Consider the following 120,361-nt stretch of genomic DNA (forward strand, 5'->3'; position numbering starts at 1 on the left):
ATTCAGCTGTTGCTTTACCTATCAAACTACCTTTATCTCAACCCTTACCCTTCAATTCTGCCTCCCATCCCGCTGGGGAGGAGTGAGCGAGTGGCTGTGCGGGGCTGAGCTGCCCACCGGGGTTAACACACACCAGGTCCCAAGCCTGTGCTGGTTTTGGCATTGCCACGTGGCGCTCTGAGAGCGTGTTTTTGCAGAGGATCCTACTGGAGCCGGCGCTTCCGAGTCCTCCTGCCCGATGCTTTGCAGTCCCCAGGCGCTCTCCCAGTGGGACGTGTTGTGCTTCTCCATCGCCCCGCTACCAGTTGTCAGAACATTTCTCCATCCCCCATCACAGCTGCCGAGGAAGAGAGGAGCTCAGCGTGTGAGCCTTGTCGGCTCTGATCTCCGACTCCTGTCCTGCCCAGGCAGCTGTGTCTATTCAGCCACGAGCAGCTCCATCCCTAGACTGTAAAGGAATGGGAAAAGCCACTGGGCTTCTGCTTAATAGCTTAAAGGACCCATTGTGGGGGAGCGAGGTCAGCGAAAGGGGAGTGCTGCAACCAGCTCCTTGAGAAAGGGGTGCAGACCACAGCAGGGCATGCACACAATAGCTCAGTGTCCTCCTCCGGTCTGGCTCGGCGCTTGTCCTACCCTCAGAGCTTCAGCCAGATGATTCAGAATTGGTTTGTGGTTGAAGTGACTCAACCGGTGTCCTTTTCTGTCACCTCAACGTCACATGTATGCCACACAGCAAAGTGAAGGCAGAAAATCAATTGTGAATCCATCCCTCCTGCCCCGAGCTCGCTGCTGGCCTGGGTATCCAAAGGAAAAAGAGCAAGGGTTGAGCCGGGCTGGATGCGAGCGGACTCTTCTTCCTCAAACAGGATGAAGCTGTCACATAGAGAGCAGACACGTACCCCCTTGCCCCGTTGCTCAGGCTGGTGCCTGTTTTATGGGATGGAAGAAGATGCTCATCTTTAACCCCGGTGATGCTAACCACAAACCGAGCAGGAGTTGGGTTGTGGCCTTTGCCAGTGGGTGCAATCATACCACAGCAAAAGTCTGTGCGTGCTGTGGGAGGAGGAAGCGCTTTCCAAGTCTTTCTGAAATGTTTTGCCAGTCCTCTGCAAGGTACTGCAATCTCAGCTCGGGTCTGCTGGGGATGACTAAAAATATGCATCTTTGTGCATGGGTTTCCAGGCCGGCGATCCCTCAGTCAAGCCATAAATGCTCATTGCTCAAAATACTGTTAACGGTCGGTAGCTCCAGCATCATACTGCTGATGAAGATGGCTTGAGGACCAAGTTGATAAAGCCCTCCTGGATTTCCAAAGGGGTCTCTTGCAGTTCTATAGGGTCTCCTGAAGAAGCTAAGCTCCTGTGGGATGAGAGGGCAGGTCCCCACATGACTGTAAACCTGCTATGTAACAGGCTAAAAGGCAGGAAACAATACATTGGGAAGACAGTGAATAGTAGGAATATTTCTGAAAATAGTAGAAAAAAAGACTAACTGTGAAGGGCTGCAGAAGAACCTCACCTGGATGCTCGGTGGCTTACAGCATCTCAAAGGGGTTGTCTTGCCCCGTGTGCCTTTCCCTTTTAACAATCCCATGAGCAGGGGGATGCTCCAAGCTGACCATTGCCACTTGGAGCGAGACATGGGCTTTACAGGGTGTCCATGGCAATGTCAGCCTAGTGCTCTGCAGTAGTTAAAACCCCAAAATCCCCATCCGAGATCTAGGAATCCCTGGGAAAGGAAGGAGAAGAAGGAAAAGCAACCACAACAGTGGCTTTTTTTGTTTTAAATGTGTTGTGTTGCTTGCAGTTCGTAAGGTGCCTGGGGCTGCTTAATCCGGAAAAGGGGGCATGAAGGAGGCATATGAAATTATAAACTGGACATGTTTGTGTCTCTTCTGCAAGAGCTTGAATGAAGCTGGAGGGGCAGGCTTAAATGCCAAGCTGTAGTTTCACAGCCCTCCTCTTTACAGGATGTTGCAGATGCTTACGGTTTACATGAGTTAAAAAAAGCAAGTGAATACATTTATGGAAGAAAAAGGTGGGAGGATGTGAGAAAATTCACTGGCTGAGAAAGATGAGCGAGTGTCAGTGGGGGTGTGAGGGAATATTTGGGACCCGCAAGGTGCGGAGGTGGAGGTGGAGGGAGGGAGCAGTCTGCTGGGTTCAGGCTGTGTGTTGGGAAGGGCTTTGGCCCAGGGGAGAGCCGGGCTGCGGGAGGAGGATGACTCTGCCCGGAGGAGCGAGACGGTTCTGCGGGTTGGGGCTCGGGAGAGGGGTTGGGGGACGTGAAAGAGCCTGGGGGGAGAAGGGACTGCTGGATCAGAGTGGGACTTTTTGGGATGAGAGGCTTTGCTGAGGGATGAAGATGACAAGAAGTGCATTGAGTACAGGCTCCTGCTTTCTTTTGGCTCTCTCTAGCTATGCTACAGTACAGCTGGCAGCTGGGGGGACATCCCTCACCCCCCCCTCCTTTCTGCTGTAGCCCTGAGGGGATCGGTGCACAAAGCCTGGCAGCTCTGAATGCTCCCTGTGTTGTCTGCGCAAACCAAATGCTTTGTCCCTACTCTCGCTGCCCGACTGATATGGGAGGGCAGCTCTGGGCCAGCTCTCATGCAGCTCAGCAGCAGGAACCTGAGACCACCCAGAGGGGCTGATCAGCAGCACCCACACAGAGTCCACATGCCAGGGTCCAGCACCAAAAAATGCCCACCCTGCACAGGGGACATGTTGCCAGCAGACCTGGAAGGGGAAGGGAGATGGTCAGTGTCTGGGTTTGGAGGCTGTCAGTCCCTTCCCAGCCAGGCTCTGTGCATGATGTGCTGTCCTAGCCCTCTCTGGTGCACAGCCCGTGTTTCTCTTGCTTTTCTGGTTTGAGGGGGTGAGGGACAGACCCATAAGTGATGTCTCCTGCCTGCTGTGGCACTGGCAAAATGGACACCGCATGGGGCTGTGCTGGGGAGCGGGGCAGGGAGAGGTGAGGGGTAGTTTCAGGGGTGCTCCAGGGCATGGAGAGGGTGAGAGGGGGTTTAGCAGAGTCTCTGAAAGGCTTTTAAATCCTGCACAGGAGCCTGTAGCTTGTCTCCTTTGTGCGGTTTTGTGTGCCTGCCCTTGGTGTTTCAGAAGCTAGGGTGACAGCATGAAAGGTTTTCAGTCCTGAAAGAGTTAATTTCTCATGCTTGCAGCCTCTGGGCTGTAATTCAGCTGCTACTTTATATTCCTGAGCCGGTCCCCTCCCTTCTGCCCTCCCCTCGAAATCATAAAAATACATCTTTCAGAGGCGCTGAAGGCAGGAGCTTGTGCAGGCAGGGCCGGGTGGCTGTGACGGTGCCTGCCCCAACATCCCCCGGCTGCAGCCATGCCGGTGGCGGTGCTCAGATTGCCACACTCGCCGGCCACCGAGTGCCCCGGTGCTTGGTGGCTGCTCTAATTCGGGGCTGTTGTCTTGAGCGTGGCGTCGTGAGCTGGATGAGCTCAGGCCTTAAGCTATAAAGGCTTATTAAGGGTAGGTGCTGTCTGGGCATTGTTATGGGGATGCCGAGAGCTTGGCGGGCGGTATCCTCCATTACACCGCCGCTGTCCTCTCCCATGGGGTGCATGGAGGCCTCCTAAGGGTGTTGTGTCCTGAGGTGTGGAGTCCCATTTGGCTTGTGGTGTTGCCTGTTGGGGAGCTACGCCTGCTGTCTGGAGTTGGGGTGAAGACAAGCAGAGGCCTGAACCCTTAACGTGGTGCGTTTTGCAGCCCTGGCCCCCATGGTGGGAACTTCTCGATTCCCCAGTGTCCTGAGGTCAGGTAGCTCCTCCAGCCCAGCCAGCCACTGCCCCTGAGGAAGGTTGCCTGTACCAGAGCTGGCCTGGAGGTGCTTCTCTCCCCTGTTTTTAACAATGCCTTGTTTTCAGAACCAAGCAAGACCAGCAAAGCCAGCGAGATGATAAGAGATGGAGGCATCCTTGAGGAGACCACGGAGATCATCGGCTGCTCAAGCTAGATGTTGCCCCTGGACAAAGGCAGAAAACTGCTGGACCTGCAAGAGCTTTCAGTAAGTAAAATAAAGTTTCACTCTGGGATCTGTGCATGGCTATGAAGGGTAAATTATTTTCCTTCTTGCCCTTGGGGCTGTTTGTGCCAGTTCTTGTGTCATTTTAACCCTCCTGTCCAATCTTTGGTCTGCCCCTGTAGGCAACTGAAGGGTCAAAGGCTTCAGCCAAGGGGAGGAACATCATCTGCAGTTCTCGTGCTGGAGCAGACTGGGCAGAAAGGCAGGGACAGAGGGTAAAGCTACAGCCCTCCCTACACACAGCTCAGTGCTGGGGTGCCAAAGCAGGGACCCCAGGTCTTGTCTTGCAGGGTACTGGGTCTTGGTGCAATAGTTTACAGTGGGAATGGCTCTGCCCCAGCTTGCAGCTTCCAGGCGCTGAGTTGTGTTCTTGTCTAATTTAACATATCTGTAACATTGAAGTAATGGAGTCATCCATAACAGCCCAGCATCATCTGGGACTGGCACACAGCTTGGCTGCTGTCACATCCCTGTGGAGGAGGCAGGCTGATCCCAGCCCAGGTAGGAGCTGGGGTACCAGGAGGGTGGAGAAGGAAACAGGGTGGCTGGGGATGCTCTCAGAGAGAAGGCAGGTTGGCACTCTCCGATCTGAGAGAGCCAGCCAGGGAGGGGTGAGCCAGCACATGTGGTGCAGCAGGGTCTGGGGGCCTTTCAGCATGGCTGAGGTTACCCAGCATAGGGCAGGCTCTTTCCTGTGGGAGACTGTGCCCACCCGAGCACTACTGTGAGCACTGGTCCCTCCTGGGGTCAGGCTGTGCCTTTGCAGCTTTTAGTTTTAATGTGCTTTTATGTTCAATAATACAATTCTATTTTCCTTAACATTTTAAGTGTTCCTGGGGTTTGTTATCACATCACGGGTTGGAAGCACTAATAAAAAGCTGGGTGAGCCGAGGAGAGCGTGTGCCCCTGTGCCAGGTCAGCCCAGCAGCCCCATGTGGCACGTGGCACAGCCGCCGGTCACCTTGTGGTGGTGGCTGCGCTCGGCGGGGCTCTTTGTGCGGGGCACGATGCCTGCTCCCTGTTTTAAATGCACTTCGTGTCTATTATCTCGCTCCCATCCCAGGTGTTCAGCTCCAGCATGCAAACCCAGCGGTGCATGAACCGGAGAGAATAACAGCGAGCGAGCAGCTGCAGATGGGCCCTTGGGAAGAGGTAGGTGCGTGCCTGTGCACAAGAGGTTTGTGCTTGAACGAGAAAAATGCTGATTGTAGAGGGGAGAAGAGCTGCTACGGTTCAGCCTCGAGCAGCTGGTCAGGCAGGATGGTGCTGGCCGCAGTCCAGGGGCTCCCCGCATTCAAACCTGGGTGAACCAGGAGCCCACTAGAAGCAAGGCTTGACCCCTTCCCATGCCCCCCCACCGGGAAGGGAGTCATAAAGGGTAGGTAGGACAATGAAGGCATTGGTCCCTCTGCCTTCTCGGTGCTTGGGGCATCAGAGGGCTCCTTGTGGGGCAAAGGGCTGTGCCACCCTCACGTCAGGGTGGTGGCGGGCTCTGCCAGGCTGGTCAGTGCAGGCAGGGGTTGCCTTTGTGCAGCCAAATGCCCACGGCTGCATTTAGCAGCCCCGGAAAGCTGCAAAATGAAAGAGAAATCGGGATACATGACCTGCATCTGGGCCAGCCTGGAGCCTTGCCTGGGAGCTTTTATTTTCTTGTAACGGTTCCCGTAATATAAAGCCTTTTTCATGACTGCAGCTGTGGGCAAGTGATTCTCTGGTAGCACCATGACAGTTTGTATGTACAAAAGATGGAGAAATAAACATTATTTTTGGTAAGAAAGTGTGATCTTACCTCTATATTGTAACTTTGCTGGTGCAGAGACGAACCTGGAGCCTTGTGGCACTGAGCCTCAGGGACTATCCGGCTGGAGTGGGCTGCTGGGGAGCTGGAGCAGTATCGGGGCTGCCTGCAGTGGGCTGGGTGCTGCCACCACGTCCCAGGAGGAGGCTGGATGTCCTGCTCCCTGCATGGAAAATCCACCTTGGGAAAGCTGGTCTGGTGCCTGAGAGCCCAGACGTGGAGTGGGCTCTGGGTGATGGGGGTGTTCCCACTGCCCAAACATCACCCAGGCTGAAAGCTGGGCAGGTGGGAAGCTGGTGAGGACAGGAGCCACCCCCATTATCCAAATACTTGCTGTGATGGATATTACCTGGGGATAAAACAGTAAGCAGAGTCTTGGTCACACCGCTCAAGCCGTTCTTGTCCCCAAAGGTGTGGCACCACCCATGTGGCAGCTCTGTGCCAGCAGTATCTCTCCCGGTGACCCCGCGGCGGGGTCCTCCTGCCCTTGCTCTCAAGGGAGCAGCACCAGCCTGGCCACCGGCTGAGTTTAGAGGTCAACACAGCCAGAAATCAGCCGGGCTGCAGCTCCCTGCTGCTCTGCTGGGATGAAGGATGCTTTCTCCCAGATGGCCGCTTCAGAGGGACAAAAGCTTTGCCATGTGCTGGTGGCCCTGGCTTGATCCAGGAAGAGTTTGTCCTTGCGACTGATTCTGTCTACGGGGCTGGAGCTGACTGCAAAAGGCTGCGTCCTTCATGCATGGACAACCGAACCCAGGCTGTGTTCCTCATCCCAGGGCCAAGCGCAGGTTGCAGCAGCTGTTCTGCTGCTGAAGTCCTGCTGGCATCTCATGGCAGGTACCCCACAGGGTGTCCGAATCCCACCTGCAGTCAGCCCCGGCCCCTCCTGCCCAGGGTGGTCCTCCTTTTACCCCCTGCCTGCGGTGGGGAGCAGCCCCTGCTCCCCTCCCTGCCACCGTGGGTTTAGAAAGGGGGTGGTGGAACATCACCAAGGGCGTCCTTGGTGTCCCCTGGAGCTGCTCCAGCCCCTCCTGCTGTAGCGAGATGCCACCAGCATCTCTTCCCCATCCCCCATCCTCCTCCATGCCTTCCCCCTCCCCCCACAGCCACAGTCTTGGGGGGACATGGCCATGAGCCAGGCCTGTGCCCCAAAATATCCCTGCCTCTTCCCCAACCCCCTTTCTGCTTCAAGGCATCCCCATTGCTGCAGCGGGTGCGGGATGGGGTCAGACAGCCAGTGCGTGTCCCACGGGGTTTTCAGGAGCTGGTCCCTGCCAGCATGGATGCTGGGGACTGCAGGGGTAATTTGAAAATGAGGACAGAGACCTGATTATTGCCCTAGTTTGTGTCAAATCTCCTTAGTCCTTTTTTTTCTTTTTTTTTTTAACAGCCTTTTGATGAGCTCATCAATGACAAGTTGCTAATTGGGGAGCAGGAGGCCCTGAATTGGGGTGGTGGAGCGGGGTCTCCCGGGGTGCCCCACGGCTCAATGCCCCCATGTTATCCTGTGAAAACGGAGAAAAAAAGAGCCATGATAAAATAATCGTCTAAACCTGGCACTGGGCCTGACCAGAGGGACCAGGGGGATGGAGGAAAGCCAGGCTGGGGCAGCCTCAAAGGGGCATGGACTGGTGCTCACTTAGGGGGTGGGAACACCCCAAAGCTCTGCAGGGGCCAGCAGAGACCTCGTGGGCTTCAGCAGGGAGAGGTGCCACGTTACCCTGGAGTGCTGAAGTGGTGGTGGGGGGAATTTCTGGTTTCTAACAAAGTGAGGCACCCACCAGCATCATGTAGAGCAGTGGGCTCCACATTTTTTGATTGCACCACCCCCCCAATACATTTATTGATTTATAAATTTCCTACACGTACTACTGGGCTAACATGTACATTGTAAAGCAGAAATTAAAATAGAAATTAAGAAAGGATGGGGTAGAGATGAAATAAGCACTATTTTAAAAGTATTTTATTTATTAACAGTACAAAAAATATTTTCTTCCCGCACCCCCCTGGGCAACCCCAGTGCACACCACTCTGGGGACCACAGGGTCAGAGAGAGCCAGCCCAGCCCCCCCCTTGTCTGGCACCAGTGGGCCCCTTCCTCTCCCCCCACCCCGGACACTGCCCCACACAAAGCAGCTTTGTCTGCCTCTTCCTCCCCTCCCATCTGGCCGCTCTCCCTCCCTGGCTCCTGTCCCACCTCCTTCTGCAGCACAAGGACCCTCCTTCTCTATTTATCTCCTGGGAGGGGGTCCAAGCCCCCACTGTTGCCCCATTGCAGCTCACGGGGAACCCTCCTGGCTGCGCCCTGCTCGGGAGCTGATGGGGACAATGGCGGGGTCCCCACCCCACCAGCCCTGGCACCCGTCCACATCCTGAGGACCTGTTGTGCAGCTGCCACAGGGATGAGCGGTGGGTGCCACTCCCCGAAGCCCTTTGGAGCCGGGGTGGCACGGGGGGCCCTTTCCCTCTGGCATGGCACGGGTTCACCAGCTGCTTTCCCTTCCCCTTTCCAGCAGGGCTGTGTCACCCGGGAGGGGTCCCCTCAAATCCCATGTGTCGTGAGCCCTGTGGGAGAGGAGGGGAGGTCCCCGGGACATGTCTCTGCTTGCCACTCCAAAACTGGCAGCAGCTTCCAAACCTCGGCCAGCGGGATGTCCCTGGCACTGTGCCACCTATGTCCCTGTCCCCTGCAAGGGGGACATGCCCCAACACAGCCCTCTCCAGTCCCCTTCCTGCTCCCAGCCACCCTGGCAAAGCCCTGGGTGTGGTTTGGCTCAGCATCACTGCTCATTTGAGTGCAGGGGGTGCGGAAAACCCCCTCCCCACACCACACATGGCCACTTGCGGCATGTGCCAAAGGGAGAAAGGTTGGGCAAGCAGCGGTGGGCAAGAGCAGCCCCTGCCCGTTGCTGTGTGTGCTGCCGGAGGGACATTCTGGCCACCGGTGGCTTTTCTTGACTTCTTTGGTTTTGGGTGGGGGTTTCCCAAACCACTGCCTCTGCCCGAACTCCCTGGGGACCAATGTGGGCTGGGTGCATCCACGAGGGAATTAGCCCTGCCTGGCTGTGTGCCCCCAGGGACTCCCCAGGATGGGTTTGGGGGGGCCAGCACTGGGTTCCGGGGGAGTGGAGGGGTGTTCCTGACTGCAGAGGCAGCGTCAGACCCAGGGGCCAGGTGCATGGGCTGGCTCCTCCATCAGCAGCTCAGTGACAGTGACCCTGGCAGGTCTCACCCACAGCATTGCCAGGGCCCCAGCAAGTTCCAGCGGAGCATGTGGGCTCCCGGGGAGTGGGGGCCAGCAGTATCCCCTCAGAGCTGAGCCCTTCCAGCCACACTGTGGCCCGACAGCAGTGCCCGCAGCATCTCGCCCCTCTGCCCAGTTTGCCTTTGTCCCACCTGGCATCCTTCTCCTTCCCCTGCCTGCCCCTCCCTGCCCTCCCCTCTCCCCAGCTTGATGACTTCAGGTCTTGGCCGCTGCTGCCGTTGGCTCCCCGGGGCCAAGATCCTCTGTCACCCAGCCACTAGCATGACCGGGGCAAGGGCTCTGCTGCCTCTGCCCCACAGGGAAGGACGGACAGGCAGACAGAGCGGGCTCCAAGCAGCTCATGCCACTGCACAGCAGAGGCCACCGCAAGGTCACGCAGGCTGCAAAAGGGTGAAATCCCACCACGTCCTATTTTGCCTTGTCTCCTGCAGCCCGGAGAGTGGCTGAGGGCTGGCCCTGTTCCTCTGCGTGATGGATGAGCTCTTGGCAGCCAGCGAGCCCCAGCAGGGCCGGCAAGGGGCAGGCAGTGCCCTCCCTCCACCCTCTCCTTCACCGCAGTCACAAGGTTTCAGCCAGCAAAAGGCAAATTTTATTCTGTCTCCGCACGCTGGGCTTAAGCTCTTAAAAAAAATAATGACATAAATCAATGCTTCAGGAAGTGGTTTTATGGAGCAGGAAGGTACGCAGAGGATGGTGAAACACCTCTCGTTCCCACCGGGGAATGTGAGGCTGTGAGAGGAGCCAGCTGCATCAGGAGGATATAAAATTCCAGGGGATGTTACACCAAGGGTCTCGTGGGGAGCGGGGTGGCGTGGGCTGCAAGAAGGGCTTTCCCACCACGCCACCCTGCTACAGACACCCACTCTCCTTGCCTGGCCCATTTGCACCCGCTGCACTGGTGAGTCCCTTTTAGACCTCTTCTATCCCAAGCACCAAGATTTCTAAGTGCTTTTTGATGGCCTCAGCTGCCCTCCCCGTTGATGCATTTATGGGAGAGGAAGCCCCACACTGCCACCAGCTCCCTGGGGTTTCTTCTGCTCAGGGCAGGCTCAAAATCCAGCTGCATGCTCTTGGCATGGGAATGCACAAAGCCCCGCTTAACCCTGAAGCTCCCAGTGTCTGTGTCAGACCCGGGGCCACCTCCTGACTGCCTTTGGGACCCCCAAAGGAGAGGGCAAGAGGGAGCTGTGTGAAAACTCAGCTTTTTTGGTGATTTTTTTTTCCCCCCACTCTTTGCTGGGTGAGGTCACGGCTGGAGATGCTGCCTGGAGGGACTCAGCCTGTGACCGCAGCCTGATGCCAAGGAACACGTCAGTGAGCAGGATGCCAGCTCCGCACCAAGCCCTCTCTGGGGCCGAGCAATCACGGGTCAGCTCAGCTCACAAATCCAGCAGAAAACTGCGTTTGCTCAATTCCTTTTTTTTTCCTGTTGTTGTTTCGGTTCGATTTTCAAGGTCGACTGGCCAAAAAAAGTGACTGCTGCGAACAAGGGCCCTGGAAGCTGGTGACATGGAGCCATCACTGCCTGCGGCATCTGCAGGCTCCAGGCCCACCGGGAGCTGGCAGTGAGTTGGGAACAATCCCTGAGGGAACAAGAACAGGAGCTCCATCCCTGGTGTGTCCTCTTCCTGCACCACCAAGGGCTTCCAGCTCAACTGCCTGCGGAGAAGCCAAGGGCTCCCCTGGTCCCATGCCATGGATGTACCTGGGAGAGTGACAAGGGACAGCAGGAGGCAGGGAAGAGGTGCTGAGCTGCTCTCAATGTGGTGGGGGGAGAAGGAGATGGAGGAGGAGGAGAAGCAGAGCGAAGCAGCAGCAGGAGGGGACCAGGGTGGAGGAGGATACTCCTGGCTGTTGAGGGATGTTCAGAGCATCCCAGCATGGACCCTCGCCTGCCTGATACCCCAGCCTGGACCCAAGGCTCCCCTCTGCTCGCCGGCTGGGCCACCTCAAAGTTTGCTGGTGAATACACATGCACCCACACGCACACCTGCTTTGTTGGTGGGGGGATACAGCCACTCACTCCCCCCAGCAACCAGCACCAGGCACACGGGCTGTAACCTGCAGTCCCACTCCAGCCGCAGAGTCCCTCAGTCCCTCCCATGGCTGGAGGTGAAAGACACCCCCCCACACCCGCTCACTCACTCCCATCCCGCATCCAGGATTGTCCCCTCCTTTCCAAGGTCAAGTCACCCTTCCCAGGAGCGATGCCTCTAATCCTGCAATGGCCACTCAGCCCGAGCAGCTGCCGGGGGCTCAGTCTTGTCACCCTCTTTGCATCCCTTTTGTCAGGGCTGTGACTTGGGTTCTGTTTCTGTTGGCCTCCTTTTTCTCATCACCTCAGCTCAGGAAGTCCTCCATCGGTTAACCATGCTGCAATGAGTATGTTCCCGCTCCAGCGTGTCCCTGTTAATTATTGCGGCTGACCGGGTTCCCTTCATCAGCACTAATTGGCCAGGTTTGTGTCGCTGTGCCTTTCCCTTCCTGGTTTTTGCAGTGCCCTTGGGTGATTCTAGTGCAACAGAGAGAAGAAATTAAATGAAACTAAATAAGCACCCTCACATTGCACGCATCCTGCACAGGCACCAGCAGCTGGGGACACAGGGACACAGGGACACCGCGGGGCTCAGGGCATCAGGGAGGCTGTGGGCTCCTGAAGCCAGACCCACACCCGCAGGTCTGCAAAGCCTCTTCGCTCCTTGCTGGCGGTGGCCGTCACCCGGTGGGGACCCATGGGCCTGACCCTCCCCTCTTCCTCCACTCACAGCCCCCATCGCCCTGCTCCAGGTGCCCGGTGGCATCACCAACAAAGGGGGCAGCGATGCCCGGTGCCCTGGGACTATGTCACCCCGGCTAGGGCAGGTGCTGGGGACAGCCCGTGGGTGGCACCTGGAGTGCTCAGCCCTGCTCCCCGTTAGTGGTGGGTCGATGTGATTGATCCCCATCGTCGTCCCCCTGGAGCTACCCCTAATGTGCTCCAGGGTGAGAGGGACAGTGGCCCCGGGGCTGGGGAGGGCAGAGGGCACTGCGTGACAGGGGTCCCACAGCAGCAGCTGCTCTGCCCCTGTCCCCTCCACTCTCCTCCTCACATCTAGGCAGCAGCTTATTTTTTCCTCTGAGGCTGCGACACCCCGAGTCACGGGACGTTTCTCCCCGGCCTGTGTTGGACCCCCCCGCAGGGAAAGAGTGGGGTGCTCGTCCTGGCCAGGGGATCGTGGGCACAGAGCCTGACACCCCCCCCCCCCCTTCTCGCCCCCCCCCCGCCAAGCACAGAGAGGGGAGCCAGGCACCACAAAAAGCGAATTAGCCCAGGGTTGGAGAAGGGAAAATGGATCCCTGCTGGTGATGGGGAAGGGTGACTGGATCCCCACTGGCTCTGGGGAAGGATGACCAGATCCCCCCAAGATTGGGAAAGGGTGACCAGATACCTGCCAGTGGTGGGGAAGGGCGACTGGATCCCCCCGGGACTGGGGAAGGGGCTGTAGCCCTGGACACCATGGTTTCCTCGGTGGGGTGTGCCAGGGTCTGCCCTGCCCATCCCCAAAAATGCCAGCCGGGAGCACACTGGTGCCACCCATGGCCATGTCACCCTCTGCCCAAAGACCGGGGTGACCTGATGATGGGGGTGCCCCAAGAGCATCCCCGCTGCCAGAGCCAGGCTGGGGCTGAACCGTCCCCCTGCCAGCAGCCTGGGTGCAGTGGCAGCATCGGGATGGACAGGCCCCATCTGTGCCCCACCTCTTCCCATCAGAATAAATACTATTTATTCAGAAGAAACCATTTTATTATTTTTTTTTCCCAAAGAAAAAAAGCAATATAAATATTAGAGTATAAAACTTGCGTGTAACACATTGACATTGGTCTATATGGGTATAAGAAGGATATAAGCATATATATAATATATAAGTATAATTCAATATTAGACACATTGAAAGGGCAAACGTGTTTCATTTCACGTACACTCGGAGCACAGACCACATGGAAAGAAGATACAGAGAAAGATTGAAAATACTGGTGTCCACAAGTTAGTTACCGAGATTAAAAATAACACGCCACTAAATACACGACACTCACTACGCTACCTCAGATTGCAGATTAAAAAGAAATATAAAGACTACGATTCAGCTACAGCATTTCTAGAGGGGGGGCAGGTGGCAGCTGCAGGGGACAGGGTGGGAACCGCTCCCAGTGCAGCCGGCGCTGGAGGTGGCCGGATCTGGATGAAACACGGCGGATGCTCCTGTTGCCCTGGGTTTGGGGAGGGGATGGCGGTGGGCTGACCACTGCCATGCCGGACCCTGGCTGAGAGGGCTGGATCTGCTCGGGCGAGTTATGTGTTAGTGATTAAAAAGGGAAAAAAACAACGCACAAGCCCTGGGAAATCCGGCGTGGCCCCTTCCTGGCCACTCCGCAGCCCCTCTCCTCACCCTGGCTACACAAAGCTGCTCTCTGCCTCCCTGGGGGGGCTCAGAGGTGCTTTGATATGGAAAGCCAGGCTGGTGCAAGGGAGATGGGCACATGGAGAAACTCTATTCCTCATCCTTCGATTCGCTCCGCGGGGTGGAAAGCCCAAAGCCAGCAGGAGCATCACCTCCTCTGGGCTGGCCCGGTGTGGTCCCATGTAACCCCCCCTCCTTGTCACTCCAGCTCGACGGCTTTGCAGCATCCCCCCATGCTCACCCCCAGCTCTCAGGTCCACCCTCCAGGTCTGGTCCCCAAGCGCCACCAAACCAACTGTCACTTACTCGGTCGCCAACTCTGCCCCAAAGCCATGCGCCAGCAGCTCCGCGGATCTCACCCCTTTGGGTAAGACCCCCAAATAATCCCCTTACTGGGGTCCGCACCCCAAAAAAGAAGCGATGAGTCTCCCTATCCCACTTGACCGTCCCACCCCCCACCCCCCCACCCCCAGGCAGCCCCAGCACGGAGGCTCGGGCGGCTGCCGGCGCGTTCACACCACACTGCGTGGGCATGCGAGGACTTCTCTGGGTCCGTGGAGCTAACTGTGCTAGTGCAGGTGTGAGGTGAAGGACGTGCATGCAGATGCGGTGTGCAGAAACGTGAAGCATCATCCCCCAGTCCCCTTGGCAGGGACTTGGCCAGATGGCTGCCTGGCCACAGGGGAGCAAGACTCTCTTAGCTTTAATTCCAGAAGAACATTGACTGTACATATAAATATTTACTGCAAAGAAGGGATGAGATGTGTCTGCTCTTCGGAGACCCCTAGAACTGCCAGGGCAGCTGCCGCACACCTCAGCATGCTCCTCATTGAATTCCCTACCTCTCAGACATCAGGAGGGGGGGGTTGTCTCATATTTCAGGCCATCAGTGGTTGCAGTTTTTAAAAAAAAAAAAGATGTTAGGATGCAGTTTTGCCATATTCCCTTTGACTCATGCAATATAAACACTTACTTTTTTTCCAGGTAACAGGTAAGCAGGAACTGAAGCACTCCCTACCAACTTCTCAGCAACAAATCCAGCGCTATCATTAACTGGGGGTGAATTTTACTAATGGAAAGTTTAAGAGCAAAGATCTGGAGCATGGGCTCTACGCTAGGAACTGCCTTTTCCTTTCCAAAAAATCATCAAAGGTCTATAAATTAAAAGATCCGTGTTAAAATTATTTACACTGGGCAAAGCCGAGCACAAGCCTTGTGCCTTTCTTAGACTATCTGGGAGCAAATCGGATCCAAAGATGTGGCAGAAGACCTTCCGCCCTTGCATATTCTAATACCCAAGGGATCATATAAAACATTAGCAAGTATTCACAGGGCACTTGTTTGTGTTCAGTTTAGCTTCCGGATTGGTTTTCATCATGAGATCTAACAGCAGAGAGCCCCTGCTCCTAGCTCTGATGATGATGAGATACATTCGCAGCGTTTCCTACTTTTTGCATCACAAAAAAATTCACATTCGTCCTCCGGCCTGGGCTGTGGTTTGGGGGAGTGCTGGAGCCAGCTGCCCTGTAGCTCTAAGGTCTCCTTCTTCTTCCCTACTTCTTCTCCTTCTTCCCGGATTTCTTCTTGTTGCCTCCCGAGGAGCTGGCGCCCTTGGCATCGCGCTTGCTGGCGGCGTTGGTAAGGGTGGCAGTGCTGCCCGGGATGTAGACGTTCTGCCGGTAATCGGGGACGTGCTGCAGGGTGAATTGGGGGCCGTAGCGGGCGCTCAGCCCCATGGTGCCCGTCCCCCCGCCCAGGGTCGAGTTGCCGTCAGCAGCTTCTGTGGGGCACACCGGGGGGAGGTGGGGGGGTGGCAAAAGAGAAGGGCAGGTTGTTAGTGCTGACCAGAGCCCACCCCAAGCCCCAGCAGCCCCGAAAGGCTCTCACTGGGTGTCAAACCCAGACCCCAGTGCCACCAACCTTCGCCCCCAGCCCTCACTACCCTTCGGCGCTATCGCTCCACGGGGTGGCTGTAATGTGTGTGCTGGGGAGCACGGCGCAGCCGGCACTGAAATCCCTTGTTTTCGTCTCACATCATTGCCAAAGGTTTGGGATCTGGGGCTGGAGGCTGGCCAGGGTAGGGCAACCTCTCCTGCTCTGCCCTCGGCAGCGATGGGACTGCCTGTCCGTGCCGGCCTGCCTGACCCTGTCTGCTCTGCCCCCCTCCCCGGCTGCTGCCTCTGCAGAAAAACACACACACCCCCCCGCCGAAAGCAGCCCATTACAAACATATTGTACAGCCACAACCATTACTAATGCATTAAGGGAAATCCAATATTATTTTTTTTTCCACTGCATTTAAAACCCTGCCCCCAGTATTTCTCCAGCCAGGTTTATTCAGGGAGCAGAGCACATGAGATGAGAAAGAAAACCCCTCCCCTGCAGTACCACAAAATGGCTCTAGGAAGCCGAGCACAAAGCAAATCAACACCGAAGCGCGTCCGATGGTCCAGATCTGGGAGCAGGGGGAGGGGAAAGCAAATTCATTCCTGTCTCTCTGCAAATCCCCAGCACGGAGAGAGCAAGCGCAGGCGTGGGGAAGGGCGCTGAGCCCCCCGGGATGCTGGGGCACTGCTGGAAGGTAGAGACCCGTTGGAGACGGAGGGGATGCAAGGAGGCAGGGGGAGAAATGAACATGGGGGGACGGCGGGGCACAAGTGATGCTGTTGTCATGAACTGCTGCGTGACCCCACTCCAGCATGACTGCCCATGCACAGCCCACGGTGGGATCCTTGCACAGCTCTGCTCAGAAATGGTTTGCTAAACCCATGTCTTTGCATCGGGTACTGTGGATCCCATCTCAGCCTTTTAACAGCTTCATGCATGTGACTATGGATACGCTCTCCTGGAGGTTGGAGAAACCCAGCAAGGGCACCTGAAGGGCCCAAGGCAGAGTCTGGGACTGCTACTCCCTCCTTCCACAGGCAGAGAGACTGTGGGAATATAGAAAAACAATGAGCAGAGAACACTGGCTAGTCCCCTCGTGTTTTTCCTCACTCCAGACCACATCTGGGCACGCCTCCGTGTTGCCTCTGCCTTCCCCTGAGCAGATGGAGGTGGCTAAGCCAGCCAGAAAGCTAGGCAAAAAGCTGGGCCACATACCACTAACCCCCTGGAATATTGCTGTGTACACATCCCCTTGCAGAGGTCGGAAGTATGAAGCAACCACAGTTTGAAATGTTACAGCTGCTCTGCTGGAGCAGGCAGAGGAAAACACACAGCAAGTCCGAAAACAGGCGGGATATTGTGCACCGAGGCCGGGGGACACGCAGGATGGTGTACAAACACATTGAACCAGTGTGGGGAAATGCCATTTTGCTTTCCGCTGTGGAAGCATTCACCGGAAGGAGAATTTTTCTACAGTCATTAAATGGGTCCCAGACCTGGCAGGGTTTTGAGGACCTTGGGCTGGAAGAGGGCTGGAGGAGATGTGCGTATACAGTTAGTGATACTTATTGCTAATCCTCGCTCGCCTCATCAGTAGCTCGTTTCATTAACAAGCAACTCAACCCCACACCCATAGGGGTGTTACGAACCAGGATGGGACAGCTGGAGATGTGCTGTCAGGCCAGGCTGCAGCCAGGGACCGGCTCGCAGGTGGACTACAGCCTCTGGCAGCGGGGGAAATATTTTTTTCCTGGGCTTTCCCAGCTGGGAACAGCCCGGTTGGGGGCTTGGTGGGCTTGTGCACCTCCTCCTCTGCCCTGGGTGCCACTGACCTGCTTCCCCCCTGGGCCATCCCAGCTGCACCAGGGCTCTAAGCAGTGAGGGGGCTGGGGGCTGCTAGCACCATCCAGGACAACTGGTCCCCATGAACTAGTTTGCAGTCACAGCACAGCTTTCACGGGGGAGAAAAAAGGCGCCCGTGAAGTTCCCAGCCTGCCAGTTGGTCCCGGGTAAGAGCAAAGGGCTGTTTCTAGGTAACATTGACATTAAGGCTGAAAAGAAGAGAGAACAGGGACAATAGAGGTTTATAAATGGGCACCGAGCTGCTCTTGCCAAGCAGGACACTTCAGCTCTTGTTGCTGGAAAGGTTATGCTCAGCCTTTACCAGCAGCCAGCCGTTATCCCAAATGCTCCTGAGGAGGAAGACAAGAATTTGGGCTTTGGCAGAAATAACCAGCTAGTGGCTCCATCGCCCTCATGGGCAGAGGGGAGGAGAGGCCGGCCGGAGGCAGCCCCAGAGCACGTGCTGCTGCAGCTGCTGGTGGGGCTTTCAGAAGAACCCAATATAGTGCGTCTGCCCCTGCCTGTGGGCAGTGGAGCTGGGGAGAAGGACCTCCTCAGGCTGCCTTTCTGTCTGCTCTCCCACCATCTCATGTCACCCCTATAAATTCTCGCTGGAAGCCAGAGTATTTTAAGGACAGGATGTCTGCCCTTTAGTGTCTGGTGTCCTGGAGCATCTGTGCTCCTTGGTCTGTCTTAGCAGCTGCCTCTGGCCCTTCAGATGTCTCAAAACACTGGCTTTTCATGTTGTTCCCAGCTGCAAGGGAGGAAGATCCTGAGGAAGGGAGCCCAGGAAGGGAGACAGAAGCCCTACAGCAGGGTCACAGCCCTGAGGGGGGAACCAGCTCCCTAGGCACTCTGGCTTGGGAAGGTGATTTAATCATTGGGCAAGCGATTTAATTCTCAAAGCAACTGGATCACGCAGGCGTGGCATGGCAGGGCCAGCTCTGCCTCTAGCTGCAAGGAAGGATAACCCCCCAGCATGGGGTAGGGATGCAGGCAGGGCATCACCAGCCCCTTCCAGATGCTTGTGGAGCAGAGCATCATTAAAGGAGCTTCTGCCTCCCCGGGTGGTCTCTGCTCGGCACAGACTCGAGCATGGGCTTGATGCGGCGCAAGTCAGCATCGACGGCTCTGTGCGGGAGCAGCTCACACTCGGAGGAGCAGGTGAGCGAAGGGCAAGCAGTGCCATCACCCGTGTCACTGTGTCCCGCTTCCCACCCCGGAGCTCAAACAGAGCTCAGCAGGTGACAGTAAGAGATAAGGATCGTTTAAATAGCCAGGAAACATTACCCAAGGATGGGCAGCACAAAGTTTGATGGGCAATTAGCACTGCCCCTAATCAAAGCCTGCTCCAATCAACACTATTAGCTTAATGAGTGAGAGCAGAAAAGGGGCGGGACAGAGAGCAGGGGAGATATGAAAACACAGTGCTGGTGCAAAAAGCTTGAGTTGTGTCCCCATCCATCCATCCATGCAGTGCAGCAAGGGACCAGCATGGGCAAGAAAAGGATGGAGCGCATGGAGCCATCCTCTCCCTGGGGCTGCAGCAGGGACAGCCCTTATCTAGTGGATGGATCTGATTTAAATTAACTCCCTGGGCGGACTGAAGCTGTGGGAGAGGTTAGGACTGTTTGAGATTTGTGGATTGGGGGACATTTGCTGCAATAGGGCCTGAGGCTACGGGGAAGTCGGTGCTTAACCTGGAAGGGACCTGCTCAGATCCCGGGGACTGCTGGAGTGGCAGTCAGAAAAACAGCTTTATTTGCGAGCAAGGAAACCAGATCTGGAGGCACCGGGTGATGATAACCACATGCACCCCCAGAGGCTATTTTTCCATGGTCGTTTTTCAGAGTAGGGACACATTTTCGCATTGTTTCTTTCCCTTGAGTGTAAACAACTCCTTTCGTCCCCTTCCCTGGCCACAGCAGCTGTGTCTCCAGGCTGCCCAGTGTCTGCAGAGCGGCAAAGTTCAGCTGCAGGAGCTTTCCAAGAAAGCAACACCAAAGCCATCCCTCCTCCCCCAGATTCCTTCTCTCCCAACAGCTCAAAGGAAACATCCTAAGCATTTTGCACAGGGTTTTATGGCTGTGCTGTTGCTTCTATTTTTAAATCAAGGGGGAAAAGACTTGGAGGTATTTATAAATAAAGGCTGTATGAAAACCAGACTCTTTATCCATAGTGCTGTGCAGAGTCATAATTGCACTTCTTTTATATAAAGCCATGGAGACCATGGGTGCATGGGAACACCCCTCCCTGCCCACTGCTTTCACACGGCACAGCCATATACCAGAACAAACCAACCCAAAAAGACCCCAAACCAAACCCGTGACTACAGCTGCAAAGAGCCAGCAGCAGCCGGTGAGGCAAAGCTCAGCGAGCCCATGGCTTGGTGGAGGGACCTGGCATGAGCAGGGAGCACGCGCCAGCGTCTCTGGACATGAGGTTTGTTGGGGATACTGAGTCAGCCATTTACTGTATTTCTGTCCCAGCCTCTAGCCACAAGCAAGTCTTCCAGGCTCCCTATCTCCTTGCCTTACAGCAAGTTGCAACACAGCAGACATTTCATTTACTGTGATCTTCTGCAACCAAGTAGTTTACAAGACATCATCTGAAGACTGCCTCTTTCATGCAACACAACCACATTCATGAGCCAGATAATGTTCTGTCCAGTACACAGATAATAAATATCCTTTGGGTGGAAGAGGTACCCCTGTCTACAGCATGCCTGCTGCTGATGGCTATCTGGCATCTCCTCTGCCTGAATCCTTCCCAACCCCTCTCCTCTGCAGGGTAACACAGACAGCAGTGCTTTTCCACCAGCAACTGTTGAAGAAGGACTTTTGAAGCCACCCCAGTTAACCCAGATACATCAATCCCACCAGCATCTTATCTAACAGCATGCATCTGAGATGTCTGCACGAGAGCAAGTGCCATGGTTTTCCCACATGCAATGGAGACGAACCGTTTGCTGAAGCTAGGATCATGGCTTGGAGCATCTCCGTGTCAAACTGATTGTTCGGCCAGGCCCCACCTTCCTCTCCATTCTGGGAGCTACAGGAAAAGAAAAGAAACAGCAAGTTACTGCAGCTCAGTCAGGAGGAGCGGGCTAGTCAGAGAGCATGAGAAGCCAAGGCTGCGGGCTCATCTGCTCGCGGAGAGAAGTTTGCAGGCTTTAAATCCTTCTGTTAAATAACACTCAAGAGGCAAGACACTTTCAGAGGTCTCCATCCCTCACCAGGCTTTTGAAGAATAACCACCAATACCAAAAACACTTCGACGCTCAGTGGTGTTTCCAGCAACACCTACCTAACTCCTGCTGACTTCAGAGACAGCCAGCACCTCATCAGTTCAAAATCCCACCAATATAATGTGAAGTGTTCCCACCAATATAATGTAATACCACGAAAAATGCTGGTCCCAAAGCCCCAGAGGTGCATGCACCCTTGTACGACCAGGTCCTCTGTTCCTTTTGCAGGTCATGTGAGTGGATGCACCTTTCAAGCTATTTCAGGCTACGACTCCATTCTGCAGCTTCATTTGTAAGACAGGAGGGTGAGAAAACCCCATGGCGTGGTGGGCTTTGGGATCAGCATGGAGCCAGCTGCCCGGCACCGCAAAACTTGCTCTGAAGGGAGTCCAAGAGCAGCCGCCAGCTCTGCAGAGCTGGCAGCAAACAGTCCTGGGGAGGCTGGAGCTACAGGGAGAGGAGAGAAGGGAGGTGGGCACATGCCTCGCTTCCCAGGGACTGGCTGATGCAGGGCTGAGCACCACAGATCCGCCTGGGAAATCTCAGGGCATGCTGTCAGACTTCAGCTAAGGAGGTTTTGTGACCGAGGTTACAATCAGCAGTCTGTGTGCGGTCTAACAAGCCCTGCTTTCACGTTTGCCAGGTGCCAACTGTGCTCGGCCGCTGCTCACTGGTGGTGGCACCTTCCCTTTGGAGAGGCCAGGGCTGTGCTCCCAGAGCCCCTCCAGAGCCTCTCCACTTCCAGCAGAGAGACTTAAACATCTCACCAGCTTCCTGGGTCCTCCTCTGTTCTGATCCTAAGTGACCACATCACTCACACCACTGGTCTCCCCTCTCCCAGCTGAGTGCTCTGACCACCAGCAGCTCTTGCCGCCTGCTGGGATGCCAGGATCTGCCCCTTGGCTGTGTGCTGGCTCACCTGGGACAAGGGCTGCCCTGCTCTTATAGCTGGGAGCTCTCCAGAAGTGAGATGGAGTGGGGGTTGAAAGCCCTTCCTCTTGGAGAGAGCTGAGCCCGTCTCCCAGGCAAGTGTTCAAACCACCAGGCTGCAAGTCACAGAGGTGGCCTCCTCCTCCACTGCTGTGGTCCCAGCCCTTACACCCAGGAGCTGCCAGACCCCGAAGCCCTGCTCAGACCCCAAAGCCCTGCTCAGACATCCTCAGACAGCTGAGATCTCCCCCAGCTCTGGAGTCTCCTGCCGGCAGCTCCGTGCTTGAGCGCTCGGCACCCCGCACACTGCAAATGCCAGCACAGGCACTGCCAGTGCCAACTCAATGCCGCATGCTGGGTGGCAGATGGGCTCTTCACCACCATGCTGAGCATCCTGCTGCCCGAGCCGCCCCGCTGGTTGCACCCGCTGCAGCCCTCATACACAGGACAGGTTCAATATGGCTATTACAGAAATGGGGCAGACCCACAGGCACATCCTTGAAGGTTATATCTGCCATGGTGATCTTGTAGCATGGGCAGCTCCCTGTCTAGGTCACTGCCCCAGCTGCATCAAAGCTCTGCAAGGAGGGAAGCCCTGAATGCACAAAAGCTTTCTCTGTCCTCCCTGTGCAAACATCCTGCACACAGGAAGGAAATCTGCAGATGCATGGGATGGATAAGAGTGTCCATGAGCTCTGATCAGGCCCCAGACAGCCCTGCTCGGTCACACAGGTTGGTATGAAGCCAGTGAAGGGTATATATGGGCAAACTCCCTTTGAAAAACAAGATCTGTGTGTAAGGATGTGTGTGTGGACACTCCCAGGTACTCTGCAAAAAATCTGGTCTAAAGCAACTTGTCCAAAGACACGCAGGACCTGTGCCAGGACCACACGACCATCAGTCCCTTCCCCTTCGGTACTGCCTGTCTAATCCATCCCCAGCCAGGTGCAGGGCACTGCTCTCACCCCGGTTTATCTGTGGAGGATGCAAACAATCCCTAATGCAGCAGAGGCTGCCCCGGCACGACACTGCCAACAGCACTGCTTCTGAAATACCTGCCGTCTGCTGCAACCCAGGGCACCCTGAAAACTATTTATATCCATCCTCCGCGACGTGTGTGGTGGCACAGTTTCAAGAAGACCAGAAGTGAGGCTTGCTCACCTCACAAACTGCTTTCAGCACTTGCATGATGGCTGTGCTGAGACTCCTCGGCCATGGGTACCACTGCCCTGCACTTGGTGGTGTGCCAGCGAGCAGGGTGCAGGCAGTCCAGGCAGCGAGGACAAGGAGGGGACAGCCCTGGGGCTGCAGTGACCTGTTAATGTCACAAGCAGGGCTGGGAATAGAGCCCTGGGCTAGATCCAATAAAGGACTTAGGAACCTAAACCTCATCGCAAACCACAACCCATTCAGCCACCAGTTAACCCCAGCAGCTCCTGCCCCACCAGCTGCCCCACCGGCTGGCAGCTGAGGTTCCCAGGTTTTTCAGGGCTGCAGGAAAGCTGCTGAGAAACACCCTAGTGCCTCCCAGCCACTGCTCCTGGCTCTGGGGGCTGCCCCGGCACGCTGATGGGATCTGGGGATGGGGAAAGGGCAGTGAAGGGTGACCCTGCATCACCAGTGAGGTTTGTTCCCGGAGGATGGGGAGATGGGCAGTGTTTCAGACCCTTTTCCTTTCTTCTGGTCTTAGAGAGGGAGTGAACACATGTGAACTCATGTGGTGGACTTCACTGGCCCCTGCATTACGGTTATACCCCAGTGTCAGGGGGACAGCCAAAGCCCTACATCCCCTTAATGCCCTGTGGGATCATAAAATCACAGACTGATTCAGATGAAGAGGGACATGAAGCACCCAGCCTAACAAAGGTGGGAAGGTCTCTGGTCCAACACCCCACGCAAAGCAGGGCCAAGCTTTCAGCTGGATCCAACTTCATATCAGACGCTCAGGGTTCTGAGCAGCCACATTTTGAGTATAAGAATTCTCTATCTCCCTGGCCTCCTGTTCCACTGTTGACCACCCTCAGGTGAAAAATGCTTCCTAACATCTACTGCAAATTTGTCTTGTTGCAACATGTGCCCATTGACTGCCATCCTTTCACTGTGCACCTTTGAAGACAGCAATGAGACCCTTCTCCCAGCTCTTATGCCTCCAAGCTGAAGGAGCGCTCTCAGCCTCTCCTCCCCTGCCACGAGCTCCAGACCTCCGATAATTTTGGTGGCTGTCATATGGTCATGTCTTTGTTGCAGTGGGAAGCCCAAAAACTGGACACAGTGCTCCAGCTGTGGTTCTGTAAGTGCCGAATTGAGGGCAACCATCTCTTCTCTTGACCTGCTGACTACAATCTTACCAGTAAAACCCAGTATACAGTGGCTTTTCATCACAGCAAGGCTGCACTGGTGACTCATGTTCAACCTGATGGCCCCCAGGTCCTTTTCTGCAAATCTACTGCACCCAGTGTTCCCAAATTTTGCACAAGCAACCCCAAAGCTGTGTGCCTGCTCCCCATGATGACCTGCAGAAAAGCTATTTTAGAAATGCCTTAGAGTTGCAAAAAAACGGTATTGAGCTCACTTCTCTAAGCAGGAAATTCAAGTGCCTCAATTACTTGCAGTGCAATCATCCAGGATTCAGAGGCACAGAAAAAAACAAGTGCTGTAATCTAAAAACACCCAAAAATAACTTCTTGCATTGGAAAAAGGCACACAGCTGACGGCCAGATCTGGCCGTCTTCCCCAGCTATAGGATGGAGTTATGAATCAGAGCTGTGAATCACTGATTCAACAGCAAGCAGCCTGCCCTGCCCTGCTCCCCCTGCCTGGGGCACGCAGACCTTGGAGCCCCCCCTCGCAGCACTGCTCCCCGCTCGGCCACAGCCTTGGGCACTGCTGCAGGGAGGCTGCCCGGAGAGGGAGGGCTGGTTCCTATGGAAATGACTCCAAGGACTTGCTGGTTTTAATACAAATACCGTTGACTCAATAGGATTTTTTCCTAAAAACCCATCCCCCATAGGATAGATTATTTTCTTCTCTGTTCAATTCTACTCTACACTTCAAAGCTCAGAAAAGAGCTGGCTTTCATTTTCGGGAACGTTTCCAATGCAGCTAGGACTGGAAGGAAGGAAGCAAACCCACGTTTGAGACAAACCCAGGGATGCAGCATCTTAGGGGGCTCAGGGCATGGTGGACACGGAGCACGGGACGGGGGCTGTGCCAGTAGCAGCAGGTACAGCCAGTTCACATCCTGCAAATGCCTTCGTTAAACCTGGCTACGTGGAAATCAGGAAATGCTGAAACAAAAGGCTTGCCCTGCAGTCTTGACACAGCCCCACTGCATGCTGCATCGCCAGGCTGCCCCATTACAGAGGGCTTCCACAAGCACCCACCCGAGCAGCACAGGGTGGACCTGGGTGCTTTGCTGACCAGCTATTTTGCGGAACCCCTGGCCACCACATCCCTTTTTAACTTTCACTTGAAGCACAGAATTATTCATTTCCTTGCGGGGTTGCTATGGAGCTTGTCACTATGGCAGCCAAAGGCCTCGCAAACATTTATTTGCACAACTGCCCGGTGGATTCCTGAAAAATTGTTTTCCTTGCTCTGCAGCTGGAAACATGAGCTGTAGCATCACCACAACAAACTGGAAAAGTTTATTCACGCCAGAGCGGTGCTGTCAGAGCCCCAGAGGCTGGAGAGGACAGCCCAGCGCCATGCGAATGAGACCCCAGCACCCTGGGGTGCCTGGCAGGGCTGCGGGCACCGCTTGGCCTGGGGATTTTCCCGGGACACCCTCAGCATTCTCCCTGCTCTCTCGTTTGTGGCTTTCTGGCTCCTACGGCAGTGGCCCCCCAGCCAGCACCTCTCCCACCCCACTGCCCCAGCTGATCCCAGGCTTCTCCCCTCTGGGGAGGGGGATGTGGCTGGGGTTTGCTTCTCCTCCTGGCCTCTTCCCCTTTGGCTCCCCAGCTCCGGCTGCTGCTCCCACCCTCCCATCACCTCCCCTGGCAGCCTGGCTGGGGCAGTGCTCTGCCTTCCCCTCCCCACCCAGCTCCCAGGGCCAGGGGGTATCTTCAAGCCCATTCCTCCGCCCCATTCCCAAGCAGCCCCTGGTCCCCCCAGGCTGCCCCCCCCAGCCTAACTCCCCCTCCATGGCTGTTTCCTCTCTCTCAGCTTCCTCCAAGGCCTCACCGACCCCCGCCACCTCCCCCACACAGCTCCAGCCAGAGGCAGCAGCAGAAGTAAAATCTCAGCCTGTGCGTTTCTCGGCTGGCAAAATGACAAGCAAGAGGGAACAGATTTGTCCCTGACGGTGCTGAGTCTCCGCCTCACTCAAGGAGTGCTGGTGAGACAGCCCCACAGCTGGGGACGCAGCCCCACGGTCAGCATCGCCCTGTCCTACTGCCCACGCCAGCCTCCTGCAGCCCCAGCCCACCACCCTCCTGCCTCCCCCAGCCTCCAAGAAAACAGAACCAGCTCCAAAATTGCCACTATTTCCTGCCCTTCTCCCTTCCTTAACAGAGGATGCTGCCGGCCCTTCCCCCATTCTCCCCCGGCTCCACACATTCCCTGCTGCTTTTGTAATGCAATTACAAGGGCTGAAGAAGGCCTGGATGAGGCCCAGCTTTAAGATCATGACTTTGCAAAGATGGGATTGAAAAATGTTAGCAGGCAAGCAGGGGGAAGATTTGCAGCCTCCCAAAGTACCAACGACTCGTTACGTCCAGCCACCGTAGCTGCTGGGATGCTGCTCTGTCAAGCAGAGACAGAACAAAAGGCCACGATGTCTCTAAAATGGGGACCGGGGGCAGTCCCCCCTTCCAGGAACTCTTCCAGCCCTCCTGGATGAACTGGTGCTGAGATCAGTAGTATCTCACCCAGCCCATCCTGCCGCCATCCATGCCCCAAACACGCTGCGAAGGATATTTTAGGAAATTCTTTGGAAAGCTTATTGTGCCTATTTGTCAGATCCCTGTGCCTCTGCAGCCGGCCGTGGCATGTGCTCAGCTGCGCAGGAAGCAGATGGAGGCAGAAAAATTAAACTAATACACATAGCACCTGCTAAATTACCTAAAATAGTGTTTCTATACATAACGCTGGGATGATGAAATTCCTGATATTCTGGGGGCTTTCTCGAATGAGAAACGCATCCCATTACTAGGATATTTCCCCTTCTCCATAAAAGACTCTCCAGCTTTTGTCCCACCTGGCAGGATCTGGGTATCTCAGACTTCAAGGGCCATGACAAATGCAGATAAAGGGATTATTGGCCCAGAGTGGTCAATAAGGGAAGGAAACATTCAGCTGAAGAGGGCTACTTGATGTAGAAAGAAGCCCATATAAGTGAATTTGCTGAGATTTGGGCTGTTAATAGACAAAAGGGTGAACTCTGCAAGCAGGAGTGCTCACCAGCATTGTGCACAGCATGGGGGACCAGCTCTGTGGCTATGGAAGGGGAAGTGGTGCGGGACCAGGACACACCGCTACAAAACCTTCATTTTCCAGTCCCAGGATTGGCTCAGCTCCACAGGAAGGGGGGAAAGGAGAGCAGTTATCCAGAGACAACTCCTGCTCCCAGCATCAAAACAGCTCCTGCCTACCCCAGCACCCCAAAGCCACCCCAAAATTGCACCATGGGGCTGCAGCCCACGCTCAGAGCAAAGCCAGGCTCTGAGCAGCTTCATAATGCTTTAAAGCAGAGTTTTCTCCGCAGCATTTGATAGGAAAACACAGTCCCACCTAAAGCCGCGAGCTGCTGAGTGGTCTTCAACCTTTCCTGTTTCAACACCCACCAGGGCAACCCCAAACCTGGCAGATGCAACCGTCTGGCCCTTGCTGGGCTTCCATGGTTTCATCCAAGGTCTTTGCTGAGCAAAAGACACACAAACAGGCTGGGGGCTGGTGTGGGCTGCATCATCGGGCATGAACAACCACCTCAAATACTCCCCAAAAAGGAAACTTCTCTCCCAGGCTCCCCAGGACCTGGCACAAGCTGGTGATTTGAGCTCTGCAGCCCTAGAGACTTCGGCAGGGGGAAAACCCTCCCTTCAGTGCAGAGCCCCTTTACTAGCACAACTCCTCCTTCACTCAGGGGTCCGTAGCCCACACTAAAGAGCAGCAGCTCTCAATCTTAGGAGAGCGCTGTGTCACTTAGATTATGGCTGTTCCTGCAAAGCAATGACCCCAAATGGATTTACAGAGGGTGCTGTGATTTTTCAGGCTGCTGGGCTCCACTCACACCTTCCCGAGGCCCTGGGGTGGCAGCTGAGAGCAGCTCCACACTCTGCATACTGCAGGAGCAGTGGAGGAATCACTCGATACTCAAGCATCTGAACAGGCAGATGAATGCAAACCAGCCAGAAGCAGCAGTAATTTTAGCCCAAAGACAGCTGCACCTCTTTTGATTCACCTGCAAAACATGTGGAACCTCACCTGGCAAAGCGAATACCTCTGCTGGCTTCAACCCTTGAGTGTGTTTGGGATGGAATCCCAAGAATTACAATTATTTCCTACATTTCCCAGGGTGGCAGTTATTTCTGCTGCTCCTCCTGCCCCTGTCAATGAGGACCTGAGGGTGGGAAGCCTGCACAGCCCAGAAGTGCCCACAGTTGCTCCCAAGGCTCCTGACCTTCCCCAGGAACTGTGGTGACATCAGCTGCAGTGCGTGTCCCGCTGGCTGCACGTTCTCCAGGTGACACCTGTCCTGATGACTGCCTCCTTTTCCCTTTTTCAACCTATTTTCCCCATGCTGCCTATCCACTTCTTCAATTACACCTGGATTCTGGAAGCTGCTGAGTGGTTTCAACCAGATCTGATGGCCAGGTGGAAGTTTCTGATATACTACTCTTCTACCATTTGCATGAAAATCAACAGAGAAAGACCCTCACTGGTGTATCCTACTAGGGAAAGGCTCAGTTACCAGCCACGCTTGGCCCTCTAGCTCGCCTGTCACTGCCCATCATTACACACGTGGCTGAAAATTGCAAAAGCTGCTTGTTCTGCTTCTGCTTCAGAGCTGGGCACAGCCTGGGATGCTGTGTGGGATGACAATGGTGCTGGGGAGGGGCTCAGAGAAAGCAGGAGGCTGGAGATTTGGTGGGGAATGGGGAAGAGGAGCATAGGGAGACCCACGCTGCATAGTGCACAGGAGGGCAGACAAGAGCTTGACAGGCTGGAGGAGTGGGCCCATGTGAACCTCATGAAGTTCAACAAGGCCAAGTGTAAGGTATGCACCTGGGTTGCAATTGCCAATATCAGTACAGACTGGGGGATGAAGGGATTGAGAGCAGCCCTGCAGAGAAGGACTGGGGGTACTGATGGGTGAAAAATGGAACATGAGCTGGCAACGTGCGCTCGCAGCCCAGAAAGCCAATCGTGTCCTGGGCTGCATCACCAGTAGCGTAGCCAGCAGGTCGAGGGGGGGGATTCTCTCCCTCTGCTCCACTCACCTGAGACCCCCCAAAGCCCTCCATTCAGCTCTGGGGCACCCAGCATGAGACAGACATGGACCTGTGAGAGCAGGTCCAGAGGAAGCCACGGAAATGGTCAGAGGGCTGGAACAGCTCTGCTATAGAGAGAGGCTGCAGCTGCAGCCTGAAGAGCCATGGTGGGGCATGAGAGGGACGGAGGGGTCACAGTCACAGGGACCTGGCTCTGCAACCCAGCGGTAGCACTGGAGGGCAGGGAGAGGACTGCTGCAGGCTGCAGCTTGGCCAGTGCCTCTGCCCAGCACGTGCTGGTTTTTACATTTTCAATCAAAGAGTGGACAAAAGGTAAATCCGTCAGTGTTTACCCGGACATCCCTTTATAGCACTTGCTACTGTAGCCACTATAAAATTACACAAACTTGCAACGTAAATTCCTATGGGGTTACAACACCCACAGACACCCCTGTGGCTGCTGGGTTAGCAAGTATTTTTTTTTTAGGAAGGACGTGCTAAAGCCTGCATCTGTGGCCAGTTGTCTTTCTGCTGGGGGTCCGCCCCCACCCTGCGTAAGGCCGTGAATGTCCGCGTCTCCCTCTGCCTCTGTCCTCTCGTCCCAGCTGCTGCGTGCTCTGAGACGTCCCACCCAGACACCCTATATGGGGTCCCCTTGGCGGGAGTGTGTCCTGGTATACCAGGGTGCTGCTGTCACACGGGACCTCCTGACCACCCCAAACACACACTAGAAGCACCCCGAGCTGCAGCCACCCTTTGGCAGTACCTGCACCCCCTGAATGCCAAGAATGCTCCTGAGAGCTTTAAGGACTATCCTTGGAAGACCTTTTTTCCCCTCCCTATCCCCCACCATGCACACACAGGCTGTTGTTAGTCCTGCAAGCCCAACTCTTGGAGCTCAGTCGTGAAAACAAAACAAAGAATGAAAAAACCTTCCTTTCCTTCCTATCTCTTTTATGTGCACCTCCACTGTCAGCCGCAAATCTCTTTTGCTGCACTCTCCTTCCTCCCTCTGCACAGCCTGGGTGATGATGGCTGGGGTCAGACAGGGCAGCTGTGATGCTGTTTAACAGGCGAGTGAAGCGAACATCACTATTGACTGTGTTCGCCCTGGGAGGGGGACTCTGACTCGCAACAGTGTTGGAAACCAGTAGCACAGGGAAATTTAGGATTAGAGAAAACAAATGGGGGTGTGTGGGTGTGAAATGACACTCTATATCTTCTTTGCATGCTTTGTTCCTCCCTGCCCTGGAGTGACCGGGGATTCCCACACTGCCCCCCACCTCCTTGTGAGTCCCCGGCCACGGTCTCTGGGATGCCTCCTGCCTGGGATCTCCTTCTAGCCTACCCACACAGCCTGAGATTGCCCCCACTCCTCCCACAAGCTGCCCAGGACATACCGGGTCTTCCCAGCCCGTGATGTTTCACCCTCCCGTGCCCACCTGTGAGTAACACAGAACGCTCCCTATTCCTCCAGGAAGGAAATCCTGACTTGAGCCCAGTGTTTTCCTGAATAAACCATCACACAGAGATCAAAACAAAGAGCTACCAGGGTCAGGCAAGTACCATGAACATGCAGGACACAAGCTCAGTCTCTGTTCCTTGGACGACTAGTGAAAAAGCAGCAAGATGGGTCCCTGTACCAGTCCCAGTCCCTGTGTTCTCCCACCCGTACGCCACCCCCCTCCCAGGGAGACCCCATGGTGACAATCCCACAGGGATGTCCTGCAATGCTGCCGGACTGTACGTTGGACAATACATTTCTGTAATCTCCACTACAGCCACTGATCTGATTTGTCTGGGAATGGCATCTGCTGCTCAGTATCATTCTGTATTCATTTACATTTGCCCAGAGATAGCATGAGTGCTTTTTTTTTTTTTTTTTTAGAAAACAAAATACAAACATCATTAAATGAATTGATCTATTTTCCTGTTTCTCCCAAGCAAGATTAATTGAGAATCGCTCTACTCAGGTCTGTCTCCCTACCACATTTTCAAAGGATATTGTCTGAGCTCTTATTCCCTGAGCGTGTGCACCAGAACTCTCCTGTGTTTCAGAACAAAGAACAAATTCACTTTGTTGTCCCCTAACAGTGTTCTGAATGCAGTGATGTACGAGATCAAGAGACGATCCCTGCCTTATCGAGCTTACCCTGAGTTTTGCCTGGTTCCAGGTGCTCGGAGGCATGTGGGATTTGTTTCGGTGGGCAGGGCTACGCTGACAAAAGACAGGATTGTTCCCTTCTCCAACTCCCATGAAGATGGCAAAGGGGAAATCACAATATGGGTTTAAGCCCGCTTTCTGGCTTTGGGTCCGTGCCGGACTCCCTCTGGGATCCATTCAAACTGCTAGCTAAGCTGCCTTGTGATTATTGCTATTTAATTTGGGTCAGGCAAATGCAGTTAAGAGCACATCCCTTCTTTTTCTTTTCAGCTAAGAGGTGGCCTGTGTTACTCAAGCACCAAGCAGAGCCCTGCAGTTCAGAGAGCTCACAGTGCTAGAGAGGTTCACCTGTCAGCAGGAGACACAGTTGTACATGAGCAAACACTGGGAAAAGTAACAGTGGGCAGAGATCAGGCAGCTGCCCTTGCACCCTCTTTAATACCTGTACTACCAACTGGTGCCTGGGGAATTCACACAACAGACATTAAAATGCTGGGAAGAGCACGGGAAGAGCGCAACGGGAAGTGGACTGCTCTCCAGGATTTGCCTGTATGATCAGCAGAGAGATGTCAGGGCTGGGCACTGAATGTATGATAGCACTTTCTATTTCCGTCCTTGAGTATTGTAACACAGGTTTAGAATAAAAACATCTCCATTGATTTAACTTAAAACAGGATAAAAGAAACAGGAAAAAAAAAAAATCAGCAAGAGCTGTTTCATTGCAAATGTGGAATCCGCACACAGACAGGTGGGGAAAACCAGTAGGAATTAAAATCCCCTGAGTTATTTCAGTACCAGCCTGTGCTTGGGCAAAGCCCCTCTCCAAACCCCGGGGGCCAGCCTGGGCAGCCCGTGCTATGGGAACCCCTGCCACAACTGGCACTGACACGAGCTGCTGGTGGCTGTTTCAGGGACTACCGTGGGCACCCTGGTCACAGATCATCGGGGGGTAACATCACGGCTCGTGCACCAGAACCAGCATGTTGTACTACTTCAGCTCCCCACAAACAGACTCTGAAGCTGCCTTCCCTCCTGCCCTCTCTCTTCCCACCCCATGTGCTGCTGCTCCAACTCAGGCACTGGGAAGGGGCTGGAGCTTGTAAAGAGCTTCAGGCAGAGGCTGGGGGCTGGGGTGAGGGTCACTGTCCCATGACCTCAGAAAAGGTCCCTGACACTGAGTTCAGTAGGTCTGCACTGCATCAGTGCTGCGCCTTGAAGAGCTCCAGCATGATCCTAGAAGAGGGAGCAATAGAGCTTGCTCTGAGGGGGTTCATTTACTTGCTTCTCGTAACAAAACTATTACAGCAGCTCTGCAGCACTTCTGCATTAACAGGGCTTTCCAGTTAATTGTCATTTGAACTAGAGCATAAATGGTTAGAAAGATTTTTCTTGATTAAAACGTTGTCAGTGATGGGGAATTCAACAGAGCTCTGAGAAAACTGTTCCAGCAATAGCCTTGTTTTAAAGTCCATGGCTGGTTTCTAGTGGGAATGCTTTACACACTTTACATCAAACCCTCACTCCATTTTGCCTTTGTCAGCTAGAAGAGCCTAGTAACAAAGTTTAATTGCTGCAACAAGTTAGCTATAGTAGTCTCTTAATTTTCGGTTGAGCTAAATTATCGAGCCAGACCCAGGGAAAGACTCAGACACAACCAGCTGCTGCAGATGTTCAACTGCAAGCTCCGACACCAAAACCCAGGACCCGACGCTCCCTGTGACACCATTTAAACCGCTACGGGACCTGCCCAAGCGGCCACCAGGAACGACAAAGCACAGATGCGTGAGCTCCTCTCTTTTCCACGGAGATATGGTGCCTGACCCAGCCAGCCAAGGAAGCACAGCATCCGAATTTACTCCTGGATGCTCCAAGGGTATAATCCTTGGGTATGCCCCAAGAGATATAATCTTTTCACATACAAATTATCTGGGAGCCAGCTTTCTCAAACACAGCAACATCTGGTTGGGGTATTCACAGAGGAAGGTGGACTCCCAATTTAAGCCCCTTCTTACCCTCATGGTACTCAGGAAGTTCACCCTCTGAAGAGGATCCCTGCCTATGAACCAGGAAGAAAGACGGGAGAGGTGAAGGGCACCTGTTCAATATTTTCTTGTCAATGCTTTCTCACCATGTATCAAGTAAAGCAAACTTTGCTGGGCCAAAGGCAAGAGCGTGCACAGTCAAGAGAGGAGTACTCACTTGGGAGGCAGGTCTCTGCTCTGCTGCCAGGGCTTCTTATGTTTTTGATGTTGCATGCAAATTGGCAAAAATTCAGCCATGGTTTTGAGAGCAAGACCAGACCTTAGGAGACCTCCTTCCTTTGAGTCTCCTGACCCATTAGGTTTAATTTCTTCTTCCTTAGCCTCCCTCTGGCCAGTTTCCCAGCTCCAGTGGAAGCGTGCAGAGTGCCCCTCACCTGGATGAACCGATGAACCACCCCATGTTGATGACGGCACTTCCCAAGGAATGCAAGAAAGGTTCCAAACTCCCCAACAAATGGAGTTGGATTCAGGGCTCCCAACCCTGATTCAGCCAGATTAGCCCACAGGAGAAAGCACAAACAGTGGCATTTCATGAGGGACCTGCTCCTGCTGATGCTAGATGTGGCTGGGACACATTTCTCTAGAGGAGCCTTTGGGCACCTGGGGCTCATCTACTCAACTTCTGGCTGCCACGGGGGCTTACACAGTGGTTTGGCACTAGGTGCTGAAGCCAGAGCAGGCAATACGCTTCAGCAGCACAGAGCTCGAGGCTCCATGGCTGGTAAAGGGAATCACACAATGATTTCCAGTGGCCTCCATGAAGGGAGGAATCATAATTTTGGACTCAGAATCTGCCTAGATCTAGTCTTAATGCTCAAAAATCTGCTTTGGGTAACAAGCCTTTCACTGAGAAGCATTGTTTTCCAGTCCTTTAACAATCTCACAAATTCACCTGGAGTTCCCTCTGGTTCCTGACTGTCCTCCTTGAGCTGTAGACACCAAAACCAGACACACCATTGCACACAACAGCTGCCACACCACCACCAGAGTTGACACAGAAGCAGCCCTATTTCTGACTCTTTGGCTGGACAATTCTGTCAATGAAAGGGAACACCCATCCTCAGAGCTGCCAGTCGAGGACTTTCCAGCACTGAAAGTGGCATGCAAAGGAAAGAAACCTTCACCAGACACATACATGAAGAAAGAGGCACTTACCCACTCGTACCAGGTCTCTGGGTCTGAGAGAAGCGCCAGTCTGTGTTAGGCTGAGCTTGCTGCAGAGAAAATAGAAGAGTTTTAATAACTCCATTCTTGTCTTTGAAAATGAAAGCGAACTGATCCTGGATTACTTCAGTCTGGAATATCAGCGTGTTCTTTCCAAGTAAAGCAAATCAATTAGAACAAAAAGAAAGCTTCCCCTCCCCCTCTCTTGAGTATTTCTGAACTAGCATGAATACTAAAAAGCATGACAAAAACTATTCAGCGAATAATCTTCCAAAGCAGCTCAGGAAACCAGGCTGTGAAAGAAATGAAGCATGAAATAAACTGATAAGGGCATCAATTCAGCAGGAGCAATGGTACCAAAGTAATGAGCTTGGGGGAGTGTGGGGGTGGGGGTGGCAGAGTTAATTGATACTGAGAAAGATGCTTTTAATGCCAGAAGGTAAAACGATAACAGACCTTCCTAATCTGTCCTTCTTCCCTTAAAAAAGCCTGCCTGAGATCTTGATTTCACACATTGCATTTGAATGACTTTTCCTAGATGCTACAGCCTCGGAGCACTACAATATTTTTTCTGTCCGTAGAGAAAAGAATAAACTTCCGACAGCAAAAGAAAAGAGCATTATTTGTTTAGGAGACACAATAAACTTCGGACACAGCAGCACACTTTGTAACTTCATTAGTAAGCCCCCATATCGCCTTTTGCCCATGTTATTTTACCATTAGACAATGGACATTTTGTAAATAAGGAAGGACATGAAGCAGGCTTGCATATTCCTGTTTGAATCACGCCTTTGTGAAAACACTAAATAGCAGAACTGTTTTCTGTCTGGAAGACGCATACTTCCGAAAATCGTAATCTTCTTAATTAACTCCAGAATGATAACATGCTACCTGGAAAGAACAACATTTCTCTCAGTTACCTTAGGAATGAGCAGTTCATAGTCCATACAGTGGAACATCAGTTTTACAGGATTATTCTGCTTGTACATGCAATTACTAAGGAAAAGTGAAGACGGGTACAGCTGACCTAGATTTTTATTTAGTAGATGTGATTTCACTAATTTCGCCACAGCTTTGATGATTTTCATGAAAGAATAGATTAGAATAAATTACTCCCCTAAAATAGAGGCCCCACTGGTACCCACGCTGCATGCAAATTAAGCTGTTTAAATACTTGCCCTCCAGATTTCAGATACACATTTTTGCACACGCTGACACACAATCCTGCACTAGATAAGTCCTTCCCAATCTGTTTTTTGAATTCCTGTTGTAATTACCACTTTCAAATTTAGGGCAGGTATTTATGACACAAAATTACTTTACTTTTTATAGCCCAAAGTTATAAAAGCTACAGCTAAATACAGTCACCTCCATCCATATTTAGACATCTGAATACAAGTGGCTAAAGTTTTCAAAGCACGCCGCTGCCTAGGTCTCTGCAAGGCCAAGGGCACGTAAGGTCACCAGGATCTTCGCGAAAAGTGTCGCTACGTTCAGTGCTGAACAGTGAATTCAGCCCCTCACTCGAAACAACGAAGCTGGAAAATGATCCCTTGCTGGGGCACAATCAGTAAGTAGTAACACTTGGGGAGTTAAGAAATGAGAAATTTCTACAATGCACCTCTAAAACAGAGCAAAAAGAAACACCGACAAGCTTGCTTTCAGATAACCTCCTCCCACGTCACAGTTCGTATGCCATGGAGAATAAAGGGGTTAAACAGAATCAAGAAGTTAAACACCAAAAAAATATGTTCCTGACCATGCTAAGAATCACTTTAAAAAGGAAAGAGTACGAACGGGGCTAAGGGAAGACTCTCCACTTCTACGAACACAAAGTATTTGATTTTAAAGTGCCACCCAGCCCCTTCCCCCGCCCTCCATCAAGCTGAGCCAAAGCTTTCACCTGCCACCTCCCAGGAGGTGACAGTGACACACCTTCCCTGAAGCCACCTTCTTAGGTGGAAGGACAGAGAACAGCCAACTGGCCTGGATTTTACGGACCGTTGCGCTTAGCAGACAGGACAGTAAGAAATACACATCTCTTACCCCATCGCAGGGACTCGCTAAGGTGCTGGTCACCTGCTCATAGGCAGCCACGGTCTCCGCAGTGCTAGAATGGCTGAAAGGTTTTACAAAGAGGAAATCGCTCTGGTCAGACATGGGCGAGAAACAAGAGGTGTAATTCTGTGCCTGGGAGGTCAAGCCCGCTCCTCCCACATCCAGGTACTTGATGAAGCCATCTGGCTTCATCTGCCCATGGAAATGGGAGGCGGGCTTGCGGCCAGTCCCTCGACAGCAATCCGCAAAGGTCCAGCTGGCAGCGCCAGCTTTGAGACACCGGGCAGCCACCACAGCAAACATCACAAAGGACACAAGGGAAATGGACACCAAGGAGATGATGAGGTAAAGCGTTAGGTTGGTATCCTTGGGAGAAGATTTGGGGAGCTCCAAGGACTTGGCGAAGTCCTGCACACTGTTTTCCTCTGGAGAAATGACTATTACCACAGAGGCCGAGAGGGACGGTGTCCCATTGTCCCTCACTTCGACCACCAGCCTGTGGGGATCTTCTGACTCCCTGAGAGCCTGTGCAACCCTTATCTCTCCAGAGCGGCGTTCCACTTGGAAAGGCAAAGCCTCAGCGGTCTCCTGCAGCTGGTAGGACAGCCAGGCATTATGACCACTATCAGCATCAACAGCTACAATTTTGGTGACCAGATAGCCAGGTTCTGCCAAGGCCGGAATGGTTTGATGGAAGGCAGAGCCCTTGGGGACGGATGGGTAGACAATGGTTGGGGCATTGTCGTTCTCATCCAGGATGAACACATGGACCACAGCAGTGCTACTCAGCACAGGAGACCCAGCATCCTTCACCTCCACAGGCACCTGGAACACCTTGTCCTGCTCGTAGTCCAGAGCCCGCACAGTGTAGATGGTGCCGTTGTCCTGGTCTATCCGGAAGTAGGTTGAGATGGGTACATCCTGCATCCCATTGTCCAGGATGGAGTAAGACAGCTTGGCGTTGCTACCCTCATCAGGATCAGATGCTGACACTGAAAAGACAGAAGTTCCAGGAAGGGAGTTTTCCTGAACGTGAGCTGTATCAAAAGGGCTGGAGAAATTCGGTGCATTATCATTCACGTCAGCAATTCGGAGATAAAAGGTTTTTTGCGTGGCCCTCTGTGGGGACCCTGAATCCACAGCCCTCACTGTGATGTTGTATCCACTGGCCTTCTCACGATCAAGGGGACCATCTGTGACCAGTGAGAAATGCTCTTTAAAAGACGACACCAGTTTAAATGGGAGTTCTTTCGCTATCTGCAGGCGGACCTGCCCATTGTCACCAGAATCGCTGTCCTTCACACCAATGAGGGCAATCACAGTTCCTGGGGTTGCGTCCTCCTGCACTGGGCTGGAGAGAGAGGTCAGCACGATCTCTGGACTGTTATCGTTTATATCGATTAATTCCACTCGCAGGTGACAGTGCCCTTCCATGGCTGGGGATCCCTTGTCCCTGGCTCGAACCGCAATCTCGTAAGCACTGGATTCCTCATAATCCAGCGGGGCTTTAGTTCTGATCTCCCCTGTCCGGGGATCTAAGGAGAACAGCTTGGTGAATTTACCAGGTGCGTTATTGCTAATTTTGAAAGAATATTCCACGTCCCCGTTGGGACCTTCATCCAGGTCGGTGACATTTAACTTGGTGACCAGAGTGCCCACTGGCACGTTCTCCTCCAGATGTACCTTGGATATGGGTGGGTCGCAGACAGGAGGGTTGTCATTTGCATCCAGGACATGGATGGTAACCTTGGCAGTGCCAGATTTCACCGGATTCCCTCCATCGAGGGCTGTCAGTGTTAGGTGATGAACAGCCACTTTCTCTCTATCCAGTGGTTTTTCAAGTACGATCTCAGGCATTTTAACACCATCTCCTCTCACGTTGATACTCAGGGCGAAATGCTCACTGGGGCTGAGCTCATAGGTGGAGATGGAGTTGGAGCCCATATCCGGGTCTTCTGCTACTTCCAGGGGTAGCCGAGTCCCAGGGTTGGCTACCTCAGTGATCTCCAAGACCACCTCTGGCTTGGGGAACTGAGGCGCGTTGTCGTTGACGTCGAGGACGTCCACCTCGACGCGATGGAGCTGGAGGGGATTCTCCATAACGAGTTGGAGGTGCAGGGAGCACGTGGGGCTCTGCCCGCACAGTGCCTCCCGGTCCAGCCTGCTGTCGAGGAGCAGCACACCTGCCGCCAGGTCCACCTGGAAGTGCCGCTGCCCACCCTCGCTCACCAGGCGCAGGTTGCGGGCGGCCAGGCTCCGCAAGTCCACCCCCAGGTCCTTGGCCAGGTCGCCCACCGAGGAGCCCGGCTCGCGGTTCTCGGGCACGGAATAGTGGAGCTGGGCGCTGCTGGGAGCCGGCAGGCAGGAGAGGGCTGCGAGCAGCAGCGGGAGCTGCCATAGCAAACTCCGTCCCCCGAGCATCCCGTGCCGGGTGTGCGAGCGGAGCAGCGCGGAGCGGCGCGGAGCAGCGCGGAGCGGCGGCGGCTCCGAGCAGCCTCCCCCGCCTCCCGGCCCCCGCTGCCGGCCCCGGGAGCCGCCGCCGCGCCGGAACCCCCGCGCCCCCGGGGGGGTGGTTCCGAGAGGGTTGCGCAGGGAGGAAGTCGCCGCCGGAGCCGGGCAGGGAGGGATGGAGGGGGCGGGGAGGGGGGCGATCACAAACCGGCCGGCTGAGCCGCTCCTCGGCACGCAAAGGCACACAAAGTCGGCGAGCGGAGGGGATGGACCGAGTGACAGTTTTACGTCTCTCCACAGCCCCCTCCTCCTCCTCCTCCTCCTTTTTCTCTCCCTCCTCCTCCTCCGCCGCCTCCCCCAAAATACGCACGGCGTAGCTTTCCCCCCCTCCCCGCCGCCGCCACTCCACCTCCGCAGCGCCGGGAGGGCGCCGGGGACTCCCGGCAGCGGGAACCCCCGCTCCGCCCCGCCCGGCTGCTGGGAGCGGGAACCGGCGGGCACCCCCTCCCTAAAGCCGGCTGGGGGTGCCGCATCCCGAACCGGTTCGGTGCCGAGCCCCACAGGCGCTGGGGCTGCGGTCAGGCTGGGGGACAGGCTCCCGAGCTCACCTCGCTGCACAGGGTGGGATCCGGCGGGTTGGCACCGGCTGGACCCGCGGAGGGTTTCACAAACATGAACTCGCTGATGTCCGAGACCGGCGAAAAGCAGGAGCGGTAACGCGGGGCTGGGGGTGCCGTGGCCGTCACCTGGACGCCCATCACCGTGTCCCCTTGCTTAGGCTCATAGTGCAAGTGCCCAAAAATGTGGCTGGGAGGGGGCTGAAGCGTGTTCACGCTCTCCACGCAGCAGCCCTGGTTGGCAGGCGCAGAGCCCCGCCGGAGGCACCGCACGCCCAGCGCTGCCAGTCCCACCAGCGAGACAGTGGAGATGAGCACTAGGGACACGATCAGATAAAGCGTAATCGTGGGTAAGCCCCCACCGTCGGTGGCCCGAGCCTCGGAGCCCTGCAAAGCCTCTGGGCCCTTCTCCTCCACCAGCACCACCAGCGTGATGCCTGTGGAGAGTGGAGGGTCCCCGGCGTCCCGGACCACAACCAGCAGTTCGTGCGCAGAAGCATCTGTCTCCTGCAGGGCCCGTGTGATCCGGATCTCCCCAGAGCGCAGGGCCACGCTGAAAAGCCCCGGGTCTGTGGCTTCCACGAGGTGGTAGGAGAGCCAGGCATTGCGCCCCGAGTCCGCATCTATGGCCACCACCTTGGTGATAAGAGCAGGAGGGGCAGTGGAGGGGGAGATTCGGAATTGGGTAGCGGAGTCCTCCCCGGCCCTGGGGAAATGCACCTGCGGGGCATTGTCGTTCTGGTCCACTATAAAAACATGAACCAGCGTCCTGTTCCTCAGGGCCGGGGAGCCACCATCAGAGACCTCCACATGGAATTGGAGATAGGTGGTTTGCTCATAGTCAAAGGGGAGTTTGGCAGAGACCTGCCCACTCGTGGGATGTATGGAGAGGTAGCGAGTCGGATCCAGGCCTGGATCTGTCCCACCAGCTTGCAGGATGGAGTAGGAAAGGCGGGAATTCTGCTCTGAGTCAGGGTCGGCAGCAGAGACTGTAACCAGCAAGCTGCCCACCGGGTTGTTTTCTGCCACCAGCACTTCGTAGGACGCTTGCTCAAATTGGGGTGCGTTGTCGTTGACATCTGCCAGGGCAATTGGCAAGATGGTATGTCGGGAGAGTGGGGGACTGCCCAGGTCTGAAGCAGAGACGGTGACATTGTAGTAAGCAACATGCTCCCGGTCCAAACGGGTGCTGGTTAGCAGCGAGTACTGGTGCTCGTAGTCCTTACGCAGCCGGAAGGGAAGATCTGGAGACACGTGACACTGGACCTTGCCCTGCTCACCCGAGTCCCTGTCTCTGACATGTATTACGGCCACCACTGTGCCCGGGGGTGCATCCTCGCTCAGGGAGCTGGAGAAGGAGGTAAGAATGACCTCAGGGGCATTGTCGTTCACATCAGTGATTTCCACCACCACGCTGCAGTGCTCCTCCATTGTGGGTGACCCCATGTCCTTGGCCTCCACTTCGATCTCATACACTGTCGCCTCCTCGAAGTCCAGGTTGCCCTGGACGCGAATCTCCCCACTTTGCTCATCGATGGCAAAGATCTGGCGTAAGGCAGCTGAGTTGTGGCTGCTGAGGGAGTAGCGGATGTCTCCGTTGGGCCCTTCGTCCACATCGGTGGCATTTAACTTCACCACGAGGGTACCCAGTGGTGAGTTCTCCACCAAGCGGGCTCCGTACGATGGTCTGTCAAAGACCGGGTGGTTGTCATTGGCATCCAGAACCTGAATAGTGATGCGTGTCTTGCTGGACTTGGGGGGAGAGCCCCCATCTTCGGCAGTCAGGACCAGGTGGTGGAAAGCTCTGAGTTCCCGGTCCAGGGCCCTCTCCAGCACCAGCTCAGGGAACTTCCCACCATCTGTGCGTGCCTTGACGTTGAGGTTGAAGTTCTCATTGGCACTCAGGTGATAGATCTGCAAGGTGTTGGTGCCCACGTCGGGGTCCTGGGCGGGCTGGATGGGGAAGCGGGCACCCAGGGACGCCAGCTCGTAGATGCGCAAGGAAACCTCGTCACTGGGGAACTCCGGGGGGTTGTCATTGATATCCAGGATCTCCACCTCAATGCGGTAAAACTCCACTGGGTTCTCGATGGCAAGTTTCAGGTGGAGGAAGCAGCGGGGGTTCTGCCCGCAGAGCTGCTCCCGGTCTATCCGTTCGCTGACCATTATAACGCCAGTGTTCACATTGACCGAGAAGTACTGGGAATCCGAATCGGACAGTACCTGCAGATTAGCTGCCGCCAGTTTCGCCACATCGGTGCCCAGGTCCTTCGCGATATTGCCCACGAAGGCGCCCCGGGTGAGCTCCTCCGGGATGCTGTACCGGATCTGAGCAGAGGAGCTGTGCAAGAACAAACAGAAAGAGAAGACACGCGGCAGTCCCAGGGACCGGCCCGCCTTCCCTGCCCTCGGCATCCTTGCCGGCTGGGCGGCCGGGGAGCGATGCCCTCCGCGCTGCGGGGCCGCGCTCAGCGCTCGCCGCTCCCATTCATTGTTTGGGGCGGACGCGGTTCGACGCGGGCGGGGGGCTCCGGGGCTCCGCGCAGCCGCCTCGCCATTGGCTCCGAGCCCCGCGCCGCTCCTCCAATCGCCGCGCTCCTTTCCCAGGACAGCAACACCGGCGCCAATCGCAACCCGCCGGCGGTTGCCGCGCGGCGCGAACCTGCGGCGCTTCCCCGAGCAGCGGCGGCGGCCCCGCGCCCCCCGCGCCGGGCCGGGGACCAAGGGCGGCCCCGGGGGAAGGCGCGGTCCGGCCCCCCGGCCGGCGCCGCGCCGGCCCCGCCTTCCCCTGCCCCTAGGCTCTCACCTGGCCGGGGTCCCGCAGCGTACCGGCAGCGGAGAGGAAAGCCCCCGTTTCCCTCGGTAGGGTGGCGGGGGGCGGGCAAGGCCGCAGGAAGGTGAAGTCGCTCCGGTCGGAGCCGGGGGAGAAGCAGGTGCTGTAGCACTGGGACTGGGAGTCGGTGGGTCGCAGGGTGACCTCCATGTACTTAAGGGTGCCGTCGGAGCTGAGCTGGAGCTTGGGGCTGGAGTGCTTGAAGAAGTCCCGGGAGGGCGACTCGCTGAGCCAGCAGCAGCAGCAGGGCGAGGCGGCGGCACGGCCTCTGCGCCGGAGGCACCGGGCGGCCAGGAGGGTGACGGTGGCAAGTGCCACGGTGCTAACGGCTGCCAGCGCGATGATCAGGTAGAGGGTCAGGTCCGGCTTCTCCTTGGCACCAGCCAGGAAATCCCGAGTCTTGTAGCTCTCCTCCAGGGACGCCTCCTCCAGGGCCACGGTGATGGTGACAGTGGTGGAGAGCGGTGGGTCGCCGTTGTCCATCACCTGGACAATGAGCTGCTGCGCTGCCACATCAGTATCCTGGAGGGCACGCGCCGTCCGCACCTCCCCGGTGTACAGCGACACGTGGAACAAGGAGGGATCGGTGGACTGCGGCAGCAGTCGGTATGAGAGCCAAGCATTGTGCCCGGCATCCGCGTCCACTGCTGTCACCTTGGTGACCAGGTAGCCCGGTGGGGCAGACAGCGGGACCCTGTGGGGTGCCGGGATGTCGCTGTCACTGGCAGGGTGCAGGATGGTGGGGGGGTGGTCATTCTGGTCCAACACAAAAATGTAGACAGTAACGTTGGTGTGGAGTGGGGGGGACCCGGAGTCCCGCACAGCCACAGAGACCGGCAGAACCTGCAGCAGCTCGAAGTCAAAGGTGCGCTGAGCATAAAGGTTGCCATTGTCAGGGTTGATGTGAATGAAGGAAGAGGTGGGAGCACCCTGCACTTGGCTGCTCTCTATGGAGTAAACGAGACGGGAATTATCCCCGTCATCGGGGTCTGAGGCAGAGACAGTGCACAGTAGGGAGCCAGGTGGGTTGTTCTCTGGGAGAAAGGCATCATAGAAGGGCTGCAAGAAGCGGGGGGGGTTGTCATTCACATCAGATATGTTGAGGAGCAGCGTGAGCGTTGTGGTGAGGGCAGGAGACCCCCCATCCTGGGCGATCAGCTCCACTACGTACTGTGAGGTGGACTCTCGGTCCAGGGTCTCCCGGGTGACCAGAGAGAAGTGGTTCTGAAGGGACCTGATGGTGAAAGGCACATCGGGGGAGATCTCTAAGCTCACATCCCCATTGGCCCCTGAGTCTCGGTCCCGTACATTGAAGAGCCCCACAACGGTCTCTGGTGGGGTGTCTTCCGGCACCGGGTTCAGCAGGGAAGTGAGCAGCACTTCTGGGGGGTTGTCATTGGCGTCCTCCACTTCCACCTGCAGTACGCAGTGGCCCTCCATCTCCGGGACCCCACCATCATGGGCTCGCACGTAGATCTCATAGAAAGGTGATTCCTCAAAGTCCAGGGCCCCACTCACCCGGACCTCGCCGCTGCGGGGATCCAGGGTGAAGAGCTTCCGGACCGAGTCAGAGGTGTGAACCCCGAAGGAGTACTGCGTCTCCCCGTTGGGGCCCTCATCAGGGTCAGATGCGTTGAGCTGGAGGAGCAGGGCCCCCATGGGCGTGTTTTCCGGGACTTGCACCTTGTATGTGGCACGGTCAAAGGTGGGCGCGTTGTCATTGACATCCAGGACCAGGACCGTTATCTGCGCTGTGCCCGAGCGGGCTGGGCTTCCCCCGTCCACGGCCGTCAGCACCAGCTGCAGTTCTGGCTGCTCTTCCCGGTCCAGGGCACGCTCCAGCACCAGCTCCGGGAAGAGTTTGCCATCCTGCTGCTGCTTGACGTCCAGGGAGAAGTGGGAGTTGGGGCTCAGCCGGTAAGAGCCCACAGCATTGGAGCCCACATCGGGGTCCTGCGCACTCTCCAGGGGGAAGCGCATGGCCACTGTGGCAGACTCAGCGACGCGCAGGGTGCGATGAGCAGTGGGGAAACTCGGTGAGTTGTCATTTAGGTCCAGGATCTCCACTTCCAGGCGGAAGAGCTGCAGGGGGTTCTCTGTCACCACCTGCACCGACAGCACGCAGCTGGCAGCCGCTCCGCACAGACGCTCCCGGTCCAGCTGCTGGCTCACCACCAGTGCACCACTGTCCAGGCGCACAGCGAAGTGGCGCAGGCTCTCCTCTGAGCCCAGGCGCAGCCTGCGACCCGGCAGCTCCTCCACCTTCAAGCCCAGGTCCCGGGCCACGTTCCCCACCACGGTTCCCACCTCTGACTCCTCAACCACCGAGTAGCGGATCTGCCCAGAGACCCAGCCCCAGAGCGAAAACAAACTCAGTACTTGCCATTTCCAGGCGGGTCGCTGGAGGCTGACGCTCTCCATGTCCGCACGCGTCCGGCCCGGGACGCAGCAGGCGCTGGGGAGCCGCGAAAAAATCCCTGGGTCTCTCTTCCACGGCTTGGAAAACAGCTCCCGGGCTCCGGCAGGCTGCGGCTCCGGCTGTCAGCTTCCAAGCAGAGGGGGTGGGCTGGGGGAGGGGAACTGAATCACAGCCCCAGCGCGGAGGTGGAAGGGGGGGGAGAAGCAGATTTCCCCCCCCTGCTTCAGATCAGCGCCCAATTGGCCGAGAGCTCCGTCCCCTCTCGGCCAGCAGTGGCTCCCCGGAGGTGCGCGAAGCGGGGGCCCCGAGCCGGTATCAGTGGGGCTGCCACCCCCGGCCTCCCCTCTGCCAGCCTGAGTCACTTGCTCCGACAGCTCGCTTCCCGTTTGCAGGGAAACTGCACGTCCTGGCAGCCTGGAAGCTAGGTACAAGCCCTCCCTGTGCGCTCCCCCTTCCACAATGGTGGCTTCACATCTCGCCCACAGACAAAGGGCAGCTGTCATGAATGCAGGCCAAAGGACTTTTCATGCCCGATGAAAAGGTGCTTGTTAGAGCCCTGAGGTGCCAGGGGCTCTTCTCCCACCACTTTTCTCCCCCCAGCTAATGCTTTGGCTGCTGTCTGCACCCCATGATTGCCTCTATAAGTGAGGCATCACTGCCACCAGTACCACCAACAGCCAGGAGAGCTCGCACCGAGACAGGGATGCCCACACCTGCCAGGCCCCCATGGGTGTCGGAGGCAGAAAGTGGGAAGGCAGAGACGGGTGAGCCATTCAAAGCTGGAATGCAATTGCTCCCCACGCACACCCAGCTGGATGCCCCTTCCCCACCCTGGGACAAGGAAGGGGTCAACCTTCACAGTATCCAAGTCACTGCAAACGCATGGAGCCAGCCAAAAAGCCCAGGAGACCACCACCGTATCGCAACATCAGGTCAGGACATCAGACCGGGCAAGACGCCCAAGCCTCTCACCTGGCAGACACATGTACCGACATTTTGCAGCAGACACAGCTTTGAGCAATGTCCCGGAGGGCAAAAGCAGGGGGCTCAGCCTCCCCAGGGGGGAGTGGAGCAGTCATTTCCCCCTCTCCCTGTCCCAGAGGATGATGGCAGGCTGCAGGGTGTTAGCTTGGTTCACATCCCTGCAGAAGCCCCGCGCAGTCATGCCCTGGAATCCTGTGCTCGGTGCACTCAAGGCCGCCCTGACATCCCTTGGGTGCACACAGACCCTGCAGGGCAGGCGTGGCAGGCAGGGGAGCCTGCTCCTGCTGGGCACCCTGCCCATCCCCACCACCCAGGCACCAAGGGGACCTGGGGGAATAGGTGAGAGAGGCTGGGGGCACCCATGCCTGGCAGGGATGGTGACAGGGACAACAACATCTTTCTGGGCAAGGACAGAATTGGTTTAGTTGCTGCCATCGAGGGGCCTCCCCCTCTCTGCAGCCCCTCCCTGCCCGTTCCAAAAGCCATGGGGTGGGACCACCCTGCTGCCAGTCAGGAAGAGACGGAGCAAGGAACCTCGTAATTGGTGCAGAACATTGCCCGGGTCCCACCTACTGCCTGCTCCAGGGGAGGGGAGAAGGCGTTCTTAAAGGGCCAACCCAGGAAAATACTGGACAAGTGGATTCCCCAGCGTCCAGAGACCGATACCTGCTTGGACGTACTCACTCCCCCAGGGCTTCCAATGGTGCCACCAGCAGGAAGCTGTGGCAGTAACCTTAACTCTGGGATGTGCCCTGTCCCCATGCCAGGCAGAGCCCCAGACAAGGCAGCTGGGTGACAGACATTGCCGCTGGCAACATGGGGTGCTGCGCCCCTGGGAATGGGTTTGGTGCTGCCACAGTGCCTCAGCAGAAGCCCCCTCTGAAGCCCACATGGCCTGGGAAAATCCGCTCAGTGTCCCAAGGTGGCTCGCTCACCAAGGGTCTGGAGCAAGGGATGGGCTTCACACAGGGGATCGTGCTGTTGCTCGGGTCTGCCAAAGCCCAGAATGGGAATGGTGGCAAGGCAGGAAGAGTATGCGGTGTCTAGGATGGAGAAGGAGATGTCCCTGTTGCAGAGGGCCAGAGCTCACACTGTGGAAAGGCTCTCACCCAGACCACCCAGGGAGCTGAGGGATCACTGGAAATCCTACAGGGTAGGATCCCTTGTGGCAAGACATGCCACCTGCCACAGATGGGACCAGCACCATCCCCACTGCATCAGTTTTGGGGTCTGGCTGTTGCCCTGCAGAGCCAGAAGAGGTGTGAAGCCTTTGCAGGCTTGATACGGTCCATGGCATTGGGCTGAATCTTCTTTGACCACAAAGACTGAAAATCCAGGGCCCAGTACCAGTCCAGCTGGTTTCTCACTGCCAGTACCTTTCCAGTGTAGTACCGGGGAGTAGGAGAGAGCCATGACTAAGGCTCAGGCTTACTGCCTGCCCGATATCACCTCCTTCCATCCCCACTCTCAAACCATTTACTGTCCCCACCCCCAGAGGCATCTTGCCAGGACCCTTTGGTGGCGGGGACAGCCTTGTCCCCAGCTGCAGCATAACCCACACAATGCAGAGGAACACTTGCTCCTGCAGCTGCTGCAGCCATTCCCACCTGCCACAGATCAGAAGTGCTGAGTCTGAGCAGCGACGCAAGAGGGAAAAAAAAAAAAAGGGCATAAAATAATTCTGGGAGGTTTCTGCCTCCGCCTGTGATTCAGCTACAGTGAGCAGGCAGTACACGCAGCTCTACACCCGTGCACAGCTTCCGCTGCACCTCACTTCCTTCTGCTCCGAGGAACCAGTCGCTCCTACTCACAGTCTCCCGGGAAGGGACACATTACCAGCACCAACCGCCTTGGAAACTCATCAGATCCGCCCCCCCTCCGCTGGATCCACTACCCAGCCTCACCTCTGAGGATCGAAGCATTTCTGTAGTTGAAAGCTCTCAAATTAAGCTGCACAATTCCCACCGGGGAAGAAGCACAGAAGCTGCCTGCCATGCGCAAACGCCTTCCTGGCTGCAGTTTGTTCAGTCAGGACATTAGACATCACCCAGAGATAGCATATTACAAATCGTGCAGGGCTTGTAATAGGGTTGTTAAAACAACACCTGGGTGGAGGACTCACCATCCTGCTCAAAGCTACAGCCCAGCTCAGCGGACCCTGCAAGCGGCTGGGGTAGTCTGCAATCCCACCCCCGACATCCCGAAGCAAACATCATCACAAAGCTTCCACAGAAACAAAACCGGAACCATCAGGAGTCAAAGATGAAGTGAGACATGGATGGGAGGGCCTGCTCTGTGTCAGACGGAGGAACCAGCATCATCCTTCAGCTTTGCATACAACACTGTGGGAAGCGACGCCCCTGTCCCCCACTGGCAGCTGGTGGCTCCCAGCCCCATTTGCACCACCATCTTCTCAGCCCACACCGGCGCACGACACAGGGGGGCTGCGTTCCCCTCCCAGTGCCTGACCCCGCAACTGTTCCTCTCAGCTCTCATTTTGCAAAGGGAAGGAAATACCATTAGCAGCAAACTTTCTGCCAAGGATTTGCAAGTGTCTGCAAGCTGACGTCAGCCTCCGCTGGTTACCCACGCAAGGCGTACCCAAAACTGCATCCGAAAAACCTGAGCAAACTGACTCACTTGATCCTGCTCACCACAGTGCAAATCGACACTCAGGACGGCTCATTTGACTCTGAAGAAGACCTGTTCAGCTATAGCTGATCACTCTTTAGAGGCATGGCACAACTGGATATTTCCCCCAGCTCCAATCCACTACCATATTCACGTGGCACAAATGAATCATGGCTCTGCCCAGCACTGGGACATGCCAAGGAAGGAGCTACATTACCTCGGCAGGCACAGGGAGCCTGCTGGCAGTGCCCACAATCTGGTGGTACAGCCCTGGCTCACCATTCCTCATGGTGCTCTGGTGGCTCCCCAGGGGGCTGGAAGTGAAGGGCTTTTTACACAGGAGATCACTCTGGCGAGAGTCCGTGGTGAGATAGACCTGGTGGTAGAAGTTGGGTGGTGTGAAGCCGCCCCGCACAGCGTCAATGTGCTGGAAGGGCCCTGGTGTCCTGTACAGGGTGCTCCTGGAGCTGTTGAACAGCTCCTTTGACTGCCTCCACTTGTAGCACTTGAAGATGCCCACTGACAACATGGTGATGAAGAAAGCTGCTGACACCAAAATCACAGCCAGGATGAGATAGAAAGTCACATGCCTTCTGGGATCATTGGCAGGTGCCACATCAGTGAGGTCAGTGAGCACCTCCTTGACCATCTCAGCCACAGAGATGGAGACAGTGGCACTGGCAGACAGCACAGGCTCCCCATGGTCTTTCAGCAGGATAACTAGTGTGTGCTGGGGAGCGTCATCCTCCCGGAGCTGGCGGGCCGTGAAGATCTCCCCACTGTGCAGCCCAACTGAGAAGAGGCTGGGGTCAGTGGCCTGCAACAGGGTATAGGAGATCCAGGCATTGTACCCTGCATCCGCATCCACCGCCACCACCTTGGTGACTATGTGCCCGGCAGGAGTGCCTGGTGCCACCACATCGGTATAGGTGGTGGTGGTGTTGGGATGAGGGTACAGCACGGTTGGGGCATTGTCATTGAGGTCAGTGACAAACACACTGACTGAAATGTTAGTGGCCAGAGGCGGAGAGCCGCCATCCTGGACCTGCACCGTCATGCTGAACTCCACCTGGTCCTCGTGGTCCAGGGAGGTGAGCAGGTAGAGGGTGCCATTCTCCTGGTTGATGGAGAAGAGGTGGCCTACAGTGGGGTCACCCTGCAAGAGGGTATAGGAGAGATGGGCGTTGCGCCCAAGGTCTGGGTCTGTGGCGCTCACGTTCAGGATGGGGATGCCAGGCATGTTGTTCTCAAGAACATACACATCATAGGAGTCCTGGGAAGACTTGGGCGCGTTGTCGTTGACATCTGACACCTGAACCAGGATCTGTTTTACTGCAGACAAGGGTGGTGAGCCTGAGTCCCTGGCGGTGATAGTGATGTTATACTCTGATGCCTTTTCCCGGTCCAGAACTGTTTTTGTTTTCAATGTGTAGTAATTTTTGAGGGAGGAGCTGAGCATGAACGGGATCCCAGGGGAAATGAAGCAGTTCACCAGACCGTTGTCATGGGAGTCCAAGTCCGTTACACTCAGCAGAGCTACAACCGTCCCTGGGGCTGCATCTTCAGGCACAGGGCTGTACACAGAAGTCACTGTCACCTCTGGAGCATTGTCGTTCACATCCACGACTTCCACCAGCACTTTGCAATGAGCCACGCCAGGAACGGCACCCTTGTCTTTAGCCTGTAAGTAAATCTCATACAGCTTCGTTTCCTCGTAGTCCAGCTGCCCCTTGACCCTCAACTCCCCTGTGGCCGAGTCCAGAGCAAAGAGTTCTCGTACCTTGGCAGGCGTGTGGCTGCTGAAGGAATAGACGATGTCTCCGTTGGGCCCATCATCCAGATCGTACGCACGGATCCTGGCGACCAGGGTACCGCTGGGCGTGTTCTCCCTCACGCTTGCCTTGTAGGTGGACTGGTTGAAGACCGGGGCATTATCATTGGCATCCACAACGTCAATGTGGATCTGCACGTGGGCCGACCGTGGCGGGCTGCCTCCATCCAGTGCAGTCAAGACCAAGTGAAGCTCCCGTTGCTCCTCCCTGTCCAGCTCCTTCTCTAGCACCAGCTCCGCGTACTTGCTGCCATCCACCCTCGTCTGCACGTCGAGCGCAAAGTGCGGGTTGGCGCTGAGCTGGTAGGTCTGCAAAGAGTTAATCCCCACATCGGGGTCTTGCGCGCTCTCTAGCGGGAAGCGCGCTCCGGCCGCCACCGACTCGCTGATTTCCAGCCTCGCCTGGCTGCTGGGAAAAACCGGGTCGTTGTCATTGATGTCTTGGATCTCCACGGCGCCGCTGTACAGCTCCAGCGGGTTTTCCACCACGATCTCAAAGCTGAGCGAGCAGGGAGAGAGCGTGCCGCAGAGCTCCTCCCGGTCTATCCGCTCGCTCACCAGCAGCGCGCCGCTCGTCAGATCCACCCCGAAGTACTTCTTGCTGCCGCCGGACACCACCCGCAGCCGGCGTCCCGGCAGCCGCCCGAGGTCCAACGCCAGGTCGGCTACCACGTTCCCCACCGCGGAGCCTCTCCGCGCCTCCTCGGGAATCGCATAGCGAATCGCGGCGGAAACCCAGTCGGAAACGCCGAACAAAAGCAAGAGGCTCAGTACCTGCCCCGTCGTCACCCCGCGGCTCCTTACAGCAACGCCGTTCATCGCACAGGACGGCCGCGCTCTCCGCTTCGCCCCCCCCCCGCCCGGGCTAGAAATCCTCAACTCGCCCCGTCATGCCGCTGCCCAGCGCGCCCCGGGAAGCGGCGTCCGGCGGGGAGACGGGCATTGCTCTGCGGGCTCGGCGCTGACTCACTCCCAAGCTCTCTCTCAGACCGTCTGCGCCTCATCCCGGCTCCGAGCGGGGCCGGGCCGCCAGATCCCCCCCGCTCCATCATTGGCCGACAGCGGCACACAGAGTCCCGGCCAATAACTGCACGGAGCGCAGGGCTGCCGGAGCCCCGCCGCGGGGCAGCCGCCCGCCGAGCACCGCCGGGAGGGAGCGCGGCGGCCCTGGCCCGAGGGCAGCGGGGCCCAAGCCGGCTGACCCTGAAGGGAGAGCACAGCCCTGCGAGAAACCCAGCTAATAAGGACAGCCGGGCTGGGACAGCGCGGGCAGAGGCAGCGTAGATCGGGGACGGGGAGTCGTGTGCGGGCAGGAAGGTGTAAGAGTTTGCGGAGGGGATGACGCCAAAAGGGGCGATATGGAAACAGGGGTGACGGTGTTCCCCGGGAAAACCTCGTTGGAAGGAGGCAGCGGGAGCAAGAAGGGGAGATGGAGCGGGCAGGGGGAGGGGTGGGGAGGGTCGGCCGGGGCAGGCAGGGCCCCGGGGAGAGCCAGCTCCGGCAAGACGCGCCAGCTCCGAGCGTCCCTCGGGACCTTCGGAATGCCGGTCTTCCCACCCAAGTGCTTGGTCAGCCCCTTCCTGACATCCCACGGCGTCGCGACGTTGCGCCTCTGTGTGCCACCAAAGCAGCGTCGCCGGCAAAAAGACACAGCTTTCGTGCTGCCGAGTTAGGAGCAGCTCCTCCGGCCGCACAGTCACCCGCCGCAGGGTTCCCAGCATCATCGCCCCTCCTGCTCCCCACCGCCACCACTGTCCCAGCAGACACCTTCCCCGACAAATGGTAGAAATCTCGGTTTAATACGTTCTCCTGCTCTCTCCACCTCCCAGCTTGCTCCCCGGTACCTGTTACCACCAGCCAGACGCAGGGAAATCACGGTCTGCGACGTGCTGGTTCACCGGGGGCAGGAGCGGTTCCCCTTCCCGTGCAGCAACAGCCCGGCAGGTCACGGCACCAAGCAGACCACGGCACCGGCAGCGCCTGGGCGAGAAACGGCCAATTCCCAGGCTGCCTGCCTGCGTTTGGGGTTATTGCTGTCAACAACTCGTGATATGTCGGGTTTTCCGACGTTTCGAGCGCCCATGCGGATACAACTACCGCAGTTTCGGCGTTCGTTGTCCGTCACCCGTGCAACTGCTCAGCTCTCACGGTGCGATGGGAAGGGGCCAAGGAAGCTTGATAAGGGAACGCCAAGAGCCCTGTCAAAACCCGGCTGTGGCCGAGCAACACAGCATCCAGGTGTCTTCCCATAGCCTAGCCTCGTAAGGAAGGGACGGCGATGTCTGGGAAAGAAACCGGACTGGAAATTCCGGATAAGCGTTCATTCGCTTATCGAGAGAAACGACACGGCTCTCCATGCCCTGCAGAACTAGCTCGGAAATGTTGCGGCTGGTTATCCGTTAGCCCGCTGTTTGTCGTGGCTGGGCACGTTGTGGAAGGGCTGCAAATCACCAACGTGGCAGACGCGACACTCGCCAGAGCGACAAGGACCTCGGCTCCGGCTACGTGTCCTCGCCCTGCACCGTCCTGTCAACTGCCGTGAGCACACGGGATCCACCCAGAAGGACAATATGTGAAGAGCCAACGACATCAAACGGGTCGACACAGTCTTTACATGCTCAGCTATTTCCTCTCCTACCGAAAAATCGTTGCCGAAAGATAAACCGTATCAGCGTTGCTTACCATTCTTATCACCAGACCACAGAACGTGATAAAAGTATAGTCTTCACACCGATAAGATCCAACGCTAGTCATTTGTTCGTATTTTAATAGAATTCAATTCTGAAGCAATTTAAAGACTGAGAAGGAAAACGATATGCTTCACCCACCGCCGCTGCCTCCTGCACGTAAGTACACTATGCCTCTCTGTCCGTTTTGGAGCACTTCTCTAACAAACCGTCTCTGGAGGCTCACAATACTGGGAGAGGATTTTTTTCTCATAGGCCATTACCAAATCCCAATTACCTTTCTTTCTTACATATTATCTAAAAAGAAAAAATCCACAGCTCTCTTGGAAATAAATCTTGAAACAGGCTTCAGCCATTTATCTTCTCTGAAATAAGCTCTGGATCTTTTTTCCCCACCACTGCCCATTTCGTGTCTTTCCTGAACTCTGTTTACTGAGTGATTTCTCTAACGTGCATATCGCAATTCTTAAGGAGTTTCTCTTTACATGAGTGCACACACGATCCATTTTCAGAATACCTTGTCCGCTTAATCCCAGCAGCAGTAGGACGGCCAAGCAGCGGAGAGCTTAGTACAGAGAAGAGATCCCGGGAAAGGTATGGAAGACTGAACATTTCCATCTCCCGTATTTCGACTGATCTGAAGACATTACGGCTCCTTCATTTTGATGGGAAGCCCCAACATTGAAGGTGACGCCTCGGAGCACCTCAAAGCACCATTTGCAGGGAGAAGAGTGGAAACGTGCGACAGCTAAGGAGAAAGGCGCCCTTCCCCTGCACCAGGAATTCCTTCGGGGACGGGTTCAAGCCAAACCCCAGCCAGAGCCGCTCACTCCGGCGCTATTCCCGGCTCTGCACAGAGGAGCCTGTGGCAGCAGCGGGCCCATTGCACTGTCTGCTCGGCTCGGGGCTCGGAGCTGCAGTGAGGCACCAGCCCCGGCTCCCCAGTCGGAGGGGAAATGTTAACTCACGGGTGTACACATCTTCCTTTTGAGGGGTTCAGAGTATGAAAAGAACCGAGCTGGAAGGGAAAACAGAGAACTACAGAGTCGCTGCTCTCACTGATTGAACAGGCCGGGATAGATCATCTATCGTTATGACAGGAAAGCGCTCGCGTCTGGCAGAGACAATATATGAAGACAATAAATGAAGCAGTCACTAGACCAAGACGAAAGGGTTGTCTCAGCTTCGGACCCCACGACACTTTTGCCCCCACTCCACCCGTGTCCACACCACCACCCCAGCTCAGTGAAACTCGCACGCGAAGCAGGACAGACAGACAGCAGTACTGACAACATAGCGTAGCTCCTCGGGGCACAATCTACAATTTGTGGATGACACTGGGCAGGTAAAAAGGAAGAGTGAAGATCACACCCACACACCCCCAACCCCGAGCTATTGAGCAGTGCGCCGGGAGACGACGTTGAGCCCTGCGGGTTGCCCGCCGGTTCCCCAAGGCAGAAGAGGGGAAGAAAAAGATTCACGCAAGTCCGCACAGTGGGACAGAAGCTCACCTGTGCCGAGCTCCTGGGGCTAGGAGGGTCCTTCCCGGAGTGAGTGCCTGAGCCGGGTTCCCCGGCCAAGACACGGTCAGACAGCGCTGCCGCCCCTGGTCTCAGAAATGTGAAGTCCTTCTGGCCCGACTCGGAGGCTAAACACACCTCGTAGGAGTAGGGCAAAGGCAGCGTGCTGCTGCAGTAGTTGTACAGTGCTTTTGAACCCAGACTGGAATACAGTTCTTTATCAGAAGTTATAAAAACGGGAGGGCTCCTCGACCGTCGACATTTAAAGAACAATACCAAAATGACTGTGGAAACGAATACCAAGGACACAACACCGAGAGCCACTACAAGAATGAGGTTTAGATCAGACGTCAGCTCGGATACAGCGTCTGTGTCACTCAGCTCCGGCAGCGCCTCCTGCAAGCTCTCGGCCAGCACCACGTGCAGCGTGGCCGTGGCCGACAGCGCCGGCTGCCCGTGGTCCTTCACCACGGCCACCAGCCGCTGCTTCGCCGCGTCCCTCTCCGACACGGCCCGCGCCGTCCGCACCTCGCCGCTGTGCAGCCCCACGCGGAACAGCGCCGGCTCCGACGCCTGCACCAGCTCGTACGACAGCCACGCGTTGCGCCCCGCGTCCGCGTCCACCGCCACCACCTTGGCCACCAGGTACCCGGCCTCGGCCGACCGCGGCACCACCTCGAAGGGCGCCGCGCCCGCCCCCGCGCCCGCCGCCGGCCACAGCACCCGCGGCGCGTTGTCGTTGCGGTCCAGCACGAAGACGCGCACCGTCGCCGTCGAGCTCCGCGACGGCGCCCCGCCGTCCTGCGCCCGCACCGCCACCGCGAACTCGCGGCACTGCTCGTAGTCGAAGGAGCGCTGCGCGTACACCGCGCCGCTCCGCGCCTCCACCGACACGTACGCCGCCGCGCCCGCGCTGCCGCCCGCCAGCCAGTAGCTCACGCGCCCGTTGGCGCCCGCGTCCGCGTCCCGCGCGCGCACGCGCACCACCGCCGCGCCCGCCGCGTTGTTCTCCGCCACGTAGGCGCTGTAGGAGGCCTCCTCGAACACCGGCGCGTTGTCGTTCACGTCCGACACCTCCAGCACCAGCGCCGTGCGGCTGGAGAGCGACGGGCTGCCCCGGTCCCTGGCCACCACCGTCACCCGGTGCTCGGGCGCCTGCTCCCGGTCCAGCGCGCTCGCCGTCACCACCTTGTACGAGCCGCCCGACGACGCCACGAGCGACAGCGGCGCCTCGCCCGACAGCTCGCACCACACCTGACCGTTCTCCCCGGAATCCGGGTCGTTCACGTTCAGGAGGGCCACCACCGTGCCGGACGGCGCGTCCTCGGGCACCGGGCTCGACACCGACAGCACCGTGATCTCGGGTGCGTTGTCGTTCACGTCCAGCACCTCCACTTCCACCTTGCAGTGCGCCACCAGACCGCCCCCGTCCCTCGCCTCCACCAGCAGCGTGTAGCCCCGCGTGTCCTCGAAGTCCAGCGCTTCCTGCAGCGTGATTGTCCCGCTCTCCACGTCCACCACGAACTTCTGAAGCACCTTGGACGGCATTTTCCCGAAGCCGTAGGTGACGCGCGCGTTGGTGCCGGCGTCCGCGTCGGAGGCCGAGACGTTCAGCACCATCGAGCCCAGCGGCACGTCCTCGCGCAGGCTCGCGCGGTACCGGTCCTGCGCGAACACGGGTGGGTTGTCGTTGGCGTCGGTGACGTTGATGCAGAGCTGGGCGGTGCCGCTGAGGGGCGGCTCGCCGCCGTCCAGCGCCGTCAGCACCAGCCGCAGGCTCTGCTCGCTCTCCCGGTCCAGCGCACGGCGCAGCACCAGCTCCGCGAACTTGCTGCCGTCCGGGCTCTCCTTCACCTCCACCGCGAAGTACCCGTTGGCCTCCAGCTCGTAGCCCTGGAGCGAGTTGCTGCCCACGTCCGCGTCTTCCGCCATGCCCAAGGCAAAACGGGCGCCGGGAGAAGTTAACTCGTTGATCTCCAGCTGGAAATTGTCTTGCAGGAAGCGCGGCGCGTTATCGTTGACGTCCTGGATGGCCACCTCGACGTGGAAAACGTTGAGCGGGTTCTGCACCAGCGCCTCGAAGCTGACGGCGCAGGACGCCGACTCGCCGCACATCTCCTCCCGGTCCAGCCGCTCGCTCACGTACAGGTTCCCGCTCTCCCCGCTCACCGTGAAGTATTTCAGCTGCCTTTTAGCCGCAGACGCCACCCGCAGCTTGCGTGCCGGCAGCTCCGCCGGGCTCAGCCCCAGGTCCCGCGCCAGCGGCCCCACCAGCGAGCCTCTGCCCAGCTCCTCGGGGATGGCGTAGCGGAGCCGCTCCGGCGCCGCCCGGCAGCACAAGCACAGCAGCAACGCGGGCAGCAGCACTCGCCCGCCGGCTCGCCGGCGGCTCTGCCTCTGCCTGCCCGCCATGCTCGGCAGCGCTCGCCGCGCTCCTCCCTCCTGCCGCTGCCCTCCCGCCCTTCCAGCCCCTCTCCGCAGCGAGCGAGCGCAGGGGCCGCCGCAGGGCAGCGATCTCGGCGCCGGCTCGGACGCCGCTGCTCCCCGCGCCGCGCCGCCTCTCGCCTCTGCTGCCCGGGCCGCTGCCGCTCTGGCCGGCGCCGGGCGAGCGAGCAGCCTGCGGGGGCAGGACGCTGCGGCGGCTCCGGCTGCGGCTCCGGCTCCGGCGCCGCTCCGCGTCGGCCAACAGCGGCACCCGGAGGCGCCGCGACGACACCGCAGCCGGCTGAGCGCGTGCGGCGCTGGCGTCTCTGCGCTCTCAGCTGCGCTGTCGGCAGCTGCCGGGAGTCGGCGCCGTCGGCTACCGAAAAGCGCGATTCAGCTTTCAGTTCGGCGAGTTTTCTCATACCCGCGTGAAGGTGAGCCAAGCAGCTCTGTTCAGTAGTGGAGAGACTGGCTGGGGAACGTGTTACGGAGCGGTGGAGGAGCGCGCAGACTTCGGACAGCAGGTGAGTACAGGTAAGTACAAGCAGATACACAGTACAGCAAATGTCTGACGTATTCCAACAGCTTCTACTATTGCTGAGGGTAGTCTTTCCCCAGCTCTTTTATTTCATTTCTACGAGCTCTGACAAGCAGCAGCTACAAAATACTTCAGAGGAGAAGTCCTGGTATAAAAGAAGGACCAAACCCGCCATTTTCTTTGAGGAGATTCTTGTTTGTATGCCTTTTATACACCTCTCAGAGTGACTGAGACTGGGAGAAAATGACAAGCCTTATTCTCTACAACAGCACTATCAATATATGGTCTTAGTTTTACGAATCACGGAGATCACCACAACTTCTAGCTCTAAAACTGGGAACATAGACCTGTTAAAGCATTTCTTCAAAACTGCTTCTTTTACTGAACGGGGTAAGTAAGTAGATAAAAAAAACGTGGACAGGCAGCAAGAAGCTACCCGTGCGCCCAGGGTACTTCAATTACCGGTGTGCAATTCCGAGAATTGTAAAGATGATTGGTATAGTCCTCCGTGGTGATGCCCGAGGTGCCGGCAACATGTCAGCTACCTTTCTCAGGACAGTCAGAGACGTGTAGAAAAAAGACAGCAAGAAAAAAAAGTCCCAAGGAGAAAAGTCAGAAGGGCAGCACTAGTCAGAAGGCACTTTACCCATGAGACAAACACAGCTACGTGTATTTTGCACCGACAATACCCAGAACACTCCAGGCATAGGGTGGTCTGAAAATGGAAAGGGTAAAACCCTCTTGAGTGGAATGCCAACGAAAAATTACTTGATCCTCCTCAGTGCCTCTTTCTACGATAACACCCCCTCTCAGCAACACTCAAAGGAAACCACGGAACGCAAGACTCTCTGCAAACCAACAAATCTTGGGTCATGGCCTTGGGGAGAGCAGGGCACGCTATGACCAGCTGAATCATTCCAAGCTCTACACAGACCACAAGTTTGGAAACTATAGGTACAGCAGATTTTCCTAACACTCCAATTGCTCCAGACAAGCGATGTCTTCATGGCTGACTGCCGTGCCCATTCACAGGGTCCTGGTGATAACTCAGTTCCCGGTTATGCCACTGTCGCTGCTCCCTCAAAAGATACAAAAACACGGACTACAGGACTGTTTCTCTTTCACAAGCTTCTTCCACTGTAGGAGTCATTAGCAAAGGATCGCTCGGCCACAACGTTGCTGTGAGAAGAGGCTCTTCCTCGCCAACAAGACCATTCTCACAAAGAAGTAGCCACACTCTACTTCACATAGAAAGACACATACGAGATGGTCACCCACCCACACTGAGCGGGTATTCACGCAGAATCTTGCCCTTCCTCAACGTTTGTGGTTGCATTACTAAGGTACTGCTTACAGGCATTTCAAATAATTAATGTTAAATGAAAACTCTGTGTTTCAAGACAACAGTGATAAATAAAGCAACGAACGATAGACTTTAGAAAAACCTTCAACTAATATGCAGTTCATGATGGAAATACCTGTGTATGTCTAATAGTCCAATCCTGTGAGTAACGCTGCCGAGCAACAAATGAAAATTATATCGGCACTAGGACATACTGTCGCTACACCCTCGGCTACACTGCTACCCCTAACTACACCTCTCTATAAAAGACATGGCGACGAACAGGAAAGCAGATGAAAAGTGCCCATAGGACAGTAACGATCCCTTGGAGACTAACCCTCCTTTGGCAGAAGAGGCCACGGGGTTGCTGCGTCAACAGGCAAGGCCATTCTCACAAAATCATTCCAGGTGCACTAAGATTCTGGATGTGCTCGTCGGCTGGGAAGGAGCACAGAAGAAAACAAACTTTCTAACCAGTAGCGCTAGTAAGAATGCATGCTACCCTGCTCTTCACACACTGTTTAATTTTAAACACTCAGCATCGAAAGATCAACGAGGGATAATGCTATGAAACAAACTGTAAGGCGACATCAAAAGCATAAATTAATAACCCTTCAAAGCAAGAAGATCTCGACATTTCTTGAAGCGCCATGCCATCTGGAATGCACCCCAGCAGAAAGTGTGACAATACTCTCTACTTTCTAGCACTTCACCCACAGTTTGAAGGCCTAAGAAGACGCTTACAGAGTCTAGAAGCACAACATTCAGTCTGAAAACATCCAGTTCTTCAACTCCACTCCATCTTTGGAAGAGCACAGCCGTAGATCACCACCGAGGTGACCAACCAGTGCTCAGGTCTGCACATGTATTTGAGAATTTAAAACTTACCAACAAGTAATTTCGCTCCTCTTCCACCCTCTTCCTCAATCCAGATCTTGGAGTTCACTTCTGACCCAACCAAGGAACTTCCCACAAGCAACAAGGAATTCGCAGGAACACCTGGAAAGGATCTCCCGGCTGAGGAAGAAGTACGTCCAGCGTGGAAAGCACACACTGCATTCTCGTACACAAACTTGACACTGCTGTCACTACGGGCTGAGGAACAGGCTGTATGAGGAACTTCCACACGAGGCAAGTACAAGACCCGCCCCAGATCAGGCACAAGCGGCACTACGTTCATTTCCAATAACGGCTTACATTCATCCTAAATAACGACTGTTAAATAACAAAGCTGTTTTAGAAGGGAAGAGTGATAAATAGGCGAACCAAAGACGGACTTGAAAAAAACACCTCAGTTAACACGCCGTTCATGATAAAAGTAATTTTGTATTTGTAATACACCCATCCTATAAGTGAAACTGCTCACTGGCTGCTAAGGAGCACAGTAAAAGACAAGAAGCTTTCTAACGAGTACCGCTGTTAAGAATACATAGTGCTCTCTTCCTCACACACTGGTTTCAATGACAATAAATACTAAACAATGTAAGATCAAGTGCTACTACGTGCGAGCAGATCATGATACGGAACAAGCAATAGGGCTGTATAAAAAGTACAAACGATTAACCCGTCATGGACAGTTACACATGGGGTCATTAACATTCCGTTTCCAGACAATCTCAATATACTCAATCACAATTGCTGCCGGGAAGATATCTGACCCTGATAATAACGCAAACTTCCGTTTGCTAAAAATGCAAAAAAATACGTTGAGAAGAGCTAATACTAACAGGAAAAACGGCATTGCACATGTCAGGGGAAAAAGTCAGAAACGACCTGTAGCATGACAAAACCTCAAAGCCCCGCAAAACTCCAGCCAACAGCAGCCTCACCTCTCCTGCCTCCCGCAACAGCTCTAACGCTGAGCAACAATCCCACGTTCACCTCCCCGGAGCAAGAGTCAGCAACACACCGCGCGTTGCTGAGCGAAGCTGTGCCTTCCTTGGGACCAAAGCTCCTGAGGCGGCACAGCGAAGCCGTGGGGAAGGAAGGGCAGAGGAGCAGCAGAGGGAGGCGTGGCGGAGAAAGCCTGCTCGCAGGAACTCACCGGGGCGGTGGCGGCGGGGTCCTCCCCGAGCAGCGGCGCGGGCTCGTCGGGCGGCGGCCGGGCCGGGAGGGTGTCGCAGCAGCTGCCGCCCGAGCAGCGGAGCTGGCTCTTGCGCGAGTCGGCGGTGAGCGACACCTCGTGCGAGTAGGAGTGCAGGAAGGCGCGGACGCCGTCGATGCCCACGAAGTGCGAGGCCGGGACGCCGCGCAAGGCGCCGCTGCCCGCCGCCAGCAGCTGCGAGCGGCGCCAGCGCCGCAGGCGCAGCGCCAGCAGCAGCAGCAGGAAGGCGAGGAAGAGGCAGGACACGGCCGCCACGGCCACCACCAGCCACCGCGTCAGGCTGCCGGCCGGCTCGCCCGGCGCCGCCGCCGCGCTGCCCAGCTCCGACAGCAGCTCGGCCACGCTCTCGGCCAGCACCACCGTCAGCGTGGCCGTGGCCGACAGCGCCGGCCGCCCGTGGTCCTTCACCACCACCACCAGGCTCTGCCGCGCCGCGTCGCGGGCCAGCGGGAAGCGCGCCGTGCGCACCTCGCCGCTGTGCAGCCCCACGCGGAACAGCCCCGGCTCCGTCGCCTTGGCCAGCTCGTACGACAGCCACGCGTTCTGCCCCGCGTCCGCGTCCACCGCCACCACCTTGGCCACCAGCGCCCCGGGCTCCGCCGAGCGCGGCGCCAGCTCCACGCCCGCCCAGCCCGCGCCCGACGACGACGACGACGACGCCGGCGGCGGGTACAGCACCTGCGGCGCGTTGTCGTTCTCGTCCACGATCACGAGCCGCACCGACACGTTGCTGCTCAGCGGGGGCGCGCCGCCGTCCTCCGCCCGCACCCACAGCCCCACCTCGCGCACCTCCTCGTAGTCGAAGGAGCGCAGCGCGTACAGCGCGCCCGTCTCCGCCTGCACCGACACGTAGGACGAGAGCGGCGCGCCCCGCACCCGCCCCTCCGACAGCCGGTACCGCACGCGCGCGTTCTGCCCCCAGTCCGCGTCCGCCGCCCGCACCGTCAGCACCAGCGCGCCCGCCGCGTTGTTCTCGGGCAGCCGGGCGCTGTAGCGCGCCTCCGCGAACACCGGCGCGTTGTCGTTCACGTCCAGCACCCGCAGCGCCAGCACCGCGCTGCTCCACAGCGCCGGCGACCCGCCGTCCCTCGCCCGCACCGTCACGTTGTACTCCGACACCTCCTCCCGGTCCAGCTCCCGCGCCGTCACCACGCGGTAGTAGTCCTCGAAGGACTTCTCCAGGCGGAACGGGAGGCTCTCGGCGATGCTGCACCGCACCTCGCCGTTCGCGCCCGAGTCCCGGTCCTGCACGTGCAGCAGGGCCACCACCGTCCCCGACGGCGCGTCCTCAGAGATCGCGCTCAGCGCCGACCGCACCGAAATCTCGGGCACGTTGTCGTTGACGTCGGTCGCGCCGATCAAGACTTTTGCCGTATCGGACAGGCCCCCGCCGTCCTCTGCCTGCACCTCCAGTTCGTAGGAGTCGCCTTCCTCGAAGTCCAGGCTCCGCACCAGCGTGATCGCTCCCGTCGCAGAGTCCAGCTGGAAAATCTGCGAGGCTTTCTCTGTGATTTTCTTCAGCGAGTATTTCACGTCGCCGTTCAGCCCCTCGTCGGCGTCGGTGGCCGTGACGGTGACGAGGGCGGAGCCCACGGGCACGTCCTCCGGCACACGCACCGTGTACTCCGCCTGCCTGAACACGGGCGCGTTGTCGTTCGCGTCCAGCACGGCCACGCGGATCCGCGCCGTGCCCGTCCGCGCCGGCTCTCCGCCGTCGCTCGCCCGCAGCACCAGCTCGTGAAACGCCGCCTCCTCCCGGTCCAGCGCCTTCGCCAGCACCAGCTCGGGACGCTGATCCCCACCGGGGCCCGCCCGCACGGCCAGCGAGAAGTGCTCGTCGCCGCTCAGCTCGTAGCTCTGCAGGGAATTCCGACCCACGTCCGGATCCTGAGCCTCCCGGAGAGGAAACCGCGACCCCGGCGATGTCGTCTCACTCATTCTCAGCTCCGTTTCTGCCTCTCGGAAGCTGGGCGCGTTGTCGTTAATGTCCGTGATCTCCACTTCGATTCCGTAAACCTGCATTTCCCCCTCCACGATCACCTCACAGCGCAGCACGCATTGCTCCACACTCTCGCAGAGATGCTCTCTGTCTATCCTCTCCGCCGTCACTAAATGGCCCGTCTGCCCGTGCAGGGAGAAATACTGCGTCCTGCCTTTGGAGACAACGCGCAGGCCGCGGCCGCGGAGCGCCGGCAGCTCCAGCCCCAGGTCCTTGGCCACGTCGCCCACGAACGAGCCCTTCGGCATCTCCTCGGGAACCGAGTAGCGCAGCTGCCCCCACGCCGCCTCCCACGCCGCCACCAGGACGCACCACAGCAGGGCTCGCTCCCGCCGGCCCCAGCGCCTCCCCGCCGCGCACATCGCCGCCGCGGCACCGCCGGCACCGCACCACCGCCGGCAGCTCCCCGCCTCCGCTCCGGCTCCCGCGCCCGCTCCGGTTCCTGCGCCGGCTGCGTCTCGCCGCTCCCGGCCGCTGCCGCCGGCCCCTCCGCCTCGCTGCAGTACGGCTCTGCACCGCGGGGACGCTCGCAGACCGCCCGGCCGCCGAGACACCCAGCCAGCGAGCGAGCGAGCCGGGCCGCAGCGGGCGGGGCTGCCTCCAGCGCTCCGGCCTTCCTCTCGCTCCTCCTCGGTCAACAGCGGCGCCCGCAGCCTCCTCCCGGCACTGCAGGCACCGAGCGCTGCCCAGCGCTGCCCGCCCTGCCTTGCCCACGCACGGGCAGCTCGCGGGGACGGGGCCGTCGCCACGCACACGTCCGTGCCCGTCCAGCGCCCATCTCCTGCCCTGGCTTTTCTCCAGCCGATCTCTTCTTTGGTCCTCCAGGCGATCGCGACCAGGAGGAGGACAGAGGCCTCGCGTGGCCGTGGTGTCTCCACGGCACGGCGAAAATGACTTGCTAATGGTGATATATGTAAAGTAGGATATTCTTTCTTAAGTCGACGTGCGGAATAGTATGAGCTTTATCCCATTTGTCCAAAAGCGCAAGCCCCACCACGAATTATTTTAGCAGTCATGCTTGAATGACTGCTACAAGGACAGCAAACGAAAGCAGGCTCTGAATTGCAACACGTGATATTCAGACACACAAACGCCCGGAGAACCAGAGGTTCTGAAGAAGGTGGGCTTCATCCCCCGAAACGGAGAATAGAAGCCCCCTGAGCCCGTACAGCTCCTGAGGAGAAGAGGATCAGGTACATCTGTCTCGGCTCCTGTGCCCCTTCTATGCCCCACTACAGCAACGGGGGGTGATCGCAGCCACACGACAGGGTTGGTTTCCTCCATATTTTTCTTCTACCTCTCTTTTCCCGATATTCGCCTATTCTGAACAGTATTTCAGAAGGGGATGAGAGCAATGCAATGCTTCAGTGAAGTCACTGGGCTAATGGCTACATCACGAAGCTGTTGGAATACCTAAAGATGTAGCTAATACTGAGAAAGGAAAGTTAACGGACTTTAACGCGCGATTTCCCTTTTCAATAGCGCACATCATTTTAGCGTTTGGACACTTTATAAACATTTACCTTGTCTTCCAGCTCAGGGATCTGAATACCCTGAGGATACCTGGTAGGTAGGTGCAAAGGACTGCAACTTGTTAATAAAGCATTCATCTAAGCCTTGAATCTTCATGTTGGTAGGACACCTTTTCAACCAAATACTGTACAAATGCGGGAGAAGACAAGCACAGCTGCGCGTACGAAACTACGCGGACCAGGTGTTAATGTGTATATGGACTTCAGTCGAGTGCCTAATCACTGTCATTTTGCCTATTCCCTTGTCGCTGTCGAGATGTTCTCAGGGTGGGTAGAGACCGTTAACCCACGGGGTTGTGTCCCGCTAGACGTTCAAAGTTCTCTTTGTATGACGAGCAGAACATTTCGAGTCTTACTCCGTTAGTCCCAAGGCACAATCTCCACCCCGAATTGCACGGCTTTGTGCAGCGGTCGTCCTTGAATGACTTTTCCCTCAGCCTATTTGCAGATCCAAACAGCGCCATGGAGTAGGGGAACTGCTCAGGAACAGTCGCGATGGGCAGTCCCCGCATCCCGCAGTACAGGGACTGCCCTTCACTCGGCACTTTGATTGCTTCTCACCTGCACATCGGAGGCTGCTCCGAACCAGCCTGCATTTCTCCCCCTTCCCCAGCCACCCTTTCGGAATTCTTGACTAGAGCCTCACACTACCGGCCGTACACGCAGGACGTAGTGCTCTCTTCTAGAGTAACTCAGCCGCAGGCAGCCATGCACATGCACTCGCTCTGGGAGTAGTACAAAAAAAAACCCAACCCAAAACCAGCATAAACTAGACTGTTCACGTTACACAAAGTACAAGTCTTCAGGAAAAGAGGGATACCAAAGGAAATACAAATCACGACCATTTTTTTTGGAGATTCCATTCTACGGCTTAGCCTCTTTAGAAAAAGACAGACCAGGATCGGAAAAAAAAAAAAAAAAAGGAAGAAAAGATGAGACATAGCTGCTCCAAAAAGTCAGAGAAACAATGCCTGGGTAAAATTAACCCGTCCCACGAGTGCAACCATTGCTGCAGCAGCCTTCCGTCAAAAGATTGGAGGGCACACGGCAGTGCCGGGGGAACGAACTCTCATTTTTGCATTCATGGAGCCACACGCACCTTTCCTTTGGGAGTCCAACACCGAAACACTATTAACTAACGGGTTCTTGATCAGCTATCAAGCAGGTCCAACCCCATCGCTTAAAAGGGGAAAAAGCGATCAGGAAGGGAAGATCTCCAACATCAAGGGCCAATCCCGAGGCTCTCCTGCAGAATCAGCGGGTCTCATTTTACACGCTAAGGACCTTCCTTCGCCGGTAATAACTCCTACGACTTCAGGCAACACAAGAGCTGGAGGCAAAACCTCTCCGCTGAACCTGAACCTGTGACCACCGAAGAACCAAGGAGCACCGCGGCCGCCTCCCTGCTCTGAACGGAAGGGAGTTACCGCGTCCCTTCATTCCTTCACGGAGAGACGGACCAGCACTCCCCATGCACACCAGCCGGGAAAAACCCAGGGGAAGAGGGACGGCGGTTCAGACAGGCTCAAGGAGACCAGCGGGAGCGCGCGGGCTTACAGACCTGCGGTGCGTCGGGGTCCGCGGGCGGCTCTCCCGCGCCGGCGCTGCTGCTCGGGCTCCGCTTCCCGCAGGGCTCCCCGCCGAGCAGCTCCTCCGCGGGCAGGCTGGGCAGCGGCGGCGGCGGCGGCAGCCAAGCGCCCTCGGCGACGGCGCGGCCCGGCGCCACGCACAGGTTGTAGGAGGAGGGCAAGGTGCCCTCGCAGAAGTCGGCCGGGAAGGCGGCGCCGGCCACCGAGAAGCGCTGCGCGCCCAGGCAGCGCAGGACGGCGGGCGGCCCGGCCCGGCGCACCCGCGCCAGCACGGCCAGCGCCACGCTCAGCAGGAACAGGGCGGAGAGGAGCGCCAGCGCCAGCACCAGGTAGAACTGCAGCTCCGCCGGCGAGTCGGCGCCCGCCGCCCGCTCGCTCAGCTCCGGCAGCGCCTCCTGCAAGCTCTCGGCCAGCACCACGTGCAGCGTGGCCGTGGCCGACAGCGCCGGCTGCCCGTGGTCCTTCACCACGGCCACCAGCCGCTGCTTCGCCGCGTCCCTCTCCGACACGGCCCGCGCCGTCCGCACCTCGCCGCTGTGCAGCCCCACGCGGAACAGCGCCGGCTCCGACGCCTGCACCAGCTCGTACGACAGCCACGCGTTGCGCCCCGCGTCCGCGTCCACCGCCACCACCTTGGCCACCAGGTACCCGGCCTCGGCCGACCGCGGCACCACCTCGAACGGCGCCGCGACCGCCCCCGCCGCCCCCGCCCCCGCGCCCGCCCCCGCGCCCGCCGCCGGCCACAGCACCCGCGGCGCGTTGTCGTTGCGGTCCAGCACGAAGACGCGCACCGTCGCCGTCGAGCTCCGCGACGGCGCCCCGCCGTCCTGCGCCCGCACCGCCACCGCGAACTCGCGGCACTGCTCGTAGTCGAAGGAGCGCTGCGCGTACACCGCGCCGCTCCGCGCCTCCACCGACACGTACGCCGCCGCGCCCGCGCTGCCGCCCGCCAGCCAGTAGCTCACGCGCCCGTTGGCGCCCGCGTCCGCGTCCCGCGCGCGCACGCGCACCACCGCCGCGCCCGCCGCGTTGTTCTCCGCCACGTAGGCGCTGTAGGCGGCCTCCTCGAACACCGGCGCGTTGTCGTTCACGTCCGACACCTCCAGCACCAGCGCCGTGCGGCTGGAGAGCGACGGGCTGCCCCGGTCCCTGGCCACCACCGTCACCCGGTGCTCGGGCGCCTGCTCCCGGTCCAGCGCGCTCGCCGTCACCACCTTGTACGAGCCGCCCGACGACGCCACGAGCGACAGCGGCGCCTCGCCCGACAGCTCGCACCACACCTGACCGTTCTCCCCGGAGTCCCGGTCCCGCACTTTCATCACGGCCACCACCGTGCCGGACGGCGCGTCCTCGGGCACCGGGCTCGACACCGACAGCACCGTGATTTCGGGCGCGTTGTCGTTCTCGTCCGTGATCTCTAGCTGCACTTCGCAGTGAGCCGTGAGCCCGCCGCCGTCCCTCGCCTCCAGGCCGAAGCTGTATCTGCTCTTCTCCTCGAAGTCCAGCGGCCCCGCCGTCCTGACCTCGCCGCTGTCGCTGCCGACGCTGAACAAGGCGCGGACGCCGTCCGGGACGTTGCCGAAGGAGTACGAGACCCGCCCGTTGGAGCCCGCGTCCGCATCCGTGGCTCGCACTCGCAGCACCAGCGACCCCGCCGGCACATTCTCCCGCACTCGCGCCTCGTAGACGCTTTCGCTGAACACGGGCGCGTTGTCGTTGGCGTCCGTCACGTTGACGCGAACCTGCACGGTCCCGGACCTCGCGGGGTCCCCGCCATCCACCGCCGTCAGCACCAGCTCAAAGGAGCTCTGCTTCTCCCGGTCCAACGCCCTCTCCAGCACTAGTTCCGGCTGCTTGCTTCCACCCGGGCTCTCCTTCACGGCCAGAGCGAAGGACGGGTTGCTACTGAGCTGGTAAGTCAGCAGCGAGTTGCTGCCCACGTCCGCGTCTCGTGCCATCTCCAGCGGAAAACGAGCACCGGGAAGTGTCCATTCACCGATCTCGAGGTCCAGAGCAGCCTTGCTGAAGGCCGGGGAGTTGTCGTTGACGTCCTGGATGGCCACCTCGACGTGGAAAACGTTGAGCGGGTTCTGCACCAGCGCCTCGAAGCTGACGGCGCAGGACGCCGACTCGCCGCACATCTCCTCCCGGTCCAGCCGCTCGCTCACGTACAGGTTCCCGCTCTCCCCGCTCACCGTGAAGTATGGCTTCTCCGCGCTGAGCCGCAGCTTGCGTGCCGGCAGCTCCGCCGGGCTCAGCCCCAGGTCCCGCGCCAGCGGCCCCACCAGCGAGCCTCTGCCCAGCTCCTCGGGGATGGCGTAGCGGAGCCGCTCCGGCGCCGCCCGGCAGCACAAGCACAGCAGCAACGCGGGCAGCAGCACTCGCCCGCCGGCTCGCCGGCGGCTCTGCCTCTGCCTGCCCGCCATGCTCGGCAGCGCTCGCCGCGCTCCTCCCTCCTGCCGCTGCCCTCCCGCCCTTCCAGCCCCTCTCCGCAGCGAGCGAGCGCAGGGGCCGCCGCAGGGCAGCGATCTCGGCGCCGGCTCGGACGCCGCTGCTCCCCGCGCCGCGCCGCCTCTCGCCTCTGCTGCCCGGGCCGCTGCCGCTCTGGCCGGCGCCGGGCGAGCGAGCAGCCTGCGGGGGCAGGACGCTGCGGCGGCTCCGGCTCCGGCTCCGGCTCCGGCTCCGGCTCCGGCTCCGCTCCGCGTCGGCCAACAGCGGCACCCGGAGGCGCCGCGACGCCACCGCAGCCGCCTGACGGCCGCGCTCCCAGGGGCCCCGGCTCTGCTCCGGCTTTTGTGGGCTGCGCCCAGCAATAAATACAGGAGCTCAGCTGCTCTTCATACACTCAAGAGGGCTCTAGAAGAGCGATATACTAGTTTATAGCACGGAAGACTTTATGTTGAATTCTGCTTTCATACCTGGGACAAACACCAAGACGCAAATATTCCTCATGGAGTAATCCATGTGTAATCACAAATGGCAAACCTGTCACGCTGGTCCTGCAAAGGCTTTCCATCTGCCCTGCATTTCTTCCTTCTGCTCATACAAGTCCCTGATATTTCTCCCACCGTGGATTTTTCTTGTAGGGAGAAGAACAATCACACTGAGAAATGTATCACCCTAGGGGTAACGTGTATGGTTCTATGCTAAGATAACAGAATAAACTTTATTGTTTTGTTTCGGAGTCACAAGAGAAGTTTTGCATCTCCATACTGGAGGGGCTGACAATGGGAAAGTGCAAGGCCAGGTCAAGTCTTTCACAGATTCATATAACGGTTTGCGTTGGGAGATACCTTTCAAGATCATCTAATCCACCCCTCTGACAAAGGAAGGCACATCCTTCACTAGGTCAGCTTGCTCAAAGCCCCGTCCAAGCTGACCTTGAACCCTTTCAATGGTGGCGCATCCACAACTTCTCCGGGGAATCTGTTCCAGTGTCTCACCACCATCAGCATAAAACATATCTTCCTTATGTCCAATCCAAACCTTCCCTCGTTCAGTTTAAAACCATTGCCCCTTATCCTGTCATGACAGGCCCTGGTAAAAACTCTTTCTCCATCCTTCTTATAAGCCCCATTTATACATTGAAAAGCCACAATAAGGTCTCCCCAGAGTCTTCTCTTCTCCAGGCTGAAGAACCTCAAATTCTCCAGCCCGTCTTCACAGCAGAGGTCTTTCCAGCCCTTTGACCATTGTTGCGGCTCCTCTCAGGAACAGCTTTAATAGGTCCATGTCTTTATTGTAGTGTGGGCACCAGGGCTGTATGCAGTACTCCAGGTGGGGTCTCATGAAAGCGGAGTAGGAGACAACTACCACGCCTCTTCTTATTCAGCCCACGGTATGATTGGATTTTGGGGCAGCAAGTGCACATTGCCCAATCTTGTCCCATTTTTCACCCAGCAGTACCCCCAAGTCCTTCTCTGCAGGGCTGCTCTCAATCCATTCATCCCACAGTCTGTACTGAAACTGGGAATGGTCCTGACCCAGGTGCAGGACCTTGCAGTTGGCCTTCCTCAACTTCATGAGCTTCGCACAGGCTTGCTTCTCCAGCCTGTCAAGGTCCCTCCAGATTACATCCCTGCTCTCAAGAGAATCAACAGCACCACTCAGCTTCGTGTTGTCTGCAAACTTGCTGAGGGTGCACACGACCCCACTGTCTAGGAAGACACTAAATAGGATTGGTGCAAGTACCTCGAGGAACACGACACATTATAGGTTTCTGTTTGGACATTGAGCCATTGACTGTGACTCTTTGGACGCAGCCATCAGCCACTTCCTCATCCATCTAACAGTCCCCCTGTCAAACCCATATCTCTCCAATGGAGCAGCCACCATGTCATGGAGGACTGAGTGGGGGACATCCTGCACATGTTCTCCCACAGGCCCCTAGTCATGGAAACCCTGAGGTTTAGCCGTAGCTCATGACAACCAGCAAGGCAAGAGTTAGAAACATACAGAAAGGAATGGGTCAGGAGGAATAACAATTACAACTAAACCTACCTACATATGAAATCAGGTAGAGAAACCCAAAATCATGAATCAGACAAGCAAGGCAAGGAAGCTTCAGAGGACAAAGTGTTGTTCCCATAATAGGCAAAACCACATCATCAGAGGATAATGCATTACGATCACAGCAAGAAGGGAGCTACATTTGTCTGCTCACCACCATTCTCAGAAGAAACACAAGGATTCTAAGCACACGAATGATGAAAGGCCAAACAAAAAGAGGAGCGGTTATCCAACAGAGAATGGGTCATCAAGACATCAGCTTAGGGGGAATCTCCTCCCCTCTTTTATCACACGCACTCTTCCACAGAGATGCAACTTCTACTAAGGTCGTGTTTACATCTGTTCCCCCTAAACAATCACAGGACACAAAGCTACCCTCACATCTCCTGCCTTTGACACCTGCTGTAGCATGAGGAAGAGGCACTAACACACGGCGCATTGCTGAACGGAAGTATGCTGAAAATTACAAGTAAACCTACCTACATATGAGACAAGATAGAGAAACCCAAAACCATAAATCAGACAACCAAGGCAAGGAAGCTTCAGAGGACAAAGTGTTGTCAGAGAAACTCACCGGGAAGTCTTCTTGGTTTTCACTGCGGGTGTTGAAATTCATCCCTGAGGGCACCTGGAAGTCACTGAGGTCTCAAGCACAAGTGCGGCCCTAAAGTCATACTCCGGACTACATAGCAGGAGGTTTCAGTTTGAGAAATAATCAAGGTAAGTCTACTAAGACATTACAGCAGATTCTCTTTTAGATTCTGCTTCATTTTCCTCACACACAAAATTCTGTCTTACATGGCTGAAGTAACTATTCGATGCAAAAGAACACTCAACAGTTTCAAATGCAAAACCAATATCCACAAATGGGGAAAAGGAACCACGAGTCACCAGGAAACAAACGCATGAAGGAAACTGTAATTACAACTATGAAGAAACTCTGCATCACAATGTTACAGGGAGATGGAGACAGATAAAGGAGATTTCACATGGGAATTATGAGCCGTTCTACCCATGCATCATCGTTCTACATACACAGTTATTGCACAATTGTCATTGCCTTTCAGGATAGGGAATCCAGGACGACAGCATCAGTGGCAGAGACCTTGGCACCAGGCGTGAAAACAAACCATTGGTCAGCCAAAATCACATGGACCCACTGATTTTCCTAGTTTGAAGCCAGACTCTCACCCTCCTTGCTCTGCATTCACAGCCTTTACTTGTACCACGGACAATATCCAGTGTTTTGGCCGTATGTCGGCCACAGGCAAAAAAGCATTTCATGCAGTGACATTTTAGGGAAACAGAAGTATATCCAACTCTTTGTCTTGGCAGCTGAGCACCTTCAAGGTGTGGATGGAAACTGCTTCCTCAGCCCAACAGTTAGAAGAGAGCTTTTAATGTTTTCAGGGTTACCCACCACAACAAAGCCCAACTTTAGACCTAGACAACAAACAAGGCAAGAACGGGAAACCTAGAGAAGTGAAGGAGTCATAGCTTAACACTTCAGATTATGTCAACTGTAGAAGGTACACAAGAAGGGTAGCTAGTTGGTAGAAAGTCCACAGGAGGCTCACACAGGAGATCACACCTTTGACCATAGCCACAGTTCCTCCATGCAATTTCTTTGGACAATAAAATAGGGAAAACGCATGGAAACACAACTCTGCGCCCCATAGAACAACTAGGAGAAAATGAACCTGCAAAATTTTAAGTTGTACCACAGCAAAGTTTTTCACCTGCCCTGTCTCTGGACAGACAGAACTTTTCAACCTGCCCAACCATCACACAACAGGAAAGAGACCTTTGCAGACAGACACCACTGAAAGGAAAGTTGCACATGCAACTTCTCCTTATCTGAGAACAAGCATCACAACATGGACGCATGCAAAGACATTTCTCTGCTCCTCACACTAATTCAAAGAACCGTACAACGTTCTCACGGGCATTAACAATATGCAGCTCCAATAAAGACCCAGTCGTCAAAGTATCACCACAAAATCACCGTCATCCTTCTTCAGCACATTGGGCAACTTGGAAGATACATGGCTCTCGAATCTTGACCTAAGGTGTAACCTATGCTCAATAACTACCATTCACAGGGAACAGCATGCGAGAGGAAAGCAAACTGATGAACCCACAGCTTGGCCAGCTGGAATCTGGGCAGTGTGATATCCAAAACTAAGACATCTTCAGACTCATTTTCAGAAGGCCAGCAATGAACCCTGGGAATCGACAAAACACAGGCCATGTCTCCACCTGCACCTCCTCACACACAGCACCCCCAAGACTCTCCTCAAACCCTTCACAGATTGCACGGTTGCCGTTGATCTTCATCATTTCCAGATAGACTCCATCCAAAGCAAAGTTGCACAGACAGCTTCTCCTTACCATGGATAGTATTAGACTTCTCAGCATGCGTATGTGACAAGCAAAAGCATTTCTTTTTCCAGTAACATTTTAAGGAAACACCTCTATGAAAATCTTGCTCTTTACAGCTGTAAACGTGAAAGGCATATATGGGACAGTCAGAGAAATAACAAATGGGATCTTCCACACATTAGCAGAGACAAAGGCCCACCTTCAGATCATTACAACCAGCAAGGCAAGAAGTTAACACCTGCAGAAAGGAAGGGACCATAGCATACTCTTCTAGAATATGGCACTTAGGGTATGCACCTCATTCAGGTGTATAGTAGGTAGTGAATACACAGATTGCTCTTCCCAGCGCTCCCATTATGGTATTTGTCAGAAGTATGTAATTAAGCTGTTACTTAAGAACTGATGACAACCTCTAAACACAGAGGAACTATGTCCTAGGGCTCCCAATAGAGCTGGAGTAACATGTCTTCTAGCAAAAATTTTTTGGGAAGATGAAATTCCCATTGCATGACACCACAGATGGGCACTGAACAGGGAGAGGAGAAAACAATCTCTCTTGTGTCCTTCAACAGCCCCTCAGCACAGCTCCCATGACTCTCTTCTCCAATTCTTCACAATTTACTTGGTGTTCTTGGAGCCCCCCTAATTGTCAAGCACATACCATCAAAGGGCCAGTTGCCCACACCATGCCTCTGTAACATGCACCACTGTCATGCCTTGGAAGCATAGCAAGAAGGGAGGTGCATTGCTCGGCAAGGTTCTCCAGCAGGGACTGGGGCCTGAACTTCAGCAAAGGAGGAATCTCCACCCTCCTTAAAACACATGCACTGCTCCACGCATACGTGCCTCTTCTACTACGACCATGTTTACATCTATTGCCCTGCGACAATCACAGGACACAAAGCTACCCTCACATCTCCTGCCTTTCACACCCGCTGTAGCGTGAGCAAGAGGCATTAACACAGGCGCATTGCTGAATGAAGCTATGCTCAACATTACAAGTAAACCTACATATATATGAGACCAGGTAGAGAAAAACAAAACCATAAATCAGACAAGGCAAGGAAACATTAGAGGACAAAGTGTTGTCAGAGAAACTCACCGGGAAGTCTTCTTGGTCTTCACTGCAGGTGTGGAAATTCAGCCCTGAGAGCACCTGGAAGTCATGGACATCTCAAGGTGCAAGGGGAGCCCTAAAGTCTTATTCTGGACTACATAGCAGGGGGCGTCAGTTTGAAAAACAGTCATCAGCTCATGTGGCCTGCTCATCTCCCGCAAATACGAAGCCAGAAATGTGAACACCTCATGGGTGTCTTTCTCAAGCTAAGTCTTCTGAGAAATTACAACAGATTCTCTTTTAGATTCTGCTTCATTTTCCCCACACACAAAAGTCTGTCTGACATGGATGAAGTAAGTAGTTGCTGCAAAACAACACGCACAGTTTCAAAGGCAAAAGCACTGTCCAGAAATGGGGAAAAGAAACCACGGCCTTCTAGGAAACAAAGGCCTGAAAGTAAGTCTATTTACAACTATGAAGAACCTCTACATCGCAACGTTACAGGGAGATATAATTGAGATAAAGGAGGTCTCCCACAGGAATTATAAGCCGTTCTACCCTTGCATCATCATTCTAGGTACACGCTTATGCTCCAACTTTTGGCCACCTATCAGCCACAGGCAAAAGAGCGTATCATTCAGCAACAGTTTAGGGATTAAGACTTCAGATTATGTCCACTGTAGAAGGTACACAAGAAGGGTATCTAGTCAGTAGAAAGTCTACAGGAGACTGACACAGGACATCACACCATTTTCCATAGCCACAGTTCTCAAAGTAATTTCTTTGGACAACAAGAAAAGGAAAATGCACAGAACCACAACTAGCTGAGAAACTGAACACTGACACCTAGTTTTAGACATCTCAGGCTATACCACAGTGAACTCTTCCACCCGCCCTGTCTCTGTGCGGACAGAATGCTTCAACGTCCTCAAACATCACACAACAGGGAAGCTGTCTTTGCAGACAGACGTCCTTGAAAGAAATGCTGCGCACACAATCTCACCTTACACAGAACAAGGATCACAACACGGGTGCATGCATAGAGACTTCTCTGCTCATCACACTCCTTTGAGGAAATGTAGAATGTTCGAAAGGGCTTAAGTGATATGCAGCTCTGTTAAAGCCTCAGTCATTAGTTTCAGCTCAAAGACTACATCACTACCTTCAGCACATGGGCAATTTGGAAGATACGTGACTCGGCAACTGTTAATGTAATGCTTACATCCACACACAAGAACTAGAAATTGGAAATATGAACTTTCACGCAGCACTTCCTAGAAATAGTACTCCCGAAGCATGTTTGCACTTCCATGGCTATTGCTTGCAGATAAATTCCTCAGAGGATTGTCATCCACTTTCAGGACGCGGGAAAGGGACCTAAGTGTAAGTGGCACAGTCTTTGGCACTAAGCACAATACTAAAGCATACCCAGCCAGACGGAGCAAGAAATGGAACAAGGCAAGAAGTTAAAACTCGTATCTCCTTCCTAACTCAACAGCTCCCACAGTTCTCCTGTCCAACTCTTCACAACTTCCATGGTGTTCTTTCACTCTCATAGTTTGCAAGAACATCTTATCACAAGACCAGTTGCCAGGACCAATTCCCTCTAACAGTATCCGCCCGCGGCACCAGGATCAGGCCATGGATGGGTACCAGGAGGGGAGGGGCATTTTCTGAGACCTTTGAAAGCACAGAAATGATACACACCCAGATGCGCCTCTGCTACTACATTTACAGCGACTTCACATTTACTTTCCCCCACAAGAAAAACGACAGAACACCAAAGCACCCTCACTTCTCCTGCCTTCCCCACCACCGATAAGGCCCACGAAAACTCCAGCAAATACCCTCAATGAGAAACGGGCACCAACACTCAGAGTCTCTGTACACGAAGCTATGCCTCGTCTCACCTGCATGCGCAGAGGAAAGGTGAGGGGAAAGAGGAACAATCCAGACTACCGGGAGGGGAAAGGCAGGGGAAGCACACAGCGCGTTGCTGAGCGAAGCTGTGCCTTCCTTGGGACCAAAGCTCCCGAGGCGGCACAGCGAAGTCGGGGGGAAGGAAGGGCAGAGGAGCAGCAGAGGGAGGCGTGGCGGAGAAAGCCTGCTCGCAGGAACTCACCGGGGCGGTGGCGGCGGGGTCCTCCCCGAGCAGCGGCGCGGGCTCGTCGGGCGGCGGCCGGGCCGGGAGGGTGTCGCAGCAGCTGCCGCCCGAGCAGCGGAGCTGGCTCTTGCGCGAGTCGGCGGTGAGCGACACCTCGTGCGAGTAGGAGTGCAGGAAGGCGCGGACGCCGTCGATGCCCACGAAGTGCGAGGCCGGGACGCCGCGCAAGGCGCCGCTGCCCGCCGCCAGCAGCTGCGAGCGGCGCCAGCGCCGCAGGCGCAGCGCCAGCAGCAGCAGCAGGAAGGCGAGGAAGAGGCAGGACACGGCCGCCACGGCCACCACCAGCCACCGCGTCAGGCTGCCGGCCGGCTCGCCCGGCGCCGCCGCCGCGCTGCCCAGCTCCGACAGCAGCTCGGCCACGCTCTCGGCCAGCACCACCGTCAGCGTGGCCGTGGCCGACAGCGCCGGCCGCCCGTGGTCCTTCACCACCACCACCAGGCTCTGCCGCGCCGCGTCGCGGGCCAGCGGGAAGCGCGCCGTGCGCACCTCGCCGCTGTGCAGCCCCACGCGGAACAGCCCCGGCTCCGTCGCCTTGGCCAGCTCGTACGACAGCCACGCGTTCTGCCCCGCGTCCGCGTCCACCGCCACCACCTTGGCCACCAGCGCCCCGGGCTCCGCCGAGCGCGGCGCCAGCTCCACGCCCGCCCAGCCCGCGCCCGACGACGACGGCGACGACGACGACGCCGGCGGCGGGTACAGCACCTGCGGCGCGTTGTCGTTCTCGTCCACGATCACGAGCCGCACCGACACGTTGCTGCTCAGCGGGGGCGCGCCGCCGTCCTCCGCCCGCACCCACAGCCCCACCTCGCGCACCTCCTCGTAGTCGAAGGAGCGCAGCGCGTACAGCGCGCCCGTCTCCGCCTGCACCGACACGTAGGACGAGAGCGGCGCGCCCCGCACCCGCCCCTCCGACAGCCGGTACCGCACGCGCGCGTTCTGCCCCCAGTCCGCGTCCGCCGCCCGCACCGTCAGCACCAGCGCGCCCGCCGCGTTGTTCTCGGGCAGCCGGGCGCTGTAGCGCGCCTCCGCGAACACCGGCGCGTTGTCGTTCACGTCCAGCACCCGCAGCGCCAGCACCGCGCTGCTCCACAGCGCCGGCGACCCGCCGTCCCTCGCCCGCACCGTCACGTTGTACTCCGACACCTCCTCCCGGTCCAGCTCCCTCGCCGTCACCACGCGGTAGTAGCTGCCCTGCGAGCTCCGCAGCTCGAACGGGACGCCCCCGTCCAGCGAGCACCGCACCTCGCCGTTCGCGCCCGAGTCCCGGTCCTGCACGTGCAGCAGGGCCACCACCGTCCCCGACGGCGCATCCTCAGAGATCGCGCTCAGCGCCGACCGCACCGAAATCTCGGGCACGTTGTCGTTGACGTCTGTCACGGTGATCAAGACTTTCGCTGTGTCGGAAAGGCCCCCGCCGTCCCGTGCCTGCACCTCCAGTTCGTAGGAGTCGCCTTCCTCGAAGTCCAGGCTCCGCACCAGCGTGATCGCTCCCGTCGCAGAGTCCAGCTGGAAAATCTGCGAGGTTTTCTCCGTGATTTTCTTCAGCGAGTATTTCACGTCGCCGTTCAGCCCCTCGTCGGCGTCGGCGGCCGCGACGGTGACGAGGGCGGAGCCCACGGGCACGTCCTCCGGCACTCGCACCGTGTACTCCGCCTGCCTGAACACGGGCGCGTTGTCGTTCGCGTCCAGCACGGCCACGCGGATCCGCGCCGTGCCCGTCCGCGCCGGCTCTCCGCCGTCGCTCGCCCGCAGCACCAGCTCGTGAAACGCCGCCTCCTCCCGGTCCAGCGCCTTCGCCAGCACCAGCTCGGGACGCTGATCCCCGCCGGGGCCCGCCCGCACGGCCAGCGAGAAATGCTCGTCGCCGCTCAGCTCGTAGCTCTGCAGGGAATTCCGACCCACGTCCGGGTCGTGAGCCTCGGCCAGGGGAAACCGCGACCCCAGCGATGTCGTCTCGCTTATTCTCTCCTCCACCTCAACATCTTTGAAGCTAGGCGCGTTGTCGTTAATGTCCGTGATCTCCACTTCGATTCCGTAAACCTGCATTTCCCCCTCCACGATCACCTCACAGCGCAGCACGCATTGCTCCACACTCTCGCAGAGATGCTCTCTGTCTATCCTCTCCGCCGTCACTAAATGGCCCGTCGGCCCGTGCAGGGAGAAATACTGCGTCCTACCTTCGGAGACAACGCGGAGGCCGCGGTCGCGGAGCGCCGGCAGCTCCAGCCCCAGGTCCTTGGCCACGTCGCCCACGAACGAGCCCTTCGGCATCTCCTCGGGAACCGAGTAGCGCAGCTGCCCCCACGCCGCCTCCCACGCCGCCACCAGGACGCACCACAGCACGGCTCGCTCCCGCCGGCCCCAGCACCTCCCCGCCGCGCACATCGCCGCCGCGGCACCGCACCACCGCCGGCAGCTCCTCGCCGCCGCTCCGGCTCCCGCGCCCGCTCCGGTTCCTGCTCCGGCTGCGTCTCGCCGCTCCCGGCCGCTGTCGCCGGCCCCTCCGTCTCGCTGCAGCACGGCTCCGCACCGCGGGGACGCTCGCAGACCGCCCGGCCGCCGAGACACCCAGCCAGCGAGCGAGCGAGCCGGGCCGCAGCGGGCGGGGCTGCCTCCAGCGCTCCGGCCTTCCTCTCGCTCCTCCTCGGTCAACAGCGGCGCCCGCAGCCTCCTCCCGGCACTGCAGGCACCGAGCGCTGCCCAGCGCTGCCCGCCCTGCCTTGCCCACGCACGGGCAGCTCGCGGGGACGGGGCCGTCGCCACGCACACGTCCGTGCCCGTCCAGCGCCCATCTCCTGCCCTGGCTTTTCTCCAGCCGATCTCTTCTTTGGTCCTCCAGGCGATCGCGACCAGGAGGAAGGCAGAGGCCTCGCGTGGCCGTGGTGTTTCCACGGCACCGAGAAAATGACTTGCTAATGGTGATATATGTAAAGTAGGATATTTTTTCTTAAGTCGACGTGCAGAATAGTATGAGCTTTATCCCGTTTGTCCAAAAGCACAAGCCCCACCACGAATTTTTTTAGCAGTCATGCTTGAATGACTGCTACAAGGACGGCAAAAGAAAACAGGCTCTGAAATGCAACTCGTGGTATTCAGACACACAAACGCACGGAGAACCAGAGGTTCTGAAGAAGGTGGGCTCCATCCACCGACACAGAGAATCGAAGTCCCCTGCGCCCGTACAGCTCCCGAGGAGAAGAGGGTCAGGTACATCTGTCTCGGCTCCTGTGCCCCTTCTATGCCTCACAACAACAAAGTGGTTGATCGCAGCCGCACAGCAGCTTCGCTTTGCTCCACATTTTTCTTGTACCTCTCTTTTCCCGATATTCGCCTATTCTGAACAGTATTTCAGAACGGGATAAGAGCAATGCAATGCTTCAGTGAAGTCACTGGGCTAATGGCTACATCACGAAGCTGTTAGAACACCTAGAACGCAGCTAATACTGAGAAAGGAAAGTTAACGCACGATTTCCGGTTTTAATATCCCACATCAATTTAGCGTTTGGATACTTTATGAACGTTTACATTTAATCAACTAATTCGACAGCTTGAACGACGAAGAAGGGGCTTGCCTTTTGGCAGAAATCAAGATGTAAAGGATTGCAACTTGTTAATAAGGCATTCATCTAAGCCTTGAATCTTCATGTTGGTAGGACACTATTTCAACCAAATACTCTACAACAGCAGGAGACGACAAGTACAGCTGCGCACCCGAAACTACGCGGACCAGGTGTTAATGTGCAAATGGACTTCAGTCGAGTGCCTAATTGCCGTCATTTTGCCTATTCCCTTGCCGCTGCCGAGATGTTCTCAGGGTGGGTAGAGCCCATTAACCGCCGGAGTTGTGTCCGGCTAGAGGTACAAAGTTCTCTTTGAATGATGAGCATATACATTCATTGCTTCTCACGTGCACATCGGAGGCTGCTCCGAACCAGCCTGCATTTCTCCCCCTTCCCCTACTACCCCTTCGCAATTCTTGACTAGAGCCTCACACTACAGGCCGTACACGCAGGACGTAGTGCTCTCTTCCAGAGTAACTCAGCCGCAGGCAGCCACGCACATGCACTCGCTCTGGGAGTAGTACAAAAAAAAACCCAACCCAAAACCAGCATAAACTAGACTGTTCACATTACACAAAGTACAAGTCTTCAGGAAAAGAGGGATACCAAAGGAAATACAAATCACGACCATTTTTTTAGAGATTCCATTCTACGGCTTAGCCTCTTTAGAAGAAGACAGATCAGGAACCGGAAAAAGAAAATGAGGGAACAAAAGAGGAGAAATAGCTGCTCCAGAAAGTCAGAGAAATAGTGCCTGGATAAAATTAACCCGTCCCACAAGTACAACCATTCCTGCAGCAGCCTTCCCTCAAAAGACGGGAGGGTACACGGCAGAGGGAGTTACCGCGTTCCTTCATTCCTTCACGGAGACACGGACCAGCACTCCCCATGCACACCAGCCGGGAAAAACCCAGGGGAAGAGGGACGGCGGTTCAGACAGGCTCAAGGAGACCAGCGGGAGCGCGCGGGCTTACAGACCTGCGGTGCGTCGGGGTCCGCGGGCGGCTCTCCCGCGCCGGCGCTGCTGCTCGGGCTCCGCTTCCCGCAGGGCTCCCCGCCGAGCAGCTCCTCCGCGGGCAGGCTGGGCAGCGGCGGCGGCGGCGGCAGCCAAGCGCCCTCGGCGACGGCGCGGCCCGGCGCCACGCACAGGTTGTAGGAGGAGGGCAAGGTGCCCTCGCAGAAGTCGGCCGGGAAGGCGGCGCCGGCCACCGAGAAGCGCTGCGCGCCCAGGCAGCGCAGGACGGCGGGCGGCCCGGCCCGGCGCACCCGCGCCAGCACGGCCAGCGCCACGCTCAGCAGGAACAGGGCGGAGAGGAGCGCCAGCGCCAGCACCAGGTAGAACTGCAGCTCCGCCGGCGAGTCGGCGCCCGCCGCCCGCTCGCTCAGCTCCGGCAGCGCCTCCTGCAAGCTCTCGGCCAGCACCACGTGCAGCGTGGCCGTGGCCGACAGCGCCGGCTGCCCGTGGTCCTTCACCACGGCCACCAGCCGCTGCTTCGCCGCGTCCCTCTCCGACACGGCCCGCGCCGTCCGCACCTCGCCGCTGTGCAGCCCCACGCGGAACAGCGCCGGCTCCGACGCCTGCACCAGCTCGTACGACAGCCACGCGTTGCGCCCCGCGTCCGCGTCCACCGCCACCACCTTGGCCACCAGGTACCCGGCCTCGGCCGACCGCGGCACCACCTCGAACGGCGCCCCCACCGCCCCCACCGCCCCCGCCCCCGCGCCCGCCCCCGCGCCCGCCGCCGGCCACAGCACCCGCGGCGCGTTGTCGTTGCGGTCCAGCACGAAGACGCGCACCGTCGCCGTCGAGCTCCGCGACGGCGCCCCGCCGTCCTGCGCCCGCACCGCCACCGCGAACTCGCGGCACTGCTCGTAGTCGAAGGAGCGCTGCGCGTACACCGCGCCGCTCCGCGCCTCCACCGACACGTACGCCGCCGCGCCCGCGCTGCCGCCCGCCAGCCAGTAGCTCACGCGCCCGTTGGCGCCCGCGTCCGCGTCCCGCGCGCGCACGCGCACCACCGCCGCGCCCGCCGCGTTGTTCTCCGCCACGTAGGCGCTGTAGGCGGCCTCCTCGAACACCGGCGCGTTGTCGTTCACGTCCGACACCTCCAGCACCAGCGCCGTGCGGCTGGAGAGCGACGGGCTGCCCCGGTCCCTGGCCACCACCGTCACCCGGTGCTCGGGCGCCTGCTCCCGGTCCAGCGCGCTCGCCGTCACCACCTTGTACGAGCCGCCCGACGACGCCACGAGCGACAGCGGCGCCTCGCCCGACAGCTCGCACCACACCTGACCGTTCTCCCCGGAGTCCGGGTCGTTCACGTTCAGGAGGGCCACCACCGTGCCGGACGGCGCGTCCTCGGGCACCGGGCTCGACACCGACAGCACCGTGATCTCGGGCGCGTTGTCGTTCACGTCCAGCACCTCCACTTCCACCTTGCAGTGCGCCACCAGACCGCCCCCGTCCCTCGCCTCCACGGCCAGGCTGAACGCGCGAGTGTCCTCGAAGTCCAGCGCCTCCTGCAGCGTGATCGTCCCGCTCTCCGCGTCCACCACGAACTTCTGAAGCACTTTGGCCGGCATTTTCCCGAAGCCGTAGGTGACGCGCGCGTTGGTGCCGGCGTCTGCGTCGGAGGCCGAGACGTTCAGCACCATCGAGCCCGGCGGCGCGTCCTCGCGCAGGCTCGCGCGGTACCGGTCCTGCGCGAACACGGGTGGGTTGTCGTTGGCGTCGGTGACGTTGATGCAGAGCTGGGCGGTGCCGCTGCGGGGCGGCTCGCCGCCGTCCAGCGCCGTCAGCACCAGCCGCAGGCTCTGCTCGCTCTCCCGGTCCAGCGCACGGCGCAGCACCAGCTCCGCGAACTTGCTGCCGTCCGGGCTCTCCTTCACCTCCACCGCGAAGTACCCGTTGGCCTCCAGCTCGTAGCCCTGGAGCGAGTTGCTGCCCACGTCCGCGTCTTCAGCCATGCCCAAGTAAAACCGGGCGCCGGGAGAAGTTAACTCGTTGATCTCCAGCTGGAAATTGTCTTGCAGGAAGCGCGGCGCGTTGTCGTTGACGTCCTGGATGGCCACCTCGACGTGGAAAACGTTGAGCGGGTTCTGCACCAGCGCCTCGAAGCTGACGGCGCAGGACGCCGACTCGCCGCACATCTCCTCCCGGTCCAGCCGCTCGCTCACGTACAAGTTCCCGCTCTCCCCGCTCACCGTGAAGTATTTCAGCTGCCTTTTAGCCGCAGACGCCACCCGCAGCTTGCGTGCCGGCAGCTCCGCCGGGCTCAGCCCCAGGTCCCGCGCCAGCGGCCCCACCAGCGAGCCTCTGCCCAGCTCCTCGGGGATGGCGTAGCGGAGCCGCTCCGGCGCCGCCCGGCAGCACAAGCACAGCAGCAACGCGGGCAGCAGCACTCGCCCGCCGGCTCGCCGGCGGCTCTGCCTCTGCCTGCCCGCCATGCTCGGCAGCGCTCGCCGCGCTCCTCCCTCCTGCCGCTGCCCTCCCGCCCTTCCAGCCCCTCTCCGCAGCGAGCGAGCGCAGGGGCCGCCGCAGGGCAGCGATCTCGGCGCCGGCTCGGACGCCGCTGCTCCCCGCGCCGCGCCGCCTCTCGCCTCTGCTGCCCGGGCCGCTGCCGCTCTGGCCGGCGCCGGGCGAGCGAGCAGCCTGCGGGGGCAGGACGCTGCGGCGGCTCCGGCTCCGGCTCCGGCTCCGGCTCCGGCTCCGGCTCCGGCTCCGCTCCGCGTCGGCCAACAGCGGCACCCGGAGGCGTCGCGACGCCACCGCAGCCGCCTGACGGCCGCGCTCCCAAGGGCCCCGGCTCTGCTCCGGCTTTTGTGGGCTGCGCCCAGCAATAAATACAGGAGCGCAGCTTTCCATCTTCCCTGCATTTCTTCCTTTTGCTCATACAAGTCCCTGTCATTTCTCCCACTGTTGATTTTTCTTGTAGGGAGAAGAACAATCACACTGAGAAATGTGTCACCCTAGGGGTAATGTGTATGGCCCTATGATAAGACAACAAAATTAAATTTATTACTTTGTTTTGGATTCACAAGAGAAGTTTTGCATCTCCATACTGGAGGGGCTGACAATGGGAAAGTGCAAGGCCAGGTCAAGCCTTTCACAGATTCATTCAAGATCATCCAAGCAGACCTTGAACCCTTTCAATGGTGGCGCATCCACAACTTCTCCGGGGAATCTGTTCCAGTGTCTCACCACCATCAGCATAAACCATTTCTTCCTTATGTCCAATCCAAACCTTCCCTCGTTCAGTTTAAAACCATTGCCCCTTATCCTGTCATGACAGGCCCTGGTAAAAAGTCTTTCTCCATCCTTCTTATAAGCCCCATTTATACAGTGAAAAGACACAATATGGTCTCCCCAGAGCCTTCTCTTCTCCAGGCTGAAGAACCTCAACTTCTCCAGCCCGTCTTCACAGCAGAGGTCTTTCCAGCCCTTTGACCATTGTTGCGGCTCCTCTCTGGAACAGCTTTAACAGGTCCATGTCTTTGTTGTAGTGTGGGCCCCAGGGATGTATGCAGTACTCCAGGTGGGGTCTCATGAAAGCGGAGTAGGAAAGAACTACCACGCTACTTCTTATTCAGCCCACGATATGATTGGATTTCAGGGCAGCAAGCGCAAATTGCCCAATTTTGTCCCATTTTTCACCCCGCAGTACCCCCAAGTCCTTCTTTGCAGGGCTGCTCTCAATCCATTCATCCCACAGTCTGTACTGAAACTGGGAATGGTCCTGACCTAGGTGCAGGACCTTGCAGTTGGCCTTCCTCAACTTCATGAGCTTCGCACAGGCTTGCTTCTCCAGCCTGTCAAGGTCCCTCCAGATGGCATCCCTGCCCTCAAGAGAATCAATGGCACCACTCAGCTTCGTGTTGTCTGCAAACTTGCTGAGGCTGCACACGACCCCACTCTCTAGGAAGACACTAAATAGGATTGGTGCAAGTACCTTGAGGAACACCACACATTATAGGTTTCTGTTTGGACATTGAGCCATTGACTGTGACTCTTTGGACGCAGCCATCCAGCCACTTCCTCATCCATCTAACAGTCCCCCTGTCAAACCCATATCTCTCCAATGGAGCGGCCACAATGTCATGGAGGACTGAGTGGGGGACATCCTGCACATGTTCTCCCACTGGCCCCTAGTCATGGAAACCCTGAGGTCTAGCCGTAGCTCATGACAACAAGCAAGGCAAGAGTTAGAAACATACAGAAAGGAATGGATCAGGAGGAATAACAATTACAAGTAAACCTACCTACATATGAAATCAGGTAGAGAAACCCAAAATCATAACTCAGACAAGCAAGGCAAGGAAGCTTCAGAGGACAAAGTGTTGTCAGAGAAACTCACCGGGAAGTCTTCTTGGTCTTCACTGCGGGTGTTGAAATTCATCCCTGAGGGCACCTGGAAGTCACTGAGGTCTCAAGCACAAGTGCGGCCCTAAAGTCATACTCCGGACTACATAGCAGGAGGTTTCAGTTTGAGAAATAATCAAGGTAAGTCTACTAAGACATTACAGCAGATTCTCTTTTAGATTCTGCTTCATTTTCCTCACACACAAAATTCTGTCTTACATGGCTGAAGTAAGTATTTGCTGCAAAACACCACTCAACAGTTTCAAATGCAAAACCAATACCCACAAATGGGGAAAAGGAACCACGACCCACCAGGAAACAAATGCATGAAGGAAACTGTAATTACAACTATGAAGAAACTCTGCATCACAATGTTACAGGGTGGTAAAGATGGAAAAAGGAGATTTCACATGGGAATTATGAGCTGTTCTACCCATGCATCATCGTTCTACATACACAGTTATTGCACAACTGTAATTGTGTTTCAGGACAGGGAATCCAGAATGACAGCATCAGTGGAAGAGGCCTTGGCACCAGGCATGAAAACAAACCATTGGTCAGCCAAAATCACATGGACCCACTGATTTTCCTAGTTTGAAGCCAGACTCTCACCCTCCTTGCTCTGCATTCACAGCCTTTACTTGCACCATGGACAATATCCAGTGTTTTGGCCGTATGTCAGCCACAGGCAAAAAAGCATTTCATGCAGTGACATTTTAGGGAAACAGAAGTATATCCAACTCTTTGTCTTGGCAGCTGAGCACCTTCAAGGTATGGATGGAAACTGCTTCCTCAGCCCAACAGTTAGAAGAGATCTTTTAATGTTTTCAGGGTTACCCACCACAACAAAGCCCAAATTTAGACCCAGACAACAAACAAGGCAAGAACGGGAAACCTAGAGAAATGAAGGAATCATAGTTTAACACTTCAGATTATGTCCACTACAGAAGGTACACAAGAAGGGTAGCTAGTTGGTAGAAAGTCCACAGGAGGTTCACACAAGAGATCACACCTTTGACCATAGCCACAGTTCCTCCATGCAATTTCTTTGGACAATAAAATAGGGAAAACGCATGGAAACACAACTCTGGGCCCCACAGAACAACTAGGAGAAAATGAACCTGTAAACTTTAAAGTTGTACCACAGCAAAGTTTTTCACCTGCCCTGTCTCTGGACAGACAGAACTTTTCACCCTGCCCAACCATCACACAACAGGAAAGCGACCTTTGCAGACAGACACCACTGAAAGGAAAGTTGCACACGCAACTTCTCCTTATCTGAGAACAAGGATCACAACATGGACGCATACAAAGACATTTCTCTGCTCCTCACACTAATTCAAAGAACCGTACAACGTTCTCATTGGCATTAACAATATGCAGCTCCAATAAAGACCCAGTCGTCAAAGTATCACCGCAAAATCACCGTCATCCTTCTTCAGCACATTGGGCAACGTGGAAATACATGGCTCTCGAATCTTGACCTAAGGTGTAACCTATGCTCAATAACTACCATTCACAGGGAACAGCATGCGAGAGGAAAGCAAACTGATGAACCCACAGCTTGGCCAGCTGGAATCTGAGCAGTGTGATATCCAAAACTAAGACATCTTCAGACTCATTTTCAGAAGGCCAGCAATGAACCCTGGGAATCGACAAAACACAGGCCATGTCTCCACCTGCACCTCCTCACACACAGCACCCCCAAGACTCTCCTCAAACCCTTCACAGATTGCACGGTTGCCGTTGATCTTCATCATTTCCAGATAGACTCCATCCAAAGCAAAGTTGCACAGACAGCTTCTCCTTACCATGGATAATATTAGACTTCTCAGCACGCGTATGTGACAAGCAAGAGCATTTCTTCTTCCAGTAACATTTTAAGGAAACACCTCTATGAAAATCTTTCTCTTTACAGCTGTAAACATGAAAGGCATATATGGGACAGTCAGAGAAATAACAAATGGGATCTTCCACACATTAGCAGAGACAAAGGCCCACCTTCAGATCATTACAACCAGCAAGGCAAGAAGTTAACACCTGCAGAAAGGAAGGGACCATAGCATACTCTTCTAGAATATGGCACTTAGGGTATGTACCTCATTCAGGTGTATAGTAGGTAGTGAATACACAGATTGCTCCTCCCAATGCTCCCATTATGGTATTTGTCAGAAGTATGTAATTAAGCTGTTACTTAAGAACTGATGACAACCTCTAAACACAGAGGAACTATGTCCTAGGGCTCCCAATAGAGCTGGAGTAACATGTCTTCTAGCAAAAATTTTTTGGGAAGATGAAATTCCCATTGCATGACACCACAGATGGGCACTGAACAGGGAAAGGAGAAAACAATCTCTCTTGTGTCCTTCAACAGCCCCTCAGCACAGCTCCCATGACTCTCTTCTCCAATTCTTCACAATATACTTGGTGTTCTTGGAGCCCCCCTAATTGTCAAGCACATACCATCAAAGGGCCAGCTGCCTACACCATGCCTCTGTAACATGCACCACTGTCATGCCTTGGAAGCATAGCAAGAAGGGAGGTGCATTGCTCAGCAAGGTTCTCCAGCAGGGACTGGGGCCTGAACTTCAGCAAAGCAGGAATCTCCACCCTCCTTAAAACACATGCACTGCTCCACGCATACGTGCCTCTTCTACTACGACCATGTTTACATCTATTCCCCCCCGACAATCACAGGACACAAAGCTACCCTCACATCTCCTTCCTTTCACACCCGCTGTAGCATGAGTAAGAGGCACTAACACACGGCGCATTGCTGAATGAAGCTATGCTCAACATTACAAGTAAACCTACATATATATGACACCAGGTAGAGAAAAAAAAGACCATAAATCAGACAAGCAAGGCAAGGAAACATTAGAGGACAAAGAGTTGTCAGAGAAACTCACCGGGAAGTCTTCTTGGTCTTCACTGCAGGTGTGGAAATTCAGCCCTGAGAGCACCTGGAAGTCATGGACATCTCAAGGTGCAAGGGGAGGCCTGAAGTCTTATTCTGGACTACATAGCAGGGGGCGTCAGTTTGAAAAACAGTCATCAGCTCATGTGGCCTGCTCATCTCCCACAAATATGAAGCCAGAAATGTGAACACCTTCTCATGGGCGTCTTTCTCAAGCTAAGTCTTCTGAGAAATTACAACAGATTCTCTTTCAGATTCTGCTTCATTTTCCCCACACACAAAAGTCTGTCTGACATGGATGAAGTAAGTAGTTGCTGCAAAACAACACGCACAGTTTCAAAGGCAAAAGCACTGTCCAGAAATGGGGAAAAGAAACCACGGCCTTCTAGGAAACAAAGGCCTGAAAGTAAGTCTATTTACAACTATGGAGAACCTCTACATCGCAACGTTACAGGGAGATATAATTGAGATAAAGGAGGTCTCCCACAGGAATTATAAGCCCTTCTACCCTTGCATCATCATTCTAGGTACACGCTTATGCTCCAGCTTCTGGCCACCTATCAGCCACAGGCAAAAGTGCATATCATTCAGCAACAGTTTAGGGATTAAGACTTCAGATTATGTCCACTGTAGAAGGTACACAAGAAGGGTATCTAGTCAGTAGAAAGTCTACAGGAGACTGACACAGGACATCACACCATTTTCCATAGCCACAGTTCTCAAAGTAATTTATGTGGACAACAAGAAAAGGAAAATGCACAGAACCACAACTAGCTGAGAAACTGAACACTGACACCTAGTTTTAGACATCTCAGGCTATACCACAGTGAACTCTTCCACCCGCCCTGTCTCTGTGCGGACAGAATGCTTCAACGTCCTCAAACATCACACAACAGGGAAGCTGTCTTTGCAGACAGACGTCCTTGAAAGAAATGCTGCGCACACAATTTCACCTTACAGAGAACAACGATCACAAAACGGGTGCATGCATAGAGACTTCTCTGCTCATCACACTCCTTTGAGGAAACATAGAATGTTCGAAAGGGCTTAAGTGATATGCAGCTCTGTTAAAGCCTCAGTCATCAGTTTCAGCTCAGAGACTCCATCACCACCTTCAGCACATGGGCAATTTGGAAGATACGTGACTCGGCAACCGTTAATGTAATGCTTACATCCACACACAAGAACTAGAAATTGGAAATATGAACTTTCACACAGCACTTCCTAGAAATAGTACTCCCAAAGCATGTTTGCACTTCCATGGCTATTGCTTGCAGATAAATTCCTCAGAGGATTGTCATCCCCTTTCAGGACGCGGGAAAAGGGGCCCAAGTGTAAGTGGCAGAGTCTTTGGCACTAAAGCACAATACTAAAGCATACCCAGCCAGACGGAGCAAGAAAAGGAACAAGGCAAGAAGTTAAAACTCATACTGCATCAAAGTACAGCTGGGCAATGAACAGGAAAAAAGAGCAAACCATATCTCCTACCTAACACAACAGCTCCCACAGTTCTCCTCTCCAACCCTTCACAACTTCCATGGTGTTCCTTGACCCTCAGAATTTGCAAGAACATCTTATCACAAGACCAGTTGCCAGGACCAATTCCCTCTAACAGTATCTGTCCACGTACCATGATCAGGCCAATGAATGGGTACCAGGAGGGGAGGGGCATTTTCTGAGACCTTTGAAAGCACAGAAATGATACACACCCAGATGCGCCTCTGCTACTACATTTACAGCGACTTCACATTTACTTTCCCCCACAAGAAAAACGACAGAACACCAAAGCACCCTCACTTCTCCTGCCTTCCCCACCACCGATAAGGCCCACGAAAACTCCAGCAAATGCCCTCAATGAGAAACGGGCACCAACACTCAGAGTCTCTGTACACGAAGCTATGCCTCGTCTCACCTGCATGCGCAGAGCAAAGGTGAGGGGAAAGAGGAACAATCCAGACTACCGGGAGGGGAAAGGCAGGGGAAGCACACAGCGCGTTGCTGAGCGAAGCTGTGCCTTCCTTGGGACCAAAGCTCCCGAGGCGGCACAGCGAAGTCGGGGGGAAGGAAGGGCAGAGGAGCAGCAGAGGGAGGCGTGGCGGAGAAAGCCTGCTCGCAGGAACTCACCGGGGCGGTGGCGGCGGGGTCCTTCCCGAGCAGCGGCGCGGGCTCGTCGGGCGGCGGCCGGGCCGGGAGGGTGTCGCAGCAGCTGCCGCCCGAGCAGCGGAGCTGGCTCTTGCGCGAGTCGGCGGTGAGCGACACCTCGTGCGAGTAGGAGTGCAGGAAGGCGCGGACGCCGTCGATGCCCACGAAGTGCGAGGCCGGGACGCCGCGCAAGGCGCCGCTGCCCGCCGCCAGCAGCTGCGAGCGGCGCCAGCGCCGCAGGCGCAGCGCCAGCAGCAGCAGCAGGAAGGCGAGGAAGAGGCAGGACACGGCCGCCACGGCCACCACCAGCCACCGCGTCAGGCTGCCGGCCGGCTCGCCCGGCGCCGCCGCCGCGCTGCCCAGCTCCGACAGCAGCTCGGCCACGCTCTCGGCCAGCACCACCGTCAGCGTGGCCGTGGCCGACAGCGCCGGCCGCCCGTGGTCCTTCACCACCACCACCAGGCTCTGCCGCGCCGCGTCGCGGGCCAGCGGGAAGCGCGCCGTGCGCACCTCGCCGCTGTGCAGCCCCACGCGGAACAGCCCCGGCTCCGTCGCCTTGGCCAGCTCGTACGACAGCCACGCGTTCTGCCCCGCGTCCGCGTCCACCGCCACCACCTTGGCCACCAGCGCCCCCGGCTCCGCCGAGCGCGGCGCCAGCTCCACGCCCGCCCAGCCCGCGCCCGACGACGACGACGACGACGCCGGCGGCGGGTACAGCACCTGCGGCGCGTTGTCGTTCTCGTCCACGATCACGAGCCGCACCGACACGTTGCTGCTCAGCGGGGGCGCGCCGCCGTCCTCCGCCCGCACCCACAGCCCCACCTCGCGCACCTCCTCGTAGTCGAAGGAGCGCAGCGCGTACAGCGCGCCCGTCTCCGCCTGCACCGACACGTAGGACGAGAGCGGCGCGCCCCGCACCCGCCCCTCCGACAGCCGGTACCGCACGCGCGCGTTCTGCCCCCAGTCCGCGTCCGCCGCCCGCACCGTCAGCACCAGCGCGCCCGCCGCGTTGTTCTCGGGCAGCCGGGTGCTGTAGCGCGCCTCCGCGAACACCGGCGCGTTGTCGTTCACGTCCAGCACCCGCAGCGCCAGCACCGCGCTGCTCCACAGCGCCGGCGACCCGCCGTCCCTCGCCCGCACCGTCACGTTGTACTCCGACACCTCCTCCCGGTCCAGCTCCCGCGCCGTCACCACGCGGTAGTAGTCCTCGAAGGACTTCTCCAGGCGGAACGGGAGGCTCTCGGCGATGCTGCACCGCACCTCACCGTTCGCGCCCGAGTCCCGGTCCTGCACGTGCAGCAGGGCCACCACCGTCCCCGACGGCGCGTCCTCAGAGATCGCGCTGAGCTGAGAAGTCACTGTCAGTTCGGGCGCGTTGTCGTTGACATCTGTCACGGTGATCAAGACTTTCGCTGTGTCGAAAAGCTCTCCTCCGTCCCGTGCCTGCACCTCCAGTTCGTAGGAGTCGCCTTCCTCGAAGTCCAGGCTCCGCACCAGCGTGATCTCTCCCGTCGCAGAGTCCAGGTGGAATATCTCCGATGCCATGTCCGACACTTTCTTCAGCGAGTATTTCACGTCGCCGTTCAGCCCCTCGTCGGCGTCGGTGGCCGTGACGGTGACGAGGGCGGAGCCCACGGGCACGTCCTCCGGCACTCGCACCGTGTACTCCGCCTGCCTGAACACGGGCGCGTTGTCGTTCGCGTCCAGCACGGCCACGCGGATCCGTGCCGTGCCCGTCCGCGCCGGCTCTCCGCCGTCGCTCGCCCGCAGCACCAGCTCGTGAAACGCCGCCTCCTCCCGGTCCAGCGCCTTCGCCAGCACCAGCTCGGGACGCTGATCCCCGCCGGGGCCCGCCCGCACGGCCAGCGAGAAGTGCTCGTCGCCGCTTAGCTCGTAGCTCTGCAGGGAATTCCGACCCACGTCCGGGTCATGAGCCTCGGCCAGGGGAAACCGCGACCCCGGCGATGTCGTCTCGCTTATTCTCTCCTCCAGTACAAGTTCCTTGAAGCTGGGCGCGTTGTCGTTAATGTCCGTGATCTCCACTTCGATTCCGTAAACCTGCATTTCCCCCTCCACGATCACCTCACAGCGCAGCACGCATTGCTCCACCATTCGGCACAGCTGCTCTCTGTCTATCCTCTCCGCCGTCACTAAATGGCCCGTCTGCCCGTGCAGGGAGAAATACTGCGTCCTGCCTCTGTCTATGATGCGGAGGTCGCGGTCGCGGAGCGCCGGCAGCTCCAGCCCCAGGTCCTTGGCCACGTCGCCCACGAACGAGCCCTTCGGCATCTCCTCGGGAACCGAGTAGCGCAGCTGCCCCCACGCCGCCTCCCACGCCGCCACCAGGACGCACCACAGCAGGGCTCGCTCCCGCCGGCCCCAGCGCCTCCCCGCCGCGCACATCGCCGCCGCGGCACCGCCGGCACCGCACCACCGCCGGCAGCTCCCCGCCGCCGCCCGACGAACCGCCTCCGCTCCGGCTCCCGCTCCGGGTTCGCCGCTCCCGGCCGCTGTCGCCGGCCCCTACGCCTCGCTGCAGCACGGCTCTGCACCGCGGGGACGCTCGCAGACCGCCCGGCCGCCGAGACACCCAGCCAGCGAGCGAGCGAGCTGGGCCGCAGCGGGCGGGGCTGCCTCCAGCGCTCCGGCCTTCCTCTCGCTCCTCCTCGGTCAACAGCGGCGCCCGCAGCCTCCTCCCGGCACTGCAGGCACCGAGCGCTGCCCAGCGCTGCCCGCCCTGCCTTGCCCACACACGGGCAGCTCGCGGGGACGGGGCCGTCGCCACGCACACGTCCGTTCCCGTCCAGCGCCCACCTCCTGCCCTGGCTTTTCTCCAGCCGATCTCTTCTTTGGTCCTCCAGGCGATCGCGACCAGGAGGAAGGCAGAGGCCTCGCGTGGCCGTGGTCTTTCCTAATTACTTCCTAACGGCGATATATGTAAAGTCAAATAATTTTTCTTAGTATGACGTCCAGAATATTACGACTCGGAGTCCATTACTCCAAAAGCACAATCTGTACCACGATCTTCTGTAGCTGTCTGCCGCCAATGCATAAGAAAACAGTTTGTGAACTACAAAATGCGACACAACCTCCGCCCCAGGGAGAACCAGAGGTAACAGGCTCATCACCGGAGGCAGCAGGAACTCTTCTTTAAATACTTCCCTTGAGGTGGAACACGCTCCCGATTAACTGCTCCACCACCACTGACCGAGATCAGACATTGAAGGGCTGAGGAAGGTGGGCTCCAGCCACCGAAACGGAGAATCGAAGCCGCCTGAGCTCGCACAGCTCCTGAGGAGGGGGCGTTGCTCAGGCTCCCGGCGCGGGCTCCGGCATTTCTCCCTGGAAGACCTTCCTGAGAAGCCAGTACAGGAGGAGGCTCCCCGACTGCTCGACAGTTATTCTCCCCCAGCCACCCCCGTGTCAGCCTGTAGGTGACTTGGTCCCTTCGCACTGACTGTGCTACAGCCGCCCCGGAGGCAGGAGGCACCTGAGGGAACCTGGCCAGAAGCGCCTGCTCGGCTCCCCGCAAACTGCGGGGAAAATGGCTTTGCGAGTACGGCGAGAGGAACAACAGGTACACCTGCCTTGGCTCCTGTGCCACACAACAGCAAAGGGGGGTGACTACAGCCACACGACAGGGTTGGTGTGCTGTTCTCAACAATATTTTTGAACTGGATGAGAGCGACTGCGTTGCATGAAAATGTTGGTACATCTGAAGATACAACTAATACTGGAAAAGGGAAGTTGAACGACTTCAAGGAGTGATATCCCTTTTTAGCAGCCCACGTAATGTTGGGTTTCGATACTTCACTCACATTTACATTTAATCAACGAATTCGATACCTTGAACGACGAGGAAGGGGCTTGTCTTTTGGCAGAAATCAAGGTGTAAAGGATTGCAACTTGTTAATAAAGCATTCATCTAAGCCTTGTCTCCTCATGTTGGTAGGACACCTTTTAAACCAAATACTGTACACAGCAGGAGAAGACCATTCACAGGGAACAGCATGCAAGAGGAAAGCAAACTGATGAACCCACAGCTTGGCCAGCTGGAATCTGAGCAGTGTGGTATCCAAAAATATGACACCTTCAGACAGCTTTCCATCCCACTAATGTTATCTTTTCGGCAGCAGCCTTCCTCCAAAATCTGGGAGGGCTGATGCTGAGACTCCTTTCTTTCTTTACCCAGAACAAACTCAGTTTCTCTACACATGAATCCGCACGCTCGTTTCCCTTGGGAGTCCATTACCAAAACAGCAATACCCAACAACTATCTGTCCAATGCCATCAATCAGGTCCACGTGCATGACATTGGGAAAAAGCGTTCAGAAGGGAAAACAAGCTCTGCAACACTACCCTGATCCTGTTGCAGAATCTTTCTGAAGAGTCAGGTGATTTCACTAGAAATCAAAAGGTTTCAGGTTTACCAGTTTTACCTTCTACCGTTTTACTCAGCACAAACTGAATGGCCACAAACTCTCCACTGAGCCTACACGTAATTTGGCCATATGCCGACCACAGGCATAAAAGAGTTTAATTCAGTGGTGTTTTAGGGAAACAGAAGTGTATCAAAGTAATTGTCTTGTGCACTGCGTTTGCGTGGCAAGGCTTTGGTAGCAGGGGGGCGACAGAGGTGGCTTCTGTGAGAAGATGCCTGAAGCTTCCCCCATGTATGACAGAGCCAGTTCCAGCTGGCTCCAAGATGGACCCACCACTGGCCAAACTGAGCCAAGCAGCGACAGTGGTAGCACCTCTGTGATAAAATAAAGCACCTCTTAAATAAAGAAGGGCTAAAACCTGCTGCACAACAGCAGCTGCGAGGCAGGAGTGAGAATATGTGAGAGAACAACTGTGCAGACACCAAGGTCAGTGAAGAAGGAGGTGCTCCAGCCGCCGGAGCACAGATTCCCCTGCAGCCCGTGATGAAGACCATGGTGAGGCAGGTTGTCCCCCTCCAGCACATGGAGATCCATGCTGGAGCACACAGCCACCCTGCACCCTGCGGAGGACACCATGTCGGAGCAGGTGGATGTGCCCTGCAGGAGGCTGTGACCCCATGGAGAGCCCACACTGGAGCAGGCTCTTGGAAGAACATGTGGCCCCATGGAGAGGAGCCCATGCTAGAGCAGGTCTTCTGGTAGGACCTCTGTCCCCTGTGGGTGACCACGCTGGAGCAGTCCATTCTGCTCCCCCAGCCTGATCATTGTATCAGCTCTCTACTTTGAAGGACTATCAGCCAAACTGAGGCCCAGTTTTAGAACATGAGAAGAAACAAGGAAGGAATGGGAAGCGTAGAGAAGTGAAGGCATCACAGGTTAAGATTTCAGATTATGTCAACTGTAGAACGTACACAACAAGGGTATCAGGTCAGTAAATAGTCCACAGGAGGATCACACAGGAGTTTACACCAAAGACCATAGGCCCAGATCTCAAGGTAATTTCTTGAAATACTGTACTTCCGCTTACGGAGAACAAGGATCACAACAGGGATGCATGCATAGAGACTTCTGTGCTCATCACACTCCTTTGAAGAAACATAGAATGTTCTAAAGGGCATAAGCAATACACAGCCCAGGTATAGCCTCAGTCATCAGTATCAGCTCAGAGACATCATCTCCCTCTTCAGCACGGGGGCAATTTGGAAAATATGTGACTCTGAAACTGTTAATTCAAAGCTTACTTCTACGCCCAATAACTGCCATTCACAAGAAAAGCTGTAGCCAACACGTCAATGCATAAATTTAGTAACTTCCTTGCATGCGTTTTGAAAAACAAGCCCCAAACCCACAAATTCCTGACTAAAATACGCTCTCATCCCCTACATTCACACCAATTTTAATACCAACAAAACATCAGCGGTTACTTCATATGAGCAAGAGCCATTAACAACATCTGAAGGTTGGTCAAGGCTGGGAACAGCTTAACACAACCATCATGAAACTCTACATCACAGTCTTACAAGGACATACAGCTGCAAAATTGAAGTTGCACATGGCACTTCCTAGAAATAGTACCCCCGAAGCCTGTTTGCACTTCCATGGCTATTGCTTGCAGACAAATTCCTCAGAGGATTGTCATCCCCTTTCAGGACGTGGGAAAAGGGGCCTAAGTGTAGAATGGCAGAGTCTTTGGCACTTGGAACAGTATTAAAGCTCACCCAGCCAGACGGAGCAAGAATAAAAGCAAGGCAAGAACTTAAAACATGCAAAACCAAAAGGATCATACCATCCTCTTCTAGATTAGGGCACTTAGAGTAGGTACATAATTCAGGTCTTGAGTAGGGAATGAATACACTGTTGGCTCCTCCCAAAGCTCCCCTTATGGCACTTCTCCTAAGTACATCATTCAGCTCTTAATTAAGACACAACAACCTGCAAACCTCCCAGGGCTCCCAATACAGCCAAAATAATGTGTCTTAGGCCAAAATTATGTGGGAAGATGAAACTCATATTGCATGAAAGTACAGCTGGACACTGAACAGGGAAAGGGGCAAACCATACCTCCTTCCTAACTCAACAGCTCCCACAGTTCTCCTCTCCAACCCTTCACAGCTTGCATAGTGTTCTTTAACCCTCATAATTTGCAAGACTCTTTTTATGTAGTCCAGCAATGAAGCCCGGGAATTAACAAAGCACATGCCTTGTTTCCACCAGTACCTCGTCACACACAGCACCCCCAAGACTCCTCAAACCCTTCACAGATTGCGTGGGTGTCACTGATCGTCATCACTTGAAGACAGACTCCGTTAAAAGAAAACTTGCACAGAGAACATCTCCTTTACCATGAACAATATATGGCTTCTTACCATGAGTATTTGGCAACCAAGAGCATTTCTTCCCCTAACATTTTAAGGAAACATCTCCATGAAAGTGTGATCTTCCACACATTATGAGAGAAAACGGCCCACCTTCCCATCATTACAACAGGCATGGCAAGAAGTTCAAACATGCAAAAAAGAAAAGATCATAACATGCTCTTCTAGAATATGGCACTTAGAGTAGGTACATAATTCAGGTGTTGAGTAGGTAGGGAATACACAGTTTGATCTTCCCAAGTCTCCCATTATGGCATTTGACATAAGTACATAATTAAGCTGTCAGAATTGATGACAACATGCAAACACACAGCAAGAACCTCCAAGGGCTCCAATCATAGCTGGAATAACCTGTCCTCTAGCCAAACTTTTTTGGAAGACAAAATTCACCTTGCATGATACTAGAGCTGGACGATGAACAGGGAAAGGAGCAAACCATATCTCCTTCCTAAGTCAAGAACTCTTCACACACATCTTCCACAGCTTCCTCTCCAACCTTTCCCAACTTCCATGGTATTCTTTCGCTCTCATAATTTACAAGAACATCTTATCACAAGACCAGTCACTCAGATCGCTTCCCTCCAACAGGTACCACGATCAGGCCGTGGATGGATACCAGGAGGGGAGGGGCATTTTCTGAGACCTTTGAAAGCACAGAAATTATACACACCCAGATGCGCCTCTGCTGCTACATTTACAGCGACTTCACATCTCCTTCCCCCACCAGAAAAACGACAGAACACCAAAGCACCCTCACTTCTCCTGCCTTCCCCACCACCGATAAGGCCCACGAAAACTCCAGCAAATGCCCTCAATGAGCAACGTGCACCAACACTCAGAGCCTCTGTACACGAAGCTATGCCTCGCCTCACCTGCATGCCCAGAGGAAAGGGGACGGAAAGAGGAACAATCCAGACTACCGGGAGGAGAAAGGCAGGGGAGGCACACAGCGCGTTGCTGAGGCTCCGAGGCTCCCGAGGCGGCACAGCGAAGCCGTGGGGAAGGAAGGGCAGAGGCGCAGCAGAGGGAGGCGTGCGGAGAAAGCCTGCTCGCAGGAACTCACCGGGGCGGCGGCGGCGGGGTCCTTCCCGAGCAGCGGCGCGGGCTCGTCGGGCGGCGGCCGGGCCGGGAGGGTGTCGCAGCAGCTGCCGCCCGAGCAGCGGAGCTGGCTCTTGCGCGAGTCGGCGGTGAGCGACACCTCGTGCGAGTAGGAGTGCAGGAAGGCGCGGACGCCGTCGATGCCCACGAAGTGCGAGGCCGGGACGCCGCGCAAGGCGCCGCTGCCCGCCGCCAGCAGCTGCGAGCGGCGCCAGCGCCGCAGGCGCAGCGCCAGCAGCAGCAGCAGGAAGGCGAGGAAGAGGCAGGACACGGCCGCCACGGCCACCACCAGCCACCGCGTCAGGCTGCCGGCCGGCTCGCCCGGCGCCGCCGCCGCGCTGCCCAGCTCCGACAGCAGCTCGGCCACGCTCTCGGCCAGCACCACCGTCAGCGTGGCCGTGGCCGACAGCGCCGGCCGCCCGTGGTCCTTCACCACCACCACCAGGCTCTGCCGCGCCGCGTCGCGGGCCAGCGGGAAGCGCGCCGTGCGCACCTCGCCGCTGTGCAGCCCCACGCGGAACAGCCCCGGCTCCGTCGCCTTGGCCAGCTCGTACGACAGCCACGCGTTCTGCCCCGCGTCCGCGTCCACCGCCACCACCTTGGCCACCAGCGCCCCGGGCTCCGCCGAGCGCGGCGCCAGCTCCACGCCCGCCCAGCCCGCGCCCGACGACGACGACGACGACGCCGGCGGCGGCGGGTACAGCACCTGCGGCGCGTTGTCGTTCTCGTCCACGATCACGAGCCGCACCGACACGTTGCTGCTCAGCGGGGGCGCGCCGCCGTCCTCCGCCCGCACCCACAGCCCCACCTCGCGCACCTCCTCGTAGTCGAAGGAGCGCAGCGCGTACAGCGCGCCCGTCTCCGCCTGCACCGACACGTAGGACGAGAGCGGCGCGCCCCGCACCCGCCCCTCCGACAGCCGGTACCGCACGCGCGCGTTCTGCCCCCAGTCCGCGTCCGCCGCCCGCACCGTCAGCACCAGCGCGCCCGCCGCGTTGTTCTCGGGCAGCCGGGCGCTGTAGCGCGCCTCCGCGAACACCGGCGCGTTGTCGTTCACGTCCAGCACCCGCAGCGCCAGCACCGCGCTGCTCCACAGCGCCGGCGACCCGCCGTCCCTCGCCCGCACCGTCACGTTGTACTCCGACACCTCCTCCCGGTCCAGCTCCGTCGCCGTCACCACGCGGTAGTAGCTGCCCTGCGAGCTTCGCAGCTCGAACGGGACGCCCCCGTCCAGCGAGCACCGCACCTCGCCGTTCGCGCCCGAGTCCCGGTCCTGCACGTGCAGCAGGGCCACCACCGTCCCCGACGGCGCGTCCTCAGAGATCGCGCTCAGCGACGATGACACTGTCAGTTCGGGCGCGTTGTCGTTGACGTCTGTCACAGTGATCGCGATTATTGCCGTATCGAAAAGGCCTCCGCGATCATGTGCCTGCACTTCCACCTGATGTGAGGAGATATCCTCAAAGTCCAAATCGTCCTTAAGGGTTAGTTCTCCTGACTCCGTGTCAAGGTGAAAAAGTTCTGACGCCCGGTCTGAAATTTTCTTAAAACTGTACTTCACGTGCCCGTTCAGCCCCTCGTCAGCGTCGGTGGCCGCGACGGTGACGAGGGCGGAGCCCACGGGTACGTCCTCCGGCACCCGCACCGTGTACTCCGCCTGCCTGAACACGGGCGCGTTGTCGTTCGCGTCCAGCACGGCCACACGGATCCGCGCCGTGCCCGTCCGCGCCGGCTCTCCGCCGTCGCTCGCCCGCAGCACCAGCTCGTGAAACGCCGCCTCCTCCCGGTCCAGCGCCTTCGCCAGCACCAGCTCGGGACGCTGATCCCCGCCGGGGCCCGCCCGCACGGCCAGCGAGAAGTGCTCGTCGCCGCTCAGCTCGTAGCTCTGCAGGGAATTCCGACCCACGTCCGGGTCCTGCGCGTCCCGGAGAGGAAACCGCGACCCCGGCGATGTCGTCTCACTCATTCTCAGCTCCGTTTCTGCCTCTCGGAAGCTGGGCGCGTTGTCGTTAATGTCCGTGATCTCCACTTCGATTTCATAAACCTGCATTTCCCCGTCCACGATCACCTCACAGCGCAGCACGCATTGCTCCACCATTCGGCACAGCTGCTCTCTGTCTATCCTCTCCGCCGTCACTAAATGGCCCGTCTGCCCGTGCAGGGAGAAATACTGCGTCCTGCCTTTGTCCAAGATGCGGAGGCCGCGGTCGCGGAGCGCCGGCAGCTCCAGCCCCAGGTCCTTGGCCACGTCGCCCACGAACGAGCCCTTCGGCATCTCCTCGGGAACCGAGTAGCGCAGCTGCCCCCACGCCGCCTCCCACGCCGCCACCAGGACGCACCACAGCAGGGCTCGCTCCCGCCGGCCCCAGCGCCTCCCCGCCGCGCACATCGCCGCCGCGGCACCGCCGGCACCGCACCACCGCCGGCAGCTCCCCGCCGCCGCCCGACGAACCGCCTCCGCTCCGGCTCCCGCTGCGGGTTCGCCGCTCCCGGCCGCTGTCGCCGGCCCCTCCGCCTCGCTGCAGCACGGCTCCGCACCGCGGGGACGCTCGCAGACCGCCCGGCCGCCGAGACACCCAGCCAGCGAGCGAGCGAGCCGGGCCGCAGCGGGCGGGGCTGCCTCCAGCGCTCCGGCCTTCCTCTCGCTCCTCCTCGGTCAACAGCGGCGCCCGCAGCCTCCTCCCGGCACTGCAGGCACCGAGCGCTGCCCGCCCTGCCTTGCCCACGCACGGGCAGCTCGCGGGGACGGGGCCGTCGCCACGCACACGTCCGTTCCCGTCCAGCGCCCACCTCCTGCCCTGGCTTTTCTCCAGCCGATCTCTTCTTTGGTCCTCCAGGCGATCGCGACCAGGAGGGAGGCAGAGGCCTCGCGTGGCCGTGGTGTTTCCACGGCATGGGGACAGTGACTCGGTAATGGCGATATATGTAAAGTAGAATATTTTTTCTTAAGTCGACGTGCAGAATAGTATGAGCTTTATCCCATTTGTCCAAAAGCACAAGCCCCACCATGAATTTTTTTAGCAGTCATGCTTGAATGACTGCTACAAGGACAGCAAAAGAGAACAGGCTCTGAATTGCAACACGTGATATTCAGACACACAAACGCCCGGAGAACCAGAGGTTCTGAAGAAGGTTGGCTCCATCCACCGAAACGGAGAATCGAAGCCCCCCGAGCCCGTACAGCTCTCCTGAAGAGAAGAGCATCAGGTATATCTGTCTCGCCCTTTCTGTGCCCCACTACAGCAAAGCGGGTTGATAGCAGCCGTACAACAGCTTCGCTTTGCTCCACATTTTTCTTGTACCTCTCTTTTCCCGATATTCGCCTAATCTCGACAGTATTCCAGAAGGGGATGAGAGCAATGCAATGCTTCAGTGAAGTCACTGGGCTAATGGCTACATCACGAAGCTGTTGGAACACCTAAAGATGTAGCTAATACTGAGAAAGGACAGTTAACGGACTTTAACGCGTGATTTCCCTTTTCAATAGCCCACATCAATTTAGCGTTTGGATACTTTATAAGCATTTACCTTGTCTTCCAGCTCAGGGAGCTGAATACCCTGAGGATACCTGGTAGGTAGGTGCAAAGGACTGTAACTTGTTAATAAAGCATTCATCTAAGCCTTGAATCTTCATGTTGGTAGGACACCTTTTCAACCAAATACTGTACAACAGCAGAAGACAAGTACAGCTGCGCACCCGAAACTACGCGGACCAGGTGTTAATGTGCAAATGGACTTCAGCCGAGCGCCTAATTGCTGTCATTTTGCCTATTCCCTTGCCTCTGTCGAGATGTTCTCAGGGTGGGTAGAGACCATTAACCCCCGGGGTTGTGTCCGGCTAGAGGTACGAAGTTCTCTTTTATGACAGGCAGAACATTTCGACTCTTACTCCGTTAGTCCCAAGGCACAATCTCCACCCCGAATTGCACGGCTTTGTGCAGCGGTCGTCCTTGAATGACTTTTCCCTCAGCCTATCTGCAGATCCAAACAGCGCCATGGAGTAGGGGAACTGCTCAGCAACAGTCGCGATGGTCAGTCCCCGCATCCCGCAGTACAGGGACTGCCCTTCACTCGGCACTTTGATTGCTTCTCACCTGCACATCGGAGGCTGCTCCGAAGCAGCCTGCATTTCTCCCCCTTCCCCAGCCACCCTTTCGGAATTCTTGACTAGAGCCTCACACTACCGGCCGTACACGCAGGACGTAGTGCTCTCTTCTAGAGTAACTCAGCCGCAGGCAGCCATGCACATGCACTCGCTCTCGGCGGTAGTACAAAAAAACCCCAAAAAACCAGCATAAAGTAGACTCTTCACGTTACACAATGTACAACTCTTCGGGAAAAGAGGGATACCAAAGGAAATACAAATCACGGCCTTTTTTTTGGAGATTCCATTCTACGGCTTAGCCTCTGTAGAAGAAGACAGATCAAGAACGGGAGAAAAAAAAAAAAAAAGAGGGAAGAGAAGATGAGAAATAGCTGCACAAAAAAACCCAGAGAAACAGTGCCTGGGTAAAATTAACCCGTCCCACGAGTGCAACCATTGCTGCAGCAGCCTTCCCTCAAAAGATTGGAGGGCACACGGCAGAGCCGGAGGAATAACCTCTCACTTTTCCATTCATGGAGCCACACGCACCTTTCCTTTGGGAGTCCAACACCGAAACACTATTAACTAACGGGTTCTTGATCAGCTATCAAGCAGGTCCAACCCCATCGCTTAAAAGGGAAAAAAGCGATCAGGAAGGGAAAACCTCCAGCATCAAGGGCCAATCCCGAGGCTCTCCTGCAGAATCAGCGGGTCTCATTTTACACGCTAAGGACCTTCCTTCGCCGTTATCAACTCCTACGACTTCAGGCAACACAAGAGCTGGAGGCAAAACCTCTCCGCTGAACCTGAACCTGTGACCACCAAAGAACCACGGAGCACCGCGGCCGCCTCCCTGCTCTGAACGGAAGGGAGTTACCGCGTCCCTTCACGGAGAGACGGACCAGCACTCCCCATGCACACCAGCCGGGAAAAACCCAGGGGAAGAGGGACGGCGGTTCAGACAGGCTCAAGGAGACCAGCGGGAGCGCGCGGGTTTACAGACCTGCGGTGCGTCGGGGTCCGCGGGCGGCTCTCCCGCGCCGGCGCTGCTGCTCGGGCTCCGCTTCCCGCAGGGCTCCCCGCCGAGCAGCTCCTCCGCGGGCAGGCTGGGCAGCGGCGGCGGCGGCGGCAGCCAAGCGCCCTCGGCGACGGCGCGGCCCGGCGCCACGCACAGGTTGTAGGAGGAGGGCAAGGTGCCCTCGCAGAAGTCGGCCGGGAAGGCGGCGCCGGCCACCGAGAAGCGCTGCGCGCCCAGGCAGCGCAGGACGGCGGGCGGCCCGGCCCGGCGCACCCGCGCCAGCACGGCCAGCGCCACGCTCAGCAGGAACAGGGCGGAGAGGAGCGCCAGCGCCAGCACCAGGTAGAACTGCAGCTCCGCCGGCGAGTCGGCGCCCGCCGCCCGCTCGCTCAGCTCCGGCAGCGCCTCCTGCAAGCTCTCGGCCAGCACCACGTGCAGCGTGGCCGTGGCCGACAGCGCCGGCTGCCCGTGGTCCTTCACCACGGCCACCAGCCGCTGCTTCGCCGCGTCCCTCTCCGACACGGCCCGCGCCGTCCGCACCTCGCCGCTGTGCAGCCCCACGCGGAACAGCGCCGGCTCCGACGCCTGCACCAGCTCGTACGACAGCCACGCGTTGCGCCCCGCGTCCGCGTCCACCGCCACCACCTTGGCCACCAGGTACCCGGCCTCGGCCGACCGCGGCACCACCTCGAACGGCGCCGCGACCGCCCCCGCCGCCCCCGCCCCCGCGCCCGCCCCTGCGCCCGCCGCCGGCCACAGCACCCGCGGCGCGTTGTCGTTGCGGTCCAGCACGAAGACGCGCACCGTCGCCGTCGAGCTCCGCGACGGCGCCCCGCCGTCCTGCGCCCGCACCGCCACCGCGAACTCGCGGCACTGCTCGTAGTCGAAGGAGCGCTGCGCGTACACCGCGCCGCTCCGCGCCTCCACCGACACGTACGCCGCCGCGCCCGCGCTGCCGCCCGCCAGCCAATAGCTCACGCGCCCGTTGGCGCCCGCGTCCGCGTCCCGCGCGCGCACGCGCACCACCGCCGCGCCCGCCGCGTTGTTCTCCGCCACGTAGGCGCTGTAGGAGGCCTCCTCGAACACCGGCGCATTGTCGTTCACGTCCGACACCTCCAGCACCAGCGCCGTGCGGCTGGAGAGCGACGGGCTGCCCCGGTCCCTGGCCACCACCGTCACCCGGTGCTCGGGCGCCTGCTCCCGGTCCAGCGCGCTCGCCGTCACCACCTTGTACGAGCCGCCCGACGACGCCACGAGCGACAGCGGCGCCTCGCCCGACAGCTCGCACCACACCTGACCGTTCTCCCCGGAGTCCCGGTCCCGCACTTTCAACACGGCCACCACCGTGCCCGACGGCGCGTCCTCGGGCACCGGGCTCGACACCGACGTAAGTGTCACCTCGGGCGCGTTGTCGTTCACGTCCAGCACCTCCACTTCCACCTTGCAGTGCGCCACCAGACCGCCCCCGTCCCTAGCCTCCACCAGCAGCGTGTAGCCTCGCGTGTCCTCGAAGTCCAGCGCTTCCTGCAGCGTGATCGTCCCGCTCTCCGCGTCCACCACGAACTTCTGAAGCACCTTGGACGGCGTTTTCCCGAAGCCGTAGGTGACGCGCGCGTTGGTGCCGGCGTCTGCGTCGGAGGCCGAGACGTTCAGCACCATCGAGCCCGGCGGCGCGTCCTCGCGCAGGCTCGCGCGGTACCGGTCCTGTGCGAACACGGGTGGGTTGTCGTTGGCGTCGGTGACGTTGATGCAGAGCTGGGCGGTGCCGCTGCGGGGCGGCTCGCCGCCGTCCAGCGCCGTCAGCACCAGCCGCAGGCTCTGCTCGCTCTCCCGGTCCAGCGCACGGCGCAGCACCAGCTCCGCGAACTTGCTGCCGTCCGGGCTCTCCTTCACCTCCACCGCGAAGTACCCGTTGGCCTCCAGCTCGTAGCCCTGGAGCGAGTTGCTGCCCACGTCGGTGTCTTCCGCCATGCCCAAGGCAAAACGGGCGCCGGGAGAAGTTAACTCGTTGATCTCCAGCTGGAAATTGTCTTGCAGGAAGCGCGGCGCGTTGTCGTTGACGTCCTGGATGGCCACCTCGACGTGGAAAACGTTGAGCGGGTTCTGCACCAGCGCCTCGAAGCTGACGGCGCAGGACGCCGACTCGCCGCACATCTCCTCCCGGTCCAGCCGCTCGCTCACGTACAGGTTCCCGCTCTCCCCGCTCACCGTGAAGTATGGCTTCTCCGCGCTGAGCCGCAGCTTGCGTGCCGGCAGCTCCGCCGGGCTCAGCCCCAGGTCCCGCGCCAGCGGCCCCACCAGCGAGCCTCTGCCCAGCTCCTCGGGGATGGCGTAGCGGAGCCGCTCCGGCGCCGCCCGGCAGCACAAGCACAGCAGCAACGCGGGCAGCAGCACTCGCCCGCCGGCTCGCCGGCGGCTCTGCCTCTGCCTGCCCGCCATGCTCGGCAGCGCTGGCCGCGCTCCTCCCTCCTGCCGCTGCCCTCCCGCCCTTCCAGCCCCTCTCCGCAGCGAGCGAGCGCAGGGGCCGCCGCAGGGCAGCGATCTCGGCGCCGGCTCGGACGCCGCTGCTCCCCGCGCCGCGCCGCCTCTCGCCTCTGCTGCCCGGGCCGCTGCCGCTCTGGCCGGCACCGGGCGAGCGAGCAGCCTGCGGGGGCAGGACGCTGCGGCGGCTCCGGCTCCGGCTCCGCTCCGCGTCGGCCAACAGCGGCACCCGGAGGCGCCGCGACGCCACCGCAGCCGCCTGACGGCCGCGCTCCCAGGGGCCCCGGCTCTGCTCCGGCTTTTGTGGGCTGCGCCCAGCAATAAATACAGGAGCTCAGCTGCTCTTCATACACTCAAGAGGGCTCTAGAAGAGCGATATACTAGTTTATAGCACGGAAGACTTTATGTTGAATTCTGCTTTCATCCCTGGGACGAACACCAAGACGCAAATATTCCTCATGGAGTAATCCATATGTAATCACAAACGGCAAACCTGTCACGCTGGTCCTGCAAAGGACTTCCATCTGCCCTGCATTTCTTCCTTCTGCTCATACAAGTCCCTGACATTTCTCCCACTGTTGATTTTTCTTGTAGGGAGAAGAACAATCAAACTGAGAAATGTATCACCCTAGGGGTAATGTGTATGGTTCTATGCTAAGACAACAGAATAAACTTTATTGTTTTGTTTCGGAGTCACAAGAGAAGTTTTACATCTCCATACTGGAGGGGCTGACAATGGGAAAGTGCAAGGCCAGGTCAAGTCTTTCACAGATTCATAGAATGGTTTGAGTTGGGAGATACCTTTCAAGATCATCCAAGCTAATCTTGAACCCTTTCAATGGTGGAGCATCCACAACTTCTCCGGGGAATCTGTTCCAGGGTCTCACCACCATCAGCATAAAACATTTCTTTCTAATGTCCAATCCAAACCTCCCCTCGTTCAGTTTAAAACCATTGCCCCTTATCCTGTCATGACAGGCCCTGGTAAAAACTCTTTCTCCATCCTTCTGATAACCACCATTGAAAAGCCACAACAAGGTCTCCCCAGAGCCTTCTCTTCTCCAGGCTGAAGAACCTCAACTTCTCCAGCCCATCTTCACAGCAGAGGTCTTTCCAGCCCTTTGACCATTGTTGCGGCTCCTCTCTGGAACAGCTTTAACAGGTCCATGTCTTTGTTGTAGTGTGGGCCCCAGGGCTGTATGCAGTACTCCAGGTCAGGTCTCATGAAAGCGGAGTAGGAAAGAACTACCACGCTACTTCTTATTCAGCCCACGATATGATTGGATTTCGGGGCAGCAAGCGCAAATTGCCCAATCTTGTCTCATTTTTCACCCAGCAGTACCCCCAAGTCCTTCTCTGCAGGACTGCTCTCAATCCATTCATCCCACAGTCTGTACTGAAACTGGGAATGGTCCTGACCCAGGTGCAGGACCTTGCACTTCACCTTCCTCAACTTCATGAGCTTCGCACGGGCCCGCTTCTCCAGCCTGTCAAGGTCCCTCCAGATGGCATCCCTGCCCTCGAGAGAATCAATGGCACCACTCAGCTTGGTGTTGCCTGCAAACTTGCTGAGGGTGCACACGACCCCACTCTCTAAGAAGACACTAAATAGCATTGGTGCAAGTACCTTGAGGAACACGACACATTATTGGTTTCTGTTTGGACATTGAGCCATTGACTGTGACTCTTTGGACGCAGCCATCCAGACACTTCCTCATCCTTCTAACAGTCCCCCTGTCAAACCCATATCTCTCCAATGCAGCGGCCACCATGTCATGGGGGACTGAGTGGGGGACACCCTACACGTGTTCTCCCACTGGCCCCTAGTCACGGAAACCCTGAGGTCTAGCCATAGCTCATGACAACCAGCAAGGCAAGAGTTAGAAACATACAGAAAGGAAGGGATCAGGAGGAATAACATCTCTTAAGCCAAACTTACTGAGCAGAAGTAACTCAAACTGCATGGTAGTCCATTAGGCACACACTTGTGTTAACTGACAAGGAGGGAAATGACCATCTGATCTTCTATATACCCCCCACAGAGCTCCCCCTTCTTCTCTCCAACCCTACACAACTGGCACGTTTGCTTCTGACCTTCTCATAATTGGCAAAAACATATCATTAGTGGGTAATGCAGTATGATCACAGCAAGAAGGGAGCTACATTTGTCTGCTCACCACCATTCTCAGAAGAAACACAAGGATTCTAAGCACACGAATGATGAAGGGCCAAACAAAAAGAGGAGCAGTCATCCAACAGAGAATGGGTCATCAAGACATCACCTTGGAAGGAATCTCCTCCCCTCTTTTATCATAGGCACTCTTCCACAGAGATGCGACTTCTACTAAGGTCGTGTTTACATCTGTTCCCCCTAACAATCACAGGACACAAAGCTACCCTCACATCTCCTGCCTTTGACACCTGCTGTAGCATGAGCAAGAGGCACTAACACACGGCACATTGCTGGACGAAGCTATGCTGAAAATTACTGAGGTCTCAAGCACAAGTGCGTCCCTTAAGTCTTACTCTGGATTATTTAGCAGGAGGGGTTGCAGTTTGAGAAACAGTCATCAGCTCTTGGCAATTTTTGTACTTTGTGGCCTGCTCATGTCCCACAGATATGAAGCCATGAGCACATAGATCTTATCATCAGCCTCTTTCTCAAGCTAAGTCTTCATTTTTCTCGCACACAATCTTCCGTGTTACATGGCTGTTTCAAATGCAAAACCAATATCCACAAATGGGGAAAAGGAACCACGACCCACCAGGAAACAAAGGCATGAAGGGAAATGTAATTACAATTATGAAGAAGCTCTGCATCGCAGTGTTACAGGGAGACACAGATGGATAAAGGAGGTTTCACACGGGAATTATGAGCCGTTCTACCCATGCATCATCATTCTACATACACCATTATTGTACATATACTTTGCGGTTGGAGAACTGTCATTGCCTTTGAGGACAGGGAATCGAGGACGACAGCGTCAATGGCAGAGGCCTTGGCACCAGGCATGAAAACAAGCCACTGCTCAGCCAAAATCACATGGACACACCAATTTTCCTAGTTCAAACCCAGCCTCTCACCCTCCTTGCTCTGCATTCACAGCCTTTACTTGTACCACGGACAATATCCAGTGTTTTGGCCGTATGTCCACCACAGGCAAAAGAGCATTTCATGCAGTGACATTTTAGGGAAACAGAAGTATATCCAACTCTTTGTCTTGGCAGCTGAGCACCTTCAAGCTATGGATGGAAACTGCTTCCCCAGCCCAACAGTTAGAAGAGAGCTTTTAACGTTTTCAGGGTTACCCACCACAACAAAGCCCAGCTTTAGACCCAAACAACAAACAAGGCAAGAATGGGAAACCTAGAGAAATGAAGGAGTCATAGCTTAACACTTCAGATTATGTCAACTGTAGAAGGTACACGAGAAGAGTATATAGTTGGTAGAGAGTCCACAGGAGGCTCACACAGGAGACCACACCTTTGACCATAGCCACAGTTCCTCCATGCAATTTCTTTGGACAATAAAATAGAGAAAATGCATGGAACAACAACTCTGGAGACCAGGTAGAGAAAAACAAAACCATAAATCAGACAAGCAAGGCAAGGAAGCTTCAGAGGAGAAAGTGTTGTCAGAGAAACTCACCAGGAAGTCTTCCTGGTCTTCACTGCATGTGTTAAAATTCATCCCTGAGAGCACCTGGAAGTCATGGACATCTGAAGGTGTAAGTGCAGCCCTAAAGTCTTACTCTGGACTACACAGCAGGGGGTTTCAGTTTGAGAAACAGTAATCAGCTCATGTGGCCTGCTTATCTCCCACAAATATGAAGCCAGAAGTGTAAACACCTTCTTGTGGGCCTCTTTCTCAAGCTAAGTCTTCTGAGAAATTATAAGAAATGCTCTTTTAGCTTCCGCTTCATTTTCCGCATAGACAAAATTCTGTCTTATGTGGCTGAAGTGAGCATTTGCTGCAGAACAACACGCACAGTTTCAAAGGCAAAAGCACTGACCAGAAATGGGGAAAAGAAACCACGGCCTTGCAGACCACAAAGGCCTGAAAAAAGTCTATTTACACCTATGAAGAAACTCTGCATCGCAATGTTACAGGGAGATATAATTCGGATAAAGGAGGTTTCCCACAGGAATTATAAGCCATTCTACAATTGCATCATCATTCTAGGTACACACTTATGCTCCAACTTTTGGCCATCTTTCAGCAACAGGCAAAATAGCATTTCATTCAGCAACAGTTTAGGGAAACGTAACTCTGCCAAAGTCTTTCTCTGGGCAGCTGAACACCTTCAAGGTATAGATGGAAACTGCTCCCCCAGCCTCACCATTTTATCAGCTCTCTACTTTGAAGGGCTATCAGCCAAAGTGAGGCCCAGTTTTAGAACACGAGAAGGAACAACGAGAACATCACAACAGCCTGCAAACACACAGGAAGAACCACCCAGAGCTCCCAGTACAGCCAGAAGAATGTGTCTTAGGCCAAACTTATGTGGGAAGATGAAACTCCTATAACATGAAAGTACAGCTGGGCACTGAACAGGGAAAGGAGCAATCCATAGCTCCTTCCTAAGTCAACAGCTCCCACAGTTCTCCTCTCCAACCCTTCACAACTTCCATGATGTTCTTTGACCCTCAGAATTTGCAAGAACATCTTATCACAAGACCAGTTGCCAGGACCAATTCCCTCTAACAGTATCCACCCGCGGTACCATAATCAGGCCATGGATAGGTACCAGGAGGGGAGGGGCATTTTCTGAGACCTTTGAAAGCACAGAAATGATACACACCCAGATGCGCCTCTGCTACTACATTCACAGCGATTTCGCATCTACTTCCCCCACCAGAAAAAGGGCAACCCAGACTACCGGGAGGGGAAAGGAAGGGAAAGCACACAGCGCGTTGCTGAGCGAAGCTGTGCCTTCCTTGGGACCAAAGCTCCCGAGGCGGCACAGCGAAGCCGGGGGGAAGGAAGGGCAGAGGAGCAGCAGAGGGAGGCGTGGCGGAGAAAGCCTGCTCGCAGGAACTCACCGGGGCGGCGGCGGCGGGGTCCTTCCCGAGCAGCGGCGCGGGCTCGTCGGGCGGCGGCCGGGCCGGGAGGGTGTCGCAGCAGCTGCCGCCCGAGCAGCGGAGCTGGCTCTTGCGCGAGTCGGCGGTGAGCGACACCTCGTGCGAGTAGGAGTGCAGGAAGGCGCGGACGCCGTCGATGCCCACGAAGTGCGAGGCCGGGACGCCGCGCAAGGCGCCGCTGCCCGCCGCCAGCAGCTGCGAGCGGCGCCAGCGCCGCAGGCGCAGCGCCAGCAGCAGCAGCAGGAAGGCGAGGAAGAGGCAGGACACGGCCGCCACGGCCACCACCAGCCACCGCGTCAGGCTGCCGGCCGGCTCGCCCGGCGCCGCCGCCGCGCTGCCCAGCTCCGACAGCAGCTCGGCCACGCTCTCGGCCAGCACCACCGTCAGCGTGGCCGTGGCCGACAGCGCCGGCCGCCCGTGGTCCTTCACCACCACCACCAGGCTCTGCCGCGCCGCGTCGCGGGCCAGCGGGAAGCGCGCCGTGCGCACCTCGCCGCTGTGCAGCCCCACGCGGAACAGCCCCGGCTCCGTCGCCTTGGCCAGCTCGTACGACAGCCACGCGTTCTGCCCCGCGTCCGCGTCCACCGCCACCACCTTGGCCACCAGCGCCCCGGGCTCCGCCGAGCGCGGCGCCAGCTCCACGCCCGCCCAGCCCGCGCCCGACGACGACGACGACGACGCCGGCGGCGGGTACAGCACCTGCGGCGCGTTGTCGTTCTCGTCCACGATCACGAGCCGCACCGACACGTTGCTGCTCAGCGGGGGCGCGCCGCCGTCCTCCGCCCGCACCCACAGCCCCACCTCGCGCACCTCCTCGTAGTCGAAGGAGCGCAGCGCGTACAGCGCGCCCGTCTCCGCCTGCACCGACACGTAGGACGAGAGCGGCGCGCCCCGCACCCGCCCCTCCGACAGCCGGTACCGCACGCGCGCGTTCTGCCCCCAGTCCGCGTCCGCCGCCCGCACCGTCAGCACCAGCGCGCCCGCCGCGTTGTTCTCGGGCAGCCGGGCGCTGTAGCGCGCCTCCGCGAACACCGGCGCGTTGTCGTTCACGTCCAGCACCCGCAGCGCCAGCACCGCGCTGCTCCACAGCGCCGGCGACCCGCCGTCCCTCGCCCGCACCGTCACGTTGTACTCCGACACCTCCTCCCGGTCCAGCTCCCTCGCCGTCACCACGCGGTAGTAGTCCTCGAAGGACTTCTCCAGGCGGAACGGGAGGCTCTCGGCGATGCTGCACCGCACCTCGCCGTTCGCGCCCGAGTCCCGGTCCTGCACGTGCAGCAGGGCCACCACCGTCCCCGACGGCGCGTCCTCAGAGATCGCGCTCAGCGACGATGACACTGTCAGTTCGGGCGCGTTGTCATTGACGTCTGTCACGGTGATCAAGACTTTCGCTGTGTCGAAAAGCTCTCCTCCGTCCCGTGCCTGCACCTCCAGTTCGTAGGAGTCCCCTTCCTCGAAGTCCAGGCTCCGCACCAGCGTGATCGCTCCCGTCGCAGAGTCCAGCTGGAAAATCTGCGAGGCTTTCTCCGTGATTTTCTTCAGCGAGTATTTCACGTCGCCGTTCAGCCCCTCGTCGGCGTCGGTGGCCGTGACGGTGACGAGGGCGGAGCCCACGGGCACGTCCTCCGGCACTCGCACCGTGTACTCCGCCTGCCTGAACACGGGCGCGTTGTCGTTCGCGTCCAGCACGGCCACACGGATCCGTGCCGTGCCCGTCCGCGCCGGCTCTCCGCCGTCGCTCGCCCGCAGCACCAGCTCGTGAAACGCCGCCTCCTCCCGGTCCAGCGCCTTCGCCAGCACCAGCTCGGGACGCTGATCCCCGCCGGGGCCCGCCCGCACGGCCAGCGAGAAGTGCTCGTCGCCGCTCAGCTCGTAGCTCTGCAGGGAATTCCGACCCACGTCCGGGTCATGAGCCTCGGCCAGGGGAAACCGCGACCCCGGCGATGTCGTCTCGCTTATTCTCTCCTCCACCTCAACATCTTTGAAGCTAGGCGCGTTGTCGTTAATGTCGGTGATCTCCACTTCGATTCCGTAAACCTGCATTTCCCCGTCCACGATCACCTCACAGCGCAGCACGCATTGCTCCACACTCTCGCAGAGATGCTCTCTGTCTATCCTCTCCGCCGTCACTAAATGGCCCGTCTGCCCGTGCAGGGAGAAATACTGCGTCCTGCCTTTGTCCAAGATGCGGAGGCCGCGGTCGCGGAGCGCCGGCAGCTCCAGCCCCAGGTCCTTGGCCACGTCGCCCACGAAGGAGCCCTTCGGCATCTCCTCGGGAACCGAGTAGCGCAGCTGCCCCCACGCCGCCTCCCACGCCGCCACCAGGACGCACCACAGCAGGGCTCGCTCCCGCCGGCCCCAGCGCCTCCCCGCCGCGCACATCGCCGCCGCGGCACCGCACCACCGCCGGCAGCTCCCCGCCGCCGCCCGACGAACCGCCTCTGCTCCGGCTCCGGCTCCCGCTCCGGGTTCGCCGCTCCCGGCCGCTGCCGCCGGCCCCTCCGCCTCGCTGCAGCACGGCTCTGCACCGCGGGGACGCTCGCAGACCGCCCGGCCGCCGAGACACCCAGCCAGCGAGCGAGCGAGCCGGGCCGCAGCGGGCGGGGCTGCCTCCAGCGCTCCGGCCTTCCTCTCGCTCCTCCTCGGTCAACAGCGGCGCCCGCAGCCTCCTCCCGGCACTGCAGGCACCGAGCGCTGCCCAGCGATGCCCGCCCTGCCTTGCCCACACACGGGCAGCTCGCGGGGACGGGGCCATCGCCACGCACACGTCCGTGCCCGTCCAGCGCCCACCTCCTGCCCTGGCTTTTCTCCAGCCGATCTCTTCTTTGGTCCTCCAGGCGATCGTGGCCAGGAGGAAGGCAGACGCCTCGCGTGATCGTGGTGTTTCCACGGCACGGCGAAAATGACTTGCTAATGGTGATATATGTAAAGTAGAATATTTTTTCTTAAGTCGACGTGCAGAATAGTATGAGCTTTATCCAGTTTGTCCAAAAGCACAAGCCCCACCACGAATTTTTTTAGCAGTCATGCTTGAATGACTGCTACAAGGACGGCAAAAGAAAACAGGCTCTGAAATGCAACTCGTGGTATTCAGACACACAAACGCCCGGAGAACCAGAGGTTCTGAAGAAGGTGGGCTCCATCCACCGACACGGAGAATCGAAGTCCCCTGCGCCCGTACAGCTCCCGAGGAGAAGAGGGTCAGGTACATCTGTCTCGGCTCCTGTGCCCCTTCTGTGCCTTACAACAGCAAAGCGGTTGATCGCAGCCGCACAGCAGCTTCGCTTTGCTCCACATTTTTCTTGTACCTCTCTTTTCCCGACATTCGCCTATTCTGAACAGTATTTCAGAACGGGATAAGAGCAAGGCAATGCTTCAGTGAAGTCACTGGGCTAATGGCTACATCACGAAGCTGTTAGAACACCTAAAGACGCAGCTAATACTGAGAAGGGAAAGTTAACGGGCTTTATCGCACGATTTCCGGTTTTAATATCCCACATCAATTTAGCGTTTGGATACTTTATGAACGTTTACATTTAATCAACTAATTCGACAGCTTGAACGACGAGGAAGGGGCTTGCCTTTTGGCAGAAATCAAGGTGTAAAGGATTGCAACTTGTTAATAAAGCATTCATCTAGGCCTTGAATCTTCATGTTGGTAGGACACTATTTCAACCAAATACTCTACAACAGCAGGAGACGACAAGTACAGCTGCGCACCCGAAACTACGCGGACCAGGTGTTAATGTGCAAATGGACTTCAGTCGAGTGCCTAATTGCTGTCATTTTGCCTATTCCCTTGCCGCTGCCGAGATGTTCTCAGGGTGGGTAGAGCCCATTAACCGCCGGAGTTGTGTCCGGCTAGAGGTACAAAGTTCTCTTTGAATGATGACCATATACATTCATTGCTTCTCACGTGCACATCGGAGGCTGCTCCGAACCAGCCTGCATTTCTCCCCCTTCCCCTACTACCCCTTCGCAATTCTTGACTAGAGCCTCACACTACAGGCCGTACACGCAGGACGTAGTGCTCTCTTCCAGAGTAACTCAGCCGCAGGCAGCCACGCACATGCACTCGCTCTGGGGGTAGTACAAAAAAAAAACCCAACCCAAAACCAGCATAAACTAGACTGTTCACGTCACACAAAATACAAGTCTTCAGGAAAAGAGGGATACCAAAGGAAATACAAATCACGACCATTTTTTTAGAGATTCCATTCTACGGCTTAGAAAATGAGGGAACAAAAGAGGAGAAATAGCTGCTCCAGAAAGTCAGAGAAATAATGCATGGATAAAATTAACCCGTCCCACAAGTACAACCATTCCTGCAGCAGCCTTCCCTCAAAAGACGGGAGGGTACACGGCAGAGGGAGTTACCGCGTTCCTTCATTCCTTCACGGAGACACGGACCAGCACTCCCCATGCACACCAGCCGGGAAAAACCCAGGGGAAGAGGGACGGCGGTTCACACAGGCTCAAGGAGACCAGTGGGAGCGCGCGGGCTTACAGACCTGCGGTGCGTCGGGGTCCGCGGGCGGCTCTCCCGCGCCGGCGCTGCTGCTCGGGCTCCGCTTCCCGCAGGGCTCCCCGCCGAGCAGCTCCTCCGCGGGCAGGCTGGGCAGCGGCGGTGGCAGCGGCAGCCAAGCGCCCTCGGCGACGGCGCGGCCCGGCGCCACGCACAGGTTGTAGGAGGAGGGCAAGGTGCCCTCGCAGAAGTCGGCCGGGAAGGCGGCGCCGGCCACCGAGAAGCGCTGCGCGCCCAGGCAGCGCAGGACGGCGGGCGGCCCGGCCCGGCGCACCCGCGCCAGCACGGCCAGCGCCACGCTCAGCAGGAACAGGGCGGAGAGGAGCGCCAGCGCCAGCACCAGGTAGAACTGCAGCTCCGCCGGCGAGTCGGCGCCCGCCGCCCGCTCGCTCAGCTCCGGCAGCGCCTCCTGCAAGCTCTCGGCCAGCACCACGTGCAGCGTGGCCGTGGCCGACAGCGCCGGCTGCCCGTGGTCCTTCACCACGGCCACCAGCCGCTGCTTCGCCGCGTCCCTCTCCGACACGGCCCGCGCCGTCCGCACCTCGCCGCTGTGCAGCCCCACGCGGAACAGCGCCGGCTCCGACGCCTGCACCAGCTCGTACGACAGCCACGCGTTGCGCCCCGCGTCCGCGTCCACCGCCACCACCTTGGCCACCAGGTACCCGGCCTCGGCCGACCGCGGCACCACCTCGAACGGCGCCCCCACCGCCCCCACCGCCCCCGCCCCCGCGCCCGCCCCCGCGCCCGCCGCCGGCCACAGCACCCGCGGCGCGTTGTCGTTGCGGTCCAGCACGAAGACGCGCACCGTCGCCGTCGAGCTCCGCGACGGCGCCCCGCCGTCCTGCGCCCGCACCGCCACCGCGAACTCGCGGCACTGCTCGTAGTCGAAGGAGCGCTGCGCGTACACCGCGCCGCTCCGCGCCTCCACCGACACGTACGCCGCCGCGCCCACCGCGCCCGCGCTGCCGCCCGCCAGCCAGTAGCTCACGCGCCCGTTGGCGCCCGCGTCCGCGTCCCGCGCGCGCACGCGCACCACCGCCGCGCCCGCCGCGTTGTTCTCCGCCACGTAGGCGCTGTAGGCGGCCTCCTCGAACACCGGCGCGTTGTCGTTCACGTCCGACACCTCCAGCACCAGCGCCGTGCGGCTGGAGAGCGACGGGCTGCCCCGGTCCCTGGCCACCACCGTCACCCGGTGCTCGGGCGCCTGCTCCCGGTCCAGCGCGCTCGCCGTCACCACCTTGTACGAGCCGCCCGACGACGCCACGAGCGACAGCGGCGCCTCGCCCGACAGCTCGCACCACACCTGACCGTTCTCCCCGGAGTCCGGGTCGTTCACGTTCAGGAGGGCCACCACCGTGCCCGACGGCGCGTCCTCGGGCACCGGGCTCGACACCGACAGCACCGTGATCTCGGGCGCGTTGTCGTTCTCGTCCGTGATCTCTAGCTGCACCTTGCAGTGAGCAGTGAGCCCGCCGCCGTCCCGCGCCTCCAGGCCGAAGCTGTATCTGCTCTTCTCCTCGAAGTCCAGCGGTCCCGCCGTCCTGACCTCGCCGCTGTCGCTGCCGACGCTGAACAAGGCGCGGACGCCGTCCGGGACGTTGCCGAAGGAGTACGAGACCCGCCCGTTGGAGCCCGCGTCCGCATCCGTGGCTCGCACTCGCAACACCAGCGACCCCGCCGGCACATTCTCCCGCACTCGCGCCTCGTAGACGCTTCGCTGAACACGGGCGCGTTGTCGTTGGCGTCCGTCACGTTGACGCGAACCTGCACGGTCCCGGACCTCGCGGGGTCCCCGCCATCCACCGCCGTCAGCACCAGCTCAAAGGAGCTCTGCTTCTCCCGGTCCAACGCCCTCTCCAGAACTAATTCCGGCTGCTTGCTTCCATCTGGGCTCTCCTTCACGGCCAGAGCGAAGGACGGGTTGCTACTGAGCTGGTAAGTCAGCAGCGAGTTGCTGCCCACGTCCGCGTCTCGTGCCATCTCCAGCGGAAAACGAGCACCGGGAAGTGTTAGCTCTGTGATCTCGAGGTCCAGAGTAGCCTTGCTGAAGGCCGGGGAGTTGTCGTTGACGTCCTGGATGGCCACCTCGACGTGGAAAACGTTGAGCGGGTTCTGCACCAGCACCTCGAAGCTGACGGCGCAGGACGCCGACTCGCCGCACATCTCCTCCCGGTCCAGCCGCTCGCTCACGTACAGGTTCCCGCTCTCCCCGCTCACCGTGAAGTATTTCAGCTGCCTTTTAGCCGCAGACGCCACCCGCAGCTTGCGTGCCGGCAGCTCCGCCGGGCTCAGCCCCAGGTCCCGCGCCAGCGGCCCCACCAGCGAGCCTCTGCCCAGCTCCTCGGGGATGGCGTAGCGGAGCCGCTCCGGCGCCGCCCGGCAGCACAAGCACAGCAGCAACGCGGGCAGCAGCACTCGCCCGCCGGCTCGCCGGTGGCTCTGTCTCTGCCTGCCCGCCATGCTCGGCAGCGCTCGCCGCGCTCCTCCCTCCTGCCGCTGCCCTCCCGCCCTTCCAGCCCCTCTCCGCAGCGAGCGAGCGCAGGGGCCGCCGCAGGGCAGCGATCTCGGCGCCGGCTCGGACGCCGCTGCTCCCCGCGCCGCGCCGCCTCTCGCCTCTGCTGCCCGGGCCGCTGCCGCTCTGGCCGGCGCCGGGCGAGCGAGCAGCCTGCGGGGGCAGGACGCTGCGGCGGCTCCGGCTCCGGCTCCGCTCCGCGTCGGCCAACAGCGGCACCCGGAGGCGCCGCGACGCCACCGCAGCCGCCTGACGGCAGCGCTCCCAGGGGCCCCGGCTCTGCTCCGGCTTTTGTGGGCTGCGCCCAGCAATAAATACAGGAGCGCACCTTTCCATCTGCCCTGCATTTCTTCCTTTTGCTCCCACAAGTCCCTGACATTTCTCCCACGGTTGATTTTTCTTGTAGGGAGAAGAACAATCACACTGAGAAATGTATCACCCTAGGGGTAATGTGTATGGTTCTATGCTAAGAGAACAAAATAATCTTTATTACCTTGTTTTGGATTCACAAGAGAAGTTTTGCATCTCCATACTGGAGGGGCTGACAATGGGAAAGTGCAAGGCCAGGTCAAGTCTTTCACAGATTCATAGAATGGTTTGAGTTGGGAGATACCTTTCAAGATCATCTAATCCACCCCTCTGACAAAGGAAGGCACATCCTTCACTAGGTCAGCTTGCTCAAAGCCCCGTCTAAGCTGACTTTGAACCCTTTCAATGGTGGCGCATCCACAACTTCTCCTGGGAATCTGTTCCAGTGTCTCACCACCATAGGCATAAAACATTTCTTTCGTATGTCCAATCCAAACCTCCCCTCGTTCAGTTTAAAACCATTGCCCCTTATCCTGTCATGACAGGCCCTGGTAAAAACTCTTTCTCCATCCTTCTTATAAGCCCCATTTATACAGTGAAAAGCCACAATAAGGTCTCCCCAGAGCCTTCTCTTCTCCAGGCTGAAGAACCTCAACTTCTCCAGCCCATCTTCACAGCAGAGGTCTTTCCAGCCCTTTGACCATTGTTGCGGCTCCTCTCTGGAACAGCTTTAACAGGTCCATGTCTTTGTTGTAGTGTGGGCCCCAGGGATGTATGCAGTACTCCAGGTGGGGTCTCATGAAAGTGGAGTAGGAAAGAACTACCATGCTACTTCTTATTCAGCCCACGATATGATTGGATTTCAGGGCAGCAAGTGCAAATTGCCCAATCTTGTCCCATTTTTCACCCCGCAGTACCCCCAAGTCCTTTGCAGGGCTGCTCTCAATCCATTCATCCCACAGTCTGTACTGAAACTGGGAATGGTCCTGACCCAGGTGCAGGACCTTGCACTTCGCCTTCTTCAACTTCATGAGCTTCGCACGGGCCCGCTTCTCCAGCCTGTCAAGGTCCCTCCAGATTCACCCCTTCCTTTGAGAGAATCAACGGCACCAGTCAGCTTGGTGTTGCCTGCAAACTTGCTGAGGGTGCACACGACCCCACTCTCTAGGAAGACACTAAATAGGATTGGTACAAGTACCTTGAGGAACACCACACATTATAGGTTTCTGTTTGGACATTGAGCCATTGACTGTGACTCTTTGGACGCAGCCATCCAGCCACTTCCTCATCCATCTAACAGTCCCCCTGTCAAACCCATATCTCTCCAATGGAGCAGCCACCATGTCATGGGGGACTGAATGAGGGACACCCTACACGTGTTCTCCCACTGGCCCCTAGTCACGGAAACCCTGAGGTCTAGCCATAGCTCATGACAACCAGCAAGGCAAGAGTTAGAAACATACAGAAAGGAAGGGATCAGGAGGAATAACATCTCTTAAGCCAAACTTACTGAGCAGAAGTAACTCAAACTGCATGGTAGTCCATTAGGCACACACTTGTGTTAACTGACAAGGAGGGAAATGACCATCTGATCTTCTATACACCCCCCACAGAGCTCCCCCTTCTTCTCTCCAACCCTACACAACTGGCACGTTTGCTTCTGACCTTCTCATAATTGGCAAAAACATATCATTAGTGGGTAATGCAGTATGATCACAGCAAGAAGGGAGCTACATTTGTCTGCTCACCACCATTCTCAGAAGAAACACAAGGATTCTAAGCACACGAATGATGAAGGGCCAAACAAAAAGAGGAGCAGTCATCCAACAGAGAATGGGTCATCAAGACATCACCTTGGAAGGAATCTCCTCCCCTCTTTTATCATAGGCACTCTTCCACAGAGATGCGACTTCTACTAAGGTCGTGTTTACATCTGTTCCCCCTAACAATCACAGGACACAAAGCTACCCTCACATCTCCTGCCTTTGACACCTGCTGTAGCATGAGCAAGAGGCACTAACACACGGCACATTGCTGGACGAAGCTATGCTGAAAATTACTGAGGTCTCAAGCACAAGTGCGTCCCTTAAGTCTTACTCTGGATTATTTAGCAGGAGGGGTTGCAGTTTGAGAAACAGTCATCAGCTCTTGGCAATTTTTGTACTTTGTGGCCTGCTCATGTCCCACAGATATGAAGCCATGAGCACATAGATCTTATCATCAGCCTCTTTCTCAAGCTAAGTCTTCTGAGAAATTACAACTGATTCTCTTTTAGATTCTGCTTCATTTTTCTCACACACAATCTTCTGTGTTACATGGCTGTTTCAAATGCAAAACCAATACCCACAAATGGGGAAAAGGAACCACGACCCACCAGGAAACAAAGGCATGAAGGGAAATGTAATTACAATTATGAAGAAACTCTGCATCGCAGTGTTACAGGGAGACACAGATGGATAAAGGAGGTTTCACACGGGAATTATGAGCCGTTCTACCCATGCATCATCATTCTACATACACCATT

General features: G+C 57.2%; 10 protein-coding genes and 1 pseudogene across 11 annotated transcripts; all 11 read right to left on the bottom strand.

The window, feature by feature from the left end:
• Positions 1 to 14,047: 14,047 nt before the first annotated feature.
• Positions 14,048 to 63,080, bottom strand: LOC104258116 (protocadherin gamma-C3-like). 2 transcript variants are annotated; one of them, XM_059825390.1, is made up of 4 exons: positions 60,645 to 63,080; positions 34,257 to 34,315; positions 20,248 to 20,336; positions 14,048 to 15,336 (listed from the first exon to the last, which is right to left on the bottom strand). In XM_059825390.1, exons 1-4 carry the CDS (start codon positions 63,063 to 63,065, stop codon positions 15,110 to 15,112), a joined length of 2,796 nt encoding a protein of 931 aa, XP_059681373.1. In that variant the 5' UTR covers positions 63,066 to 63,080; the 3' UTR covers positions 14,048 to 15,109. The 2 variants fall into 2 exon arrangements, with proteins under 2 accessions (XP_059681373.1, XP_059681372.1); XM_059825389.1 differs by lacking the exon at positions 60,645 to 63,080 and adding an exon at positions 48,476 to 50,914.
• On the bottom strand, positions 35,786 to 44,645 carry LOC104259522 (cadherin-related tumor suppressor-like). The gene is made up of 4 exons (XM_059825565.1): positions 42,280 to 44,645; positions 39,383 to 41,732; positions 36,312 to 38,714; positions 35,786 to 35,848 (listed from the first exon to the last, which is right to left on the bottom strand). The coding sequence occupies exons 1-4, from the start codon at positions 44,643 to 44,645 to the stop codon at positions 35,786 to 35,788; spliced, it is 7,182 nt and encodes a 2,393-aa protein (XP_059681548.1).
• Positions 53,614 to 56,708, bottom strand: LOC132318382 (protocadherin gamma-B5-like). The gene is made up of 2 exons (XM_059825567.1): positions 54,288 to 56,708; positions 53,614 to 53,625 (listed from the first exon to the last, which is right to left on the bottom strand). Exons 1-2 carry the CDS (start codon positions 56,706 to 56,708, stop codon positions 53,614 to 53,616), a joined length of 2,433 nt encoding a protein of 810 aa, XP_059681550.1.
• A 2,680-nt stretch (positions 63,081 to 65,760) lies between the features above and the next one.
• LOC132318393 (protocadherin gamma-B5-like) lies at positions 65,761 to 68,250 on the bottom strand. The gene has a single exon (XM_059825596.1). The coding sequence runs from the start codon at positions 68,248 to 68,250 to the stop codon at positions 65,761 to 65,763; it is 2,490 nt and encodes an 829-aa protein (XP_059681579.1).
• A 5,391-nt stretch (positions 68,251 to 73,641) lies between these two features.
• Positions 73,642 to 78,336, bottom strand: LOC132318394 (protocadherin gamma-A10-like). The gene is made up of 3 exons (XM_059825597.1): positions 75,895 to 78,336; positions 73,818 to 73,871; positions 73,642 to 73,650 (listed from the first exon to the last, which is right to left on the bottom strand). The coding sequence occupies exons 1-3, from the start codon at positions 78,319 to 78,321 to the stop codon at positions 73,642 to 73,644; spliced, it is 2,490 nt and encodes an 829-aa protein (XP_059681580.1). The 5' UTR covers positions 78,322 to 78,336.
• Positions 78,337 to 80,438: 2,102 nt separating this feature from the next.
• Positions 80,439 to 82,940, bottom strand: LOC132318395 (protocadherin gamma-B5-like). The gene has a single exon (XM_059825598.1). It carries the CDS (start codon positions 82,938 to 82,940, stop codon positions 80,439 to 80,441), a length of 2,502 nt encoding a protein of 833 aa, XP_059681581.1.
• Positions 82,941 to 86,181: 3,241 nt separating this feature from the next.
• On the bottom strand, positions 86,182 to 92,616 carry LOC132318396 (protocadherin gamma-A10-like). The gene is made up of 3 exons (XM_059825599.1): positions 89,894 to 92,616; positions 87,762 to 87,815; positions 86,182 to 86,235 (listed from the first exon to the last, which is right to left on the bottom strand). Exons 1-3 carry the CDS (start codon positions 92,312 to 92,314, stop codon positions 86,182 to 86,184), a joined length of 2,529 nt encoding a protein of 842 aa, XP_059681582.1. The 5' UTR covers positions 92,315 to 92,616.
• Positions 92,617 to 97,290: 4,674 nt separating this feature from the next.
• LOC132318397 (protocadherin gamma-A2-like) lies at positions 97,291 to 100,517 on the bottom strand. The gene is made up of 2 exons (XM_059825601.1): positions 97,792 to 100,517; positions 97,291 to 97,371 (listed from the first exon to the last, which is right to left on the bottom strand). Exons 1-2 carry the CDS (start codon positions 100,213 to 100,215, stop codon positions 97,291 to 97,293), a joined length of 2,505 nt encoding a protein of 834 aa, XP_059681584.1. The 5' UTR covers positions 100,216 to 100,517.
• A 2,360-nt stretch (positions 100,518 to 102,877) lies between these two features.
• On the bottom strand, positions 102,878 to 105,367 carry LOC132318398 (protocadherin gamma-B5-like). Its single transcript, XM_059825602.1, has one exon. The coding sequence runs from the start codon at positions 105,365 to 105,367 to the stop codon at positions 102,878 to 102,880; it is 2,490 nt and encodes an 829-aa protein (XP_059681585.1).
• A 4,435-nt stretch (positions 105,368 to 109,802) lies between these two features.
• On the bottom strand, positions 109,803 to 113,172 carry LOC132318399 (protocadherin gamma-A10-like). Its single transcript, XM_059825603.1, has 2 exons — positions 110,453 to 113,172; positions 109,803 to 109,841 (listed from the first exon to the last, which is right to left on the bottom strand). The coding sequence occupies exons 1-2, from the start codon at positions 112,871 to 112,873 to the stop codon at positions 109,803 to 109,805; spliced, it is 2,460 nt and encodes an 819-aa protein (XP_059681586.1). The 5' UTR covers positions 112,874 to 113,172.
• Positions 113,173 to 114,966: 1,794 nt separating this feature from the next.
• Positions 114,967 to 117,476, bottom strand: LOC132318400 (protocadherin gamma-B1-like; annotated as a pseudogene).
• Between the last annotated feature and the right edge of the window lie 2,885 nt (positions 117,477 to 120,361).

Source organism: Gavia stellata, chromosome 16, assembly GCF_030936135.1.
Source record: "Gavia stellata isolate bGavSte3 chromosome 16, bGavSte3.hap2, whole genome shotgun sequence".
Taxonomy (NCBI): domain Eukaryota; kingdom Metazoa; phylum Chordata; class Aves; order Gaviiformes; family Gaviidae; genus Gavia; species Gavia stellata.

Bases quoted from the DNA above. Each gene is read 5' to 3' on its own strand.
- LOC104259522 (XM_059825565.1), bottom strand. From the start codon at position 44,645: ATGGAGAGCGTCAGCCTCCAGCGACCCGCCTGGAAATGGCAAGTACTG. The intron at 38,715-39,382 runs GTGAGCTCGGGA...TTGCTATGGCAG, and splicing joins ATCCCACCCTGTGCAGCGAG to CTCCCGCTGCTGCTCGCAGC. The intron at 35,849-36,311 runs GTAAGAGATGTG...TAACTCCCCAAG, and splicing joins TAGCGAGTCCCTGCGATGGG to TGTTACTACTTACTGATTGT.
- LOC104258116 (XM_059825389.1), bottom strand. From the start codon at position 50,908: ATGAACGGCGTTGCTGTAAGGAGCCGCGGGGTGACGACGGGGCAGGTA. The intron at 34,316-48,475 runs GTAATGTAGCTC...TTTTCTCTGCAG, and splicing joins GGCTCCCTGTGCCTGCCGAG to CAAGCTCAGCCTAACACAGA. The intron at 15,337-20,247 runs GTTCGTCTCCAT...TGTGCCCCACAG, and splicing joins GATCCTAGCTTCAGCAAACG to AAGCTGCTGACGGCAACTCG.
- LOC132318382 (XM_059825567.1), bottom strand. From the start codon at position 56,708: ATGGCGGGCAGGCAGAGGCAGAGCCGCCGGCGAGCCGGCGGGCGAGTG.
- LOC132318393 (XM_059825596.1), bottom strand. From the start codon at position 68,250: ATGGCGGGCAGGCAGAGGCAGAGCCGCCGGCGAGCCGGCGGGCGAGTG.
- LOC132318394 (XM_059825597.1), bottom strand. From the start codon at position 78,321: ATGTGCGCGGCGGGGAGGTGCTGGGGCCGGCGGGAGCGAGCCGTGCTG. The intron at 73,872-75,894 runs GTGAGTTCCTGC...CATGACTTCCAG, and splicing joins ACCCCGCCGCCACCGCCCCG to GTGCTCTCAGGGCTGAATTT.
- LOC132318395 (XM_059825598.1), bottom strand. From the start codon at position 82,940: ATGGCGGGCAGGCAGAGGCAGAGCCGCCGGCGAGCCGGCGGGCGAGTG.
- LOC132318396 (XM_059825599.1), bottom strand. From the start codon at position 92,314: ATGTGCGCGGCGGGGAGGCGCTGGGGCCGGCGGGAGCGAGCCCTGCTG. The intron at 87,816-89,893 runs GTGAGTTCCTGC...CATGACTTCCAG, and splicing joins ACCCCGCCGCCACCGCCCCG to GTGCTCTCAGGGCTGAATTT. The intron at 86,236-87,761 runs GTGAGTTTCTCT...TCTTTATTGGAG, and splicing joins AAGACCAAGAAGACTTCCCG to CTGCATATTGTTAATGCCAA.
- LOC132318397 (XM_059825601.1), bottom strand. From the start codon at position 100,215: ATGTGCGCGGCGGGGAGGCGCTGGGGCCGGCGGGAGCGAGCCCTGCTG. The intron at 97,372-97,791 runs GTGAGTTCCTGC...GTGCTTTCAAAG, and splicing joins ACCCCGCCGCCGCCGCCCCG to GTCTCAGAAAATGCCCCTCC.
- LOC132318398 (XM_059825602.1), bottom strand. From the start codon at position 105,367: ATGGCGGGCAGGCAGAGGCAGAGCCGCCGGCGAGCCGGCGGGCGAGTG.
- LOC132318399 (XM_059825603.1), bottom strand. From the start codon at position 112,873: ATGTGCGCGGCGGGGAGGCGCTGGGGCCGGCGGGAGCGAGCCCTGCTG. The intron at 109,842-110,452 runs GTGAGTTCCTGC...GTGTGTTTGCAG, and splicing joins ACCCCGCCGCCGCCGCCCCG to GCTGTTGTGATGTTCTCGTT.